We start from the raw sequence: 140,417 nt of genomic DNA on the forward strand, positions 1-140,417 counted from the left end.
TAGGAGATCTTGCTGAGTTCCTCCTCCCATATTACTTTCCATGTTTCCATGTATCTTATTTGTACCTAGTTATTTCCAAGTTGTTTCTCCCATTAGAGTATATGCTCTGAGATTAGGGACTATTTTTGCCTTTCTCTGTATCCTCAGTGTTTAGCATGGTGCCTGACACATTGTAAGTGCTTCATAAATGCTTGTTTGACTGACCCATTAGTCAGGACAAGGGGACAGACAGAACAGAGGTCCAGGGGAAGAGGACATCAACAGTGACCAAGACCATGACCGTGACCAGAATCACAACGCCTCTGCCAACCAGCAAGAGTGCTCAGACCACTAGGCCAACTGCCTCTTTCCGGAGTCCCACTTCCACAAGCAAGAAGAGGCTAAAAGTGGAAGACTTCCAGGCAGAACCCCGCTGGGACTTTGAGGATGAATATAGACTGGAAGAAGGAAGCCCACAAACAGTGAGTCTTCCCAACAGCTCCTGAAATGGTCACATCTGTGTTTGTGTTTTTACTTTCCTCTCTCCAGACCAGGGTTTCTTTCTTAACTTTTTTAGGATTCTCGCCCTTGGTCTACCAATGAGTATATCTGAGTCTTCCTTCTGCCTTTATCTTTAATCTTCTATGATGATATAGATAACTGTGTATAATTCGCAGCCCTCCCTTGAGAACATCCTTCTTTTAAAAATGTTTTTATTTAATTAGCATTTAATTAACATTTTATTTGTTCCCCAAAGACATGTAAAAAACAATCTTTAACATTTGGGTTTTTTAAAAATTTTGAGCTCCAAATTCTCTCCCTCTCCTCCCCCCTCACTGAGAAGACAAGCAGTCACAGAAAACACATTTCCATAGAGAACAACTTTCTATCAGGGTCCTAGGCATAACACTGATATGTACGTGGTGGTGGTGGACATACTTTCCTACTATTTACTACTATAGTTCCTGAGTCCCTAGTAGCGTGCTTCTCATTTACACAAAATCAGTCACCATGACACCATGAACTCTTAAACATAAATTTATTGAAGGTAAATACAATAAAATTTATTTATTTATTTATTTATTTATTTATTTATTTGAAATTTATAGGCAAAAGCAGGACCAATCATAACATTTACTCAATATAAGGCAATAGTAATTAGCATAACATTTGCTCAATAGAAAATAGGAGCAGAATAAGCAAAAAAAAATTTACCCATAAATCTGGGTCACATTCTCCCGCCAGTATACATGGGGTGCATGTGTGTGTGTGTGTGTGTGTGTGTGTGTGTGTGTGTGTGAGAGAGAGAGAGAGAGAGAGAGAGAGAGAGAGAGAGAGAGAGTGGACATACACGTACATAAACCTAGCAGGGATATGAGTGGGGTGGGGCAACCAATGTACTTGGGGCAACTCATGACTCTGGACGGCAAGCCTTGATGTCCTTAGTCTTTTTAGAAAACAATCTATGTTATGCATCACCTGCTGGACAAAATTTCTTTTCTGCTCCCTGCTCTTTTATGATTCCCATAGCTTTCCTACTAGGAAAACTGCTTCTTTACTAATCTCTTTTAGAACACAATCACTTTTGGCAGGGTGCTGAAAAAGTATTTCAGACACAAGCAGTTCCCTTAAACTAAAGAACCGTTAAGCCCCTCAGACCTGCCTATAGCAAAGACAAATCTCTTATAGCAAAAGATACCTCTCCATCTCAAACCAGAGAGGTCTGTAGAAAGCAGCACAAGAAAGGTTATCCCTCTCTCAGACTGGAGAGCAAAAAGCCCAGATAGCTCTTCACAAAGTAGCAAAATTCATCTCTCTTACACTGTTGTGCTTGCGGTTGCGGTTGTTGTGGTTGTGGGTATTGTTATTGTTTGTCCTGCATTCTCAAAGAGGACTAATGACGTCACTCATCTAATGGCCATGGCCTCAGGCACACTGAGGTCTCTTCCAATAAGTCTTCAGCAGTGCAGAGCCTAGCAGACAGCAAATAGCTCTCTCAGCTAACTCAGCCCCTATTTCTTTTTTTTAAATTTATTTTTATTTTTAGTTTACAACATTCAGTTCCACAAGGTTTTGGGTTCCGAATTTTCTCTCCCTCACTCTCCTCCCCCTCCCCCCCAAGATGCATGGAATCCAATGGAGGTTCTACATATAACTTCACATTGAACTTATTTACATAATAGTCCAGTTGTAAAGAAGAATTATAAACAATGGAATGAATCATGAGAAAGGAGAAATGAAACCAAAAAAGAAGGAAAAAAAGAGAGTAAATAGTTTGCCTCTATCTGCATTGACTCTATAATTCTTTCTCTGGATGTGCATACCTTTTTCCATCATGAGTCTTGGGGCAGCCCCTATTTCTTGCTGTATTGTCTTCAAAGTATCTTCTCTCATCACCTCCTATGCCTCAGTCTCCTCCTCCTCCTCCTCCTCCTCCTCCTCCTTCTTCTTCTCTCTCTCTCTCTCTCTCTCTCTCTCTCTCTCTCTCTCTCTCTCTCTCTCTCTCTCTCTCTCTCTTCTTTCTGGCTTCTTCCCACATCCTCCGATGTCTTAAATCAGTGCCTCCTCACAAACTTATAATGGGATACTCAACAATTCTACCTACGTGACTTGAGCAGCCCTTACATAATTCTTCCATAGTCTCTAGTGATTTGATTTACAATTCCTCAGTTTAAAATTTTACAAGTTAATTTAAATTTTTATTCTGAACTGAATGAAAACCAAACAGAATGATTATTTATATATATACATATATATGCATGTATATGTGTATATATATAATATATATTATATATATATATATATATATAAATAGAATGAGGGGAAGATTAGCTATTACCAGCATGTATATACCACCCTAAAGTTTGCAATGTACTTTCCATATGTTATCTCATTCGAGCCTCACAACAACCCTGGGATGTGAGTGTTATGATCATCTCCATTTTATAAATGAAGAAAGTCAGTCTGAGGGAGGTTGAGTGACTTACTCAGGGTCACATAGCTAGTGTCTGAGGCAGAATGTGAATTCAGGTCTTCCTGACTCCAAATCTATGCATTGTATGCATAGTACTATGCATAATCATATGGACTATTTGTGCCTGATCTGTGGTAGAGCCTTCCAAGCTCCTATTGGTCTGATCAGCCACAGTGGGACACATTGTACTTTGATTCCAACATAATGATATCATTTTAGTCCTTTTTGAACGAAGGACAACAACCAACCAATCACCTAGCTGCTGGGGGCCATCTCCAGTAGTCCTGATCTATATCTGGCCACTGGACCCAGATGGCTCTGGTCACTGGACCCAGATGGCTCCATCGGAGAAAGTGAGGCTAGTGACTTTGCACAGCCCTTCCTCACTTTAATCTTTATTTTTTTTGGAGGGGGGGAAGGCAAGGCAATTGGGGTTAAGTGACTTGCCCAAGGTCACATAGCTAGTAAGTATGTCAAGTGTCTATGGTCAGATCTGAATTGAGGTCCTTCTGATTCCAGGGCTGATGTTCTACTCACTGTGCCACCTAGCTGCCCCAGCCCTCCCTCACTTACATCCAATTCACTTACAAGTCATGACATGGTCCTCTTCAAGAATGAAGGACAAACAACAACCTAGCTGCTAGATTGTATTTGAAACTACAGCTCTATACACAGCTTACTTTCTATTTAAAGCTTATAGAATCAACCTGTAGCTTTTAGAACTATCCCTAATTTAACCTTTAAACAGTTGCATGCAAATGAGCTATAAGCCATAATGTCCTACAGTCATCCTCCACTGGGTCATTCCTCTGCCTTCAAACAAGTCCTTGAAAGTATATCTACCTGAGAGGTACTTTTCTTTCAAGTCCTCAAACACTCTGGTTCTTTTCTCAACATTTTAGCTGAAAGGCTGTTTCTTCACAAGTTGATTTTTATCAGTGTTTCCTGCATCAATATTCTTTCCCCCACCCTCTTTCAGCAACCAAATGTCCACATAGAAAAGGTGCAGTGCCTTACCTATAGATAAGGGGATCCTAACTTTTTTTTGTGTCCTGGACCTTTTTGATAGTCTGTTGAAGTCTCTGAACCTCTTCTTAGAAAAATGTTTTTAAATGTATAAAATAAAATGCCGATTATAGTGAAATATAGTTATCTGTGTATCCATATATCTATATATGTATCTCTATCTCTTTATTATTTCTTTCTAGTCTTTCTCTTTCTCTGTGTGTGTGTGTGTATATATATATATATAATATAGATATATGTATGTATGTATGTATGTATATGTTCCATACTCCAGGTTAATTCCCTGAATGAGATAGTCAAGATTTGAACCTTGGCCCATCCCAGGGAAGGCCTGGAGCTTTAGCAAATTGGGCTGCATTTGTGACACCTGGCTTGGGCTTTTGGCTTTAAGAAATATCCTTTTTGTGGTCAGTGGGAAATGCTTCAAGCTTCTACCTGACTCTGATCCTAATGAATGTCCAATCTCCACCTCCCAGAACCATAACTCTAAAACACAAGTCACACACACACTCCACATGTTGAGTCTTCATATTCTAACGCTATATTGGTATCTATGACCACACTTATGCACACAAAACACAATGATCCATGTTCATCTATTCCTGTGTATACTCATCCCCAGGAATACACATACCCACTTCTTTCTCAAGGCTGCCCATTCTCTAAAGATTAGTCAGATTGGTGGATTCAATCACACAGAATTTATTATGTGCCTATAGTGTGGCAGGTATTGTGTTAGGTATTGGGACCACAGAGACAAAGACAAAACAGTTCTGTCCTCAAGGCTCTTGCATTTCATTGTTAGGGAACAGCACATATACAGATAAGTAAATGCAACATACACACATACATATACACACATACATGTACGTACATACATACATGCATACATATACACATAGAAAGGGAGAGGAAGGGGGGAGAGAAAGAGAGAGAGAGAGAGAGAAACTACTTGGAGAAGAAAAGGAATCATAGAAGGCTTCCTATAGAAGGTGGCACTTGAGCTGATTCTTGGGGAAAAAAACCTAGGGATTCCAAAAGGAAGAGAGGAAAAAGATGGGAAATGGAATAGCTCTTATGTGGAACAAACGTAAATAGGTCAATTTGGTTGGAACGCTGAGATTATGAAAGGGAGGAGTACGAAGTAGGCTGCTGGGTTAAAGTGTAATTGAACCTGGATTCCTTCCTGGACCTATACAAATTACAAAAGTAAGAGAAGCCTTTGACCCTGATAATAGGATGGAAGTAGAGCCCCTGGCAGGAGCTGGAGCCAGTGCCCTTCTCGGGTTCATGAGTCCCTTTCCCACCCTCCACTGACATCCTGGCTCTAACTGCCCCCTTATGCCTTTTCATGCCCAACTCAATCCTGGTGCTACAGAATTGCCCTGATTCTGTGAAGGTCAAAGCTGCCCAGTCCTATTGGCTCCGGGAACGCTTTCTACCCAACCTCACCCTCTTCCTGGATTTGAAACATTTCAACCTCAGTGAGTGGGATCGGCTGGAACATTTTAAACCTCCATTTGGCTTCATGGGCCTCAATTACTCCAGTGAGTTCTTGCATGGTGAGGGGTGGAGGGGAGGGCAGCAAGACTGGGGAAAACAGAAGGTATGATGGAGAAGGGGAAGTAATTGTATGGGTAAGGGACTGGCAAGGACATCAGGTATGTGTCCTTACCCTGGTGCCTCTGCTAGAGATCTGTGAAACAGACTCCTGGGTCCCATCAAGGGCCCTGAGTAGATGCCCTCACTCTTCTAGTGGTTCAGGGAGTCCTGGAGAAGTTCCCACCTGTTTCTCAGCAGCAGCTTCTCTTGGCTTCCCACCCCCAAACTGGGGGCCTCCAATGTATCAGCTGTGCCGTAGTGGGGAATGGAGGCATCCTGAAAAGGTCTCAGATGGGCCAGGAGATAGACAGCCATGATTATGTGTTCAGGTAAGAAGACATCCCATCCCCTTCAGAAACTACTCATCGCAACCCCAAATTGCCAAGCACCATCCCCTCCATCCAACCTACAAACTCTTTGGGGAGAAAAGTTTAAGCAATGACATTCTCCCAAGGTACAAAACAGTGCCCTATTTCTGAAGTAGTGAATTTCTGAAAGCTGGAGACCCTGAGACTCCCTCAAAACTCCAAGTATGGGTGACAATGATGAAGACATCTAGGGGCATAGCATCCTAGGTTTAGAAAGGGTCTTAGAGGTCCCCTTATCCAACCTGCTCATTTTACAGAGACCACCTGATCTTCCTTCCCTGCTCCCCTCTTTACCTCCCAAATGTGTGTTCAGTCTGAAGTGGTCTTTCTATTCTAGAGTGAATGGGGCTCTGATCACTGGCTATGAGAAGGATGTGGGTACCCGGACTTCTTTCTATGGTTTCACCTCCTACAGTCTGCTTATGTCACTCAAGTACTTGAGGAAGCAGGGTTTTCACCAAATGCCAAAGGGAAAGGTAAGCCAGGCAGAAAAGAAGACAAGGCCCCTAAGAGGTAGGGGGAAAAGAGGTCAGACTTGGTCCTGGTATCTCTGACTTCACACAAGTCTGCCACTGACCCAGAGCCCCAGACATCTGCGGGAAAAGATGCCAAGATCATAGATTTAGATGACCCAAAGTGACCACAGAGGTGATCTAGAGCCACCCCCTCATTTGACAAATGAGGAAATTGAAGCCCAGAAAGTTTAAAGGGACTTACTCAAGGTCACACAGTTAATAAGTAGTAGAACCAATATTTGAACCCAGGTCTTATGATCCAAATCTAATATTCTTTCTACCGTGACACATGAGATAAGGCAGAAAAGCAGGCAGACCGGACTGTGGAAGGTTGGGATAGGAACATTGGGTACCTCCCCATTAAAATGTAAGCTTTGTAAAGGTAGGGACTATTTTAACTTTCCTTTGTATCTCCCAAACTTTGCACAGTGTCTGGTACATAGTAAACACAATAAAACCTTATTGACTGACCAACCAAACTTGATTGGCCTTGGGACCTAGTCCCCAAGGGTGAGACTCCCAGTTCACAGTATGTATCCCTAGGACATCCACTACTTGCACTTCCTTGAAGGGCATCGGGATTTTGAGTGGCTGGAGAACACTCTACGTGATGAGATCATGGTGAAAGCTGTCACAGAAAAAAGGTAAGAACCTTTCCTCCTCCCCTTGCTCCAGGGGGTTAGAGCAGTGGCATGCTGAGAAATGTCTAACAACTGGCTCTCTGGATAAAAAACAATTTAAAAAAATTTTAACTTTAAGTACTAATTAAATAAATATTAATTATTAAATATAATTTAATTAAAATTAAAACTTGTAAATTTAATCTGAGAGGGAGGGAGAATTTGGAACTCAATTTTTAAAAAATGAATATTAAAAATTATCTTTACATGTAATTGAGGAAAAAATACTATTTCAAACAAACAAACCATGCCTAGTGGGGTAACAGCATTATAGAATATTAATGAAGTTTAGAACTAAGGGTTATCTTGAACTCCTCACCTTTCCTTGTCAAATATAGCCAACCAGTTTCCAACTTTTACCAATTTGACCTTCATGCATTTTGCATTTGTCCCTTTTCGCTATTTGCACACCCAGCATTTTTACTCAGGATCTCACCTTCTTCAGCGAGACAGATTGCTGAGGTCTCCTAATTGGGCTCACTGTCCCAAATCTCTCCAAACTATCATTCACATAATTGCCAAAGTGGTTCTCCTGGCCATGTGACCAATAAACTTCTGTGGCTCCCTGCAGCCTCTAAAATAAACTAAAAACTCCTCCATTGGACTTTTAAAATCTTTCATGTGCTGGGGCCAACCTATCTCTCCAGGTTCATTATGTATTATTCCCTTCAGTAGATAGAGCCCTAGTCCTGGAATCAGGAGTTCAAATTCAGCCTCAGACATTTATTAGCTATGTGACCCCAGGCAAATCATTTAAGCCAACTGCCACAGTTTCCTCATCTGTAAAATGTGCAAATGATAGCACCCAACTCCCATGGGTGCTGTGAGGAAAAAATGAGATATTCTTTGTCAAGTACTTCTTAACTTTAAAATATTAGCTGGTCCAGCAGTCAATAAATATTTATTAAGCACCTACAATGAGCCAGGCGCTGGGTAAAGAAAGGTAAAAGACGAGTTCCTGATCTCAAGTACCTCACTGGAGACAATGTGCAAACAACTGTGTACAAACAAACTATATAGAGAATAAACTGGAGATAATCAAGAAAGGCACAGCACTAGAATTAAGAGAGATCAGAAAAGATTTCCTGAGAGGTGTGATTTTAACTGGTGCTTGAAAGGAGCAAGTGATGGCAAGAAACAGTGAATAGAAGGGATAGATTTCTATGCATGGGGAATAGCATGGGTTAGTGCCAATCGTCTTATTCAAGGAATAGCAAAGTGGCCAGGGTCACTGCATCAATGAGCATGTGATGGGGTATAAGGTATAAGAAGACTAGAACAGGATCAGGAGGCCAGATCATGGACATCTAGCTTAATATTTTTCCTTTATCCACTTATCCACTACTGGTATTGCCAACAATATAATGGAAGTTCTTTGAGGAAACAGATTGTTTAATTTTTTTTCTTTGTATTACAAACATCTGGTACAATAACTGGCATATAGTAGATGCTTAATATTTGTTAAATGATTAATGGAATGAGTGAAAAATCTATGTCTTTTAAACTGGACTACTAGCCATTCTCTTATAAGACATTTCAACTTCTGTCTTCATACTTTCAAACTGGCAGTCCCTTACGACTAAAATTACTTTTATTTTATTTATTATTTACTCACATTGTTTTTATTTTCAATCCCAAATTCTCTCTTTCTCTTCACCATTATGTGAGACCCATTATGCATGTGAAGTCATGAAAAACATATTTCCATATTAGTCACGTTTTTTAAAAAAGTAAGGAAAATAAACAGAAAAACATTTTTAAAATGAATGTTAAAAACTATCTTTACAAAATAAAATACTATTTAAAACAAACAACAAAGTAACAAAAAATGAAAATAAAATAATATCTCAATAGAAAAAAAGGAAAAATTAAATTTAATCTACATCATTAACATTTGCTCCATTACTTCCTTAAATCTAGACAATAAAAAGACCTTAGCTTTAAAAGGCCAAGGTCTTCTACTGCATCTGGGGCCATCTCCAGCCATCCTGATAGTAAAAGGTCACTGTACCCAGATGGGTCCAGAGGAGAAAGTGAGACTGGTGACTTTACACAGCCCTTTCTCACTTAAATCCAGTTCACTTGCATGTCGTGGCATCACCTCCCTGATGTCATGGTCCTCTTCAAGAATGAAGAACCAACAACAAAAAACAAGCTGACATACAAAATGATAAATCAAGCCCTGATTTGTACCCCTTTGCTGATTTCCAAGATGTAAATGCTCACGCCGACAATTTAACAATCAGTTCTCATTAACCAGTAAGAAGTGGCTTGAGGATACCTCTGGGTTGGAGTACGAGGAGACTGGTTCACTTTGATGGTGCAGAAGTTTGGGAGGAAGCTTTGGCAGGAGCTTCCAGGTCACATTGCCTCAGACACTTTATCAGCTATGTGAATTAATCTCTGTCTGCCTCAGTTTCTTCATCTGTAAAATGGGGATTTTAGCTCACTGCCCAGGGTTGTTGTGAGGATTATACACACACACACACACACACACACACACACATGCATATGTGTATATATATATATGTGTATATACACATATAGATAGGTACACACACATGTAATACAATCTAAGACTTTTGGGACATCCTACATTTGTAAGACCTTAAAACATTACAATCTGGAAATGGCATATAGCACAAGCTCTCCCACACTATTCCCTCCTAGGGAACCTCATTGGACTATAAGAAAGGGAGAACCCAGGCACATCATTGTCACTCTCTAGACTTGAGTTTCTTCATGTGTAAAATTAGGGAATTGGGTTAGATGACATCTAACATCCCTTCTTGCTCTGTGATTCTGTGTACCGCAGCTTCTCAGGGGTCAGTCCCTGTCTCCAGCCTGAGTAGCCTGATCCTGACTACAGATTCAAACCCTGGGAAGCTTTTTCTTTATAAAGCCTTTCCCTTTGGACAGGTATTTGCTGATACACCCAGACTTGCTTCGCTATGTGAAGAACAGGTGAGTACAAAAGGCAATTGGAGGATGGGGCCATTCTCCCTTCCCATCAGAACTCAGACTGCCTCTGACAGTGATGGGACTGACTTTGCTCACAGGTTTTTGCGGTCAGAGATCCTAGATTCCATCTACTGGCCTCTCTACCGCCCTTCTAATGGTGCCTTTCTGCTGCTCACTGCAATCCAACTGTGTGATCGGGTAAAGCAAAGATTTGGGATGGTGGTAGGTGGATCCCCTCAGGCCTTCCCAACTGAGAATACCTCTTTGCTCACACCTAGGGGGAGGTGAGAATGCACAGAGGTAGTGTGCCCAGGATAGGGGAAGTTGAAGGGAGGGACCAGGGCAAAGTCTATTCATGACATAAACGCAGAATCCAGGGAGTCATAATCCGAACTCCCTTTCTTCCCCACACACCCTCTCCACAGGTTAGTGCCTATGGTTTCATCACCAATGACTTTCGTCGATTTGCTGATCACTACTATGATCCAAGGTGGGAAAAACTGAAGTTGTACACCAACCATGACTTTATACTAGAGAAAAGACTGTGGAAACAATTACATAATGAAGGCATCATCCGGCTATACCAAGGTCCCAAAGCCATTACACCACAGAACTAGAAGGTCTCAGAAGTGACTGGTCTGCTTTCTCATGGTGTAAGTAGAAGAAAGGGAACATTGTGAAAGAAGAAGGATTACATGCACCTTTGGGAAAGCTCTAAGCTTTGATAGCTACTTGAACTGCCCTCCCCCTAACCAAGTAGAAAGGGCTCACTTCAGGCCAAGGCCATGGGGACTGAAATTTAGAAATCTTTTGAAAAGGAAATAGGAGGATCTGGTGGGTTCCTGGGTGTGAACTAAATGGGGTTATGAATAGAGTTAATACTAAGATATACTGCCAGAAAGTACACCTACTCTTTTCTTCTCGGTGTATACACACACACACACACACACACACACACACACACACACCCTTTCCTTTCCAGAGCCTATGACTAGGTTTGAAACCACAATGACAGAGGGAAATCACATTCCCATGGTCAACCTGAAGTGTTGCATCCTTGGAACAAGACCCTAATTAGAGGCAGAACCACGGAAAACTCCAGGGCTGGGGCAAAACGTGGGGCTGTCGATAACGTTCTACCTTTCTGCGTCCAACAAAGGAACGCAAAGTTTAATGCCCACAGGTCCCAGGACCAAGGCCAGCGGGGAATGGGGGGTGGAGGTGGTGGCTGGGGGGCTGGAGATTGATGGGGGTGCAATACCAGTATGAGGCACAAGGGGACAGCATCACTTCATAGCCCTGAAAGCCCGTCCGAATACATCTGACACTGCCCAAAAGCCCCCTCTCAGCAATTTCCAACTTTCCACAAATAGAGCAGAATAAACTGTGTCCAGGGGAACCCCTGGAACCTCGGCATCACCCTTGTTCTGAAATGTTCTGAAATCTTGGGGAGAGGGGCAAAGACTGCATGCGGGAGGGCAGAGCGGAGAGTTAGACAGGGATTTACTGGGAACTCTCCGGGAGAAGGGCATGCATACGGAACACTTCAGCAGCAAAGGAGAGGCGGGGGCGTGGGTAGAGTGAGTCGGCTCCGGTGGCTACAGTTCGCTCTGACTTGGGCCCCTTGTTTCCCAAGCCTGAAGCGCCTACTCCGCGTGCCCCCAGCAGTGGCTCCAGTCACCCGCTCCTTCTCCTCCTCTCTCCGCCCTCGACTCGCAAACCTAAACGATGGAATGGAGACCCAGAGGTCTGGGATGCATGGGGAAGGGGGGCGAGCGCCTTCAGACTTAACTGCTCCCCGCATCCCTTTCCCGAAAAAGATTGCTGAGCCTCCAGTCTAACTCCCTGGAGAGGAGGGAGGGAAAAGGAAAATGGGAACAGGAGCGGAGGACGAGGGAGCAGTCAAACAGAGGGCGGGGAGTAGAGGTCAGCACGGGAACTCCTTTCGCTCCCTGCCCATCTCTTGCTGCCTCCTCCTTGGTCCTGAGGCCAACTCTTGGAGAACTCCCGCAACGAAAGAAGGCAGCCTGATGGAGCACCTCCGGCTCTGCGGGATGCGGACTCCAAGCGGGATGGTACTCTGGCTGTGGCTCCTGATCGCGGCCGTATCTTGTGGGCTGCTGTTAGCCTTTTACTATTCAGCCAACTTTTTGACCAAGAGCCCCCTGCAAGAAACCAGGTAAGGAGCCACAAAGGGAGTCGCCAAACCCAGGAGTGCAAAACTGCGATCTGGCGCTTCTTTCCAGCATCCTTCCACCAGGCAGTAGCCTGCCTTCCCCTAGGGACCCCCTAGACGTCAGTCTCTTCTGTTCTCCCAGCTCCAGGGTAGGTGGTGTCCGCTCATCGAACTCTTCCCCAAATGCTGTCTCTCCAACGTGGCCCCCAGAACCTTTTGCAAGGTGAAAACCAGGCCTGAGTAGGGTTGACTCTAGAGGTTGGGGTTGAGGGCAGCCTGTGCCAGGGCTAGTAGCATGGGGATGTCAGAAGGTGAGAAGTCAGAGCTGCCCTGACATGCTCAAGAAGAGCCTGAAAAAACATTCCAGTGTTCTAGAGTGCTTCCTGATCTCTGCCTTTTTCTGAGTTCCCTTCCCTCCATGTCAACCTCCAAAACTCACAGGACCTTCCAGGATATCGTGCCCCGAAGCTCTGGATAGATGCCGTCTGAAAGAATACAGCCTCCCTCATGCTTCCTCTCACTTTCTAGAGAGCAAAAATATCTATACCCTGGAAGTAGAGAAAGAGGAAAGAAATTTAGAAATTGCCTACAGCCTTCAAGATATCAAGCTCCTTGAGGGTCAGGGTCCATTTCTTTGTAACCCATTCTGTGCCAGCTCAGTGCACTGGGCTCTCTGCGTGTTTAACCAATGTTTATTGAATCTTTATCCAAATTCCTAGACTCTCTTAAGCAGGGAGGCAGGAACTGCAAGCTGAGCCTCTCACAAGGTTTGGTTTGGGATAATTCCTCTTGATACTTACTGATTGGAGGTATTGCTTTGAAGATAGCAGAAAAAACTTTAGAGCTGAGTCACAGAATCAGTTACCAAAGAGCTGGAAGGGACCTCAACAGCATTGATTTATACATGGATATAACATATTTCATAAGGCTTTTTGAAGACTCTCCAGGACAGAGGAATTAATTCACCATCCTCTGAAGCAGCCAGTTCCACTTCTTTTTTTTTTTTTTTTTTTTTTTTTTTGCTATTTCCTCTCATTTTTCCTGGTTCTGTCTGCTGAGGCTAAAGAAAATAAATCTAAACCCTCTTATACCTGACAACCCTGCAAATACTTGCAGACAACTATTATTCACCTCTTCCCCCTTACCAGTCTTCTCTAGGCTGAACATGCCCAATTCCTTCCATGTGAAAGAAAACCTTAGTAGTCTTTGATTTGGGCATGTCTATCAGAAATGAATTTATTAACCAAATTACAAACATAAGTCTTTGTGCAACTGGAGTTCTTAATTTTTTTTTTTGTATCATGGACTCTTTCAGCAGTCTGGTGAAATCTATGAGCCCCTTCTTAGAATAATGTTTTTAAGTGAATAAAACAAAATACATAGAATTACAAAGGAAATCATTTAAATGAAATACAGTTATGACAACAAACAAGCAATTTCCTAGACCTCAGGTTAAGAATCTTTGCTTTTGAGAGACGGAGGTGAAAGGATAGGGGAAGAGATTCCCTCTCCACCCTACCACGTCACCCCTGGCCTTAGAAAAGTCTCTGCCACAACCCTTACAGTTTCATAGTAATTTTAAGACAAAGGCAAATTTCACAGTGTGGTAAAACTAGCCTCATAAAGTTCAGTTTTAGTGTTTTGAAATGTTAATGTTGGGAGGTATACCCTTAAGGATGTTATCTTCCCAGAATACCAAGTTCTAGTCCAGGGTGTAACCCAAGACCAAGGTCCATCTCCCTTGTTTAACAAAAATCCTTTCCTTCTAATCTTGGTTTCCTGGGATCCCAGTCCCTCCCTGAATTTGGTTGTCTTATAAAAAGTAAGACTGGTTAGATCTTCCATTCTACTGAGACTAAGGATTTTACACTAAAACACTGAAATAATTTTAAATATGTATTTATAAAAGGCCTAGCATGTTCCACACTCATAATTGAATTATTCCCTTCCATCACAGCCAGCATGCACACTCTACATCTGAAGACAACAAAGGAAGGGACTAGATGATACTGGGGTGCCCCTGGTTTCTAAAGCCTGAATTCTTTCTGTCTTCAGCATCCCTATCATTTCCCTCCAGGGATCTCCATTTAACCATCCTTGCCTCCGGCTTTTTGTCTCTAGTTCTTTGACTTCATTCGTATACCATTGCTGATGGATGGATTCTTTCAACTTCCCTCCCTAAGTACTTCCAGTGGCAGGAGGGTTTGGGTCCCAGCATCTAGACTCAAGAGTCACCATTTTAGCCTCTCCCTTCCCTTCACCACTACACTGATTGTTCACAGACAGGTTGTTAGAGAGCAGAAGTTCTTAACCCTTCGTGGCTCATGAATCCTTTGGCAGTCTGATGAAACCTAATACTACTGTGGTTTGTTGTCTACATTTCTAATCGAAGAAAATGCTAAATTTCAGTTAGAGGTTAGTGAAAATAAAGATGTGGGGATTTTTCCCCATTCAAATTCATAGGACCTCCCTGAAATTTGTACAAGGGAGAATCCCTTTTATGGAAGAATAGTCTCTGCTCTTAGGGAACCTATCGGTCTAAAGAAAGAAGTGTGATACATGAAAATTAATAAGAAGAGATGATAACAAAAGTGATTTAACTCATATTCAGAACCTCATTCAATGCCCCAATTGCAAGCAACAGATGAGACAACTAGGCCCCAGTACTAAATAATAAGAATAACTGATATTTATATAGGCTTTAATTTTGCAAAGCACTTTACATATATTATCATTTACATATATTATCTGGCCACAACAATCCAATGAGATAGATAAGGCAGAGAGATTAATGATGACTTGTCTAGGGTCACACTAAGTAACCCAGAAGACTCCAAGTCCACTGCTCTGTCCAGGACTCCATTCCTTGAAGGTTGGTAGGGGAATTGAATTCAGTTCAACCCAATGTTTACTTTTCTGCTTTGTATCTTGGGATCATAAGCATGTATAAGGCACGGGCCAAGTGTGCCCAGATACATACTCTATTACAGTCTGCTTGGGGGAAGGGGGAATGCAAAACACACATGCATGTTGACACACTCCCTTCTCCTCCCCCCTCAGTATCCTAGTCTGAAGCCTGAAAAAAATGATTTATTATTTCTAAAAGAGGAATGGTAGGGGGAAGGATACAGAGTAGAATGTCATGCAGGTAAAGGGGAGATCCAGACAAAGTGCTCAAGGTAAATTTGAGAAGGAAAGAAATTTTCATCGAGAGAATCAGGGTAGGCTTCATGGCAAAGGTGGTACTTAAGCAGAGCCTTGAAGGAAAGGAAGGCTTTTAACCTGCAGAGGTGAGGAAGGCCTATAGGCTATATAGACTTCGGGGAGTAGGCTGCATGGGTGCGTGGAGATAGAAGGTAGCCAGCTAAGATGGGATGATAGGTAATAGTCCAGTTTGTCTGGAATCCAAAGAAAAGGAAGGGGACTGATGTGAAATAAACCTAACCCGCTAGGTTGGAGCAATGCTTAGAACACAGGGAAGGTTTCCGAGGGCAAGTGCATTCTGAGCCAAAGGGGGAGAGACTGGTTGTATAGAACAGAGGGAAGAAACTGTTCCACGCAAAGGATATTGCATGTTAACACAAGTGGAAGAAAGTCTTAGGGATTTTGAATGTGGGGTGTGATGAGCAGGCTTATCTCTTTGTAGTGGGGATTACAGAGAGGAATAAGAAATGTGAGAAATAAGATGACAGAAGTGACAATTTATAGTGGAACCTGAAAGCCAAGCTGGCAGCTCCTAGTGCCAGGCACAGGTTGAAGTCCAAGTCAAGGGATGTGGACAGACTTCTCCCTGGCAGCGGCAGCTTCCCCTAGGGGTTAAGGTTTCCAAAGGTGTTTGTCCTGGGGTTTGCATTTTCTTAGAAGCAGAGTTGGCAGAGAATCCCAAAGCGAGTGCAGAGGGAGTCCTCGGGAGCAACTTCTGCCTTACCTGAGTTTAAGTGAAATGCAAGCTGGCAAAGCCTAATGAGTTAGAAACGCTGTCCCCCTCCCCCAACTCGAACTGATCATTTTTCTCCTTTCAGTCCTATCTCTGGGTCTGTTAAAAACATTCTTCCCTATTCCTTCCCAGGGGGGACTTCCTTTGTTCTTAAAGAGAGGGATCTGGTTTCCAATGGACAGATTCACAAGCTTATTGCTCCACCGGTCTCAACCTGCTCCAGCTCCAGGAGACAAACTCCAACAAAGCAGTCTTTGTTTCCCTGACAATAACCCTTTCATCCAGGCAGCTCTGTCAGTAAAACATTTTTGAGCATGCACCTATGATATATGTAGGCTTACTTATTAATATATTATATTCATGTGCTACTGTACTCATATATTCAGTGCATTATAAAATATACCTACAAAACAACTTGAAAGGATGAGATTAAAATGTAATAAACAATATTTTTTAAAAATAATTTTATTTTATTAATGAAATAAAATGCATTTTTGCTCTCATGAAAAAAATTTTCAGTGAGAATAATATGATATGCTTCATCATTTTAAAAAATTGTCTTAACACTTTGTCACATGGAAGTCGTGTCTGGTTCTAAGTTGACTATTTCAACAGTTTTAATGACTGTAATGGCTGAAAAAGACACGTAGATCCAAATGGAAGGAATGCATTGTTTGCTACTAAATCATGATTCTCATTTTTTCAACTCCACCCACCAATTAATCAAAGGTTTATGTTGAAATTCTTCTAGTTAGCTTTCATTGATTTCAATGTTGTCCTTTGTAAAGGAGTTGAAAGGGGTTACATTTTTATATTGTTAACAAAAAAGTTTCAACACCCTTGAAACTCCCTTTAGAAAGTTTTTAGATAAGTAAAATTCTGTGTCCAAGTTTTTAAAGTATACAAATGTAAGAGTTTTTATAGATGACAAGTTTACTTCGCCTTCAGCAACAAAATTCTGGTTTTTAAGTGTTTGCAATGGCTTTATAATATTGTTAGATACTATCATTAGATAACATCTCAAGATACAATATACACTCCAGCAAGATTTATGGTTAATGATAGTAGATACAAAATCATACTTCAAATAATCTTTTAAAAATCAATTAACAAGCATTTCTCTCCTCTCCCCAACTAAAGAATAAAAAAGAAAAAATTAAGTCCTTGAAATCAATATGCAGAGTCAGGCAAAGAAAATTCCAATTTGGCTACATCCAACAGTGTATATCTCAGTCTGTTTCTTGAGTCCTTCACCTCTCATATCAGGAGATAGAAAGCATGTTTGGTTATTGGTTCTCTGTATCTGTGGTTGGTCTTTCAAAGTCTTTTTTCTTTTTTTATTTAATTAAATTAATTTATTGTGACATTTTAAGTTCTGAACTGTCTCCCTCCTTCTCTCCCCACCCTGCACCAGAGAAGACCACCATTTGACAAATATATGTAAAACCATACTAAGCATACTTCTCTTTATCAGTTCTTTCTCTGGAGGCGGATAGCATCTTCCTTTGTAGTTGATTTGTAGATTTATAATACTCAAAATAACTTAGTTGTTCACAGTTGTTCTTTGAACGATATCACAGTTACTGTATACAACATTCTCTTGGTTCTGCTCATTTCACTCTTCATTACTATTTCATGCAAATCTTTCCATGTCTTTTCTAAAATCAGCTAGCTCACCATTTTGTATAGCACAGTAGTATCCCTGGTGGTTTTCCTTATAATGTTATTATTGCACATATTATTCTCCTGGTTGTATTCATTCCATCCTGGCTCCCTTCCCACTGAGACCATCCATTTTGTCATCTCTTATGATGCAATAACATTCCATTACATTCATAAACCATGGTCTGTTTGCCTTGTCTACAAAAGGTGGCTATCCCCTGAGGGTCCAGTTTTTTGGTACTATGAAGAGCTGCTATAAATAGTTTGTTGCACATAGGCCTTTTCCTTTTTCTCTGATCTCTTTGGTGGCCTACATGCTTTGTAGTAGTACAGCTGGGTCAAAACCTATGCACAGTCTACATGCTTCAAATAATCTTGATCATTTTTGAATTTTTTTAACGTACTTCTTGGCAGATTGGATTAGATGGGAATTGTTTTTTTGTTGTTTTTTTAACCTCATGGTGTGGTTGATGAAGAGCTCATATTAGGAATAGAAGCATCAGCACTTCCATTTTCTTATTGTAGTCACATGATTAGCATTATCTTCAAGCCATGGTCTCTTTGCAGGAATCTTTTAAAATCACTTTTCTATTTTGCATGGGTTAGTTTAATTGAAACTAGGTAATATAATCTTTAAATTTACTTACCTGGGCACATGTAAAGTCAAATATGCTGTAATATGCTGAAAGCCAATGAATGATTAGGTCTTACAGTCAACTCCTCCATGTTGCAAAACTCCTTCTGTTCCCTCAGGATACCTTGTATACCATACATGACACAGGACCATCTTACATATAGACCAAAAGAGGGTACCAATTTTGATTCATATATTAAATATGTATTATTAAAGCCAAACTTCCAGGTCATTTGACCGATGAGATTTCACACTAGATACTTTCCCCAGCCCCCATTAACTCAAAAAAACCCAAGAGAAGAATTATGCAAACAACGTAGAATAATCACAGTTGTTGTTCGTCCTTTGTTTTCGAAGAGGACCAATAACATTACAGGGTGATGTCTTGACTTTCCAGTGAATTGGGTTTAAGTGAGGCAGAGTTGCACAAAGTCATCAGCCTCACCGTCTCTTCCTGAGTCATAGCAGTTCAGTGGCAAGGCAAAAGTCAAGATGACTGGTGCTGGCTCAGGATGCAGCAGATGATCTTGGCCTCTTTGACCAAGCTCTAAGAGCTCCACAGTGCTTACTTCAGCTGCCTTCATGGTTATTGAAACAAATTGTTCTCATCCACTCATTCCACCAGGGGAAGACTTCACATGCTTGGGGTAGACACCCCCTAACTCACTGACAGGCTTGAGACCCCTTGGTTACACTCAGCCTGGTTTAGTCCATCTCCTGAGACAGTTTTACAGGGGTTTGGCCACTGTGCATGCTACAGCTCTTTGGATAATGACAAGACAACATATCAAAATTTCTGGGATGTGGCTAAAACAATCCTCACAGGAAAAATTACATCCCTAAAAACATAATTAACAAAATAATAAAAGAGAGGATCATGGACTGAATATGGAGTTTTAAAAATTGGAAAGCCAATAAACAAACCTAAACTATTACAAAAGAGGAAATTTTGAAAATTAAAGGAGAAATAGATTAATTGGCTACTGAAAATAATATTTATAAGTGATAGATATAGACTGAACCTGTGATTTCACTAGTATAGGAAATTCCTGGATGAGGAAACAACTTGTCATCATCTTCTTTGCAATCTACAGTCATAGAAAGTTATCTAAAGAACTGAGAGGTTAAGTGATTTGCCCAGGCACACAGCCAGTATGTGTCAAGAACAGGACTTGAACTCAGGTCTTCCTGGTTCTGAGGCCTGCTGTTTATCCACTAGGCCACACGGACTCTCAGAACTGATAAACTGGTAGAACTGATAGAATTAAAAGCTGATTCTCTGGAGAAAAAAAAAACTAGAAAATTTAATTAATCTATATATTGATTGAAAGGAGGGAAGGAAATTGAATTAACAAAATAAAAGAATGAACAAAGTGATGTCACAACAAACAGAAGTAAAAAAGAATTAACAAAATTTATTATACAGTTTTATGCCAATAAAATTGAGATTCGAAAATAGAGGATCATCTATAAAAATATAAATTATACAAATTGATAGTAGACCAAATAGAAATTTAGCTGTAAGGAGTTACTAAAGGGAAAAAATTCCACTGGTTTAAATGGTTTTACAGGTTAATTCCACCAAATTTTTAAAGGACAATTAATACCTATAAAACAAAAAAAATTCTCAAAAGTTGACCGAGAAAGTACAGTACCAAATTGATTTTATGGGACAAATATAGACCTACTACTTAAATTGTGGGATAATAGAGCAAAGAAACAGAATTAGAGATCAATATCTTTAATGAATACCAACTTTTAAAATTCAATAAATTCATGGATAGAAGTAAAGTGTAAGAAGGGAAATGGTAGACTGAAAAAAATCTTTGTATCAGATATCTCTGCTAAAGATCTACTATCCGAGATATACAGACAACTAACAGAAATATGAGACCAAAAGCCATTTCCCAATAAATACCCAAAGGATATTAAAAAAATTCATATCACTAATAATTATAGAATTGCAAATCAAAACAACTTTAGGTTTCACATCTCAATCAATAAACATTTATTAAGCATTTACCGTTTGCCAGGCACTGTATAAATCTCATTTAGCAAACTGGCAAAGATGACAGAAGTGGGAATAATCGGTACTGGGGAAGTTGTGGAAATACAGGACAAATTCAAAGACAAGATATAGAATGTTAGCGTTTCCAAACATCTGTCCGATCACCTACATTTTTCACTGTATCCCCCTCTCCACTCCCACACCAATACCTTGTTGTTAGATCTGTGAATTGGTTCAACCATTCTGAAGAACAATATGGATATGAGAAGAAAGTGACTAAAACATCTATACTCCCTGACCCTGAGAATTCACTGCTAGGCAGTGCTGCTGAATTAGATCAATGTCAACAGGAAAAATCTCAATACACAAAAATATTTATAGTAGTGCTTTGGTGTAGCAAAGCATTGTAAACAAAGTAGAGATCCATCAATTAGAAAATGGCTATGTAAAGTATGGTACTCATGAATATAATGAAATATCACTACACTGGAAGAAATGATAAACAGGATAGGCACGGAATAGCATGGGAAGACTTATATGAACTGATGCAAAAGAAGCAAAACCAGGAAAACAATACACAGGACCAAAACTACAGTGTAAATGGAAAGAACAAAATAAGTGTAACAATGTGAAACTATAATGACCACAAATTAAAAAGGAAACAAGCATTTATTAAGTACCAACTATGTGCCAGGCACTGTGCTAAGCACTTTACAAATATTACCTCATTTGGTCCTCACAACAACCGTGAGAGGTAGGTGCTATAATCCTCATACCCATTTTACAGATGGGGAAATCGAAGCAAACAGTGTCTAAGTGATTTGTCCAAGGTCACACAACTAGAAAGTGTCTGAGGAAGGCCAAGACAGAGCTCTATCGACTGTCCTATCTAACTGCCCATGCGCAATATGAGAAGGTACTTTCCCCTGCTTCTTTGCAGAGGTAGGGGACCATAGGTTTTTGTTTTTTGTTTCTGGTTTTGCTGAATTTTTTCTTCCTCTTTTTTATTCTTTATTGTATAGGTTGGTTTTCTGGCAGGGAGTGGAGAGGAGGTTACAGTGAAAAATCAGATGATTGGACAGATGTTAGGAAACTAACATTTCCTCTTACCTTCTAATTTGTCCTATTAACCAAGACTGTTCTTGTAGAGAAAGGTCTTTTGTATCAAAGTTGTGGTGATTACTCTTTTCCATGTAACATATCTGTACATAAGAGTCAAACACTTTTTCTAAATTTTTTTAACTATTCGTATCTCATAGGTCAATAGCTCCTAATAAAGTTAAAGATAAAAAAAGAAAATGTACATGATACAAAAGATATCAGTAATCATTTAACACACTTCTCTCCCCTTAGACCTTTTCTTCTCTTGCTTTTTCTTTCTTTTGAGGAGACTTGGCTAACTCCTCAGAAGACTATACCCTTGGGCAACCAATTGGCTGCACTTTGTCTCATACTTCTGGACTCACAGGTTATGGTGGGAGAGTTGGAATACTCCTTGTTCCCCATTGCAACTTCCAGACTTTCCCTCTAACACTTCCCTCTAGCAACTTCTCTCCTTTGAGGCTTAAACTATCCAAATTTATCACCTGATCCAAATCTGGGTGTCTGCTATCTACTGCTCACAGGACATTTTCCATTTTTTCCCTAATGAGTTTAATGTTTGACTTGCAGTCTCCCTTTTCACACCCAGCTTATGTTGTTATGCTATGGGATTTCAACATATTCATACTAATTTCCTCCAACACCTTAACTTTCCAGTTTCTCAATTAACTCATCTCTTATGACCTGCTCCTGCACTCCCACCTGTCACACTTCCGTGTTCACGAACTCTGAAATTTCTTTATCCGATCATAATGTTGCATTTTTCTGACTTTCTGCCTTACAACTTCTAATCCTGTTTATTGTCCTAACCATCCTCTCTAATCCCTCTAACCCTCAGTTCTTTCCCAGACCATCATCCCTGCACTAGCCATACTCTTTTTCTATCTTAACCTCTTAATAAACCACTTCAGCTCTACATTGTACTCTATTCAAATCCCTTGCCCTTTTTCCTATAGATGATCAGGCCATGCCCCATATAATGGCAAGCAAAGTGGGACTTTTTGTTGTCTTTTGTTTTGGAGTGCTTCTCAGCACTAAGGCAATCAAGTGCCTTTGATTGAGTCTTGCCTTTGTTTGTAGGAAGGCCTACAATCTTTTGCTAGTTAGGTCAAGAGAGGCATGAAACCTTCAAGAGGTGTGAAGTGCTCTGACCCTGAAGAAGTGTATATATTCTCTGAGGTTAGCATTTTGTTTGGGAGCTCACTCATTGGAAGAGTGTTGGTGTGGAGACTCTGGGTGGCTGTTAAGGAGGTCCCCAGCTTTGAAAAATCCACATGTTGGTGCTTTTCTCTCTGGTAACTATATATGTATAGCTTTGGTCAGAAAGGTAGAAGCCTGTCTGTTAATTTGCATTTATTTGCTCTGTTTATATAATTTCTGCTTGTAATTTCTGTTTGTATTTGCTCTGAAGTTCAGGGTGCTGACATTTTCCCCTGAACTAAGTGAATGATATATGCATGTTTAATTAAAGTGAGATTTGTAAACCCTTTAAAGTTGCTTTCCTTAGAAAAGCAGATCAAAGAACCTGTGCTAGTAGCCCTCCTGTGTGCTGGTGTTATTGGTCTTATACAGCCACAGTAGCAGTAAGTAGCACTGTTATTATATGCCCTAACCTTGGATTATTCCCACCATTATGGCTTCACTCCTATTCATATGAATGGACTTGAGGAAAATTTCTAAACTGGGCTGACTGGATCCACAATAAATTTATACATAATCTCAACTGGGCCTTCATTGGAATAACATAGTCCTTTTACACCTCTCTACTCGATTCACCATTCCAATCACCACAATCATTTTTCCATATCTTTAATATCTCTTCAAACCTCCCATGTCTGGCCCTCCTCTGACCTTGTTAGTTGAGTATTGCTTTATACATCACTGAAAAAAATGAAGCCATTTATAGGACTCCCTCTTCTCCCTACTTCTTTATCCTACATCACTTAGATGTCTTTTCCCACTATTTCCTCCTTCATCCATCTTACATGAAGAGGTGGCCTTTCTCCTTGCCAAGGCTGACCCCTCTACATGCACAAGTGATCCCATTTCATCCTATCTTTCCCAGTGGATCACCCCTTTTATTATCGTTACTCTCACTAATCTTCAATCTCTCCCTGTTTATTAACTGCTCCCATACTGCCTACAAGCATATTTTCCCCTATCCTAAAAAAGAAAAAATAACTTACTTTATCCACCCATTCCCACTAGCGATAGTGCCATCCCTCTCCTACCTTTTGTGGCTGAATTCCTTGAGAAGGCTATCAACCATAGATGCCTCCACTTCCTCGCCTCTCAATCTTTTCTAAATTCTCTACAATTTGGCTTTTGACTGTAGTTTGATTGAAACTATTCTCTCCAGGAATGTTCCCAATGATCTGTGAATTGCCAAATCTAATTCTTAGTCCTCATCCTTCTTGACCTTTCTGCAACCTTTGACACTGAATCATTCTCTTCTTCTTGATACTCTCTTCTCTCTGGTTTATGGTAACACTGCTCTCTCCTGGTTCTCCTCCTACCTGTCTGACTATCCCTTCTCAGTCAACGGAGGTGACCCACAAAGCTCTGTCTTGCACCTTCTTTAATTCTTGCTCTGTCCTGCTTGGTGATCTCATCAGCTCCCATGGATTTAATTATGATCTTTATGCAGATGATTCACAGATCTATTTATCCAGCTCTAACCTCTCTCCTGACCTCCAGGATTTTATCTCTAATTGCTTATTGCACAACTCAAACTGGATGTCTATGGGACATCTTAAACCCAGTATGTCCAAAACTGAACTCATCTTTCTCCCCAAATCCTCCCCTCTTCTAAACTTCCCTGTTACTACTGAGGACACCACCATTCTCCCAATCACTCAAGCTCACAATTTAGATATCATCCTCAACTCCTCACTCACTCACCACACCCCATATCTAATCTGTTGCCAAGTCGTGTCAATTCTACCTTTTTAATATCTCTCATTTACACCCCATTCTCTCCTTTGACATCACCATCACCTTGATTCATGCTCTCATCACCTCACAACTGGACTATTACAATAGCGTTCTGGTTGTTCAGCCAGACTCAAGTCTCTCCCTGCTCCAATCCATCCTCCACAAAGTTGCCAAAGGTTTTTTTTTTCCTAAAGAATAAATCTGATTATGTCATTTCCCTATTTAATGATCTCCAATAGCTCCCTATTACTTCTGAGATCAAATGTAACACCTTTGGTTAGCATTTGAAGTTCTTCACAACCTGGCCCCTTCTCACTCTTCTTCCACAATACTCCTCTCTAAACCCTTTACAATCTAGCCAGCTTGGTGTTTCTCACACATAATGTTCCACCCCTCATCACCATGCTTTTGCTCTGACTTTCCTCCAAGCCTGGAATGCTCCCCCTCCTCACTTCTCTTAAAATCACTGGCTTCCTTCAAGATCCAGCCTTCATGCCACCTTTTGTAGAAATGCCCCCAAGTGCTAGAAACTTTCCTTCTGAGACTGCCTTGTATATAGCATATATATAGATATAGATATAGATATATCTTGCATATATGTGTGTGTATATATATATTTTTTTTCTCCCTCAGTAGAATGCAAGTTTCCCAAGGCAGGGAATGTTTTTTTTTTCTTTGTATGACTATTGCTTGGCACAAGGAAAGGCACATAAGGCTTATTGATTGATTTTTTAGATAAGTGATAAATAGAAGTTCTAGTTTTTTTTTTCTCTTAGCCCAATGGATCATCTCGTATATCCCATTTTAGGCATCATTGCTTTAAAGATCAAGTGTACTGGACTTTACTCTGGGGGTGGGGGGAGGCTGCATATATGTTTGAATTGGGAAGTGAAGCAGATGATTTGCTTCTAATTATCTACCTAATTGTAGTCAATGTCTTTGAGTTCTGGCTCTTTACTCTGCACCACTTCTCACACATCTTCTCATATTTCCTTGTATTTTTAACATTTGTCATCTCCTGGTACAATAATATTCCGTGACATTATAAACCACAGTTTACTCAGTCATTAACCAATGTTGGATGTGGATTGTGTCCAGTTTTTCACTATTACAAATAATGGTGCTAGGAATATTTTTATAGATATAATGGGGAACTGATGAGGGAATCTCTGATGAGTTGAGTTTCCTGCCCCCCCTCCAATCCACTTGATGCAATTACGGGGTGTGGACTTTTGTCATGTAGAATAAAAAACTATTAATACTACTATAATCTCCATTTTTGGCACAAGTCTGCCAGAAACAATTTTATTTAATTTAACACTAACCTAAATCCAAGCCACTTCTAATTTAGAGAGAAAAACATCTAAATTGGCATAATCTACTCATGCCCTCAAACATCTCTCTCCCCAAGAGGATCTGAGGTAATATTTTTAAAGGTCTTGAACAAGGAAAAGGTTATAACATGTCAAAATATAGTTTGGGGCTAATATTCCAGAAAAATAGTCACTTAACTAGAAATATTCAAACTAATGAGTTCCTTCCTAAACTACTGCCCTCAAAGATTGAAAGGGTTTCCTGTCATAGATAGGGCAGCTATGAGGCCTGGAGTCCAGAAAACCTAAGGTCAAATCCAACCTCAGACCCATGCTAGCTGTGTGACCCTGAACAAGTCACTTAACCCTATTTGACTCAGTTTCCTCATCCACAAAATGAGCTGGAGAAGGAAATGGCAAACCACTCTAGTATCTTTGCCAAATGGGGTCACGAAGAGTGAGGCATGACTGAACAACAACAACCTGTGAAAAATATCTTAATCTTTGAATGGAAAAGAAGAAATTACACTTCAGGTGGGTTTTAGTACCAATACTAGACCAGAAATAAATTTGGTTATCACCATTAAACCACACAAAAGGAAGACCTTGCTTTTTATGCATTTTTCTAAAAGGAAGGTCTGGAAAAGGCTTTTAGACTAGGAGAAATAGTATTTATTACTATTTCCAGTTGAACTAAAAAAGAAGTTTTTTAATACGCTTCCATAGCCAGAAATGGGCATTTCCCATGGAGCTAGACAGCTCTGGCTCAGCACTGGGACATGCACTTTGTGATGACTACCAATTGGTATTGATGTGTCCCCATATCTAGGGGCTGTGGAGAAAATGATTGTCAATTGAATCAGATGGAGCAACTACTACGAGAGATGCCTTAGGAGGGGACTACAAGAGGATCTGATTAGAAATAGCTGGGCTCTTTTTGGAATACATTCAATGCTGTCTTCCCCTTGAACCCCCAGAAAGGGAGGAGGAGAGAAAGGGGATTTCTCTCCCCTCAGCATCCAGGGCTAATGGCTGCTGCAAACATGTAACAGTTATCCTTGAACCAGGTTCCATGGGAAATGCACCTTTCTAACAAATGTCCATGCCCTCTCATTTCATTTCAAGTGAATTGGGGAACTTAAGTTGAACAAGGGTTACCTAATCAACCCCTTGCTTATGCACAGGTAGGTCTTTTTTTTTTTCCTTTTGTCAATAACATCCTTAGGATATAGTCCTAGGAATGAGATCATTGGGTCATGGGGTAGAAACAGTCCTCTAGCTTTTATCATATCATTTCATATTATTTTTCAAAAGGATTCTACCATTTCAAAGCCCCTCCATCTGAAACCATTGATATATAATATTGCATATTGTCTCTTTTATCATCATTTATGTAACAAGAAGAGGCAAGAGGTGGGGTAGTGACATCCATTTGAGACTGGGTGACCCAATAAGGGTAATATCTCCTATACCGTATTTATTGTACAGAGCATAAATATAACACCCTTCTGGGGCTACTCTGCCAATTTAGTACTTCTAGGTTGGACTCCTAGATGGTGGCTGATTACTCTCAAAGTTTCAGGAATAACCTCGTGGGTGCCTACTCCTTTTACTCTAGCTCCTGAGCTTCTACCAGTGTGTTTTCCTTTAACAATCAGCTGGTAAATTCAATTAGTTAGTAGCAAAGAGATTTACTAAGACGGTATAGTAAGAACAGTTAGTGTGTCACATTCCTCCTCTTCCACAAATATGCCCAGTATCCATGAGAAGAGTAGCCCTATCTTAGAGGATAATGGTTGTGAGGCGCACATCTAAGAACCTGGAAAACAAAAGGATAACTCACAGCTTCTGCCATAGATGGGAGTCCCTTTATACCTTCTGAGTCCTCACATAGCTCACTTTGGGGCAGTGTCTCCAGCAGTGCACTCTTGTAGGAGGAAGTCCCACTCCCTGAAACTGCTGCCCTCCATTTATCTGAGCTTGCAATTCCACTCCCAATGCAAACACTTCTCCTACCATTAGTCACTGTCACTGTGGAGACCCGGAAGCTTCCACCTTGTAGGACTCGCCATATCTTTCTGAACTCACAAGATCACTTGGACACTCCTAATTCAGGAAACTTGTTTGTTTACCTAAGATCAAAGAAGAAGAAAGAAAAGGGAGAGAGAGAGAGAGAGAGAGAGAGAGAGACAGAGAGAGAGAGAGACAGAGGAACGGAAGGAGGGACAGAGGAACAGAGGGAAGAGAAAGAAAGAAAGAGAGAGAGAGAGAGAGAGAGAGAGAGAGAGAAAGGGAAGGAGGGACAGAGGGAAGAGAAAGAAAGAGAAAAAGAAAGAAAGAAAGAATTAGAGAAAGAAGGAAAGAAAGGAAGGAAGGAAGGAAGAAAGAAAGAAAGAAAGAAAGAAAGAAAGAAAGAAAGAAAGAAAGAAAGAAAGAAAGAAAGGAAGGAAGAAAGAAAGAAAACAAAGGAAGGAAGGAAGAAAGAAAACAAAGGAAGGAAGGAAGGGAAACAGATGGGCTCACAGCCTCCATGTCCAGTGTGGAGTCAGTTGCTCTTCCCCTCCCCAGATCTTCAGAGGCAGCTCAGACAGAGGGCTGGTTTGCCCCTTTTACATATCTACCGAGCCCCAGCTCAGCACACAATTAGGGCATTCTTCATTATTATTTAGTGCAAGTCTCTCAGTTATGTATGATCAGAAACACACTTCCTTCAAGTTTTCATTGTGTGGATTGGAACTATGCAGGGAATATCTGTGCATGTTCCCAGGAAGAGCCCCTATAGACCATTTCACCTAGATTGCACAGGCATGAAAAATAAAAGAATATCCATTATCTGGACATACTCTAGTGTGCTGCCATCCTAATCAGAGACTTGGAGGTCACAGAAAGAGTTTGAAAAAAAAAAAAAAACAGGTTCCTCAAAAATACTCTACAAAAAGTAAAAAAATAGAAAGACCAAAGAGAAACACCATCACTAGAAATTCACAGGAGAAAACTAAAATCTACAAAAAAAGATTTATATAAAAAGCAAACCAAAGAAGAGCTCCAGCACAATTGAAGAATAATGTTTCATGAAGTAAATAAATCAGAGGGGAAAAACAACAGAAGAAATGCAGACTGAAAAGGAATGACTTCAGAAATTCTAGATATTCATCACACAGCAGGTATAAGAAATGAAAAAGAAATGGCAAGATAGATATTGGCAATGAATTTCAAATATCTTCACAGGTGGCAAGACTGTATATCTAGAAAGTCTCAGGGGGCATACAGGGGCAGCTAGGTGGTACAGTGGATGGAGTATTGGACCTGGAGTCAGGAGGACCTGAGTTCAAATCCAGCCTCAGACATGTACTAGCTATTTGACCCTGAGTGACTCACTTAACCCTCACCTTCATTGCCTCAAAAAAAAAAAAGTCTCAGAAACTAAACAAAAAATAATTAAGATAGCAGGATATAAACTAAGCCCACAAAAATCACCTGCATTTCTTTCTTTTACCAACAAAAATCAGGAAAAACTAATAGAGAATTGTAACATACAGGAATGAATTTGGCATTAATGTACCTAAACATACAAAAGACATGTATAAACATAATTTCAACAATTCCACATAGCTTTTAATTTTTTCAATTAAACTATATTTTACTTCTATTCCCATTGAAAAAACAAAACCAAAACTCTTGTAACGAATATATAGAGTCAAGCAAAACAAATTCCCACATTAGCTGTGTCCAAAAAAATCTATGTCTCAACCTGCACCCTGAGTTCATCACCTTTCTTTCTGTCGGGTGCTGGATAATGTGTTTCATAATGGGTCCTCTGGGATGTGATTATTCCTTACATCTTCAACATAAATTAGAGAAGAACTGAAAAAAATCAAGCAATATCCCTTGCTCATGGTTAGGCTGAGCTAATATATTGCCATTGAAATGGACCAGGCTTGGTCCCTCTCTGAAAACTACCTGCCATCAGCCACTTCCAAATCAACTTACAGATACAATACAAAAGCAATCAAAATATCAATGCATAATTTTCTAAAATAAGGTGAAACAAAAAATTATATGAAAAAACAGATTTGAGAGTATCAAGAGGAACACTTCCTGGTCTTCTCTCCACTATGCTGTGTGCAAACTGATCTGGCTGTCATCTTCATTTTCCCTCCACTGAACCCTCATATCCTGTCCCTGAGTTACCTGTCTAACTGAGATTTCTCCTTTTTTCCAGCACTTAGCACAGTGCCTAAAGGACAGTAGATGCTTGATAAATGCTTATTGACTGACTTTTGCCAGGAACTAGGCCTTCATGCCACTTCCCACCCATCCCCACATCAGATTGTTGAGAAAATCAAATTGATTCTGAGTGGATTTTGTAATTGATTCTTTCCTGTATCACTACCTCAAGGCACATTCCTTTGTCTTTTAAGTTCAGAGGTTCAGAAGTTTCAAAGTTCAACAGGGACATATAAAAAGTTTGAGAGATAATTTCTGGGTAATTAATTATTTTATTAATTTTGCTAGTGGATAATTAATAAAAGGGGTCAGTGGCACTCTTGAATGCCAAACACCTCTCGTGGAACCCACTCAATGCTTATATTCCCTTGGAAGAGTGGGTGTTCCTGAGCTGTCTCTAGTCCCCCTGGTGAACATCAGGCCACTGGACCCAGATGGCCCTGGAAGAGAAAGTGAGGCTGATGACCTTGCACAGCCCTCCCTCACTCAAATCAAAATCAACTGCAAGTCATGTCATCATTTCCCTGATGTCACGGTCCTCTTTGAGAATGAAGGACAAACACAGCAACAAGAAGAAATACAACAATAATCAACTCTGGTTAACAATTAATGAGAAAAATGAATATTATGAGAGGTGATCCCATTTTAATGAGGGGCTAGGGGATATGACTTTGATCAGTCTCCCAGAACACCCCCAGACTCAGGCAATCTAGACAAAGGATCTTCCTCTCCCCACCCCCCACCCCCAAGCCTGAGTAGAACACAATGGACTTTCTACATGGGTCTGAACAAGATTGGGGAGAAAGTTAATCCAATCTCATTATCAGCAATGTCCTTCAGATGCTGACTTGATCCAGTAGAGAATGAGGAGTTAGGAAGGGAAAAAACCCTGGATCTCCCCAATAATTTGTTATTTAATAATCATTTCTCTTTGGAAGAAAAAAAGGTCAGGAACTTCAAAGAAACCAAGGAAAAAGGATGTAAAGGAAATAGATTTAGCACTTGTATAACTAAAACCTATGTAGCCAAGAATAGAAGAAATGTAGAAAACTTGGGGGGAAAACTTTCATAATCTCTCAGATAGAGTGTGATTTGGTTGGAATACTGCTGTGGTATAAGAAATGATGAGCTGGTTGCTTTATAAAAACATGGAAAGACTGGGACTTGTGAAGGAAAATGTTATCCACTTTCAGAGAAACAGATGATAGGAGGAAATAAGCCTAGTATGGTCTTACATATATGTGTATGTGTATGTGTATGATAATTGTAGCTTTCTGGGGAGGAGAGGGAGAGGAAAAAAATAAAGTAAAAAGTGCACAGCAGAGAACAAAAGAAAACCAACAAGGAAGCAAAGAAAAGCTGGGCAGCTTTGAAAACAATGTGTAATATTTATTATATATAGGTTTTCTTGAAGTGGAAATTTGTTTTTTATTGAATCCTCTTTTGATGGTCTGCTGTGTACATGGCAATGCTTTTTTTTTCTTTTCTCATCTTGTATTTAAGTTTAAAATTAAAAAAAAACTTACAAAAAATCATTTCTCTCACAATTTTCCTATAATGACCAGTTTTCTTCTCTGAGTTAAGTTTAAAAGTTCAGCTGTCCTATAAGTCTCTTTTGAGAGAAACCCATTATCTCTATATCAACAGGTATCCTTGACCAATGAGAGGAAATCCGTTCTTTCTCTACCACTAGTTGTCCTTGCACAATTAAAGGAAATAGATTTTGCATATACCATTAGTTATTCTTGTAGTATGCAGGTGGGCTCAATCAATCAGCAATTTCCTAGCCATAGGATGGAAGGAGAGGTTGTTGCTAGCCTCACATTTCTGATGTTCCCCACACCTATGATGCTTCTGAATTTGTAACCAATCATATTTTTCCCCATCTATGATGCTGCCTTCTAACTTTTGGATGTTACTCCTTTTGTCCATAAAAATTATCTATCAGCCCTCATTCAGGGTCTTAGCTAGCTGAGGAGGCCGAGACCCTGTTTACTGGTAAATTCATGCTTTGCTAATACATTGATCATGCTTGGAGCTCTGCACTTCAGTTTACCTTAATTTCAATCATGACATCGTTATATGTTTCTTGCATAGAAAAAAAAATTGGGGGGGGGCAGGGCACTTGGGGTTAAGTGACTTGCCCAAGGTCACACAGCTAGTACATGTGTCAAGTGTCTGAGGTCAAATTTGAACTCAGGTCCTCCTGACTCCAAGGCCGATGCTCTACTCACTGCGCCACCTAGCTGCCCCATTGCATAGAAAATTTTAACTATAAAAAAGAATCACAACATACATTATAGAATGATTAGAACAGAATTCAGTAACAGCTTATAACTACTGTCTCATTTTGCTGGAAGGCACATAGGTAAGCTTCATCATGACATAAAACAGTGTTATGGTACTGTTAATTATCCATTTTACAATTCACCTCTGATGGACACTATCTGATGACTCTGCTGTTGAAATGGGCCAGGCTTGATCCTCCTCTATTACAGAAACCTCACCTGTCACCAGCCATTTTCGTTCTGGTAGACATCACTACTTGTTGCTGTTGTTGCACTGGGGGACGTTATAATCCTTCAGAGTTTTCAAACTCACAATGTTGCCTAAAAACACTTGTGTCTCTAGATACTTATTCATTTGAGATCAAGAAAGTACAACCACAGAAAGGGGGAAGTGGCCATGTACTCATGGTCAACTGGAGGAATAGAGCCAGCTGCCCTTTCCCCCACCACTTCTTTTTATTTTTTTGAGCTTTTTTTTTAAGTTCTTTAAATTTATTTTTAGAAAAATAAAAAAAAATGGGGGGAGGAGCAATTGGGGTTAAGTGACTTGCCCAAGGTCACACAGCTAGTGTGTCAAGTGTCTGAGGTGACATTTGAACTCAGGTCCTCCTGACTCCAGGGCCCATGCTTTCCCCACCCACTTCTTGAGAGACAGCATGAAGTAGTACTCTGACTTTGAAGTAAAAAAGATGTGGAGGGTGCGACAGAGAGTTGCCAATGAGGACCCAGCCCTTAGAGCATGCACAATATGTCCTGCCTGGTTCTGTTCCACATGGAGGCTTGTTGAGCTTGCTGCTTGGCATAAACAATGGAGGTCCAACAAAATCAAAAGCAGAGTCTGCTAGCAGCCATAGCAGCTGAATTTAGTGAGTTATTAGCCTTGAGAAACAACCTGCTTGATTCAGGCCAGCAATGAATGGACCCTATGTCATACAAACAAGGGAAGGACTTGGCTGTCAGCTACACCATATCCCCATTTTGTGGGGACTCTGCAGAGAGAGAAAGGGATTTCTAGAGCCAGGGAATACCATCTCTCCACACTAGCTGGGGAGGAAATATTTTATATCAACCACTTTCAGTTAGAGCCTGCTTTCTCCAGGGACAGAGTGGGCAGAAGAGAAAAAGTGCCCTGGTTTGAGGGATGTTTTAGTGACTTGTTTTATTAAAGGAAGTATTTATTTGAACCTTTAGACTCCGGGTGATCCATTATACCAAAAGTAGCAACAGATTGGGACATAAATCAATTTGTATCAAATACATAAAGTATTGTATGGGAATAATTATAATTAGGTACATCAACTTATAAGTTATTATATTAGAATAATAACAAAATTTTGCATTTTAAACCCTAAATTGATCTGAGAAAAACCTAGGCCAAAGTATAGGGCAAGTACTTCTGCCTTTTAGAAAACTTCCTCAACTATTTGCAGCTACAGCATCAAAGTTTCTTACATATAGAAGGCACTCAATTCATTCCAAATGCATACTCCTCTGCCTGGCATTTAAAACCCTTAACAAACTAGAATTTAGCTTGTCATTCCAGACTAATCATGTGACTTTGCCTCACACTTCTACATTCCAGCCAAACTGGCCCACTCACATGAAATTTCATTTTTTGCCTTTGTGTCTTTGAACAAGCTGTCCCTCAAACCTAGAATGCTTTCCCTGCCTTGTAGAAGCCCTTTGTGGTTGTTCAGTCATACGTGTCGGACTCTTTTTGACCCCATTTGGGGTTTTCTTTGTGGTTTGCCTTTTTCTTCTCCAGCTCATTTTATAGATGAAGAAATCAAGGCAAACAGGGTTAAGTGACTTGTCCAGGGTCAAACAGCTAGTATCTGAGGCTGGATTTGAACTCAGGTCTTCCTGACTCCATGCCCCTGCTCCATCCACTGTGCCACCTAGCTGCCTTATAGAATCCCTAGCTTCTTTCAAAGGACTGCTCAGGTGCCACCTCTTACAGGAGGTCTTTCCCGATTCCCTCCCCCCACAATTATTTATGCTATCTCCAGCCCAACCCCCAAGATGAGTTTTTATTTACTCTATATAAACTTTGAATATGTAGCAGGTACCCTCCCCTACTTGAATTCCACTATCCAGCATGTGGAAGCTGGGAGTATGCCTACTTCAGCCATGTGTGACTCAGGGGTTTGTGATGGAGGATGATAAATTCCCTAATGGGTTCCTGAGCCAGAAGGCAGTATATATGTGCAGTCCAGCCTCTGAGCTTACCGTCCTCAACTTCTATTCATGTTGGCAGACTAGGATTCCACACTATTTCCTTTGTAGTACTTGGAATAACCTTGAAGGATTGGGGTTTCTGATAATATAATCACAATCTTTTGTGCTCCCCAATATCAATTAGCCAGTTAACATCTCTCCAATATTAATTAATAAGTTGCTAAATTAGCTTTTTTTAAAACAAAAAGATATTTACTAAGAAGATAATACTAACTCCCAAGGTAAAATCAACACATAAGGTGATAAAAAAAGCAGTCCACAGGAAGGTGTAAAGGCAGGTGAATACCACCTGAAAGGAGACTTAAAAGCAGGAAACCTATCTTTATTCACTCCTCATCTACAGGGCCCATAGCTGGGTCCCACATCAATCCACTTGGGCATAAGGTTAATTCAAATGGCCTCAGGTTTACTCTGTAGAGTCTGGCCTGTCTTTCTGGCTAAGACCTAACTAAGGCTCCTATTGCTTCTGGTCCCTCCAGCTTGCTGGGGCTCACCCATAGCTAACTCCACCCCTCACCCCTCCGCCTCCAGGGCTTACAGCCCACAAGCCTGCCCACAGCTGGCTGGGTCCTATGCCATTGTCTGCCTAGTCGTCTGCAAAACAGGGTATCCCTGCTATTTCTCCTGTCTCATTGGCCATTTTATCATGAGCTGCTGAATAGGCAAAGTGGGCCCCATTTAGCTGAATGGTCCAAAGCAGAGCAGATCCTAGTCAGTTGGATGGGCCAGCAGCAGGAGTAGCCCTTTGTTGATGCTTTAAAGGAGGAGGCTGGTCATTCAGCTTTGCTGTAGAATGAGAGGGAGGGAATTTCATGGTGAAGGTGACATTTTTGATCTGGCTTCTCAGGTTATTGGTGGGGTTGGGAATGGGAATGGACTATTGTGGGTGAGAACATTAGTGGAACTGGGGAAGCTTAAGTTAACCCCTGTGTTTCCATACCATCCATCAGGCTATTGTGAGCTAAGACTCTGTGGAGTAGGCCTGGGCCAGTTTGAGTTTAACCCTGCCTTCAAGTGGATTGATCTGGGACCCAGTTGTGAACCCTTTGGGCAAGAAATAAATAAAGACCAGTTTAGGACTTTGGCACCAAGCTTCTCAGACTTTAGGGAACTTGTTGTCAAATGTCTTATATTATTTTTAAAAATCTCTGCCAGTGTCTTTTATCTGCTTTTACCTTCCTGTGAACTATTTTTATTGCTCTGTGGATCGTTTTTCCTTGGGATTAGAAAATATGTTTTTATTAAAGGAATATTCATCTGAACCGTCAGGCTCTGAGTAATGTATTGTACTAGATATAGAATCACAACCAAGCCATTTTGCATTTTATAATTTTTACATTTTACAATGAGATTATTATTTTCTTTCCCAGCTTGTATGACCCAAAAGGAAAATGCATTATAAATTTAAGTACATTTACTTCATGGAATTAGAATCATTAAATACAGTATTATGATTCTAGGTAGCTACACCCTGGTCAGTTAAAAGGTCAGCCATTTCTACTGTTGAGTTCAGAACTTCAATTTCACCAAATGAACCAATTTACTCAGGGGACTCTAGAGTCCACGTCCACATATGGAGACCTTAGCACCTGTAATCACCTGAACCTAAATGTTTTTGAAAAGGAAGCTCTTCTTGTGTCCTTCAAAATAACATCTCAAGGAGAAAGGAAAGGAATGGTCTCACCAATATCTACTCTAGCCCCCTTCCCCCCAGCCCAGGGTCTTATGAACTCATGGTATAAGCCCACTGTCCATGCTAAATATGGGATTTTAGTTGGGACTTGAAGGAAGCTAGGGAAGTGAGAAGATGGAGAAGAGTATGTGTGTATATAAGATATATAAGATATATATGCACACTCTGAAAATGTTCAGAATCTGGAGCTTCCCATTCAGGCATTTGGGACACTACCCTTACCAGCAGTTTCTAAGCTGCCAGTTCTAACCAATGGAAGAGCGGAAGAAGAGAGGAAGAGAATGAATTTCCCTTACCTAATAAAAAGGACTGTGACCCTCACCCAGCACACATTCAGTCTCTCTCTAATGTGGCTGCTATGAAGTAGTCTTTTTTAAAAATTCTTGCTCATCATGACAATGACAGTGTCTAGAGCAATTCAACTCCCTACTCTTATTGTAATGGTAATGTAAATTTGAAGATCTTCTCCATCCATTAATAGGCCCATGTGACTTGCTTATATCACAAGAAGCCTAAGTCACATGTGGTGGGAGGAGCCTGCTGAATGAGTGGGACAGGAAAGGGTGGAGCAGAAAGGAAGCTGGTAGAACTGAGAGGAAGTGAGATCAAAACAGTTAGAGCTGAGGGAGAGAGGAAGTGAGCTGGATGTGCTGTGAGTGTATTTGCGGGAAGGCCCCAGCAGGGTGTGAGGAGGGGGAAGGCCATGGAATGGAACTGCTCTGTAGTGATACTGTTTCAACTTTTTTTTTTGCTTGGATGGATTGGACTTACTGGTTTAGGGATTTGGTTTTCTGCTGTCAATATATGTTTTGCTTCTGTCTTCTATATGGAGTCTGTTACATTTTGTGATTCAGAACCATGCCGGCATACTCATAACAATAGCAACCATTGTGAATATTGCCTTGGGGTGTCACAAACAGGATAGCAAGGTATACAATCTCCATTTGGAGAATGAAAGGCTTTAGAGGAAAAAAATGGATATCCTAGGATGGGAGGATTTACCTTATTCCTCCCTAGCAAGGAAATTGGGCTAAAGGCACTGGACCCTGTGAAAACTGGGAACAGAGGCTACAGAAGGGAGAACCTAGAGATTTGGAAAGATGTTTGCAAGGAATTCAAATTAAACCAGGGAAAGAACTACAAGGATGTCTAGAAGAGGTTGAGTTTTTTTAACAGATTACCATATTATATATAAAAACGGAGACAAACTGTTACAGGAGAAAACTCAGGTGGAAAGAAAATTGGCTAGCTTGCACGTGAATCTTTCTATGCCACAGCATTCGGACTCTTCTTCAGAAGAGCAAGCTGTAGGATTCTCAGGTGGCAGAAGAACAGGCTACTGTTTGGGAATCTGCTGATTTGAATGAGGATTTTGCTGTTAATTGAGTTAAGAAAAGGTGAAGAGCAAAAAGGATGAAAGTACATACAAGTTCAGCATAGGGTGAGTCTAGTTGCCCTGGCGATGGCTGCCAGGAGAGAGTGTAGACAGAAAATGAAACAATGTTAGATGAGGCTCCTCAGGCAGAAAATGAAACAATGTTAGACCAGACTCCTCAGGCAGACACATGCCCCCCATACTACAAAGGAAACAACAGAATCAGGGAGGTAATTCAGTGTTCTGAGAGATTCTTGAAGATTTCACTCAGCAAGAGGTCATAGATCTTTTGAACCAGTTTACCCAAAGAATTGGAGAATTGTTAGTATGATGGTGAGAATCAGTAATGAAGGGGCCAGAGGAGCATGGGTAGATAGCATGGATTGTTTGACATTCATAAGTATTAGTCGGAATCTTTTGCTTGGATGGATTGGACTTACTGGTTTTGGGATTTGGTTTTCTGGTGTCTGAATAAATGTTTTGCTTCTGTCTTCTGTAAGGAGAGTCTGTTACATTTTGCGATTCAAAACCACACCAGCATACTCATAATAGTAACTGTTGCGAATGTTGCCTTGGCCATACATCTATGCATTTCCTGTTCCTGAAGTATACTAGTTCAGGTAGGAACTAGGGGAATGTGAAAAAAAGACCTGTCTACACATGTAGACTAACTTTTTTTTTACATTAATTTTATAATTTCTCTGTGCCCTAGCACGTAGTCTATTTTGGTAAAAGTATCATTAATTCAGAGAAATACGTAGATTCTTAAATGTTTCCATTTTTTTCTCTCTCCTCCAACATCTTATTTTTGTAACTTTTTGTTTTTTTTTACTGCACCCTTCAACAAGAAGTTTTCCTTCCCTTTGTCTTCTTTTTTTAAAAATTCAATTTTACTTTATTTTCAGGTCCATATTCACTCCCTTTCACTTTCTCCTCTGTGGGCCTCCCCCAACCCTTGTTGGGAAATCAAGAAAAGCAAAACCTCTGTTATTAATAGGTATAGTCAGCAAAAAAAAAAAATTCCCACATGTCAAAAAAAAATTTTTTTTAATACCTCAATCTATACTCTGAGCCCATTGCTTCTCTACCTGGAGATGAACAGCATATTTCATCGTGGGTTCTATGAGATTGTGACTGAGCATTATTCTGATCTGATTCTTTATAATATAACAGTATTTGTAAGGCATTGTTCTCCTGGTTCTCACTTTACTTTGCATCAGTTCATATAAGTCTTCCCAAGTTTCTCTGAAAACATCTCCCTTTATAATTTTTTCAAGCACAATAGTATCCCATCAGTCAACAAACATTTCTTAAGTGCCTATATGTGCCAGGCATTGTGTTAAAATTCTGGAGATATAAAGAAGGGCAAAAGATAGACCCTGGGGGCGGAGCCAAGATGGCGGCTGGTAAGCACGGACTAGAGTGAGCTCCCTACCCGAGTCCCTCCAAAAACCTATAAAAATGGCTCTGAACCAATTCTAGAACGGCAGAACCCACAGAACAGCAGAGGGAAGCAGGGCTCCAGCCCAGGACAGCCTGGATGGTCTCTGGGTGAGGTCTATTCCACACGGAGCTGGGAGCTGGGAACGGAGTGGAACAGAGCCCAGCCTGAGCGGCGTGGACGATCCAGACCAGAAACCGGGCGGAGGGGGCCCTAGCGCCCTGAATATGTGAGCTGCGGCACTTACCAGACCCCTCGACCCACAAACACCAAAGACTGCGGAGAAGGTTAGTGGGAAAAGCTGCGGGAGTGGAAGGAGTTCGTGGTTCGGCTTCCAGCCCCGGGGGCAGCGGAGGTGGGGCAGCTACAGCTGTTGTTACTTCTGGCTCCAGGCCCACCTGGTGGGAGGAATTAAGTGGCGGATCAGAGCAGGAATGCAACAGCCTGCTGAAGATCTAAGCCCAGTCTGGACTGGGGGTCCTTGGGGAAGGAGGAGTGCGGCTCTGACAGAGCTGGCACCTCCCCCCCAAACGTAGAACATAGAACTCGTTATTCTACAAGCAGTCATACCCCACTGAAAAACTCAAGGGTCAAGTTAGTTGGTTGGGAATATGGCCAGGCAGCGAAAACGCGCCCAGATTCAGTCTCAGACTTTGGATTCTTTCTTTGGTGACAAAGAAGACCAAAACATACAGCCTAAAGAAGACAACAAAGTCATAGAGCCTACAACAAAAGCCTCCAAGAAAAACATGAACTGGTCCCAGGCCATAGAAGAACTCAAAAAGGAGTTGGAAAAGCAAGTTAGAGAAGTAGAGGAAAAATTGAGAAGAGAAATGAGAAGGATGCGAGAAAACCATGAAAAACAAGTCAATGACTTGCTAAAGGAGACCCAAAAAAATACTGAAAAATACACTGAAGAAAACAACACCTTAAAAAACAGACTAACTCAAATGGCAAAAGAGCTCCAAAAAGCCAATGAGGAGAAGAATGCCTTGAAAGGCAGAATTAGCCAAATGGAAAAGGAGGTCCAAAAGACCACTGAAGAAAATACTACTTTAAAAATTAAATTGGAGCAAGTAGAAGCTAGTGACTTTATGAGAAATCAGGATATTATAAAACAGAACCAAAGGAATGAAAAAATGGAAGACAATGTGAAATATCTCATTGGAAAAACCACTGACCTGGAAAATAGATCCAGGAGAGAGAATTTAAAAATTATTGGACTACCTGAAAGCCATGATCAAAAAAAGAGCCTAGATACCATCTTTCAAGAAATTATCAAGGAGAACTGCCCTGATATTCTAGAGCCACAGGGCAAAATAGCAATTGAAAGAGTCCATCGATCACCTCCTCAAATAGATCCCAAAAAGAAATCTCCTAGGAATATTGTTGCCAAATTCCAGAGCTCCCAGATCAAGGAGAAAATACTGCAAGCAGCCAGAAAGAAACAATTTGAGTATTGTGGAAACCCAATCAGAATAACCCAAGATCTGGCAGCTTCTACATTAAGAGATCGAAGGGCTTGGAATGCGATATTCCAGAGGTCAATGGAGCTAGGATTAAAACCTAGAATCACCTACCCAGCAAAACTGAGTATCATGTTCCAAGGCAAAATATGGATTTTCAATAAAATAGAGGACTTTCAAGCTTTCTCAGTGAAAAGACCAGAACTGAATAGAAAATTTGACTTTCAAACACAAGAATCAAGAGAAGCATGAAAAGGTAATCAAGAAACGGAAATTGCAAGGGACTTACTAAAGTTGAACTGTTTTGTTTACATTCCTACATGGAAAGATGATGAGTATGATTCATGAGACCTCAGTATTAGGGTAGTTGAAGGGAATATGCATATATATGTATATATGTATGTATATATATATATATATATATGTTTATGTATATATATAAGTCAATGTGTATGTAGGTATATATCTATGTGTATGTGTATGTATGTATATGTATATATATATATATATATGTAAAAGAGAGAGAGCAGACACAGGGTGAGTTGAAGATGAAGGGAAGATATCTAAAAGAAATAAAAAGAAATTAAGGGATGAGAGAGTAACATACTGAGAGAGGGAGACAGGGAGAGATAGAATGGGGTGGATTATCTCGCATAAAGGTGGCAAGAGGAAGCAGTTCTATGGGAGGAGGGGAGAGGGCAGGTGAGGGGGGAATGAGTGAACCTTGCTCTCATCAGATTTGGCCTGAGGGGGAATACCATACATACTCAGTTGGGTATCTTACCCCACAGGAAAGAAGAGGGAGGAAGATAAAAAAAAAAAATAAAAGGTGGGGGGATGATGGAGGGGAGGGCAGATGGGGGTGGAGGTAATCAAAACAAACACTTTGGAAAGGGGACAGGGTCAAGGGAGAAAATTCAATAAAGCGGCATGGGTTGGGAAGGAGCAAAATGTAGTTAGCCTTTCACAACATGAGTATTGTGGAACGGTTATACATAATAATACATGTGTGGCCTAGGTTGAATTGCTCAACTTCTTAGGGAGGGTGGGTGGGAAGGGAAGAGGGAAGAGAATTTGGAACTCAAAGTTTTAAAATCAGATGTTCAAAAACAAAAAAAGTTTTTGTATGCAACTAAAAAATAAGATACACAGGCAATGGGGCGTAGAAATTTATCTTGCCCTACAAGAAAGGAAGGGAAAAGGGGATGAGAGGGGAGGGGGGTGATAGAGGGGAGGGCTGACTGGGGAACAGGGCAACCAGAATATAAGCCATCTTGGAGTGGGGGGGAGGGTAGAAATGGGGAGAAAATTTGTAATTCAAAATGTTGTGATAATCAATGCTGAAAACCAAATATGTTAAATAAATAAATTGCATTAAAAAAAAAAAAAAGATAGACCCTACTCTCAAGTCGGTCACAGTCTACTGGGGGTGGGGGGGAATATTAAACTACTACATAAAAATAAAGCTATGTGTATGTATATGTGTGTATATAAGATATATATGCACATATATCATATATATAAACATTTATGATAAATTGGAGATGATCAAAAGAGGGAAGGCATTAGCATTAAGGGTGTATCAGGAAAAGCTTCTTAGAGAAGGTGGGATTTTAGTTGGGACTTGAAGGAAGCTAGGGAAGTGAGAAGATGGAGAAGAGTAGAGTATTCCAAGAGTGAGGAACAACCAGTGAAAATGTTCAGAATCTGGAGACGTAGTTTTTTGTTCAAAGTACAGCAGAAAGTCCAGTGTCACTGGATCACAGAGTATTTGGTTGGGGGAGGAGTGGGGAGTAAAGTATAAGAAGACTAGAAAAGTAGTAAGGGGACTGGTTATGAAGAATGTTGAATGCCATATTGAGTATCTTACATTTGATACAGGTGGAGGGAGCTACTGAACTCTAATTGAATATAGGGGTTACATGGCCAGATCTATGTTTTAGGAAGATTAATTTGACAGCTAAGTGGAGAACAAATTACAGTGGGGAATAAGCGGAGGATGAACTGAGAGAGACTTGAAGTAGGGGAGGCCAACCAACAATCTATTGCAGTAGCCCAGACATGAGGTGATGAGGGTCTACACCAGGGTGATAATGTCAGAGGAGATAAGGAGACATATATGAGAAATGTTATGAAGTTAGCTTGACAGGTCTTGGCAAGAGATTGGATGTGGGAGGTGAGAGATGAATCAAGGATGACATCTAGCGTGTGAGCCTGGATGATGATGAGGATGAGGATGACGATACCCTTGATGGTAAAAAGGAAGTTCAAAAAAGGAGAAGGTTTGGGAGGAAAGATGAGTTTAATTTTGAACATGTTGAGTTTAAGATGTCTATGGGACATCCAGTTTGAGATATCTAATAGGCAGTTGGAGATGTGAGCATGGAGGTTAGGATTGAGGTTAGGACTGGATAAATAGATCTGAGAGTCATCTTACCATAACTTCTTCAGCAATTTCCTGATTGATAAGCAGCCCTGTATTTTCCAATTCTTTGCTACTTCAAAAAGAACCACCATAAATATTTTTGTACATATGGGCCCTTTTCCTCTATCTCTGATCTGTTTGGGGGTACTGACCTAGTAGCAATAAAAGGTCAAAGAGTATGAACAGTTCAATAGCTTTTGGAAATAGCTCCAAATTATTTTGCAGAAGGGTTAGACCAGTTCATGGCTCCATCAACTACAAACCAATCCACTGACATGATATTTTCTCATAGCGCCTCTAGCATATCATTTTCCCTTTTTGTCAGTTTTACCAATCTAGTGTGTATGAAATGGTACCTCAGAGCTGTTTTAATTTGCATTGCTCTAACTATGAGTAACAGAGAATTTTTTTCATGTAGTGGTAGATAGCATAGATTTCTTCCTCTGAAAACTGCCTATTCATATCCTTTGACCATTTATTGATTGGAGAAAAGCTAAAACATCTACAAGCAAAGACTCAAAGAAAAAGGATACCTTGGGCACAAGTCTAGCCAGAATTCATGCAAGAGATTAAAGCTAAAGTTTTCAAATAAGGCTAAAAATTATTTTAAAAATGAAATGATGAAAAAATGTGGAAAGAAATAAGAGTTTTAGAAGAAAGATATGGAAAGAGAATTAGCAATTTGGAACAAGAGATACAAAACTCCTCTAGTTTCCTGTTCCCCTCCTAATATTAACTGCATTTGGTTTTGTTTATGCAAACTTCTTAATTTTATATAATCAAAATTGTCCATTTTATTTTCTCTGATTTTCTCTATCCCTTATTTGATCATGGCTTCTTCCTTTATCCATTGATCTGAAAGGCATTTTCTTCCTTGCTCCTCTAATTTATAAAGTTACCCTCAATGCCGTAGTCATATAACCTCTTTTTTTAAAATTATATTTGCAAGATACCTAGCAAAATATATTCCTACCAGCCTTGGTTAGGTATACTTTAGTTCTGTCTGGGAATCTGTCATCTCTATATTTAACAGATGTCTGGCTAGATAAAAAGTAAATCTAATTGGTGGTGGAATTGCCTACATGGACAGGCCCACAGATCCATCAAAGTATTATTTTTAACTGAATTTTAAATATTCTGGCTTCCGTGGTTTTATGTATACAAAAGAATATTGTTCAATACCCATATGCAATTTGTTTCTTTAACTGGATTTGTTTAGAGCATTATTAGGTTTACAATCATTTCATGTTCTGTCCTTTTTCGGTCATGTCCAACTCTTCATGACCCCATTTGGGACTTTCTTGGCAAAGATACTGGAGTGGTTTGTTTGCTGTTTCCTTCTCCAACTCACTTTATAGATGAAGAAACTGAGGCAACCAGGGTTAAGTGACTTGCCCAGGGTGACACAACTAGTGTCTGAGGCCAGATTTGAATTCAGAAAGACGAGTCTTCCTGACTCTAGACCTGATGATCCATCCACTGCACTACCTGCCCTTTACAATAAATATTTTAAACAAAAAGAACCAGAGGCTTGCTTTTCTCCCATAACCTAAATGACTTACACTAGAGAGACAAAGGAGACCATGTGGTATCCAAGAGCTCAAAGAAATCAAGAGGACTGACAATAATAATAATAATAACAGATTTCATTTAGATAGCCCTTTAAGTTTGGCAAAGCATTTTACACGTTGTCTCATTTTATCTTCAAAACAACCCTGAGAGGTAGGTGCTATGATCATCCCCATTTATTGATGAAAAAGCTGAGGCAGACAGAGGTTAAATGACTTGGTTAGAGTCACACAGGTAGTGTCTGAAGCAGGATTATAAACTTATAAAATTATAAATAGCCTGGTCCAGCTCTCTATGCATTATAGCAGCTCACAGAGAGACAGGAGTACGGATGCCCTGTTTATCTGTTTCTGCTTTCTCCCAACAGGCATGAAATATCATCTGTATCTCATTCTACCAATCCTTGGACTAGAAAGGTATGATGATCAGCCCCTCTGCAGTGATGGAATAATCCTAGGTTGGGGGAAAGAAAAGAAGGGAAAAGACAGAATTAGAAGATCACTCTAATGAGATGATCCCAATTGAGGAGACACCTTTTGTAGCCATGCCCTTCTGGCACCTAGCACAGTGCCAAGAAAATAGTGGGCACACCAATAAACACACTGATGTTGGGATTGCTCTAGAGATTATACTGTCTTCAATCATCTGCTCTCTATCCCCACCCTCTAACAAGTTAGACAATCCTGTAGCAGGAGAGCCCTTTGTATTTTAAATATCCCTCTAGATGCTGGGGCGGGGGTGGAGTTTAAAACAGAGGAAATGATACAGAGCTCTCCAAATCTATTGGGGTAGACCAGGCACACACCTATGGAGCAAGACCTGTAGTGTAATATATAAACAAGCAGGTCTAAGGTAACAATATTACCTGAAAATGTAGTGATGTCTGAGATGATACAGTAAGGCTGGAAGGCAAGTTTTATATGCAGAAAGGGTCCCTTTTTCACCACTAAATAAGGAAATAAATTTATAGTTATTATTATAATTTATCATATCAATAAACATTTACTAAGTGCCTATTGTGTGTAAAGCACGACACATGGTTGGAAGGGGGTGGTGGGAAGGAGAGGAAGTGTGGTATAAAGTTTAAGAAACACAGTTATTGCTTTCATGGAGCGTACGGTTTAGTTGGAAACATAGTATACACACAGATAACTATAATAAGAAATAACATAAAATAGCTATACAAAAGAAGTACAAAGTGTTATACAAGCTGGAGGCTAGGGGGAGGGCCTTGCCAACTTGGGAGAGATCAGGGAAAGCTTTGTGGAGAAAATGGTTTTTTGAATTGAATCTTGAAGAATGGGTAGGATTTCAAGAGGCAAGGAAGGGAACACCTAAGAAATGATGGGAGTAAAGACCAGGACAATGGATCTCCTTGAGAGTAGGAATGGTTTCTCATTTGTTCTTTGCATTCTCAACCTAGAGCAGTATTTTGCACTTGGTAGGTAAATGCTTGCTGTGTGGATTGGGAAAAGTGAAAGCTGGGCCATTTCTCAGCTGGGTTCATGGTATGTGAGAGTTAAAAAGATTGTAGAGATAGTCTTCATTTTATAGATAAGATCCAGAAAGATGATTTGCCCAACAGGACACAGTGAGTTAATTGCAAGTTCAGGCATCCAAGCTCCCAGTCTTTCTAAGAAGCCAAATTGAAGTCCCTAGGAGAGCTGGATGTTGCCAGAGAGAGAGAAAGAATGGTTGCTTTCCTATTGCCTTCTTCTCCCCCTTCCCCCACCCTGTGACAGGCCTCCAGGTTCCCCAGCAGACTGTCCCATCTTGGTACTGGCCCGCACTCTGAGCTGCATCACCTCTCCCCCACAGCACCAGCCCTGCAACCGCCCACTGGTCCCTGCCACTCAACACCACTACCTTTTCAAGCATAAGTTTAACTTCAGTGTCCCAGTGCTGTTAAGCGGCAGGCTCTTCACCCAGGAGCTCTGGGACCAACTGAATCAACAGAATGCCCCCTATGGCTGGCGGGGGCTTTCCTATGAAGGTAATCTTTTGCTGCTATTCCTAGCCCTGTGCTTCTTCCATTCGCTGCCTCTTACCTCATAGTTCTCTTAGGTAAGATGGGATTCCCCTCATCCTTCCCACTCAGAAGCTGTGACGTAACCCGAGGGAGCCACAGTACCAGTTACTGTCCCAAAATTCAAACACCTGCTGAGCACACCCTTCACTGACATTCCCACTCACCCCTATGTTCTAGAAAGGAATCTTGCTAGAGCCAAGGATCACCCAGCCTTTGGGTGCTATGGGCCCAGTCTGGGAGGCCTGAAGAGCCTGCAAGCTTATGCATATTGAGAGGTTTGGGCTGCTATAGTGCAGTATCTTTTGCTACTCAAAATGTTCTGATGTCCAGATACAGATGGCAAATATTCCAGTGATCTCAGCCTCGCCTATTATTGTTCCTGCCCTAATTGTTGTAATTCCTAGCCTAGGGTCCTACCTGATAGCACTCCTCCCAATGCACTTCCATTTTGTCTTCCTCCCCCACCCCGCCCCCGCTGTGTGTATCTAGTGTGGGAGGGAAGAGTGACCAGAGATATTGGGGTGTGGTTGGGGCAACTTTGTAAGGTGAGATAGAGCACAACCGGCCCATATCCTGGGCTGGATCATAGCTATTCTCCTCCTCTTGGGAAGTCCATGAAATGCAGGTTTCCCAAAAGACCCCTTTGCCCTTCAGGCTGATCTGCTGATCTGAGAGGACAAACGCAGAAATTGACAATGAAGCAGAAGGGTCCTCATTTCTGATCTTCGTTGTTGTGTTCTCTTAGGATTATTTTTATTTTTTTTTGCAAGCCTAACTTATTCTTCAGTATATGTTCATTACTTATGCCTAGCTAAGGATTCCTAAACCCTGGCCCTTCTGAATTCATAAAAGGTTCAAGGGTGATGAGGAACCAAGGTAAAAGTTACACTAATAGCTTCCCTTCCCCCCAGCTCTGAACCTTCTCACTAAGCCAACCTCCTTCTTGGCTAACGGTCCATCGTTCCTACCCCATGTCTTTCCTGGTTTTTCTTTGGGGAAAAGGGCTAAAGGAGAGTCAAGAGCTTGTGACAGGCCTCCCTACCACTCACTCCTTAGCTCCCCCATCCTGGCTTCCATCCCACAGGTATAGCTTCCACGTTGAGCCTCCTGAATACCTCAGCCAATGCTCAGCTGTTTGATTTCTCCACAAAACAACGCGTGGGTTGCATTCGATGTGCTGTTGTGGGCAATGGTGGCATTCTCAATGGGTCCCATCAAGGTCCACAGATTGATTCCCATGACTTCGTCTTCAGGTATGAGAGCCAGGAAGCCCAATCAGGACAGAAGGCTAATGAGAAGGGGGGCGGCGGGGGGCAGGGAGATGGAGTGGAGGAGAGTGGCTAAAAAAGAGAAGAAAGAAGAGCATCTGATCATAGAGGGAGAAAGGTTAAAAGCAGAGTAAGTACTATTAATTGAGAACCTCCCTGATATCTGCAGAGAAAAAGAAGAGAAAAAAAATGTGCCTGACTTTGAGGATCTCCCAATCCAATGACAGAGATAGGATATGCCCATGGAAAGACTTAAGAACAAATATATGAATCAATACATGAAAATTAACAAGGTAGAAAAAAGGGATATAAGTGCCAAATGAACATGGATGAAAGCAGCAATCCGAGATAGGAAGCATTTCCTTAATTCTGAAGGAGAGGGGGGATATGGGCTGGCAGAGAGGAGGCTATAGGGCAACTTAGATAAGTTAAAATGAGTAAAGAATCTGTGTTGGGGACTAACAAGAAATGAAGTTGGCATAATGGGGAATTCCTTTTTCTCTCAGGATCAACGGGGCTGTGATCAAAGGCTTTGAAGAGGATGTGGGCACCAAGATTTCATTCTATGGCTTCACTGTGAACACAATGAAGAACTCCCTGAAAGCTTACAGGAATCTGGGCTTCACTTCAGTGCCCCAGCACCAGGTGAGCACTCCCCATGGGAGGTCCTGGAGACTATGATTTGTAGAACATATACCCTTGGAGCTTGGTCAACAGGTTATACCTGTTGCTAGAACTCCTTGGAAAAATGAGGGACATTGGCCTCATGGCCTCTGGACTTCACAGTATATTCCTGACCTGGGGACTGATTTCAGGAGGTCCAGGTACTTGGATGGAAAAAAATTGTATCTTTATTTTCACTAAACTTTGGCTTCCTTTATAATCTTATATATTTTGTTTTATGCATTTTAAACATTATTCTGAGAAGGGTTGGAACTAGTTGGTACTTCAGGGGGTCCATGAACTTGGAAGGGAAAAAATTAGATTTGACCGGACTACCAAAAGGGTACATGACACACAAAGAATTTAAGAAGCCAGGGCAGCTAGATGGCACAGTGAGTAGAGCCCCACCCCTGGAGTCAGGAGGACCCAAGTTCAAATCCGGCCTCAGACACTTGACAAACTTACTAGCTGTGTGACCCAAGTCACTCCCAATTGCCTTGCCTCCTCCCTCTCCAAAAAAAAAGAATTTAAGAAGCCTTGCCCTAGAGACTAGAAGTTTGAAGAGGGAGATTCCCTATTGCCTCAGGCCAGACACTATCCCTCAGAAGAGAAGTGTAAGGTGGAGGTCAATGGGGTGTGGAGGGAGGGTGCAAGTACACAGTGGGGGACCTAGTACAACTAGGATCTCCCAGTAATTTGGGCGGGGGGAGGGGGGGGAGGTTGGCATTGAGGGACTACAACTGAGAGCCATCATTTGTACAGCACGTTAACTAGAGAAGTCTTGCTACTGAGTCTCAAGACAAGCTCCTCAATCCAGAGTCTCTTTCTGGGCCCTGGGGATTATCAAGGATATCAAAAGTAACTGACATCCCATTTCCATGGAGTGGGGGTTGGGAAGTTTGAAGGTCATTCTCTAGTAGGCCAGCCCAGATTAGGAGAGGGAGTATCTGGGCTACATATACAACCCACCTTCCTGGCTCAGTCATCTCTGATCACTTTGGCAGGACCTGCAGTATATCTTCATCCCTTCAAATATGCGGGACTACCTGATGCTAAAGTCAGCCATTCTGGGTGTGCCTGTTCCTGAGGGTCATGACAAAGGAGATAAGTAAGTAGACTAGGCCAGGCTGGGACAGTGTCATGTTATAGGGTGGGAAGTACAGGTAAAAGAAGAGGCAGGAAGCTGGAGTTATTATATAACATAACCTACCTAACATCCTAACACCCAGGGGGTCCATTGGTGGGATGGGATGAGTGGAGACCAGGGAAGGCCACCATCAAGGATTCTCTAAGCAGGGTTGACAAATTCCCAAGGTAGAGGCAGAGTTTAATACCTAAGTTCTTCACTCCCATGACATCCCATCCTTTGGAAAAGTACTGCCAGGTAAATATCCCACTGCTCATACTGGTCCCCAATAACTTTTTTTGAGGCAACTGGGGCTAAGTTACTTGTCCTGGGTCACACAACTAGTAAGTGTTAAGTGTTTGAGGTCAAATTTGAACTCAGGTTCTCCTGACTCCAGGGCCAGTGCTCTGTCCACTGTATCACCTAGCTGCCACTCTAATAAGTCTTTCTAATGGCAAGCCTATAAAAATAGTCACTGAGGTGATGGGCAGAAATTTATTTATTCTTTGTCTGAAGGATCGCTCAGAAAACTAATCCAGCTGCCCAAAGCTGGGGTCTAGAAGAAGCCTTTCAGTGGTGGGGGTTCCTACCTTGGTTAGGAAAGTTGTTTTCAATGACTGAGAGGACCATGCCTTACCCAACTAATAAAAAGGGGAGCAGATTGTTTACTGCTAAGTTTCCTGCAAAATGTAGGCAGGACCAAGGAAATTTGTTTTCCTGTGGCTTCATTCAAACCTCACTTCTTTCTTAGACCAAGCAGCTTCTTTGCTCCAAACTGAGACTTCTCCCATGAAATTCCATATGTCTGAAATGATTTCCTTTAGGGTTCCCCCCTAACATCTATCTGACTTTACTTAGCCCCACAGCAATGCAAAAAAAAAAATCTAAACCCTAACCATTTTATACTCACCCCCAACAAAAGTAAGGAGATGTTGAGGTTGGCCATCCTCTTAACTCCTCACAAGCACCCTGGGCCTTGTAAGTACTCAATAATTACTAACTGATGATGAGGATAGTGATAACAATGCCTTTTGTGACCCGGGGAGGGGTTTGGGCTCCTAAGAGAGGGTCACTCAGAGGCTAGGTTTTATTAGATAGGTAGTAGCCTCCCTAACACCAATGAACTCCCCCTCCCAATCCCCCAATCCTTCCCCTTCCCAATCCCCCTCCCAATTTCGTTCAGGCCACCTTTCTCAAAACCTTCTTAATGCAACAGCTAGAGGGGGAGCTAACCAACACCCCCGAACACCATCCCAAACTCCTCCTGCATCTCCCTCTTCTCCTTCTTCTCGAGCTCCATCCCAAACTTCAGGTGGTGGACCTCCTTCCCCCTCTCAACCTACTTCACCAGCTCCTTCCCAAACTATCACTTCAACTCTAAACCCACCTCCCTTCCAAAACCGACCTCCATCCCGGGGTCTTTCTCAGACTCCCACTCTACCTCCCTCCAAATCCCCTTCCCAATCTTCCCAAATTTCTGCCAATCTTACTACTGCTGTAGTATAGCTGTCCACTGTATCACCTAGCTGCCACTCTAATAAGTCTTTCTAATGGCAAGCCTATAAAAAGTCACTGAGGTGATGGGCAGAGATTTATTTATTCTGTCTGAAGGATCACTCAGAAAACTAATTCAGCTGCCCAAATCTGGGGTCTAGAAGAAGCCTTTCAGTGGTGGGGGTTCCTACCTTGGTTAGGAAAGTTGTTTTCAATGACTGAGAGGACCATGCCTTACCCAACTAATAAAAAGGGGAGCAGATTGTTTACTGCTAAGTTTCCTGCAAAATGTAGGCAGGACCAAGGAAATTTGTTTTCCTGTGACTTCATTCAAACCTCTTTACCTTCCTCACTTCTTTCTTAGACCAAGCAGCTTCTTTGCTCCAAACTGAGACTTCTCCCATGAAATTCCATATGCCTGAAATGATTTCCTTTAGGGTTCCCCCCTAACATCTATCTGACTTTACTTAGCCCCACAGCAATGCAAAAAAAAAAATCTAAACCCTAACCATTTTATACTCACCCCCAACAAAAGTAAGGAGATGTTGAGGTTGGCCATCCTCTTAACTCCTCACAAGCACCCTGGGCCTTGTAAGTACTCAATAATTACTAACTGATGATGAGGATAGTGATAACAATGCCTTTTGTGACCCGGGGAGGGGTTTGGGCTCCTAAGAGAGGGTCACTCAGAGGCTAGGTTTTATTAGATAGATAGTAGCCTCCCTAACACCAATGAACTCCCCCTCCCAATCCCCCAATCCTTCCCCTTCCCAATCCCCCTCCCAATCCCGTTCGGGCCACCTTTCTCAAAACCCACCTCATGCAACACCTAGAGGGGGAGCTAACCAACACCCCCGAACACCATCCCAAACTCCTCCTGCATCTCCCTCTTCTCCTTCTTCTCGAGCTCCATCCCAGACTCCTGGTGGTGGACCTCCTTCCCCCTCTCAACCTACTTCACGAGCTCCTTCCCAAACTATCACTTCAACTCTAAACCCATCTCCCTTCCAAAACCGACCTCCATCCCGGGGTCTTTCTCAGACTCCCACTCCACCTCCCTCCAAATCCCCTTCCCAATCTTCCCAAATTTCTGCCAATCTTACTACTACTGTAGTATGGCCCACTCGGACTCGCTCTCCTCTTGTCCCTCCCGGTATTGAGCCATACATTTCCCCACTACTTGCCCCAAACCTTTATTTTCAGCCACCTACTATCCCCATCCCCTTCACCCCTTGCTTTCCCTGTAACTACCCCTGCCCTCCTGATAAATCCAAACCTCCAGAATCTATCTATTACCCACTCTTTCCTGCCCCTCCTCGTCTCCCTCCTCTTAAGCTCAATTACCCACCTACTAATGGACTGTTCACACCTCCTTGTTCTCTAACCCACCAGCCTCGGTTAGACTGTTTCACTTTAACAAAGCCCTATCAAGCTCCTACCATAATACCTGCAACTTTCTATACCCCTTTCTCCCGACACCATCCTCATCCCCGAGCTCATCGTCGCCGTAGGCATCACTCCCTTGCCCCAATGTCATCATCGTCTCCAACTCCACTTAGTGATATCAGTTATAATCGTTCTGTACATTTCTTCCGTGATAACGCCTAGACCACAGACCTATTTTGGACCGGATGCCTCCGTGAGTAAATTCAAGCTGTTACATCCAGAGTTCATCAGCTACCTGAAAGAGAGGTATGGATGGTGGCCAGGGCCTTGGCCCTTTTCAATGCTCAAATCAACTCCCTGACCTTTGCCTCCATCTCCCTCAACACTTTCCTTCACCACTGGGATCCCAGCACCAGCATCTTCCTGCCCCATTCCTCTCTACACTTCCTGGGTCTGATTCCTCTCCTGTACTAGCCAGCATGGTCTCACTAACCACAGGCCTCACCATCCTTAATATTTGGGGCTTAAGGGAATATAGTCTCCTATTCCTTTCATAGATACTTAGAGCTAGAGCAGGAAGAGATGCCATTTAATCCAATCCTCTCATTTTATAGATGAGAAAAGTGAGGCACAGGTCAAAGGATCAGAAGAGGGATCTGAACCTAAAGCTTCTCTCCAGAGCTAATCTCTTTCCACTGTACCATGAGCTTGCCTGCTCCCTCCTGGTCTGGGGGAAAGGGATAATTTTAGGGTTAGGCTCGAACCTGTCAATAAAGAGTTCACTATGGGGCGGGGAGAGGAAGAGATTAGGTTGGGCTCCTTTATTCAGCAGCAGCTCTTAATTACTACTATCGGTACTGATGGGGTATACAGGTAGAAGGGATGGGCTACCAGTGTGGGGTTATGACTAATGGGTACAAATGCCAAAAGCCATTGAAGAAAAAGTTTCTAATCCATTTGTGCTAGTTGTTACAAAAATGGAATGCCATGCATGGCCAGGAGTTGACTGAACTTTTTAATGTGAAAAATCATGACCCTTCTTTTTGTCTCTAGGTTTTTGAAATCAGGCCTTATCAATAAAAAGTACGGGCACCTGTACATGCCCAGTACTGGGGCCCTCATGTTGCTGACAGCTTTGCATACCTGTGACCAGGTAAGAAATCTCTCCTATTCCTGGTAGAGTCCTGTTGTGCGTTGTGCTTAGACCAGGACCATCAGTGAACCTGATTATTTCCTGTTGGGGATCTTTACTAGAGCCTTAGGTCTATAATCAAATTTCCTGAGAAGCACTGAGAAGTCATGGCAACCTTTCCCATTAAAGAGCTGGGACCGAAGTGCAATCTTTGCCTCCTCCAGTCACCCCATCTCTTTAGACAAAACCCTATCATCCTTTACTGAATTGCTAGGGACTCATGAATATTTTAGCCTTTCCAGCTTGTTTTCCTTATCTCATGACACATGTGGCTGTGTATGGGCAGTAACTATCTTCCAATCATTTTTTAAGAGAATGAAACGGTCCCTGCCAATACTAAAGCTATGGGGTCCAAAGCCTCAATTGCTACTACTAGTTGAGTATTTCTTAGTAGACAGACCTAAGCATAGGCCCACCCCAATTTGCATCCTATTCTCACATCCTTGTCACCTGTTTATTTGCATATTAACCTATCAATTTATTACATTAATAATATCATTTATTACATAGTCCTCAAGGGGGCAAGTGATATAGTGAATCTGGGTTCAAATTCCCCTCCTACACTAGCTGTGACAATAAGGAAGTCACAATCTCTCTGGTGGGTTTCATTAATATTGGCAAATTCTCACATCCTTGTCACCTGTTTATTTGCTTTTTAACCTATCAATTTATTACATTAATAATATCATTTATTACACAGTCCTCAAGGGGGGTATAAGACAGATAACACTAGCATACAAGATGGCTGCTAGCACAACTCTTGATCTGGACAGGAAAGACAGCTTCAAAGGGGTTAATAATCTTTAGTATTCTAGTGTAGTCCTCTCACAAACGTTGCTGATAATGAAGCACAAACTCCTGCAGCATTTCCTAATCACCCTTCTAGCAGGGGTGGGGGGGACGGGGTTAATCAACAGACACAACTTGTACATTCCCCCAAATCCCCTCAAGCCTTGATAGGGGCCAATCAAGGCACACAGCATTCCAGCTTGTGCATTTAACTTTAAAGTTCCACATTCACTGATCAGTGCCCACCTGCTTTATGGGGCATCAGACAAAGAAGGCATATTGCAAGCAACAGCCTCACAAGTTTACCTTATCTCACTGTGCAGCTGCAGTGGATATCTACAATTTCAGCACGTTTCTATTATTTATCATTATATAATGTTGTGCAAACGTGGTGACGTTTTGAACCATGAGCCTGGGAAACTCTAATAACAAAAATCTGTCTTACATACACTAAAATCCACCTTACAGGTGAGTGATATGGTGAACCTGGGTTCAAATTCTCCTCCTACACTAGCTGTTATAAGGAAGTCATAATCTCTCTGATGGGTTTTATTAACATTGGCAGATTCTCACTTCCTTGTCACATGTTTGCTTTTTTAACCTATCAATTTATTACATTAATGTCATTCATTACATAGTCCTCTAGGGGGCGAGTGGTATGGTAAACCTGGGTTCAAATTCCCCTCTTACACTAGCTGTTACAACAGGGCTATCCAACCTTAGGTTTTTATTGAAACAGACAATATATTTTGATTTGCCATTTTAGTGAGAGCTGTGCTGTAGGTTTACTAAAGCATTTATGTACATTTCTATGCTTGTAGGCGGCAGCATAAATCACACTGCAGGCCACGTGTGGCCCACAGGCCGCATCTTGGACAGCCCTGTGTTACAATAAGGAAGTCACAATCTTCCCTGGTGGGCTTATATTAATATTAGCAGATGGTCCCCACCATAATTCCCACTCTTCTTGACATTCCATCTCTCCTTATGTGCTTGACCCTTTCCTGATGCCTACAAACATGACCAAGTTTCTCTCCTCAAAAACAACTTCCTCATTCCCTGTAAGTCTGGCTTCTGACCTCATAACTGAAACTGCTTTCCAAAATCATAGTTCATGACTGCCAAACCTAATTAACGGCTTCTTCACCATTACTTTCTTTGACTTCTCTGCTAACTCTAAGATACTTTCCTTTTATTTCTTGGCTCATTGTTTTCTTCTGGTTATGACTGACCACTCTTCAGTACCTTTTGGTGATGCACCATCCTTGCTAAGTTAACTCTAAGCATACCCCAAAGCTGTCCTGCTTTAGTTGATTTGCCTTCTACTATTTCTACATAGTCCTAACCCTTCTCCCTAAATTGCCTATTGGACATTTCAAACCACCATGTCCCACAAACACCTCACTCCAAACTTCCCTATTACTGTTTTGAGCATCAGTATACTTCCATGTTTCCAACCTGTCATCCTTGACTCTCTTAATTCACCCCACGTATCCAATCAGTTGCAATCTTGTCTCAGCACAGAGCCACCACCCTGGGGCACCTTTGTTCTAAAATAAGTCTTCTATTTGGGCCTCCCCAGCACATCTATACCCCTTTCCAAATAACCCTCTGCACAACTTTCATTGCTTTTCTATGATACAGGTAGAATTATCACTCCAGCAGAGCTGACATCTTTCCTCCCCCCAAACTCCAATAGTTCCCTAAACCTTCTCACTGTTATACACACAAGATCCTGCATCTCTCTGATCCATGTCTTTGTGCTGGCTGCACTCCATCCCTGAAATTAACTTCCTTACCTCTGCCTTTCAGATACCTTGGTTTCCTTTAGCTCACCTCAAGCACCTTCTTAATGAAGCCTTTTCTGATTATTGCCTACATGCCTTCCCACCACAGATACTACAGTATCCCTATCCCAGAACTACCTTACTAGATGTATATTTTCCATCCACTCCTATGTTGTCTTTTTCAGAACAAATGATCCTTGAGACTGCTGTACTACACAACTTAGTTTTTTAATAAATGAGTTTTCTTTTGAGCTAGGGACTATATCTTCTTTTTTCATAGGATTATGTGTTTAGTGGGAATAAATGCTATGAACTAATTTAACTCTTCTTGTGCAGGTCAGTGCCTACGGGTTTATTACAAGCAATTACCACGAATTTTCTGACCATTATTATGATCGCAAGAAGAGGCCCCTGGTGTTTTACGTCAATCATGATATGCGCATGGAAAGCGATCTGTGGAAGAATCTGCATGAGGCAGGCATTATGAATCTATATCAGCGCCAAATCCAAAGCCAAGCCAAGCCACAAAGTACTTAAACAGCAAAGCTCAGCATTTTCAGTTTGATACAGAAGCCCTGTCTTTGGTTAAGAATTTACAGACGGTTTGCCAGAGGCATTATCTTGAAACTGAAAAATGTCCTAACCTACAATGGAGATGAAAAAATACATAACATGCCAGTAGGGGCCACCATGCCTTGTTGCTGATTTTCCTGCATTTTAAAGCCGACTCTGTAACTCATTTGGAAATGACAAAGCGACACATCACACCCTCTTCGCCCCACAACAGCACAAAAACCAGAAAAATTTCTTAAAACACAAAACTTTAAACTCGGCCCAGGGACAACTGAAAAGCAATGTTAAAGAACCACCCAGTAAGGTAACAGCAGGTCTCTGAGAATAACAAGATCAATTTCTGCCCAACAGGGAGGGGAGGGGAGGCACTCCCACTTGATGAATGGGTGGATAATTGTTAACTTCAAACGTTTCCCCACTTTGTATAATTACATAAATATTAAAGGACCTTTTCCTTGTCTTTTTTGCGATGGCTGGGAGGTTGGTGGAAAGGGGGAGGAGGGTAGAAATTCAGAAAGTTTATGATAAATCTAATAGCTTCTCACACTAACCTAAAAGGTTACAAATCTTCCTGAGCCTTCTTACCAATGCTAATGTTGCCCATTTTGCCCTTGGTAACATGGTTTCAGTGAAAAAGGTTTAGGAACTTACAGCACTTATATGAACATGTTTTCAAGTAATTTTATTTTTTAAGCATGTAAAGTATATACCATATAGTAAGACTGTTGGCCACACGCAGCTTCAATAGCAGAAAATACCTGTCAAAGGAAAAAAATGACACGTCAAATAGCAGCCAATAAATGGTCACCATATTGAAGGTTCCTAACCCCAGCTCAGTGTTGCAGGTCTGTTCCACAGAGAATTTACAAGGGTATATAAATGGGGGAGCAGAGGCTTGTCTTTTGTATGGGCATGACCCTTCAAGTAGATTACATGCTATTGGAGTACTGGACTGTCAAGACCAAGGTTTGAGCTCTGCCACCACCACTTAATAGTTAATCATGAACAGTGTTTTATAAACTGTTTTATAATATAAAACTGATTAAAAATGCGAAACAAGTTCCACAACTACTTACAATCTGCCCTTTTTTTAAAACAGGGAATCAAGAACTGTTAAGTCACTCTCTTAAGATCATGCTACACTGTATTTCCTTAAATATTTTCACTAAGGGTAATTATCCTCTTAATCATCGTGGTTTTACAGGATAGGTTTTGATTACTACGCCAATCAGTTCTCAACCATCATTGAACCTTTCACCCAAGCAAATAAAGCTATTCTTTTCTGGTCATCAACCTGCCATTTCACTCTTTTATGTCAGGCTCTAAGCTAATGAGGTGAACTCCCATAGCCACTAATCTGTAATCCAAACAAACCTTCTCCAGTGGTTGAGCCAAAAATGTGACATTAACTATGAAATGCTCACACATAAGCACTTTTTTCTTTCAGTGGAAAAGAAAGGCAGTCCTTCTCTACCCAAGTTCAAGATAGGCATTTAAATGTAGAATACCCAAGGAGCTATCAAGCACCACCCCCACAACCTCCAAGCTCTGCCCAAAAGTTCTAAGAAGGCTGCCTGAAAGACTGCCACATGCCAGACGTGCCATTCAGAAAGGACCCTGAGCCAAAGAGCTAAGCAACTGCCACTGGGGGCTGTACCACCACCCTGTTGTTCAATGTCAAAGTGCTGACTTCAAGAGAAGAAAACAAGACCATTAGTGGCTGGAGGTGAAAGATATTTCAGGGCACTATGTTCTTTAAACTGGCTTAAAACCTGACTTGCCTTCCCTAATAAAAGGGCATTCCTACAATAAAATTATTTGACCAATGTCTTTTCACTCTTGACTTTGGTGCTACTGCTAAGCAGAAAGTGCCAGAGAGCAATATTTAGGTTTTACCTTACTCAAAAGAAAATGATGTGTAGGCAAGTCTCGGCAAACAATGATAAAATTTAATCCGAACGGTAGAATAACATAGGGTTTCAGAGAGCGGGCTCCTAAGGTTAGTTAAGACTGAGTAAGGACTCAAGAAGGCGAACTCCAAACTCCTAGTTTAAGATCTCAGATGAACTTGCTTCTTTAAAACAATCCAAAAGTTATATAACCCATTTCTCCTAAAGGTACAAAGCAACAAAAACCTAGTGAACCTCAAAAAATGCAGTCTACTGAGGGGGAAGATAACTGATTAGAGCTTAGAGGTTGAATCTAAATCCATCTGGGGGGGCTCGAGGTGTTTCCAGACTGGAAATATAAGGCACCCAATGAGATCAAACTGATACACAGGTCTTAGAGCTAAGGTGTAAAAACTTAAATAAAACCAGGATTTTTTCCTGTTTTTCTCCATGTTCCAGGGAGTAGGACATTAACTTAATGCCTATTAATGGGTAAGGGTGCTACTGCTTTTCCATTTCACATTGGTTTACCTCCACCCCACCCAAATTGGATTACTTACCAACTTGCCAGTCACCTGACCTCTCCAGCATCCCTTCCAGGGCTGAATCTCCTAAGATTATAAAATGTACATTTGAATTGGGTTTCCTGATTTAGGGCAGGGTTTGGTTCCAGGACATTAAACCACAATGGGCATGCAGATTGTACACAATGAACAAGAATCAAAGCAGTATATTTTATTCTAACTCTTGAATCCTTACAAAAAGGTGAACTTCATAGTTTACATATAAACAGACTACTGAAGCACCAAGCTACTAAGCCTCAGAAGTGATTTGCTTTCCCCACACTTAAGTTTTCAGACAGGGATAACAAAACATCATTGGCTTTTGGAGCTTCCTGGAAACAAAACATTGAACTCTCATGTTTTAACTTGCCTTAAGACAAAACAGACTGCAACCTGGTACAGTGTACTACACAAACCCACTAATGCACAAAGGCCTTCCTGATAATCCATAGGGCACCAAGCTTCAATATTTTTCAACAGTGTTTACCTGCTTTAGGGAAGAGAACAAGTTTTCTACTTCTCTCCTAGCATAGATATGCTTCTACTATCAGTGATATTCTAAAGTCTTCCAGTTGAGGCAGAGACTGTAACCTACAAAAAAAATAACATAATAAAACACGTACCTAAGTTAACTCTTAAATCAATAAATTCCAATCCTTTTAAATACAGTAGTTTAAAAGCAAGCCAAGCTTCAGGAAGTTCTTATTCCACATTTTTCTTTTTCAGACAGGGATAACTTTGTAACATCACCAGCTCAGCTCTTATCAAGTCATCAACCTCTAGTACAGGGGTTCTTAACCTTCAGTTTGTGAACTTGCTTTTTAAGGTTTGATCACTTTCAATATAATTGGCTTCCTTTGCAATCTTACGTATTTTATGCATTTTAAAACATTTTTCTAAGACCACAGGCCTCCGACTGTGAAAAGGAATCCATGACACAAAAAAGGCTAAAAGCCCCTCCTCTAGAACAAAAACATGAAACTACTTTGTAATGTATACATCACTATAGTTTTCTGGGTCTTTTATGATGTTAAGTAGCATAACAACTAGTTGCCAATTAAGTATACAATGCAATCCTCTTAAGCCCCAAAGAGGCATGCCTGAACTACCCCCCCCAAAAAAATTAGCACAGGAAAGGTAAATACGATTGTTGAGAAAATATGAAGTAATGAAATTATTTCCTATTTATAGGTCAGTCTATATGAAAAGGAAAAAAGGGATGGTGATTCCTGTTGTCTATCTGCAAAAGGGAGGGAGGGGGGAAACGATGACTGTGAGAAAAGGGAACTGGGATGAGAGGACTGGTTGGGGGAGGGGTGGTCACACTCCAAAGCGAAGGGACTGGGTGTCACTGAAAAGCATTCTCATAGAGGAGTGGGTGTGTTTGCAGTGGGAGATAGGAACCTCCTAACGGACTTAAGCCCAGAAAAAGTCTGAGGACTAGTGGTTGTCTTCTCTATAACTATGTCCCCATAAGCAATTTTCCACCCCAGGAGATTCGTGAGTTACTGGGAGTCATAGTTTTTTCACTTTTTTTTTCTGTACAGCATTGAGTCTCCTATAGGAAATAAACCCAATGTTCTGTTAAGGTCATAAAATCAGAGGTGGAATGGACTCTTTACAAATAAAGTAAAAGGCAAGGGGCAGTGCCTTATCTAACATAACAAAACTAGTAAATGAGAGAACAAGACTAGAAAACCTAGGGCTACTGCTACTAATTCTTCATCCAATATTTCACATGGACTTCTTGACCATTAACTATTATTGGCTAAATTAATACTTAACGGAACCCATACCATACTTCAAGAGAATTTTAAATACTTACTCTTCGAAGGTGGAAGTTGGAAGATCCACAATCTTAATATTTCCAATTAACACTTTTTCATCTTTTTCGGGGTCCAAAAGCAGACAGTATCTGGCATCCCAAAACACACGTACATAAGAATATTCAAACAACTTCAAGTCGTATTTACTCTCAAATTAAGTTTGCAGAGCTGTGCCTCAGCAAGACTGAATCCACATGAAAGATGTTGTTCAGACAGGGATAACTTTCTAATCATCACTAGCTCAGCTCTCACAAAACTTTCTAAAACCCACCCCAAACCAGGCCAGGTTTTTCCAAGTACTCCCCTTTACCATCAGCTAGCTTTATGGTAAAAGGCATACAACACTAGCATGGGCCCTAAGAAATCCCTAGTCCTCTTCAGTGGCAAGGATCATTATGATAAAAAAAAAATTTAGACTAAGAAGCAAACTCAGGTCATGTAATCCAACTTCATCATTTTAGAGGTAAGGAAACCGAGGGGCAGAGAGGTTGTAATTTGTGCAAGGATCAGAAGTAGAAAGTGGAGAGAGAGGTTATTAACCCAGGTGCTTTGACTAAATATATTCCTCTCTTCACTACACTTGCTGGCATACAGACCTTCCAATACTTTTGTAGATATAGTTTTTCCTTTTGTTTGAGGAAAAGAAAAAGGATGAAGTCAGATTTCTGATTAAATTACCAGCAAACAGATAATTGTCGAGGATTTATTGCCGGGCAAAAATCTATGAGCAAAGTGCCCTATTCAAACTCTGTCTCCCCACCTCCTAAACAGTGCTCTGGATACATTGTATCTTGTTATTTCAATGAATGAAGTGAATGAATGAACCCTTGGCTCGGAGGGGTAAACTTCAATCTTTACAAGCCTTGTGACCCATGGGCAAGTCACTTAAACTCGGGACTTCAGTTTCCTCATCTCTAAAACCGGAGGACCCTTGTGCTCATTTATCTCTAAAACCCCTTCCAGTTCTAAGCATAGAATCCTGTGATCCTCATCCATTCTTACATCCACTCATTTACATCACCATCATTTAGAGAAAACACTACCGTTTTTTCTGCTCTTCCATTTCTCAGTTTCAAGGACCAATCCCTTTTGGCATCAACGTGGCCTCCATTTTCCCCAAAGCAAATGAAAAGCCTGTGGATAACAAACAGGTTACCGGCAGGAAGGGGGGGGGGAATCTAGGCTAGATTGCAGGTCGGGGGTAGGGTGGGGGGAGTAACAGTTAAGAACATCTCAGCTTCCCAATGCAAACCGGAGCAAGGTGCGGGTGAAGTTGGAGGGCACGAGGCATGGAAGGGGCCGAGGCACAGACAATGGGTTTCCCGGGGGAGGGGGGGGGGTCCTAAGAAGAAGGGGTTGGTAATTCGATCAATGACTTATTAAGCGCTCCCCACAAGCCCGGCAGAGCGCTAATCGCAGTGATATAAAGAAAAGCAAAAACAGAAAAACAGTCCCTAAAGGACCTAAAGGAGCTTACAAGCTAACCAAGTAGGCAATTTGCAAACAGCCCCCGGACATGCAAACGGAGGCCACCACGTCGGGAGATGGGACACTGCCTGGGAGGATAAAGGGATCCCACAGGGCCCGGGCGGCCACGTTCTCAAACGAGAAGCCTCTCCGAGCCTTGCCTAGGCCTTCTTCCAGGCGTCCAAACCCATCCTTCCCTCATCGCGCCCATCATACCCACCATGGCCCGCCGCATATGCCGCCTCATTGGGCTAGGCCCAGACAAACCAACCATTTCCAAACCGTCCTAACCAGTAAAGGGCCGGAAACCGAAAGGACACGCGTTTCCCGCGATCTCGCAAGTCTTCTCCACCGGTCTCGAGGGAAGTGTCGCGAGGCTGGCAAAGGTGTATGGGAAATGTAGTCAGGAATGTATCCCTCTTAAGAGGAAGTGCTATAGAAGTACTTGTGTTGATAGCCCGTCTGGAAAGTTACGCTCTCTTTCTGTTTGAGGCTGCTCCAGAGGACATACCTTCCAAGCCTACTCGTTCTGTACGGTCCTTACCCATGTTTTCGAATACACCATGGATAGAGTGCTGGTTCAGCAAGATATGAGTTCAAATGTAGTCTCAGACACACTGGCTGTGTGACCCTGGCCAAGTCTTAGCGCTCCTGGCTACTTCAGTTTCCTCGTCAGTAAAATGGAAATAATAGAACTTAACTCCCAGGACGGTTGGAAAAATAAAATTAGATAATGTATGCAAAGGTTGCTTTAGAGAGCGCCAACAATATTTATTGTTTTATAATAATGGCTATTGTTATCTAGTATTTATGTAGTGTTTTAAGATTTGCAGAGTGAGTTATGAATATCTCATTTTATCCTCACAACAGCTCTGGGAGATAGGTGATATTGTTGTCCCCATTTAAAATTTTTTTAAATTATTATTTTTGGAGGGGGGTGTAATTATTTTTTTTTATTTTTAACTTAAATACAAAATGAGAAAAGAGAGCTTTGCCACGAACACAGCAGATCATAAGAGAGAATTCAATAGAAAACAATAAATTTCCACTTCAAGAAAACCTATATAATAAATATTACACATTGTTTTTAAAGCTGCCCAGCTTTTCTTTGCTTCCTTGTTGGTTTTCTTTTGTTCTCTGCTGTGCACTTTTTACTTTATTTTTTCCCCCTCCCTCCCCGCCTCCACCCTAAAGAAAGCTATAATGAAGTGTGCAGATAGATAGATAAATATAAATATCTATAAACATACACTATATGTTTATATACACCAAGAAAGTTCAAATTGTAGAGACAGATCCCTAAAACCCTCAGTAAACTTAGTGGGATCTTCTGAGTATCTCCCCAGTTTTTCTTTAATTTGGATGAGATCTGAAATGGAGAATGGAACATGCACTCTCCTTGTCCCAGTAGGGAAGGCAGGCATTTCCCTCAGGGGTAAAAGCCTTGAAGGCGCTGTGGGACCTGGAGCTTGGGAAGGGATATAGGAAGTCCCACTTCTGGTGAGGGTGGGGCTGGGAACTGCTGGCTGACCTAGATTAAACTGCAAGGCCAGGGCATCTGGCTGGCAAGGGAGAAGATCAGCTGATACCTGAGGTTATAATAAAATTGATGATACGGAACCATAGGTTTCTAGGGGTGCTCGAGACCCCAAAATACCAACACGCCGGGTCCTGCCAAAAGAATTCGACTCAAGCCTTCTCAGCCAAGGGAAAAGACAAAGTTTATTAGGGATTCACCATAATGGGTCACCATAAGAAATCCCACCCTTTGTGACGCCTATTTTCACAAGCAGGCCAGATTGAATCTAAACTGAGCTAGATTGAATCTGAGCACCTTCATGGAGGCAAGATGGAGATTATATACACAAAGATTGTAGGAGGGATTGAGGGGTGGTCTGGGGTGACTAGAGGAGGGGTTTAGGGAGGGTCTTGAGGATGAGTCTAAGGAGGACCAGGTGAGGTCAGAGTCCAGACACCAAGAGAATGGAATTAAGGGTTGGAAGTAGCTGAAGGCATGCATATCTATAGTAACAATAGAGGGCAAAGTTTAGGTAGAGATTTGGACCTAATGATAATGTGAGGCTTGTGGCCTTAGGGAAAGGCCAGATCTAGTTGGAAGATTCAAGGACAGTTCAAGGGGGCTCCCAGAGACTGTATTCCAGATTCAAGGGGGTTCCCAGAGACTGTGCCCTCATCATATACACATATACACTCATACACATATATGTAAGACTGTATTTCCTCCTATCATCTGTTTTTCTGAAGGCGGATAGCATCTTCCTTCATAGGTCCAAGTCTCCATGTTTTTCAAAATCACTAGCTCATCATTTCCTACATCACAGCAATATTCCAACACAATCATATCCTATCTGAGAGATTGTCTACAAAAGTTTTTCCCCAATTTACTGCATTCCTTCTATTCTTGCCTACATAAGTTTTATTTATACAAGAAAATGTTAATTTAAAATAATCAAAATTATCCTTTTTACACTTCAACAATGCTTTTATTTATAATATAGTTTAAGGTCTGATACTGCTGAATCTCCTTCCTTTACATCTTTTCCCCCAGTTTCTTTGAAGTTCCTGACCTCTTACTCTTCCAAATTAACTTTGTCATTTTTTTCTAACTCAGTAAAATTTTTTTTAGTAATATAATTTGGATGACATTGAATAAATAGATTAGTTAGGTAAAACTGTCATAAAAATCATATTGGCTTTACCTACCCATGAACAATAAATATTACTTCAATTATTTAGATCTGAGTTTATTTGTATAAAAAGTGTTCTGTGTTTATGTTCATATAGTTCCTGTGTCTGTTTTGGCAGATATGTGCTCAGCTATTTTATACTGTCCAGATATTATATATGGTCTAAAACAATATTGAATAATATTGCTGACGTAGTTTAGTTTCTCTATTTTTCACTTTTGATTAAATTAATTTTAACTTTAACTTTATCTGACATGATTACTTTCTCTGCTCTTTTACATAATAAATTCTACTCCTGCTCTTTATTTTATCTTTATGTATGTCTTTCATTTTTGTAATGTTTCCTGAAAGCAATATATTGTTGAATTCAAATTTTTAATCTATCCGTTTCCATTTTATGGGTAAATTAATCTCATTCACGTTCTAAGCTACAATTACCTATTGTGCATTTTCCTCTTTCCTATTTTTGCTCACTATCTGTAAGCTCAAGTGAAGTGGGGCTTTTTGTTGTCTTTTGTTTTGGAGTGCTTCTCAGTACTAAGGCAATCAAATGCCTTTGATTGAGTCTTGCCTTTGTTTGTAGAAAGGCCTACACTCTTTTGCTAATTAGGTATGAAGTGTTCTGACCCTGAAAAAGTGTATATATAGTTTGAGATTAGCATTTTGTTTGGGGCTCATTCATTGGAAGAGTGTTGGTGTGGAGACTCTGGGTAGCTGTTAAGGAGCCCCTCAGCTTTGAAAACCCAGATGTTGATGCTTCTCTCTCTGGTAACTGTATGTACTGCTATAGTTAGATGATTAGAAACCTGTCTACTGGTTTCTGTTTATTTGCTCTGTTTATGTATATATGCTTATAATTTCTGTTTGTATACTCTCTGAAGTTCAGGGTGCTGCCTTTTTCCCCTGAACTAAATGAATGATACACGTATGTTTAATTAAAGTGAAATTGTAAATCCCTTAAAGTTACTTTCCTTAGAAAAGCAGATCAAAGAACCTATGCTAGCAGCCCTCTTGTGTGCTGGTGTTATTGACCTTAAACAGCCCCAGCAGCTGCAAGTAACGTTGTTACACTATTCTTCTCACTCTATTTACCCTGTCTCTTGTCACTCCTCTTCTTTACTTCTGCCTGCTACCTTGACCTCCTATTCCTTAACCTACCCCCTCCTCTAAGAGTCTCTCCCTTATCCTCTCCCCCAACCCTGTCCCCTTGCCCTCTTATTTCTTTCTGAATTTAGAAGACTTTTATACCCTTCTAGATACACACACACACACACACACACACACACACACACACTTCCTTCTTTAATCCATTCCTGATGAGAGTAAGGTTCCAGCACTGCCTGCCCTCCCCCCACTAGCTTCTTCTGTATCAATTTTTCCTTTTGTGCCTCATTTGTATGAGATAATTACTCTCTCCTACACAGTTTTATTTTTTAGAGTCACCCCATGATACTCATCTCAGCCCAACCATTTCTTTCAAACTACCCAAATAATGGTGACAGTCATAAGAGCACTGCTAATATTTTCACATATACAAAGTAAACAATTATTGAGTCCCTTATAATTGGTCTTTAATTTTTACCATATATTTTTCCTGGATGTTATATGTTGAATTTTCCCTTAAGTTCTGAGGGGTTTCTTACAAAAACCTGAAAGTCTTTGAGTTCATTAATGTCCAATTTTTTTTTCCATTCAGGATTATATACTTAACTTTGCTGGGTAAGTTACCCTTGGTCAGAACCCCAGCTCGTTTGCTCTATGTAGTGCGTCTTAAACTGTGGGGTTGAGACCCACAGTTTAAGAAGTGCTGAAAGGGTCAGGAGTGGAAAAAGTTTAAGAAGCCTTGCTTTACGGAATATAGTATTCCAAGGCCTACAGTCCTTCAATGTAGTAGCTGCTAGGTCTTGTGTAATCCTTATTGTAGCTCCATGATATTTAATTTTTTTTTCTTGTTACTTCCAAAATATTCTCCTTAACCTGGGAGCTTTGAAACTTGGCTATGATATTCCTATAAGTTTTCTTCCTGGGATCTCTTTCAGGTGGTGATCAATGGGAGTTTTTCTATTTCTGCTTTACCTTCTTGTTCTAGAATTTTAGAGCAATTTTCCTTGATAATTTCTTGTAATATTGTATCAAGATTCTTTTTTAATCACAATTTTCAGGTAGTTCGACTATTCTTATATTGTTTCTCCTCAATGTATTCTCCAGATCATTTGTTTTTCTGATGAGATGTTTCACTTCCTCTTCAATTTTTTCATTCTTTTGATTATGTTTTATGATTTCTTGGTGCTTTAGAATGTCATTAGCTTATAATTATAATAATATTAGGAATTATTTTCTTCCTTAAATTTTCAATTCTCTATTTCAAGTTAGTTGACTTTCTTTTCATAATTTTCTTGGTTTTCCTGGATTGTTCTTATTTTTTTTCCTAATTTTTCCTCAGTCTCTCTTATTTGATTTTTAAAGTCCTTTTTAAGTTCTTCCAAGAACTCTTCAAATGCTTGGGACCATTTGACATTTCTCATTGAAAAAGGAGTGGCTTTTTTAGCTCCATTATCTTCTTCTGAGTATGAACCCAGGTCTTCTCTATTCCCATAGTAATTATCTATGACTGGGTTCTTTCTCCTTTGCTTACTCATTTTTATTCATTCATTCATTCATTCATTTAGTTAGTTTTTAGTAGCTATTAGTGTAATCAAGATGTAGTCCTGAGATATGGGGAATGATGCCCTAAGTCTCAGGTCCTACTTACTGTTATTTTCTGAGGTCTATCTTGGGGCCCAATTTTGGGCTCTCCTCTCCACTCCTAAGCCACAGGGAGGTCCCCTAGCCACACTGTCCCACAAATGATCTTGCTTCCTCCAGTGGCTGCAAACTACAGCTGTCCTCTCTGCCCTGGAACTGAAACCAGAGATTCTGTTCTCCTGCAAGTGTCCACAGCCAACAGGGTCCCCACCTCTCACTACTGCACTCACCAGGTGTGTGCTAGCTCCTTCTTCCTGCGGCCACAGCCCGGAACTTCTCTGGTCGGCACAGCTGTGCTTGGTGTCCCTCAACAGTGGAAGGTCCTTCAGTATTCTCCTACTTACCCTTAGACCCCCACACTGTCAGCAAAATGAAAGTTTCTAAGGCTGAGGCTGCCCCTTAATCCACTTGCCTTCAAGGCTTGTTTGTTGATTCTGCAGAGTTGGCCTGGAAGTGTTTGCACTTCACTCAGGCCAAACCTCCATCCCTGAAGGTCAGGTCTTTTCTAGGGTGTTCTCAAATTGTCTTAGGAAGACAACTGCTTTACCCCATGTTTATTTCTCCTGCTCTGGGGTGATGTTCTGTGTTTTTTGGTGGAGGAAATTTGGAGAGCCCAAAGTTTTCTGACCTATTCTGCCATCTTCCCAGAATCCTCTATCATTTAGATATAACATTCCTTTTTTAAAATTTTGAGTTTCAGATTGTCTCCCTCTCTCACCCACTGAGAAGACAAACAGTACAATATCAATTATACATGTGAAATTATGCAAAATATTTCCATATCAGCCATATCACAAATGACAACAACAATAATAATGAAAGTGAGAAAATTATATTTCAATTTGCACTCAGAGTCCCCTTCTCTCACCCCAGTGATACAAACTTTTCCTGCCAATCTTCTAAGTTGTCTTGGTCTGGAAAATTCTTCTACCTCATCCTTTTGTTGGTTCTGCTGCTCCAGAATTCATTTTGTGGTATTTTTTAAAAAGTTATTTGGAGGAGAATTTGGGAGAACTCAGTTGAGTCCTTGTCTTTATTCCACCATCTTGGCTGTACCCCGTAAGTGATTCTTTTCATTTTGTGAAGGGAATAGCCCAGAAAGGAATGCAATAACTGTCATTGAAGGTTAAGTGATTGTTGTAAAGTGTTCTGAAATATTAACCCTAAACTGTATTTAATTCTAAACTATATGACCTTTTTTCAAGATTCCTATAAAAGTTATCTCACACTATCTTGAAATAGAGAGAGATGGAAGGGCACGGTATTACTATTCCATTTTGGACCTTTCTGTTTCTAGAAGCGCTTGGGTTTAATATAATGTTAAATTCATTTAATAATCACTTTTAATAGCCTACTATGTGCCAGGCACTTTGCTAAGTGCTAGGGATACAAAAAGAGACAAAAGGCAGTCCCCGCCCTCAAGGATCTTACAATCTAGTCTAATTAAATAAAAATTGTTTCTGGCAGACTTGTGCCTAAAATGCAAGGTAGAATATTAACATTTTTCCTTGATGGCAGTCCATTCAAAAGGATGTTGGGGACATCCTTCTAGGTATCTTAACAGTAAGTTGGTGCCAGTGCTGCATACAGGATATCTATCCAGTATGTCCTACTCTTGTGGTATCTTAACTGGTTCATCTTTTCTGGTCTTTTACATTGCTTCTTCTGCACAATTCATCACTCATAACATGATGCAATCTATTTATGCCTGCCATGTTTCTCCACTGCCTTTTTATAACACATACACTTGATTCATTGGAAATTATAGTATTTCCAAGATATGTGTCCATAGAGCATCACTGGAACAATTATTGCTTTTTTTAAAAGATGGGTTTTTGTTGTAGGGAAAAGCTTGGAGTTAATGAAATCACTGCTCAATTTCCTAAATATTGCTGTCTTCCTCCTATTCAATTTTGGGCCTGCCATCTGCAGTCTCTGTCCTGATGGATCTGTTCAGTGGGCTTTCTATCTGATTGCATATTATAGTCTAGACCAGTGGTTCTCAAAGAGTGATCCAGGGATACATCCCTAAGACCCCTTCAAGGAGTTTGCAAGGTCAAAATTATTGTCATAATAATACAAAGACATTCAGATGTCTAATGCAAGTATCAATAAATATAACCTACATAAACAAAAGCTCTTTTGTCAGGGTACTCAATAATTTTTAAGAGTGTAAAAGAATCTTGAGATCCAAAAGGTAGGGAATCTCTGCACTAGAAAATTGATATTCATTGTCCATTTGGTTTTCCTGTGTAGATTGTTAGAAATTCTTCTGAGTGACTATAAATCTCATTTACAAAATTCTGAAACACTATGTAATCCATAAAGAGGAGCATCTGGAGAACCTTACCATCCATTACCATTCCAAATATGGAATCTTTGTTTATTTTAGACACCATGCAGGACATCCTTCATTATTAGTGGCAAACACCATGGTGAGTATATATGTCTCCCTATTTCATGCCTTATTTTACATTAATAATCAGAGGTTTACTAAAAAGTTCTATTTCAGCCCCTCTTTTTCACTCTATACGAATCCTTATATTTCATGTGCTGCTTATAAACAATAAATCATTAGTTTATGCTTCCAGTCCATTGTCAGCCTCTTTCATTTTATCGGTTGATTGCATTCACATTCATAGTTATGATTGTTCAGCATTTTCCCCTCTATCATATCACTAGTAACTTTATCACTGGAGTGGTCTGATCCTACTCTGCCTTTTCTGTTTTCACTCAACCCAGACCCAGATCACTGGGTCTTATCTTTCTTTTTTCTCTCCTTTTAGTTTCTCCTTTATAATCAGCCTTTCATAATTGACATTTGTTTTGTTTGTAATTATTTCCTCCCCAACTCTATCTTAAATCTCTTAAATCTATTTCTCTTAAATCTCCCTCTTCCCCCCTCCCTGTACCCGAATATTCCCCCTCTTGGTTATGAAGCATGCCAACATCAAGCTATGTATGTGTATATATGTTCTACTTTATTTTACCATGTTCAGATAAAACTGTCTTCCTTTTATTTCGGCTTCCATATTTTTATATTCTTCTGACATGCACCAAATATGAGAAATAGCAAATTCCTAACTCATTTCTTCCCTAAAATATTTTTTTTCCTTCCTTTACTTTCTTAAAGCAAACAAAACAGCACTCAACCATACCCATTCTGTGAGTTTATTTTCAGTTATTCTTTCTTTGCTCCTTAAAGACAATGCGATTCTAAAATGATAATGATCTCTTCTAGGAGGGTGCTATTAAATGTTTAAGAACTGGCTTTCTGGTATGTATGTATGTATGTACACATATGCATAACATATCTATAAACATTCATATGTATGTGTGTATATATGTATGTGTGTTCAGTACATACTTTTAAGTTTAATCTAAATTATTAACATTTTCTCCATTGCTTTCTTAAGTCTAGAAACCAACAAAACAAGAAATGGAGCCCTGATTGGTAATGTTTCCTCATTTTCAAGGTGTAAATGCTGACACTAGAAGTATATATGAGCTGGTTCCAGCCCACCCCTGGTTCTCACCCTATTAGTATATCAGTACTTGACCAACAGTTGGCTTTTTCAAATTACTCAAATGAATTTGCCTTTATAAGCTTTTCTTGTCCCTTGTTTTGCTTTTCATAAACTTTACCCAATTCTGGTTTTCTCAGCAAGACTATTTGAAAGTCCTCTATTATATTTAAAGGTCCATTCTCCCCAATCTCCTATAGAATTATTACTCAGTTTTATGGGAAACATTATTCTTGATGGTAAATCTTTTTCTTCTTGTTATATATCATAATCCACAATTTTCTTCCAATGAAGCTAATTGCTACATAGTCTTGTATGATCCTGACTGTGGTAATTTGGTACTTGATCTCTTTTTTCTTTGCTACTTGAAGCATTTTTTATTTGACCTGAAAGCTCTGGATCTTGGTTATGACATATCTAGATGTGCTTAATTTGAAATTTCTTGGGGAGGGGAGTAACTTGTGAATTCTTTCTATTTTTATTTTGCCCTCTAATTCTATTAGTCTGAGGCAACTTTCTTTTATGACTTCTTGAAATAAGATATCTACAGTTTTTGTTTGGTTATGGTTTTCAGGAAGTACAAATGATTCTTAAATTATTTCACATTATCCTTTTCTCCTAGGTTAATTTTTTCTTATTTTTTTTAAACTCTCCTTTTTAGAGTCTCAGGTCATGAGCCTTTATGTTTTCTCTGAATTCTTTGAAATCTATTCTCCTTGTGGCATTTTAAAAGGTTTGAGAGACATAATTTCTGGGTAACTTAATCATTTTATTAATAATGCCATCATTTTAATAAAATGATAGTAATTTGGCCATCTCTCTCTTAGACCAAAGACAATCATGGTAGTGGGCTCACAGCTTATATGTTCTTTTGGAAGAGGAGTGTTCAAAAGGATGGCAATCAACTCTGATTGGTTAACAATTAATGAAAGAATGAATATTACAATTAGGGGCTGGAACAAACTTTGATTATGTCATTCACTTCTAAGTTCCCCCTACCCCAAGTCTTGGGCAATCTGTTCAAAGAATTTATGCCCCACCCAAGCTGAAGCAGAACACAATGGCTGCCCCAATTGGGTGGGGTCTAGAGAGGAGAAGATTAGCTTAACCTTTGGAGACTGAGGTCCTGAAAAAAGGATTAAGAAAAGGAAGAAACAAAGCCAATGCAACAAAGTTTAGGAAGGAAGCAGAAAATTGGGAAAGAATCTTTATAACCAGTGTCTCTGATAAAGGCCTCATATCTAAAATATACACGGAACCAAGTCAAATTTACAGGAATACAAGTCATTCCCTAATTGATAAATGGTCAAAGGATATGAACAGGCAGTTCTCAGAAGAAGAAATTAAAGATATCTATAGTCACATGAAAAAATGCTCTAAATCACTATTGATTAGAGAAATGCAAATCAAAACAGCTCTTAGGTACCACATCTCTCCTTTCAGATTGGCTAACATGACAAAATAGGAAAATGATAAATGCTGGAGAGGATGTGGGAAAATTGGAACATTGTTACATTGTTAGTGGAGTTGTGAACTGATCCAGACGTTCTGGAGAGCAATTTGGAACTGTCCAATGGGCTATAAAAATGTGCATACCCTTTGACCCAGCAATACCACTTCTAGGGCTGTATCCCAAAGAGATCACACAAGTGGGAAATGGATCAGTATGTACAAAAATATTTATAGCGGCTCTTTTTGTGGTGGAAAAGAACTGGAAATCAAGGGGATGCCCATCAATTGGGGAATGGCTAAACAAGTTGTGGTATATGAATGTAACAGAATACTATTGTGCTATAAGAAATGAGGAACAGATATGCTTCATTATAATCTGAAAAGACCTATATAAACTGATGCTGAGTGAGGGGAGCAGAAACAAGAGATCATTATACACAATTACAGACACACAGTATCTCTAACTTTGATAGACTTGGCTCCTGTTCAAAGACAGCTCCAAAAGACTCATGATGGAAAAAGCTATGCACATCCAGAGAAAGAATTATGGAGTCTGAATGCAGATTGAGGCAAACTATTTGCTCTCTTTTTTTCCCCCTTCTTTTCTGGTTTTGTTTCTTCTTTTTCATGATTCATTCCATTGGTTATAATTCTTCTCTACAACTAGACTGTTATGTAAATAAGTTCAATGTGAAGGTATATGTAGAACCTATATCAGATTACATGCCATCTTGGCAGGGAGTGGGAGGAGAGGCAAGGGGAGAAAATTTGGAACTCAAAAACTTGTGGAACTGAGTGTTGTAAACTAAAAACAAAAAATAAATTTAAAATAAATTTGAAAGTTTAAAAAAAGAAAGAAAAGGGAGAAATCCAAAATCTCCCCAAGTCATTGGTTATTAATAATCATTTCTCTCATCCTAAAGTCTAGAGCATAAACCAAGCCATTTCTAGTGTACTTAGGATTAATGATCCAGAGCTGAAAAGAATCTAAGAGGTCATATAATGCAATCCCATCATTTCACAGATGAGGAGGCCCAATTAAAAGATTTGCCCAAGATTATATGCATGGGAAGAGGCAGTCTGGGTTTGAATCTAAATCACCTGACTCCAATTTCAGTGCTCTATCCTCTCTACCACGCTGTCTCCCAATTAAGAGTATTTTCTCCCTATCACCACAGTGTTAGAATGCCTTGTCCCTTGCTCCCTAGGTTCCTGTCATTTCCACTTCACCACCCAGTTCTTCCTATTGCTGAGAATCAGATCCAAAATACATGTGCCTTTTGTTTCCCAGAAAGGACCCCACCCTCAGGTCTGCTTTTAATCCCATCTTCTCATTTTCCAAATGGTAGCCTCTGAGCAACTGCAACATCTCTGTGAAATGCAAAATTCTTTCTAATACTCATGCACAAATGAGCAAGAGAGAAATAATATTTTCTAGACACATCAGAGGCCCTGCCATATTGCATGCTCTGATTTGCTCTTCCTGTGTCCAATAGACCAACTGCATGCTTTGGAACCTACTTGTATTTATGTGATGGTTCAGTGATGGGAGGAGGTAGCATTTTGGTATGACTTGGCAAACTAGGTGGTCCATTGGTCCTCTCCTTTTTTCTATAACAGTGATAGGAAATGTGGTACTACAGCAGTTCAAAGAAGAGACAGCTTCCAGCTCATCCACCTAGCCTTTGACTCTCAGATGGTATGATGCAAATTTGGCCCTTTAAAGGGGGTAGGAAAAGGTTGGCCTTTCTTGATCCCAGAATCATAGCAACTGTGCTCACTTGGCAGCTAATGCAAGGGGACTCAACTAGGAGAGCTTGTACTTTGATCCCTGATTTCCTTTTCCTATTTGGTGTTTTGTTTCATGAGCAGGTGACCAAGCAGCAACCTGAAGATGGACATGACTAGGCTTGGAGGTGATTTGATGAGTTCAGAGGTGTGTGACAGTAGCATCGACCATAAGACAGCAGTGGCTGACAGCAAAGGAAGCATCTATGTCAGATAGGATGGCCGCTGATCGGAAAATTGACTGAAGCCTGACTGTTTTACCAGCAGGCTTGTAGATAGAGTTGGTTAGACAGTGATAAGCCAAGGTTAAATGTAAAATGCCCAATTAACAATCCTACAAACTGCTTTCAGTTCTGATGAGCTTTAAGCATCAGTCTCCAAGCAGATTGTAATATTGTAACAGATTATAAGTCATAAACTGAGTTATATTATCTTTTTTTAAGGTGTGTGGGTTTTTTTCCGGCGGGGGGGGCATCAAATATACCACTTACGAGTGTCTTATGTTTGGAATTTCTTGTGGTATGTAGGAATAAATTACCTATTTCATAACTGATTCATGTTCTACATCGAATATCTCTTTTGTGGGGAGATGCTGGGATGAGATGCTTAATGAGCCAAAGACTTTGAGAAATGGCAACCTAACCCATCTCATTAAAAGCAGGCTTCCCCCAGGGCTGAACCCAATCCAACTACATGCCTGGATGCAGAACAAGGAGTGGGCTCAGCCTCAACCCCTATGATGATCCAGCAACACTCCCTCAAAGTTAAATAGAGGACAGCAAGAGAGGCATTGTAATTGGAAAGACAGACTGTTGTTTAGACAAGAATTATTGCTTGGACAGGAGGAGAAAAAAAAACCATGGACTGCAATTTAGAAAGAATAAAACTTGTAGCCAGTGACACCAAGTTGTTCAGGATACCCCTGATCAATTGTTGGTTTCCTTCTTCCCACCCCACCCCCACTCAATGGAAACATAGAAAATAAAAGGAAGAGAACATACGAGAGTTCAGGTTTTAATTAAGTATAAGGAAGAATTTATTTACCCTCATTGTTACTCCTCTATGGGGCATGAAGAAATCTCTAATCGAATCTGATGGAATTAGAAAGACAGTTTACCATTACCAACTAGTAGAACAGTTAATGAGGAAGAAAGGGAGGAGAGATGAAGCCTTTAAAAAGCTAACCAGCACTATGCCCAAAGGACTATAAAACTGTGCATATCCTTTGATCCAGCAACACCACTTCTAGGTCTATATCCCAAAGACAGAAAAAAAAAAAGGGAAAAGGACCTATTTGTACAAGAAATATTTATAGCAGCTCTTTTTGTGGTGGCTAAGAATTGGAAATCAAAGAGATGCCCATCAATTGGGGAATGGCTAAAATAAGCTGTGGTATATGATTGCCATGGAATATTACTGTGCTATAAGAAATGACAAGCAGGATGATTTCAGAAAAACCTGGAAAGACTTACATAAACTGATGCATAGTGAAGTGAACAGAACCAGGAGAACATTGTACAGACCAACAGCAATATTACTCAATGAAGAACTGTGAATGACTCAACTATTCTCATCAATACAATGACCCAAGATAATCCCAAAAGATTAATGATGAGGCATACTATCCACTTCCAGAGAAAGAACTGATATTGACTGAACACAGACTGAAGCAGGCTATTTTTCACTTTCTTTCATTTTTTTCTTTTAAGTCTTCTCCAAAATGACTAATATGGAAATGTTCTTACATAGTTGCACATGTATAACCTGTATCTGATTGCTTACCATCTAAGGGAGGGAGGAGGAGAGTGACAGATAGAATTTGGAACTCAAAACTTTAAATAAAAAAGTTTAAGAAAATTAAAAAAAACTAACCAGCTGGCTCTAGAGATAGGCAGAAAGCTCTGGGAGAAAATTACTCTTCTCCATAACTAGCTTTGCTTTAGATCAGGAGTTCTTAACCTTTTGTGTGTGTGTATGTGTGTGCTATGGTCCCCTCTGGCTGGCTGATAAAGCCTGTGGACCCCTTATCAGAATCACATCTTTGAATGCATAAAATAAAATACATAGGATTACAAAGAAGACTAGTTATATTGAAATAAAGCTTTATCAAAGTCTTTTTTTTTTAAGTTCACAGGATCCCAAGTAAAGAACTCCTGCTCTAGACTACAAGAGGGTCACACCCTATAAAACTCTCCCTCCTAGAATTTGTGTCCGGAAATTGGTATGTGATTTTTTTTAAAGACCACATAGCAAGTTCTCCTGATTCCATTAAGCTTCATTGAAGACCTCTTCACAGGTCTATAAAGGAGATAGATAACAAAGAATGTAAACGTTTCTTTGTAATTCATTTAAAACCTTAACATTTCCTTTTTTCCCCTGTTGTTTGCCCCCTCACTTTCTGTGGTTGCATTATCTGGTGACATTTGGAGGTGCCAGGTGGAAAGAGATGGAAGTCAATTGATAGGGAGTGCCTTGATCAACTCCCAATCATTATACTTTCAAACCTTTGAATCTGAACCCCAGGCAACATTTACTAAAAGGAATTTTATTATAAGACATGCAGCATTGGATGTTCCACTAATAAGAATAGCAGTATTAAACTCGTACTCAAAAGGAGGCCATGCATTCACTGAGATGTGGAAAATTATATGCTAGATCATCAGAACCTCTTTTCTATTTGTAATCTTCCCCAATAAGCATGTTTTTCTGTCTCAGTGATTTCAGAGGGCATTTTTGCCAAAATAACAGTGTCCTTGGAGCCAGAGAATTGTACTGTTGATCTATTATCCTTCCTATATAGAAAAGTAAAGCAGATTGGAACAAACGTTGAAATTTACATTTGTATAGCAAACAACAAAGCTCTTTCAAGAATTTTTTTTAAAACTCCTCCTCCCTTCCCACCCCCCAGGCTTGTGCCAACTTTCCTCCATCTTTGTTTCTGTTATTTACCAACTCCTAGGTCATTTTCTGAAATTTTCAATTACTTTAGTCCCTGACATATGGTCTTCTTTTTCACTCTATCTCCTGCTGGCATCACATTCAAGTGGCTTTTGAACAATACAGTACTTACATGGAGCCATGATATCATTGATTCAGAAATTTTCTAGGCAAATCTTGTCTATATCCTTCCATAAGTTTGCCACAGGGAACCTTCCCAACATTTTGGAGGCCTGGATTTCTTCTGACATCACAAGGGCATCAGTTGAGTGGTCTGGCTGTCTATTATCCCTTACCCTTGCTACTTGATCCAGACCATCTTTTTATCCTACCAGCTAGGTGACACAGTGGATAGAGAGCTGGATTTGCAGTTCAACTGTGGCCTCACTCACTAGTTGTGTGATCCTGGGTAAGTCACTTAAACTCTCTCAACCTGAGCTCTCTTGTCTATAAAATGGGGATGATAATAGTACCTACTTTCCAGGGTAGCTGTAAGGATAAAATGAGTTAAGATCTGTACAGCACTTTGCAAACCTTAAAGCTAGCTGTTGTTATTATTCAAGACCTCTTTTACTTCTTTTTTTCTTCAGAGTTTTCATTGATTATATGTCCCAGCCTGCTCAGGCCTACCATGTACCCATTGCCCTCCACCCTCTATCCAATATTCATTTTTCATTTTTTAGAGGTGGTTGTATTCCATATCCTACTGCCATATTAGGAAAACCAGTATAATGTTAGTATTAACAAGGTGGGCCTTTCTTTGATGGGAAGTTTAGGATTATTATAATTTCTTGAAAGCAATCTAACCTACTCTTTTCCTCCCTTCCAATTCTGAGTCTAAATCATTGTCTGTCTGAATCATTCGTCCTAGATTCGTATACACCAGAGGTTCCCAAACTTATTTTGCTTACTGCTCCCTTTTAAAAAAAAATTACTCAGTGCCCCCCTGGAAATCTATTTCCTTTAACTCCTTAATGTTTGTTTTTTTTTTTAATTTGTATCATTTCCAAAAAAATCAGATTTAAAAAAATTGATGCATCTTAAATTTAATAATTTATTGTAAATTTGTGAATTTTTTCCTGCATTGAAAGTTTGATGGATAAAGGCCTCATCTCTAAAATATATGGGCACTGAGTCAAATTTATGGAAATATAAGTCATTCCCTAATTGATAAATGGTCAAAGGATATGAACAGGCAGTTTTCAGAGGAAGAAATTAAAGATATCTATAGTCATACGAAAAAATGTTCTAAATCACTATTGATTGGAGAAATGCAAATCAAAACAACTCTTAGGTACTACCACCTGTCAGATTAGCTAACATGACAAAACAGGAAAATCATAAATGCTGGAGAGGATGTAGGAAAATTGGAACACTAATGCATTGTTGGTGGACTTGTGAACTGATCCAACATTTCTGGAAAGCAATTTGCAACTATGCCCAAAGGGCTATAAAAATGTGCATACCTTTTGACTCAGCAATATCACTTCTAGGGCTGTATCTCAAAGAGATCACACAAGTGGGAAATGGACCAGTATGTACAAAAATATTTATAGCAGCACTTTTGTGGTGGCAAAGAAATGGAAATCAAGGGGATGCCCATCAACTGGGGAATGGCTAAACAAGTTGTGGTATATGAATTTAATGGAATATCATTGTGCTATAAGAAATGAGGAGCAGATGGACTTCATAATAATCTGGAAAAACCTATATGAACTGATGCTGAGTGAGGGGAACAGAACCAGGAGAATGTTATACACAATTATAGACACATTGTATCTGTGATGACTAACTTTGATAGACTTGGCTCTTCTCAGCAATACAAGGTTCAAAGACAGCTCCAAAAGACTCATGATGGAAAAAGCTATCCACATCCAGAGAAATAATTATGGAGTCTGAAAGCAGATTGTGGCAAACTATTTGCTCTCTCTTTTTTTCTTTTTTTTTTCCTTCTTTTTTGGTTTTGTTTCTTCTTTCTCATGATTTATTCCATTGGTTATAATTCTTCTTTACAACTTGACTATTGTGTAAATAAGTTTGATATAGAATCTATATCAGATTACATGCCATCTTGGGGGGTGAGGTAGGAGAAGAAGGAGAGGGAGAAAATTTGGAACTCAAAAACTTGTGGAACTAACTAAAAATAAAAAATAAATTGAAAATAAGAAAGTTTGATGATGCAATATTGCACCATGTAACTATAGTATTATATTGTAAACAAATCATTACACGTACATATTCCTGACGATGCATGCTGGACTTCCTGACAATGCACATCACACTCACCTGCCAACACTTGCTTGCTAGGACCTGTCAGTGGGCTTGACCACTGATAGGTTATGCTTATTTAGAAAATAATGTAATCACTATGACTTTAACTCTGTTATACAACAGATAAAATATGTATGCACAGTTTTTCAAAGTTTTATCTTCTCTTCTTTCCTTGTGCTTCCACCACACCCTTGTTTTTATTCAACAGCCCCTGCCCCAATTGCACCTGAGGCTACCATCACCCCCGTGGAACATTCTAGAGGAATGAGAGCAGGCATTATCACCCCCTTTGGGAATCTATGGATATCATTGGATGAACTCTATAGGGTGTCCATCCGAATGCATGTTGAGATCTAGGCAATAGAAATTTTTCATCCGCTTGGTCTTTTTTGTTTGAATGACCATGCCAAACTCCTTTGAGTGATTACATTTCTCTTTCAGAAGGATCTGAAGCGGGCAGAGCCAAGATGGTGGCTTGCAAACAGGGACTCACTTAAGCTCTCCCCCAAATCCCTCCAAACACCTGCAAAAATGACTCTAAACAAATCCTAGAGCTACAGAACCTACAAAATAACAGAGGGAAACAAGTCTCCAGCCAAAGATGGCCTGTATGGTCACTTGGAAGGGTCTATTTCACCATGCTGGGAGTGGAGTGCAGCCCAATGTGTGCCATGCCAGGACAGACCAGGCCAGAGTAGACCTGGAGGAGCAGGCCTCAGGGCCCTGAGCTGTGGCAGTTACCAGACTTCTCAACCCACAAATGCCAAAGACAACAGAGAAGGTCAGTGGGAAAACTGCTGGAGCTGGGTGAGGGAAATGTGAGGTCCAGCCGCAGGCCTGGGACAGCAGAGGTGGCTGTAGCAGTGGCAACAGCAGCAGCAGCAGTGGCTGCTTCCAGAGTCCCAGGCCCACACGGTGGGGAGAATCAAATGGCTAATGAGAGCGGGAGTACAGAAATCACTTTCCTGGCACTGAGGCAAGGTTCTCTTGCTTTGCCCTGCTTGGATCTGGGTCATGGTCTTGTTTGGTGGTTCTTTGGGGAGGAAGAGTGCTGGCGTGGCAGAGGTTTGTGGTGGCTGTGGAGATGGAGTCCTCCTGGTGGGTACATGGCAGAAAGGAGTGCCTGAACTCACACACCAGAGTGCAGGCCAGGAGAGGAGCATCATACCACCTTAGAATAGAAGTAGCCCTGAAAACAGCAGCATAAAACTCCTGAAGCTGGGGACAAAGCACTCTCCACTCTGAAAGCAGTCATGCTCTGAAAAAAAGCTCAAAAGTCAAGTGATTGTCTGGGAAAATGAGCAAGCAGTGTAAAAGGACTCAGACTATAGAATCGTTCTTTGGTGACAAAGAAGATCAAAACAAACAGGCAGAAGAAGTCAACAAAGTCAAAGATTCTGCATCAAAAGCCTCCAAGAAAAATACAAATTGGTCTCAGGCCATGGAAGAGGTCAAAAAGGATTTGGAAAATCAAGTAAGAGAAGTTGTAACAGTAAGGCAATAAACACAACATCAACGATAATCGTGACTATGCCTATGTAGTTCTGTGTCGCAAAGTATGAGAGACTCTCCATAAAGAAGGTAAGAGAGGTATAACATTTATTCAGACACCAGAAAACCATATCCCATAACCAAATATTCAGCTCCCACAGTCAGTCAGCCCACTTTATCATAACATTAAGAAACTTAAAACACCATATCACAGCCTGTAACCTCGCCATCCCAAAACCTCTCTGACTCCCTGCTGGGGTCTTCCAAAAGACAAACTCACAGTATAGCTAAGTCAGCCTGTTCAATTCTAACAATCACCAGGATCGCCATTAGCAGCCATAACTGCTCTCTCTCACTCTCTCACTCTCTCTCTCTCTCTCTCTCTCTCACAGCATTTCCTGTGACATAACTTCCTTTTCATGTCAGGAAGCTCCTCCCACCACGTGTAACTTAAGCTTCCTGTGATGTAAGCAGGTCACATGGCCTATTAATGGGTGGGAAAGATCTTCAAATCTAAATTGCTACCACATTAGGCCCCAAGATCTTTCATATCCATTACATAGGGCAATGGGAATTCTGGGATAACTCGTGTCAACAGAACTTTACACAACAATATAACAGGGATAACATAAGTATGTAAAACAATGTCATCATTTCCCCCTTGAATGAATGGGGCTCAGAATCTTGGGCTAAGGGGCAAAGATCTCATCCTCAAAAGCTTCTTCCTGCTGAAATTGGACGTAGTGCTGTCCCTGCCTCAAGAGATTAAGAGTCCTATTCAAGAGGTCAGTTCTTTGGCAAGCTGGCATCTGGAACTGAGTTGATGCCAGGGATGACATATCACACTTGTGGACAGCTCCAGAGATGACACATCACAGTCATGGACAGGTCCAGAGGTGACATCCAAACACTTCAAAGGATGACATGTGGCTTAAGCGATCAGGTATCTGCAGGTGGATGGTACTAAGCCTACAGGAAACAAATCTCACAAACAAATTTTTTTTTTTGCTCTTTTTTTTTAATAGATTTTTTTAAAAATTTATTTAACATATTTAGTTTTCAGCATTGATTTTCACAAGAGTTTGGATTACAAATTTTCTCCCCATTTCTACCCTCCCCCCCACTCCAAGATGGCGTATATTCTGGTTGCCCTGTTCCCCAGTCAGCGCTTCCCTCTGTCACCCCACTCCCCTCCCATCCCCTTTCCCCTTCCTTTCTTGTAGAGCAAGATAAATTTTTACGCCCCATTGCCTGTGTATCTTATTTTCTTGTTGCATGCAAAAACATTTTTGTTTGTTTTTGAACATCTGTTTTTAAAACTTTGAGTTCCAAATTCTCTCTCCTCTTCCCTTCCCACTCACCCTCCCTAAGAAGTCAAGCAATTCAACATAGGCCACATGTGTATCATTATGTATAACCCTTCCACAATACTCATGTTGTGAAAGACTAACTATATTTTGCTCCTTCCCAACCCATCCCCCTTTATTGAATTTTCTCCCTTGACCCTGTCCCCTTTCGAAAGTGTTTGTTTTTGACTACCTCCACCCCCCATCTGCCCTCTCCTCCATCATCCCCCCCATTTTTTTTTTATCTTCCTCCCTCTTCTTTCCTGTGGGGTAAGATTCCCAATTGGGTATGTATGGTATTCCCTCCTTAGGCCAAATCTGATGAGAGCAATGTTCACTCATTCCCCCCTCATCCGCCCTCTCCCCTCCTCCCACAGAACTGCTTCTTCTTGCCACCTTTATGGGAGATAATCCATCCCATTCTATCTCTCCTTATCTCCCTCTCTCAGTATGTTCCTCTCTCATCCCTTAATTTGATTTTATTTCTTTTAGATATCTTCCCTTCATCTTCAACTCACCCTGTGTCCGCTCTCTCCCTCTCTCCCTCCCTCTCTCTCTCTCTCTTTCTCTCTCTTTCTGTCTTTCTCTCTCTCTCTCTCTCTCTCTCTCTCTCTCTCTCTCTCTCTATATATATATATATATATATATATATATATATATATATATACATACACACATAGATATATACATACATAAACATTCACCCATATATATACATAAACATATATGTGTGCATATTCCCTTCAGCTACCCTAATACTGAGGTCTCATGAATCATACACATCATCTTTCCATGTAGGAATGTCAACAAAACAGTTCACCTTTAGTAAGTACCTTGCAATTTCTTTTTCTTGTTCTTTTTCTTTTTTTTTTTTTGTTTTTTTTTTATTTTTTTTTTAATGCAATTTATTTATTTAACATATTTGGTTTTCAGCATTGATTTTCACAACAGTTTGAATTACAAATTTTCTCCCCATTTCTGCCCTCCCCCCCCACTCCAAGATGGCGTATATTCTGGTTGCCCTGTTCCCCAGTCAGCCCTCCCCTCTATCACCCCCCTCCCCTCTCATCCCCTTTTCCCTTCCTTTCTTGTAGGGCAAGATAAATTTCTACGCCCCATTGCCTGTGTATCTTATTTTTTAGTTGCATACAAAAAGTTTTTTTTGTTTTTGAACATCTGATTTTAAAACTTTGAGTTCCAAATTCCCTTCCCTCTTCCCTTCCCACCCACCCTCCCTGAGAAGTTGAGCAATTCAACCTAGGCCACACATGTATTATTATGTATAACCCTTCCACAATATTCATGTTGTGAAAGGCTAACTACATTTTGCTCCTTCCCAACCCATCCCGCTTTATTGAATTTTCTTCCTTGACCCTGTCCCCTTTCCAAAGTGTTTGTTTTGATTACCTCCACCCCCATCTGCCCTCCACTCCATCATCCCCCTGCCTTTTATTTTTTTTTTTTTATCTTCCTCCCTCTTCTTTCCTGTGGGGTAAGATACCCAACTGAGTATGTATGGTATTCCCCCTCAGGCCAAATCTGATGAGAGCAAGGTTCACTCATTCCCCCCTCACCTGCCCACTCCCCTCCTCTCCTAGAACTGCTTCCTCTTGCCACCTTTATGGGAGATAATCCACCCCATTCTATCTCTCCCTATCTCCCTCTCTCAGTAAGTTACTCTCTCATCCCTTAATTTCATTTTATTTCTTTTAGCTATCTTCCCTTCATCCTCAACTCACCCTGTGTCTGCTCTCTTTCTTTTACATATATATATATATACACATACATACACATACATACATATACACATAGATACATGCATACATACACATTCACTTATATATATACATAAACATATATATATGCATATATATATATGCATATTCCCTTCAACTACCCTAATACTGAGGTCTCATGAATCATACTCATCATCTTTCCATGTAGGAATGTAAACAAAACAGTTCAACTTTAGTAAGTCCCTTGCAATTTCCGTTTCTTGATTACCTTTTCATGCTTCTCTTGATTCTTGTGTTTGAAAGTCAAATTTTCTATTCAGTTCTGGTCTTTTCACTGAGAAAGCTTGAAAGTCCTCTATTTTATTGAAAATCCATATTTTGCCTTGGAGCATGATACTCAGTTTTGCTGGGTAGGTGATTCTAGGTTTTAATCCTAGCTCCATTGACCTCCAGAATATCGTATTCCAAGCCCTTCGATCTCTTAATGTAGAGGCTGCCAGATCTTGGGTTATTCTGATTGGGTTTCCACAATACTCAAATTGTTTCTTTCTGGCTGCTTGCAGTATTTTCTCCTTGATCTGGGAGCTCTGGAATTTGGCGACAATATTCCTAGGAGATTTCTTTTTGGGATCTATTTGAGGAGGCGATCGATGGATTCTTTCAATTTCTATTTTGCCCTGTGGCTCTAGAATATCAGGGCAGTTCTCCTTGATAATTTCTTGAAAGATGCTATCTAGGCTCTTTTTTTGATCATGGCTTTCAGGTAGTCCATTAATTTTTAAATTATCTGTCCTGGATCTATTTTCCAGGTCAGTGGTTTTTCCAATGAGATATTTCACATTATCTTCCATTTTTTCATTCCTTTGGTTCTGTTTTATAATATCTTGATTTCTCATAAAGTCACTAGCTTCTACTTGCTCCAATCTAATTTTTAAAGTCGTATTTTCTTCAGTGGTCTTTTGGACCTCCTTTTCCTTTTGGTTAATTCTGCCTTTCAAGGCATTCTTCTCCTCATTGGCTTTTTGGAGCTCTTTTGCCATTTGAGTTAGTCTGCTTTTTAAGGTGTTGTTTTCTTCAGTGTATTTTTCGGTATTTTTTTGGGTCTCCTTTAGCAAGTCATTGACTTGTTTTTCATGGTTTTCTCGCATCACTCTCATTTCTCTTCCCAATTTTTCCTCTACTTCTCTAACTTGCTTTTCCAAATCCTTTTTTGAGCTCTTCCATGGCCTGGGACCAGTTCATGTTTTTCTTGGAGGCTGTTGGTGTAGGCTCTTGCACTTTGTTGACTTCTTTAGGCTGTATGTTTTGGTCTTCTTTGTCAGCAAAGAAAGAATCCAAAGTCTGAGACTGAATCTCGGTGCGTTTTCGCTGCCTGGCCATGTTCCCAGCCAACTAACTTGACCTTTGAGTTTTTCAGTGGGGTATGACTGCTTGTAGACTAGAGAGTTCTATGTTCCACGTTTGGGGGGGAGGTGCCAGCTCTGCCACACCAGCACCGCTCCTTCCCCAACCCCCAACCCGGACTGGGCTTAGATCTTCAGCAGGCTGTGCACTCCTGCTCTGATCCGCCACTTAATTCCTCCCACCAGGTGGGCCTGGAGCCGGAAGTAACAACAGCTGTAGCTGCCCCACCTCCGCTGCCCCCGGGGCTGGAAGCCGAACTGCAAACTCCTTCTACTCCTGCAGCTTTTCCCACTAACCTACTCGGTTGTCTTTGGTGTTTGTGGGTTAAGGAGTCTGGTAACTGCTGCAGCTCACTGATTCAGGGTGCTAGGGCCCCCTCCGCCCGGCTTCTGGTCTGGATGGTCCACGCCGTTCAGGCTGGGTTCTGCTCCACTCCGTTCCCAGCTCCCAGCTCCCAGCTCCGTGTGGGATAGACCTCACCCAGAGACCATCCAGGCTGTCCTGGGCTGGAGCCCTGCTTCCCTCTGCTGTTTTGTGGGTTCTGTCTTTCTAGAATTGGTTCAGAGCCATTTTTTATAGGTTTTTGGAGGGACTCGGTATGGAGCTCACCCTAGTTCCTCCTCACAAACAAATTTAATAGACAAAAATCCAAAAAGAAACAGAGACTATCATAGCCTCATTCATGACAGAATACATGAGTCAAGGGTACAATTTAATGATCATTTTCTCCTGGGTAAACAACTGTTACAGTATTGTCCTTCCCATGTACTATAATTTCTGCAGCCTTTGGAACATTGTCCAGCTTCTGTTTTACCCATAATTTAGCTCCCAATTTCATTCTATCAGTAGAACCAAATCCTTCCTTTCCTCTAATAGTTATTTTGGAAGGAGGGTCAGTTTTCACAAGAGCTATTGTTTCACAAGGAATAATAATCAATTGAACTATTCTGTCATTTTTATACAACTGTATAGCTTCTTCACCTAAATTCTGGAGTGTCACAATAATTTCTTCTTGATAACTAGAATCTATCACTCAAGCTAATACATGTATTCCTTGAGCTGCTAATCTTGGTTTAGGTAATATCCATCTGAAATGGTTCTTAAGAATTCTCATACATATCCCAGTAGAGATTTTTCTTATCTCTTTTCTATCCAACCAAAAGTTCTCTAAACAATGTAAATCATATCCTGCCAAGGTAGGTATTCCTGGATATGGTAGTGAGATGTCTTCCCTCACAGTCCAATAATCAATATTTTGGATCTTACATGTTTGCTGTTTTCTAATTTGCAGTTTGGGGTCATCATTCTGGCTAGAGGTGTACTTCTTCCTTAATGGTCTGTTATTCAAATTACATAAAGCAGTCAACAAATTATCCTTCCAATGTTGATACAAATTATTAGAGCTTAACTTTCTTCTGTTCTTTCAACAATCCATTCATTCTTTCTATCAATCCAGATGCTTGTGGATAATATGGCTCTATATTTTCAATACACAATATCTCTTTATCTCATTGCCTTTGAAATGTGACCCACTGTCACTTTGAATCTGCAATGGGGTTCTATAATATAGACTTATAATACCTAGAGTTTTACAGGTGCTTTTCTGGGTTACATTCTTATAAGTACAAGCCACTAGTATACCTGAATAGGTACTAACACAAGTACATATAAATTTGCATCCTTTGTCTTGGGGTAGTGGTCCAATATAATCTATCTGCCAAATGTGGGCTGGAGCTTTTCCCCTTGCTATCTCTCCAGTTACTGCCTGAGGAACAGTTCATTCCTTTTCCAATTGACATATATGGTGTTCCTCTGCTACTTGCTTTAACAATGAATGAGAGATACTAATACCTTGATCTTGTGCCCACCGGTGTGTGGCCTGGACTCCTAAATGGCCAGCCATTTGGTGGACCCATTTTGTTAGTACCAGATCATCAGCTGTCAGTTGGGACAATGTGTTCAGTAGCAATCATTGCTAGTTGATCAGCATGCACATTCTGGTGTAGTGAGGGGCATGTGAGCATCTACATGAAAAACTGAAAAATTAGTAACCAAAGACATGTCCCATATATCTTCCCATAGTTCTTTGCCCCAAACTTGTTTACTATGAATTTCCCAATTTTAGTTTTTCCACATTGGCATCTATGTAGCTAGGCCATTAGCTGCTGCGCATGAATCAGTGAATATATGACACTGTCCTCCTTTCTCTATTTTAATAGCTTGATATACTGCCATAAGTTCAGCATATTGACTATTTCTACCTGTCCTAGTACTTTCCAAAGTTCTCTTAGTACATGGGTTATAGGCTACTGCTTTCCAATGTCTTTTTTGGCCCAAATATTTTGCTGTCCCATCTGTAAACCATGCATGTTTCTTCTGTTCTTCAGTCAGTCCATCATATCCATCATTCCATTTTACCAAGGATTGTATCAACTATTGCCTTGGTTCAGAGGGTTTGTTATTCCCATCAATGTCAATGCTTGTGATGGATTCATGTAGAGCAGGAACTCCACTTTTGTCTGTTTTCCATCTATTCTGAATATACCATTTCATTTAATTATGCTAGCCTCTTGCACATGTCCAATTCTGTGAGATGCTGGGGTACTCATTACCCAAGTCATACTTGGGATTCCAGGCCTTAATATCATTTCATGTCCCAGAGGCAGTTGTTCAGTCTCTACCAAAGCCCAATATGCAACTAACAACTGTTTTTCAAAAGGTGTCTATTATAATCCAGATGAAGGTAGTTTCCTTGACCAAAATCCTAAGGGTACATTTTTGCTTTGTTGTTTCTGCCATAAACTCCAATTCATGTAGTCATCTAGTACAGTCACTTGTAATTTCACCAGTCCACTTTGCATAGGCCGTAAATCCAGAGCCAATTATATAGCAGCTTTAGCTTCTTCAAAAGCTTTACTCTGTTCAAGTCCCCAGTCAAATTCATATTTTTTCCTGGTACCTTTATATAAGGGTTTCAAAATTTGTCTGAGATGTGGAATGTGGTGTCTCCAATATTCAAACAATCCTGTGAACTTTTGGGCCTCTATTTTGTTGGTGGGGATAGGAAAATCTTAATTCTTTTGTTGAGCCTGAAGGAGAATTTCTCATAGTCCTTTATTCTACTGTATACCCCAAGACATTACAGTCTGAGTGGGTCCTTGAATCTTTGCAGGGTTAATTTCCCATCCTTTGCTTTTCATATGCTCAATTAAAACTATCAAACTCTTCTCCACTTCTTTTACATTTTCTCCCTGTATCAAAATATCATCTATGTAGGTGGGTAAGCTGTACACCAGGTAACTTCAATTCACCCAAATGTTCAGCCACAATCCTATGACAAATAGTTGGGCTGTGCAAATATCCTTGTGGCAATCATGTAAAAGTATATTGTCAGCCCTGCCACGTGAAAGCAAACAGGTCCCATTGTTTGGAGTCTATTGGGATCATAAAGAAAGCATTGGCCAAATCAATAACTGTGTACTAAGTTGCATTATATTTCTGGATCCTTTCTATTAAGTTAACAGTATCTGGAACAGCAACATAAAGGGCAGAGTCACTTTATTCAATTGTCTATAATCCACTGTCATTCTCCACATTCCATCTGACTTTCCTACTGGCCATACAGGATTATTCCACTGAGTGGTTGTAAGGACTAACACTCCTGCTTTAACATATTCCTTTGTAGTATTGGAAATTTCATCTTGCCCACCTGGCAGACAATATTGCTTCAAAGTAATTACTTTAGAAGGCTCAGGTAAAGTGATTGAGTCCATTTTTACTTTTCCCACTAAAACTGTATTAATTCCTATCTTCCTTACTACAAATTGATATCTTCCCTCAGGCAAATTCAGAGTCATGCCTTTCAATATATCTATTCCAGTGATGTATTCAGGAATGGGTACAATGACCGCAGTATATTCTTTCTTAGGCAATTGTCCAATTTTCATCATCATTTTCACTTGTTTGGCTGATATTTCACCCTGTCCTAGTCCGGTGATGGTAATAGGAGTTCCATGCTTAAATTTTTCAGGGTTTCTGTAAATCAAGTTGGCCTCTGCCCTAGTGTCTATCAACGCCCTAATTGTAGCATTTGATCCATTCTTCCAATATATAGTCAGATTCATACAGGGTCTGTAGTCCTGTCTGTGTATTTCTTTAATCTGAGCTGGGGCTCGGCCTATTCCCTAGTCTCCTTTAAGGTGTGACTCACTTGGATACAAGGGTGCATGATCTGCCGGATTTGTAGGGACAGTTCTTACGTCTCTATTCCCATTACTATTAATCCCCTTGTCTTGGTACATTTTGTATAGCTCATTAGTTGAAATACTATCTATTCTTATGAAATCTACCCCTGCTTTCAATAGAGTAGTATACACTTCTCTCCTTGCCACTCCACTTGTTGGACATTGAATCCATTGGCTATATAACCTTCTTTCCTGAGGAAATTTATTAATTCTCTAGTCTCCTAAGTCACTTAACTGTGAAATCTTATCCAGCACCTCTGAAAGAAGGTTCCCTGCTTCTGCAATTGGCAAAGTCAGAATCATATGTTTATAAGTGGGGTTGCCATCTTAACTATCAAATTCCTATGAGAGACTCGCAAGGGAGTTTCATAATAAACTTTGGTGTTCCCCAATATAATAGCAATCTTCGTTACCTCCTCCTTTAACTTTCTTGTACAGTCCCTAATTGAATACCAGGGTCTATCTGCAGTAGGCCACATAATATCAGCAAGATATTCCTCTTTATAGCCATTGTAGCCAAAACCAATAAATTGATTGTTTGGTTAGTTCTTTGCAAATGATAATCCCTAAAAGCTTGCTGTACAAAAGAATTCTGACTAATACTTATGAATCTCTTACAATCCACAGAATCTACAGACACTCCTGCGGCCCCTTCATCACTGATTCTCACCATCCAAGATATTAATGATTCTCCCATTCTCTGGGTGAACCTACTCAAGATATCTGTGATTTCCTGCTGTGTAAAATCCTTCAAAATCTCCCTAAACTGAGTATCATGATCCTTGGCTGCCTGGGGCACATTTCTGTTTGAGAATGTAACAATGTCTCACTCTCTCTGTGAGAAGCACCTTGCAACAAAGTATCGCCTCATGCAGGAGGTTCTGACATTGTATCCTCCTGTCTATAGTCTCTGCCCCCTATTACCATGGTAACCAGATGGCCTACTAGACTCAACCTGGGCTGAATTGAGGTGCACTTTTGACCTCCTTGGCTCCCTTTGCCTTCTAGCTGAATTTACAAGGCCGTTAGCTTCCTGCTGTTCTACCACCTGAATTTCTCCATCTTGCTCTGGTATAGGAGAAATATTCTCAGACGTCTCAGTAACTGCCTGAGCCTGAGCTCTGTCTCCCAATAGTCTGTCTCTGTGTTAACATACAGTATGATAGGCTGTGAGTAAAATCCAGCCTTGTCTAAAGATGGCTCTTGGGATCGCCATTCCTGGCTCAACAGTAACTTCTCTGAGACATCACTCCAAATCTCTGGGTCCTCCACCTTGTAGCCTCTGCCTCCAGTCCTCACAGAGACCAGTGCCTTTAGACCATTCCCTTGCTAGGGAGCAATAAGTTACATCTTCCCATCCTGGGACAACCACTCCTTCCTCTAAAGCCCTTCTGCCCCTAAATAGAGATCTTTTACTTTGCGATCCCATTTTCCTAGTCACCAAATGTAACAGTAAGGCAATAAATATAACATCAATGATAATCATGAATATGCCTATGTAGTTCTGTGTCGCAAAGTATGAGAGACTCTCCATAAAGAAGGTAAGAGAGGTATAACATTTATTCAGACACCAGAAAACCATATCCCATAACCAAATGTTCAGCTCTCACAGCCAGTCAGCCCATTTTATCATAACATTAAGAAACTTAAAACACCATATCACAGCCTGTAACCTTGCCATCCCAAAACCTCTCTGACCCTCTGCTGGGGTCTTCCCAAAGACAAACTCACAGTACAGCTAAATCAGCCTGTTCAGTTCTAACAATCACCAGGGTGGCCATTAGCAGCCATTAGCAGCCATAACTGCTCTCTCTCTCTCTCTCTCTCTCTCTCTCTCTCTCTCTCTCTCTCTTTCTCTCAGCATTTCCTGTGACATAACTTCCTTTTCCTGTCAGGAAGCTCTTCCCACCACATGTAACTTAGGCTTCCTGTGGTGTAAGCAGGTCACATGGCCCATTAATGGATGGGAAAGATCTTCAAATCTAAATTGCTATTACAGAAGTAGAAGAAAATTTGGGAAGAGAAATGAGAATGATGCAAGAGAATCATGAAAAGCCAGTCAACAACTTGCTAAGGGGGACCCCAAAAAATACTGAAGAAAATAACACCTTAAAAAATAGACTAACCCAAACGGCAAAAGAGCTCCAAAAAGCCAATGAGGAGAAGAATGCCTTTAAAGGCAGAATTAGTCAAATGGAAAAGGAGGTCCAAAAGACTACTGAAGAAAATACTGCCTTAAAAATTAGACTGGAGCAAGTGGAAGCTAGTGACTTTATGAGAAATCAAGAAATTATAAGACAGAACCAAAAGAATGAAAAAATAGAAGACAATGTGAAATATCGCATTGGAAAAACCATTGACCTGGAGAATAGATCCAGGAGAGATAATTTTAAAATTATTGGACTACCTGAAAGCCATGATCAAAAAAAGAGCCTAGACATCATCTTTCAAGAAATTATCAAGGAAAAATGCCCTGATATTCTAGAGCCAGAGGGTAAAATAGAAATTTAAAGAATCCACCAATTGCCTCTTGAAAAAGATCCCAAAAAGGGTCTGAAGTACTCCAGGGCTTGATTTAACCAGCACAATGTCATCCACAAATGGGACTAATTGGAAGACCTCACCATCTACAGGAAATCCCTCTATAAGTCAAATTCTGTGCTGGATTTCTCCCGTGAACATCTTTAGTGAGTGAAGATATACACCTTCCTGTTTTATGCCTTATCTGATGGGTACTATCAGAAGTGTTGTTGCATCTTCCAAGGAATCTTGAATGATGTTGATGGTTGGATGGGAGACACTTTATTGTAAAAGAGCCTGTAAGATAAGTTCTTTGTTCTACCAAATCAAATTCTTTTTCATAGTCAACAACTAATTAGCATAATGGGATCTTTTATCTTCTATATGTTTCAGTTAACTGTGAAATGGTAAAGATGTGGATCATTGTTGAATATCTCTTGTAGCTACTATTAATACTGTTATTTTGATAATTGTTTTATATAATTAATTATATGCATAATTATATAATTATTTTATATGATTGATAGTTATTTTAATAATTACTACTAATGCCATTTATTAATACCATCAATTTGTGCATAGAAAACTAATATAGAATTTGCATAAATGGGAAAGCAGACACATATAGGTTGGTAGCTGATGTTGTCTTCATAAACTTTTTTGGTATTAAGAAGAACCAAAATTGTTTCCATACTCTTCTTCTCCTTCAAATTCCATGTTCTCCTTCATGATATTTCTAACTCTTCCTTAAGCACAGCCAGGACTGTAATGTTAAGATATTTTGCCATACTTTCGTTAAATTATTTCTTTCTCTTTACTACTTTCCTCTTAGTTCAAGTTCAATGTTGGGATGAAATGAGACACTTGTGAGTCACTGAACATTTAACAAAAAAGGAAGTGTATTTACCCCTTACACAGCAAGGTTATTAATAAGGATATATACCCAGGATACCACATCTCTGGATGGCTCCCCTTTCCTCCATCTGGAAATATCTGGTTAGTCAGTTATCAAGATATAGAGACTCTCTTAGTTTCCAGCACCCACCAAGTCTAAGAGGCATCTTGCGCATATGGATTGGCTTTTTTATTGGCCCTAGGCTAGGAAGCTGTGTGAGAGAAGCTGGGGTCAATCCTATTTCCTGGGGGGGCGGGGAAGCCCCCTTTCCTTCACCAGGAAAGCCACTAGGGAAGCTAGAACTGAAGGAAGGTGTGTCAGAGTTATTTGTGGGAAGAAAGCTGTGTCAAAGGAAGGGAAGCTGCTGTTCTAGCACACTTGTCTATCCAGCCTTGACCCCGTGGTTTGTCACTTTAATCTTGCACTAAGCTGTAAGAAATGATGAAAGGATTATTTCAGAGGAATCTCAGAAGACTTGTATAAATTGGTAATGAGAGAAATTATTATTTCTCTATTATATTTAATAACTAATCATTGAATTAGGACCAAGGCATTTTCCCCCTTTTTTACTTCCTCATCCAGAAACCAACCAGTGTGGGAAATCTTGGGCAAAGACTATGGATTCCTGCTCATTGTGTTTACTCAGACAGGTCTGGGAAAATGTGGATTCTCCCTTTTGTCAGATATGTGTTATGGAAATTGATAAGTCTCTTTGACAAAGATTTGGGTGATCCAAGACCGTCATTGTAATAGAGCTCATTATAATATTCATTCTCTCATTAATTGTTAACCAATCAGAGTTGATTGCCATCCTTAGGAATACCTAGTCTTCCAAGGGCATATAAACTGTGAGCCTACCTGCTAACATGATTGGTCTTTGGCATTCGAGAGTACCATTGACCTCTCTTTATTAATAAACATGCTAACATTATTAATAAAATGACTAATTACCCAGAAATGAAGTCTCCACAACTTTTTAAATGTCACAATGCAGAATAAAATGAGCAGCTAGGGGGATAGAGCACTGGGCCTGGAGTCAGAAGACCTGAGTTCAAATCTAGCCTCAGGCACTTACTAGCTGTATGATCCTGGGCAAGTCACTTAACCCTGTTTGTCTCAGTTTCCTCATCTGTAAAATGAGCTGCAGAAGGAAATGGCAAACCAGTCTAGTATCTTTGCCAAGAAAACCCCAAATAAGGTCATGAAGAATTGGGCACGACTATAACAACTGAACCACAACAAAGTGTGCAGAAGCAGTAAGACAAATTATACAGTAACAACATTGTAAAAATGAGTGACTTTGAAAGACTTAAGAACTCTGATTAAGTCAATGATTCCAGTGATTCCAACCCATGATTCCAGAGGACCAGTAATGAATGCTACCCAACTCCTGATGGAGAGGTGGAAGATTCGAGATGCAGAATGAGACACATTTTGGATTTCATGACTGCACATTCGTTACAAGGATTTTGTTTTTCTTTTTTTTTCCCTTCTCAATGGGGAGGGTGACTGTGAAAGGGAGAAAATAAATATTGGTTAATTTTTTAAAAATGTAATTGAAAATCAAAAAAAAGTTGTACTAGCTTCCACCCTAGACCTTTTGCCATTTCTGACCTATAAATCTTCATTTACCCTTATCATTCAGTTTCTTTGTTTCTACTCCAGGGAGACTGCCCATCACTATAGAAATTCTCAAGATCCATTGATTCAGACTACAAATTTTATTTCCTACAATCTTAGCTGAGCACTCATTGCTACTTAATATTACTTTAATTATTGATTCCTTTTCTCAGTCCCTACAGCGACTATTCCACAAATCTTTAATAATAATAGCTAGCATTTATATGTTTTATGGTTTGCAAAGTGCTTTACAAATATTATCTCATATGATCTTCACAACTGCCACAGAGGGTAGCTATTATCATTATGTCCATTTTATAATTGAGGAAACTAAGACAGACAGATGATAAGTGACTTGCCCAGGGTCACACACTGAGGCTGGATGTGAATTCAAATCTTCCTAACTCCAGGTCTAGCGCTGTATCTACTTCATCACCTACCTAGCTGTCTTTCCTTCTCTCCTTTTACTCGAAACCCTACCACTTATGCCCTACCCCCATCATATCCCTTCATATTTACAACAGAAGACCTGACCTTGTACTTCCCTGAGAATTAAAGTAATCCAGTAGGAATTCCCTCCATTGCTTTCTTCTGTTCCTCAGATCTCATCAACACCATCTGTCTTCTTCCCTTTGGTTAGAAAAGTAGAAATTACCCTTAGCATTTCATCTCCTTCCTCTGTCCCATATTGTCTGGTCTCTTCCAAGAACTTGCTCCTCCCTCTCAAGGGTCTTCAATCTCTCCCTTGCCATTGGCTCTTTGTCATTAATTAACGACCATTCTCAGGTCTCCCCAAGTCTTAAAAAAGACTTCCCTTGACCCTTTTCCTTATCACCAGGTTTGCTCTAGAGAGGTGAATTTCTTGACCCCAACAATTCTGAAATGCATAGCAGGCTTGAAATCTGCTTTGGTGGGAAGAGTCCCTACACTATTGAAATGATAGTCATCATAGCTAGTGTTTATATGTTACTTTAAATTTTACAAAGCACTTTACATATATTATCTCATTTAATCCTCACAACAACCCCGTGAGGCAGATGCTATTATTACCCCCATTTTATAGATGTGGAAACTGAGGCTGAAAGAAGTTGTGACTTTCACAGGGTGTAAGTGTAAGCAAAGTAGATTTTTGTTAGTATTTTTTGGAGTTTGGTTTTCCAGGATCCATGGCCATAATGATCTCTTGTTCCCAGGTGTCAGATATGAGTTCTGTGGTTCAAAACATCTCCACCACGACCTGTGTAGATTGTAAGGGCCAGGTATCACCTGTTTAGATTGTAAAGGTCAGGACCCGGGAGGGGTGGAATGTAAGTATAAAGCAGGTGGGCACTTAACAGTGAGTGGGGAATCTTTAGGGTTGAAATGCACAGGCTAGGATGTTGTGTGTACCTTGATTGGCCCCATCAAGGCTTGGGGGGAATCTATGTTTGCCTCAACTGGCTCCCGTTGAAGCTTGAGGGGATTTAGGGGAATGCACAAGTTGTGCCTGTCTTGATTGGCCCTATCGAGAGGTAGGAGCAGTTGTCCCACCCCCTTCTCGCTGGCCCCTTGGAGAAGGATGATTAGGGAATGCTGTAGGAGCTGGTGTTCAGCAACCCTTGTGAAAAGGTTAGATAGAATAAAGTCTGCATTGTTTAATTAAAGTAGGATTGCTAACCCCTTTGAAGTTGTCTTTCCTTTATAAAAGCAGATCAAAGAACTTGTGCGAGCAGGCCATCCTGGGTGTGCTAGGGTGCCTGCTAATACACAGGGTCACTGAGCTAGAAAATGTCTAAGGCAGGCTTTGAATTCAGTTCTTCTTGACTCCAAGTTCTATATAACATGCACTACATCACCTATCAGACACCAGTCATTTAATTATTTAAAGTAAAGTTTAAATTCTGTTGTCTGTCATTCAAAGCCCTCCACCATTTGGTGCCAACAACTTTTCTTACCTCACATTCCTTCCCTCAGTGCATTCTATGCTACAGACAAATTGAGCCATTCTCCGCACCCTGAATATAGTGTATGTGTGCCTTGGTCCTGGGTATTGCATATGCCTGGAGTGCCTTCACTTTCCCTTTTTTCCCTATCAAATTCCTAATGTCACATTTTGAAAATTAAGGCAAACTGAGAGACAAAGGTGCAAGCATAATCAATTTATTAGTTAAGCTGGCAGTGGCTAATAAATTGGGTCAATGATTTCTCTCAATGACCAAAAACCCCAAAGTAGGGCTTACTACCCTTCATATAGTTTTGGGAAGTACAAGAGAACAAAGTACATACTTGGGTAGTGGGGGAAGACAATGCCAGCATCACGGGGGTGGGGGGGGGGACGGGACAGCATGATTGGTTACATCAAGTAAAAGGGGCTAGCACCTATGTGGGGCTAGTAACCACCCCTCTCTGTCATTGAGAAATGTTAATTGTTTTATGGGACCCATCTGCACCTTGTAACCTTTGCTAAGGGATCAAAACCAATACATTTGCTATCTTCTTCTTTTTTTAACTGTCTTATTTTATTTTTAATTTTTTAGGACAAAGTCTTCCTTTGATCTGAATTACACAAGTAATTGTTTCAATTCTGTACTTCCCACTATAGATTCCTCCTCCTCCTTTTCTTTCGCCTCCTCCTCTTCTTCTTCTTTCTTCTCCTCTTCTTTTAATTTAGTATTTTATTTTTCCCCAGTTACATGTAAAAACACTTTTTAACATTTATTTTTAAAACTCTGAGTTCTAAATTCTTTCCCTTCCTCTCTCCCCACCCCACCCCTAACTGAGAAGACAAGCTATTTGATATAGGTTATACATTCGTAGTCATGCAAAACATATCCATAATACAGACTTGCTATCCTCTTGAAAGAGATTTTTAAAAACTCCCCTAATTGCACAAGAGCAAGCAAGGACAGATGACATATCTTTTGAGGATGGTACCAAGTTAACTTATGGGGCATAAAGATAACAAACAGATATCCTGGAAGTATCCCAGGGGCTGCTAGTATGAGAGGTAACAGCTTTTCTTTTAATTTTAACTAAGTGTATTATATATGTGTGTTTATTTATATATACATATATATACACATACACACTATACACATATATACATATACATATATGTGCATATATACACACACACATATATGTAACTTTAAACTCCCCAGAGGGAAAGACAAATTCCTGAGCGCAACTCAAGAATATAGAAAGGTGGGTTTAGGCAGATGCTGACTCCACTATGAAAATCAATACAGCATAAAATCAATTACATTGTGGAATCAACACAGTAGAAACTCAAGGTAATATTTTGATCTTTTTACTAACCATTATTTAAAACTCAGCTGGAATGTCACTTTCTCCAGGAAGCTTTCCATGAAATTTGAAAATAACTTTTGAACTCAGACCTAACACAATACTTTGTTTTGTAACTCTCTAATGCATTTATCATGTAGTATTTTGAATTGTGGCTGTCTTAATTATTTTTAACCCTTACTTGACTATAAACTCCTTGAAGAAGTTAGTGTCTTATTTTCTATCTCTGTGCAGCAATAAATAAATCCTATTGTTGCCTTCAGGGTTTTTTGTATTGTATGGCTAATGGGGTTTGAGGTCCTAGGAGTATAACAGTGATGGACCAATAGGGGCCCAGTCCTTTGAACATAGACAATCTGTTCTGCCTGGTATTAATCTAGTAGATGCTTGGGGAGCCTGTTTCTGGATGCTCATAATGAAGGGTCTGACCCTGCACTTCAGTGCATGTGCTAGGTACGTGACTATTTCCTTTGTGCTTGCTATATTGTGGTTTTTTTTAAAGGCTTTTAATTAGCTCTTAAGCTAGAATTGAGTGTGCTTACAAAAGGCACTAACTAGCCAAATTGCTCTTCCCTACAGATGAATGTCAAAGCTTTTTTTCCACTGGCAATGTCTGGCTATGAGAATTGGACTATAAGGAAAGCTGAGCTCTGCAGAATTGACACTTGAATTGTGGTGCTGGAGATGACTTTCAAAAGTCTGGACAGCAAGGAGGCCAGTCAATACTTAAAGAAATTAACTTCAGACTATTCACTGGAAGGTCAAATACTGAAGTTGAAGCTGAAATACTTTGGCCGCATAATGAGAAGACGGGACTCATTGGAAAAGACTGTGATGTTGGGAAAGATTGAAGGCAAAAGGAGACGGGAACAGCAGAGAATGAGATGTCATGGAAACAATGAACATGGACTTGGACAGAGACGGTAGAGACAACAACAACATCTGAATGGGGTAAGAACTCAGCTTGGATGAAGAGAAAAGTAGCTCCAGGGGCCTTTTCTTGCCACCCAGGCCAATATGCGGCCTTCAACAGGTGCACCTTGGTTACTTTGCCTTTTTGTGTTTATTCTTTCTATTCTTTGGTGAGCAGATGCAGGAGATGGAACAGACTAAGCTTTGGTCTTGGGAGACTAAAAGGTAAGAAATGCCACCAGAGGTTCAGAAACCAGAATTTATGCCAGAGTCTGCTAGCAGCAGAGCCTGGTAAGCCAGCACAGCCTTGAGGAGCAGACTGCTTGACCAACCCCAGCTGTAAACTAACCTGGCAGCCAAGAAGCCATGTCTTGCACACAATAGAGTAACTCTGTACATTTGATTGTAAGCTCCTTGAGGGCAGGGATTGTCTTTTGACTCTTTTTGTAAACCCAAAGCTTAGCATAGTGCTTGGCACAAAGTAGGAACTTAATAAATGTTGATTGATTGATAGCACATTTGGAAGTGAACATGGTGGGATGAATATTTGTAGGATTTGCTTTATTAAGAGTAGCCACAGGGAGTAAGGTGGTAAGGAGAGAATGTGCCTTAGGGTTTTTTCGGAGGGGGAGAGTATGTTTACTTCTGTTCTTGCAATATTTTCTCAGCAAATATCCCTTTATAAAAGCTGTTAGTTAAATAAATTTAATAACAAAATAAATAAATGTATAAATTTAATTTATAAACTTTTAAAATAAATTTAATAAAAATTAATAACAAAAGATTAATTGCTTATCAATGATATTAAGGAGATATAATCATGTTAGATGATACTGAGGCAGTAATCACTAATAAATGCTGTTGGAGTTGGGGAAAACACAACAGAATGAGGACTCAAGCTGACAGTATCAGAGAACCCTAATGTCCCTCAGGGGTACCCCTAAGACCTTGAGGAAGAGATGTAGCCAGCCATGCCCTAGGAACCTTAGCTGTTAGTGTGCGTGGGAGTTAGTAGAATAAGAACCTTCCTACAGAAGCATAGACTTAGAAATGGTAGAAATCTTCAAGGTCACCTAACTTCATCTCCTTCATTTCATAGTTGGAGAACCTGAAGCCCAGAGAAGGATTTGCCCAACACCCTTGTAGCAGAGCCAGGATTTGAAACAATGACCTGTAACTATAAATCCATCTAGCATTCTTTCCATTGTACCATGTTGCTTTTTCTAAGGGTATTTGCTTGTGGAATTTCAGGAATGAGTTCATCTGGTATGAGAGATATTCAGTTAATGAAACCTTCTTGCAGCCCCTAAGACATCAATAAAGCTGTGTCTTATTGGGTACAGAACGATTGTGAGCTATATGTGTGTGTGTGTGTGTGTGTGTATACATATATACACATATATATATATATATAATTTAGTGTAATTTAATTGAAGTCTTCCCAGCATAAACCCACCAATTTCCCCATTACTCCAAACAACCGTAGAATATTAGCATCAAAGGGGACTGCTTTAAAAATCATCACATCCAAACTTCTCATTTTACACATAAGGAAATTATGGCTGTCATTTCAGAAATGCCAACATTTAGTACATAGTTTAGTGCAAAGTTCTGTGCAACTGTAACTGTGTGTTCTTACATCTAATATTCTCTCATATCTTTGTCCTGTCTCCCCTAATCAGCTGTAAGCATCTCAATAGCAAGGATAAACAGGCACATCCTGCCTAATATCATTAATTGGTTCCTGGAAAACATGACTGTAGGTGAAACAAAATTAGAGGGAGCAATCAGTTTCATAGGTTATGAATGAGCAGTTAGACAAGATATTGCAAGAGAGGGTTTGTGAACTCACGGTGGGGTTTGACTATAAGGTATCCATCATGCTAATTGGAAACAACACTGGGGAGATGTATACAAGCAACTTCTCTCTAATTTATGGTCTTGAAAAACTGCCTGAAGCAGTTTTAAGTGACTTGCAGTCACAGTTTATATCAGAGACAGGGCTTCCTGAATCCAGGGCCAGCCTTTTAGTCACTAAGCCATGCTGGCTTCATGGCAAAGAGAGCCAGATTTCCTCCAATTGTTCTAATTTCAGATATTCTGTCCCATTGTCCTTATAAACCATTGAACTGTCCCAGAAACGCCAGTTTCTTCAGTAAACGGTAACTGAAGAAATCAAGTCATTAAGTATTACAATAGAAATAGACATGCCAGGTCAAAAAAAAAAATCAGAATTGCTCACTAAAACATGACATACAGTAGGGATGCATATGGTGTTTGGCATGGTGTGGACAACAGAGGAAATCTTCCAGCACCATATTTCTTACCTTAAAATACCCCTTTGCTCTCCCTTCCCCAATTTTGGCAACAGGACAAAGTTGATCTGGCTCCCATGGGTGTGCTAAAACAATGAATGCTTTCAGGCACTAGTATAGGGAGTTATTTGCCTATGGTTCAAAGTTGTATTTTTTTCTTGTCATTTTATTATTTTAAAATTTAAAAAAGTGTTTCCTTACATGATTTAATATTGTTCTTTGCTAAGATTTGCTGCATAAATAAATCCATGAATTAAAAAACAAATAAACTTTTGTCAAACCTCACATCCCAGTTTGGGGCTAGGAAAAATGAGCCCCATATGAGAACATGTTGTGGTCTGTTTATGGGTGTATCTGAATCTATCAGATTCTAGGATTCTATAACTATGCCCTCAAACCTGTTTTTCCTTCTTTTCTTCCTTCCTTCTTCCATCCCTCACTCTCTCCTTTCCTCTCCTTCCTTTCTTTTTTATTTCTTTCTCTCCTTCTCTTCTTCCTTCCTTCCTTCCTTTCTCTCTTTCTTTCTTTCTTCCTTCCTTCCTTCCTTCCTTCCTTCCTTCCTTCCTTCCTTCCTTCTTCTTTCTTTCTTTCTTTCTTTCTTTCTTCTTTCTTTTCTTTCTTTCTTTCTTTCTTTCTTTCTTTCTTTCTTTCTTTCTTTCTTTCTTTCTTTCTTTCTTTCCTTTTCTTTCTCTGTCCTTACACTCCCACTAGAGGGCAGATATTTCCCACAGATAGAACTTACAATACTCAACAAGGAATTCCATTTTCTGTCCATATCCTTCCTCCCTTCTCTCTCCCAGGTTTATCCTACTATGAGCCCACCCTCTCCCTGTTAGCTATCATCTACTAAGACCCTCCTCTCTCTTCTTCCCCATCCCTTCATCTCAGGTTACCTGAACGCTTCCATGTCTTCTAAGAGCCCCACATCTAACTTTTGGGAATGGGGGTTACAAACTGTCAATGGTTTTTTTGTTTTTGTTTGTTTTTTTAATGAGATGTCTACTGCCAGTTCTTGCTGCTTTCCAACAGAGGGAGAATGGCCAGGGTTCAGAATAGACATCTTCTAGGCAGACAGGACTCATGCTCCTTCATCTGGCAGGAAGAAAGTGGCACTTTGTATTTGGAGTCAGCTCCATTCCTGAATAATGAATTCCTGAAAAGCAGGGAGGATAACCTTGGCTGAGCACCCCTGGCAACTGGCAGGAGACTGAATTTTTGAAGGGGAAGATCTTGCTTATAGTATAGTTCTTGTGTTATTGTCATCTCGAAGGGGATTAGTCCAGATCTGAAGTTGCTCACATCCCTAAACCCACAGATTAGAGACCCAGTTCTACTCCCTGAATCACAGGCCATTAGGGATAGGCAGCTGCTTCCTCCAGACCTTTACCAAGGAAGCAATTTTCCTGGCCTTCCCACTGCATCCCCTTCTCATTTCAAGTCTCATCAAGAAATATCTTTTCCTCCTCCCCTGGATCTTTCCTTAGGGATTATTTCAACGTGACCCAATGGTACTCCTTGCAGCACCAACAGAGCATCACTAAAGATCTTTTCATACACAGACCGCACAGTCTATGGGCTCGGGTACCACCGTATCCCACATATGTCATAGGCATTGCAATGCCTTTCTCTTGTATATGGAATAAATCCTGTTGTTAATTCAGACCTGTATGCAGGACCAATTGAATAGCCCAATGAATAGATAACATTCCCAGCAAGGTTTCTAGGATAACTATAGGAAATACACACATGCATACATTGATTTCTACTGAGGACCTATCTGTAAGCATGCACATACGTGTGTGTAGACATTCCACACATATATGGGGGCATGCGCTTGAGAACAGGAGGTGGTCTCTCCATCCAGCCATAGTACCCAGAGTGAGGCTGTTGCTGCTATGGTACAGCTGTTCCCCTCATCCCACCTCAAACACACACACACACACACACACACACACACACACACATGCCATTAGCTCTCAGCTCATGTCTGAGCACTAGGAGAAATAGCAAAGCACTGAGTCTCAGCAGCAGGAGCAACTGAGAACAGCACCTTTCCTGCTCCCAGCTGATGCCCCCTGCCTCCCTGCAGCTCAGAGCAGCCTTTTGGCTGTCACTCAGGCTCCTACCAGTGGAGAGATTAGTATTCAGATGGAGGATAAAAAAACATATCAGGTCAGCTACCTCCTGTCTGCTTTCTGAGCCAGGAAGCAGAAAAAAAATATTCAGTGATATGAGGACAGGGCACATGGAGGGAGAGAATTTGACTTCTTGGCTTGGGGAGGAGGAGTGATGCCCTCCTTGCTCAAAGTCTCTGGGAGGATGTGGATCAGTTTACTGGCCAGAAGGACAGTGACAAAGAATAGAGTTTTATCAGCAGGAAAGTTGTGGGGAGGAGGAGAAGGTATTCATCCCAGGAAACAGCAGCTCCCAACTCCTGTTTCTTTTCCCATTCTTACCATTCATTTTGCTGCCTTTCTCTCTATATCCCTGACTTTACCCTCAGCCTCAGCTACTCCTTGTCATTCTGATTTGAAATTTTAAGGCATTAATAATTTGATCATATTTTACATGAAAGGATACAGGGGTAAAGAATCTGCAGACTTGAGGCCACATGTGGCCTTCTAGGTCCTTGGGTGCAGCCTTTTAGCTCAGTCCAAGTTTTACAGAATGAATCCTTTTATTAAGGGGATTTGTTCTGTGAAGTTTGGATTCAGTCAAAGGGCCAAATCTGAGGACCTAGAGGGCCCCATGTGGCCTTGAGGCTCCAGGTTCCCCACCCCTAGGTTAGGAAATAGAAAAAACCATACCATACAGTAGGCAGAGGCAGGATCACCCAATAGCACCTAGGGGAGGAGTTTGGGACCCAGATGATCCTCTCAGTTCTGTCTATCTTGCTGTCCTTAGCTACTATTGAGGGAGGATCTTTTCAAAACCCTCTTCTCATTACTTTAAGCTTCTTCTGCTGGGGAGGAAAATGTCTGGGAACACTCACAGTAAGTCAAGACTTGGGTTTCCCCCCTCCTATTCCCAAACATCTTCTTACAGGTCATGTGTATAGAAGACAGATGGGGTGGCAGATAGTGGGAAGGTCACATACATACATATATACATATATATGTATGCGTGTATCTATTTGTGTGTATATATATATATAAAATATTTATGTATATATGTGTGTGTATGTGTGTGTGTGTGTGTGTGTGTGTGTATGGGGAAAGAGAGAGCAAGAGAGAGAGAAAGAGAGAGAGAGAGAGAGATTTCCCAAGTGGTCGAGGATGCGAGTTGGGATGGAGGAAACCTAGAGAGCCCCAGGCATGGATTTTCTGGAGAAGCCCTCCTGGCTGAAGAAGACACAGCTTTCTGCAGCAGGAGAGGCAAATGTGCAGATTGTGCTGAGAACCTGAGGTGGGAGAGGCCCCAGGAATAACACGCAAGCGTGGGACTGGTGTAGGGGGAAGGTGTAAACACAATCTGCTCCCCCCACAGCCAGCCTGCTTGCTGGGGGAAAGCTCTCATCCTGCCCAGCACACATGTCCTCCCAGCTGCCAGGGCCTAGGCAGTCTCCTAAACCCAGGCAACCAATCCCACCACCCTCCTCTTCCGTAGGAGTCCTCTCAGTGGTGGAGCAGGGAAGACCACTCCCCTAGAACTTGGCCTCATGATGCTGTCCCACAGGGAAACCATCCTTGTAGATCCATTACCTTTGGGTCCTGACCCAGCTCCATCCCAGGAGGTAATGACCAGAGGAGACTATAATGAAATGACAGGAACATGGTGAGGAAATCAAGCAAGAGAGATGAGATCACAGGACCCTGAGACCCAGCCAAGGAATGCTGCCCTTGTGCCAGAATGCTGTCATTAATGAGGGAGCTGCCACCCAAGAGGATGACAGGCTGACAGACAGAGGCAGGCAGCCATAAACAAGTCCTGAACTGAAGCAAAAAAAATGTTTTTCTTTTCAGCACCTTCAGAACTGATTTTCCAAATGCTACTGCTTCAATTATCTGCTAGTGTGAGGAGCCTTTCCCTAGGGATCTGCTTCTTTCTCCATCCCTCTGAAGCGGACTTCCTCTCCCTTTCTGCTCTGCCCTCCATCTGCTCTCCTTGTCCCTCCTGAGCTGGAGGGTTCTGCCTGGAGAAACTCTTCTGTCACTACCTCCATTTTTATGAACCACAAGGACAGCTGCAATGGGAAGAAAGGGTCCACAGGAGCCAAGTGCAAAGATGCATACACTCCTAACCCAGGCAGTGGCAGGGGTGGGGGAGGAAGGGAGGGAGAACGAGGGACAGGAATATATGCTGGCTTTCTTTTGAAGATTAATGGCCATGAGACAACCAGGAGCAGCCGCCAGGATGGCTCATGTCTGAATCTCTAAGCAGAAACAGAAATGTGCTTTTACCTTTGCACAGGGTCATGAAGGATTGGACAGAGAGAAAAACAGCAAAGCAGCTGGGGGCAGGGTGGGGGTGGAGTGGGGGTGCAGGGGGTAGCTGAAGTTATCGAGCAGTCAGAAAATTGTCCCTCAAAATATCCTTTCTCCCTTCCCATACTTGATATTTGGCCAATCGGAAGACATATGCATCAAAAACAAACAAGCAAAAAAAAAAAAAACCGCGACTACTTTTTGCCTTATCTCCCCAAATACATACATGTATATATGTACATACATACATACACGCCTTCCAGCATAAGTACAGACATATGTACTTCACAGCATATATTATGCTCCCAATATACATACACCTTTCATTATCCACTTCCTCTAATACACACACACTCACACACACCTTTCAGCATTCATACTCTTGGACAGAGTACATTCAAAAGAGGTATTTGTTAGCTGTCCTCTTTCAGTTTCGAGCAGACATGTCACAGATGCTATTGGCATTTCTTTCTCACAGATCATCTCAGAAAAACAGCCAGAGTCAGAGTGAGCTATGAGGACTGGAGAGAGGAAGATGCTGTCTGAAATGAGCAACAACCATGTTAAATTGTAATTAGCACTACTCTTGACAGAAAAATGAGATTTAATATTGCTCTCAAACAGACAAATAAATACTCTCAGCCAAACAAATTCCAGCTTTCCTTCACTCAGTAAACAGTTCTCATGTTGTTAAAGATCCCAAGGATGCTTGGATGCTCTGGGATCTCATCCCCCGCCCCCCCCCCTTCTGAGTCTGACAATAGCCCAAAGGGCTCTGGGTAACTCTGTCCGAACAGCCCTTCCCCACCAGGCTTTGTCAAATTGTCGACAGTTTCTGAGAAAAGGGGATAGGTTCTAGAGACTTGAGATTTTCAGCAGTTTGCCCAATTCCAACACCTGCCCTCATGAAAAACAGTCCATCTAAGGAGAAAAAATTAACAACACAAAGTATGCATCCATTGGTGCTCATTTTTATGGCCGACTACTTCTCCACCATGCAGCAGGCTTCTCAAGAAGAAGGAGGATCAGGACTTGAGCTGAAACGGAAAAGCAAAATAGAAATGTGTCCAAACTTATGACAGTGTTGTATTTCTGGATATATTCCTCAACTCTGACCCCCTCCCCATTCTAACAAATACCACTCCATACCCCTCAAAGCTGAGGTCCCTTGTCTCAAAATCTAGAGTCATGGTTGGATGCATTATTTATGTCTCTAGCTGTCTTGTGGAAGAGGCATTATACTGCCCTGGAGGGCAGAACTTGAATTAATGGGTCAGGAGTTGCAGAAAATAATATTTAGGCTCTATATATGTACAAACTTCCCAGTCATTAGAGTTATCTAAAAGGGACTCCAAAAAGTATAGGGAAGTAGTATAGTCTCCCTAACTAGATATCTTCAAGCAAAGTCTGAATGATAATTACTCAGGAATATTCTGGAACAAATTCTTGTTCAGCTCTGCATTGAACATACATGGTTTCTGAGATCCCTGGTAATTCTGAGATTCTGGAGTTTAAAAATATTTTCAAATAAACAACTGTCATCTGAAACCAAATCCTTGCCCTTATTTCCATATGCCTGCCCCCTCCATGATAACAACTATTTTGTCTTTTTTGACATCAGAACAATTTTCCGATAGATACCCTCCACCAATGAATCCCCTTTAGTAACAAAGAAAAGGTTCTGACACCTCCTCTGACAGTATATGTGATATTCCATACCTGTAATTCCCCACCTCTCACTGAGAGGAGAGAGGAATATTTCCTCCTCTTTTCTCTGGGACTAAGATCAGCCATTGCAATCGACCCAAATCTGAGTTTGACGGCATGCTAGTGTTGTTTTCATTTACTCCTTCATTTTTCATTTTTGTGTCCTTCACCCAGCCTGCCTAGTACAGCCTTGTGCACATAGTTTGTTGAATGGATGAATGGTTTTGTCCTCCTTTGAACTCTTATAACTTTGAACCATTTGACACTTTGAATCACTTTGGTGCTTTCTAACTAAAAGACCGAACCATTGGAGGGAAAATGATGAGCTGAGAAGTAGGGAAACAGTAGGCAAAAAAGAACAGATTTTCATGGCTTGCTGTGTTCACATAGTATAGATTAAGGACTGGAAGTCACCTCAAAGGTCATTTGACAGATGGGGAAACTGATTTGCCAGTAGTCACACAGATAATAAGCGGCAGAGCCAGTACTGAAACCTAGATTCTCTGACTACAAAGCAAGAACTCTCTTCTGGCATTTTCCCTCTTCTATGCCTGATGGATGGATATATTGCAGGCACATGCTTATACCAAGCTATTCATCAGTCTGACTCTGGAAAGAGGAGAGTTCTGGTTGTTCAGTCATGTTTGACTCTTCATGACCCCATTTGGGGTTTTCTTGGCAGAGATATTGGAGGGCTTTGCCATTTTCCTCTCCAGCCCATTTTACAGATGAGGAGTTAAAGCAAACAGGGTTAAGTGACTTGCCCAAGGTGACACAGTTGCTAAGAGTCAGAGGCCAGATCTGGACTCAGAAAGATGAATCTTCCTGACTCCAGGCCCAGCACTCTATCCACTGCACCACCAAGTGGCCCGATAAAAGCAGTAGCTACTACCTAAGTGCCTATTGATCACTCAAAGGAGAATTCTCAGAGAACAAATAAGGATTGTAGGATAATCCATTCTTTGTACATTGTACATAGTATGTGCTTGATAACTGCTGGTTAACTATCATTAGGGAAGGGAATGGTAGTGGGCCAAGGCTTTCCAAACTCTCTCAACTGATCTGGTATTATAATCATTATGTTCTAGGACCTGGGTTTGAGTCTTAGCTCTGCCAATTACTACCTATGCAACCTTGGCAAGTGACTTAACCTCTCTGGGTCTCAGTTTCCTAATCTGTAACATGACAAGAGAGAACTAGATGACCTATAAAGGTTCTTTCTAGTTTTAAACCTATGGTCCTGTGATTGTATGGCCTACTTTGGGAATATCTTCCCAATATCCACATACAGGGGGCATAGACAGAGAATGGCCTTGCACATAGTGAGTGATGAGTGAATTAATGAAAAGGCACTTATTAAGTCCTTATTATGTACAAAAGCACCTTGCTTTATGATCGAGCAATATGTATAGATTGATTAATTAATATCCATCCATGTGCATAGGAACCTTAAGACTAAAGGAACTATTTCACCATGCTTTGGAGGACAAGAGTCAGATCAGGGATAGAGAGGACACCAAGTTTTCAGAAATATTCAGTCCTCCATAGTACAAGTGGCCCCAGCCTAAGGAAGAGTTAACATCTGATGGCCACACGAGGTGGTGTCCTACCCACAGGGGCTGCCCAGCCAATGGGACTAAGTACTGATGATGTCATACTCCTCCAGCTCCTTCTATTGGGGACATGACATCGAATCCTACTGGAGAGTTCAGGCAAGAGAGAGCTACAAGCTGCTAGGATGGGGGGGGGGGCAGGAACGGGGAAGGAAAGGAGGCAAAGCTTTGGTCTCAGCTATTCTATACTATCACACTGGGCTTGGGCACAAGGGTTACTCCAGAAAAGACAAGGCAGGCATGATGGAAGATCTTTGGGGAGCCTTTTTCCAAAACAAGAAGGGAGTACAGGGAGGAAGGGAGGTGGAGCAAAGGGGAAGGAGGAGAAAAATGAAAAGCTTCTAGAATACAAATTTGAGCAAACAAACAGCCAGGACAGGCATCTGAGTGTATGTGAAACCAGAAGAAATATATAGTCTGCCTCCTTTTCCACAGATAGTTAAAGAAAATTTCTTTCACAGCCTACTTCTTGTTGAACACCTTACAAAGCCTTCCCACATCCCCACTTGAATCTCACCTGCTAGAGATCCTTTGTCCCTTGTCTAAGCTGCTGGCAGCTGTCTCCTCTGATCCATCCACCTTTCTGGGGTCAGCAGAGGGAGTGGGGGAATGGTAAGGTCACAAGAGGTAATGGGGACAAATCGGAGATCCCCTTCCCACCTCCTCCCTTCCACAAATCCATCCCCAGTGTATGGAATGGGGTCCTTAAATTCTCCCAGAAGCGATTCTCATCACCCTGTCTGATATGCTTATAGGGATTTGAGGGAGGAGCACAGTTACTTCGGAATGGAGAGAGGGAGAAGAGTGTTCCCCAAATACCCTCAATCTCCCTCCCAGGTTTCTAGCTAGTTCCCACCTGGCTTCAACTTCCACCCCCACCCCAGTCATTAGAAGGTACCCATTGCTTACGGATGGACCTGATTGCTGAAGTACCTCCGCCAGAGCATGACCAAAGTGCTGAGCAAAAGGAACGTGGTGCACATGCCTCTGCTGCCCCCATTCCCAGTCCAGAGTAAGGGTGGGAAGGGGCCCCACAGTGATGGAGCGTGTTGTCTCTTGCTAGTCTAGTAATGCTCTGTCTTGAGGCTCCCTTGGTTGTTCCCAGGGCCGGATTAGGAGGATAAGGCTGATTAGTTGTGTCAGCAAAATTGACCTTGGTGGGGCTGATTAATCTGGTTGAGGTATTTTGGGGAGGAGAGTGAAGGAAAGAATGGTAGTCCTTGGGGGGGGGGGACGACAATAAATGTCAAGTTCTTTAGCTGGCCTTACTCAATTGACCTAAACCTAAGACTCAGAGAGAGAGAGAGAGAGAGAGAGAGAGACAGAGGAAGAAATGGAAAGAGGAGGGGTCGAGGAATCAGCATGACCAATATCCTTTTCCTTCCTGAGTCCCCTCAACAGAAGGTACTTCCCAATACGAAAGCAGAAGCAGGAGGCAAGGGAGAGAGATCCAAATCCCAGGACTCTGAGGGAATAATAACTAGAGCTCTTAGAAAAGAACTCCAGCCTTAGAAAATGATGGAACTGGAAGGGACCTTGGAGCCCATCTGGTCCACCTTTTTCCTTTTTACAGATGAAGCTAAGGCTCAGAGAGATTATGTGAATTAGCAGCACATCCAGGATCTATACCCAGATCTCCTTGGGTCCAAGTCTGCAGTTTATTTCCACTATATCAAGCTACTTCTGTAGAGGCCCAAGCTTCAATTATTCTCTGACTCAGTTTATCTCTGTTTTCAGGAAGAGAGGAGCTAACTGGGACAGGAGACCTTTCTGAGACGGCAATTTGCTAATACTTAAGTATTCAGAAATTTCATCTAGCACCATGGAGAGAGGGGAAGGTCAGTGAAGTAAAGGAGAGAAAAAACAGAGGTCATGTCTTACTGACTTTTTTGTGCCTAGTACAGCATTATTTACCCAAGGTGCTTAATATGCTGGAGAGAGCCAGAGATGCAGAGACAGACAGACAGCTTTTGTAACTGTCTGAGCCAAATGGCTAGGATGGAAAGAGATTTTGAAGAGGACTGGAGGTAGCCAGGAAGAAGTGAGAACTGCGTATGTAGCCCCTTCCCAGACATTCAATATTGCTGCTACTTCTGGGGAAACATCACTTAGGAACTTAAAGGTGATTTGAAGGAAGGTCCTGAATTTGTGGTTTGAGCTGAGCCTCTGCCAAGTGGATGTTCAGACATCAGAAGACTCTGGAGATTCAGGGGGAACCATTTAGATCCTGTTAGGGAGTATAGGCCTGAAATCTGTCTCCTACAATATCTCTTCTGGAGCCTCTCTTCTGTTTGATCTTTAGGGTGATTTAGAACTGCAGCCCCAACTCCGGCCCAAGATCTTCCATGAACCCTTCCCAGACAGGAAAGTTAGCAGCAGAAGCAGAGAAGCAGAGAGAAACTTTGCAATTAGGCAGGGAGTTTAGGAGGCCCAGGTAGTTGGAAGAGATTGATATCAGAGAGCTAGACCTCCTCCCTCAAGGATCCTTTAGAAATAGTGGGGAGACCTGAGTCGTCTCCTAATTCTTCCCCCGGTTCCATTCAGGTTTCTCTGATCTTCCTAAACTATACACAATCTTTCCTTCCTAAAAGTCTCATTTCTCTGACCTCTCTACTTCTCTTGCGTATTTACGGTGTTCAAGTTTAAAATTATTTGTATTCTATCCCCTCAGTAGACTGCAAACTCCTTGAGATAAGGATTGTCTTTTGCCTCTTTTTTTATCCCTAATACCTGGCCTGTAGTGGGTGCTTCATAAGTTTACTAAATTAAATTGGGGGTAGAAACTCTGTATCTTCCCCCACACACACCATAAATGGCAATTAATGAATGTTTGTTGAATTGATTTGAATTGGATTGGATTGGAGGAAGATCGATCTCCTGGAGGTGCCATGGGGTCCTGATCTTGACGCTTTGATCCACTTGCGAATTTCTGGCCATTTCCTACCACGAAGACCCCCTCCTGCTGTTGCTGCCTCTCTCAACTTCCACAGGACTTTCCTCTGCCCCCGGCCCTAGTCCTACAGCTGGGCCTAAAGACAAGGCCTCATTCTTGGTGCCTTTCCACATTTCTGCTTTTTCCTTGTCTCCCCTAACCCAGCCTCCTAAAGAAACCCAGCAAGAAATTATCAGCATCACCCTGTGTATGCATTGGCTGAGGATTGCGGGGAGGTGGGAGGTTAAGGCAGGAGCAGGGGAGTTGTCCTCTGCTGCTGGGAGCCGAACCTTCTGTTCGCTCGAGTTTGGCCCCAGCTCCGACAGTCACAACCGAGCTACCCCCCGCACCCAAAGAGCAGCGAAGAAACTGAGAAAAGCCCTGAGTCATAAAAGCTGCTCAGCTTACTGAAGAAAGGGGGTCGGGGTGGGGGGAGAGTTCTAGCGGCCCGAGGTATCTTCCTGCTGGGAAGAAATTGGGGAGGAAGAAGAGGGAGCCCATCCAGCAGCGCAGACCGGTTGCAGGAGCGGACCCCGGGGCTGGTGCTGGCGCAGGAGGGGCTTTCAATCCTCCAAACCCTGGGCGGAGGCGAGAGCCGGAAAATGCCGGTGGTGAATGTTGGACTTTAAGTCAGTTCACCCGTGGTGCGAGGAACGCGCGCACGAACGCGCGAGGGCGTGCGCGCACACGGGTACACACACACACACACACATACACACACAGGCACGCGCGCGCGCACACACACACACATCCACACACACACACACACACACACACACACACATCCACACACACACCCCAATTCCTCCACGCAGCGAGACCCACGCGCACAGACACACATATGGACACACCGAGGCACGCGCGCTCTTGCACACACACATTGCCACTGACAAGCCACGCGGAGTGACACCCATCCTGAGTCGCCCAGACACACCAACGCACACCTACACAACACACGCACGCTCTGGGCCGAGAGGAGTGCTTAGAGGGCGGGAGTCAGATCTCCCACTCCTCAGCTCCAATCCCAGCCCGTTCACTTCTCCGGTTGGTGGTGCTGGAAATTTTTTCCCCCTCCAGCAGACCACATCCCCGCCCCCGAGGTCCCCCCACCCACCCTAGTCTCCCGCCCCCTGCTCCATATACATATACACGCACGCAGAGAGAGGGAGGGAGGGGAGAGAGAGAGGGAGAGAGAGAGAGAGAGAGAAGAGAGAGAGGGAGACTGACACTGTCCCTGCCACAGCCAGAGCGCACGCACCGCGGTTCCCCGGTGCCCCGGGGTCTCGGCGTCCATCTGGCTCTCTGCAGCGGTGCTGCCGCTTTCCTCAGCCCCACTGCTCATGGAGAAAGTGCCGGGCGAGATGGAGATTGAGCGGAGGGAGCGGAGCGAGGAGCTGTCCGAGACCGAGAGGAAGGCGGTTCAGGATACGTGGGCCCGGCTATATGCCAACTGCGAGGACGTAGGGGTGGCCATCCTGGTGAGGTGAGTGTCTTTCTGGGCCCTTGACCCAGCCCCGATAACGTCCCTGCCACTACCCTGACTCCTACCTGGAGCCCCAGGGAAAGGCATTTGGTGAGGAAGTAACAGTGGCTAGCTTCTAGCTCCAAGCATCCCAACGCAGTTTGAGGGAGGGGGTCGTGGCCTCCGGTGGGCTTGTAGGTGTAGAGGACTAAGCACCGGAGGTGAGCCACAGACTGTAGCGCATGGGATTTCCCTGAAATTGAGGGACAGCAAGGAAAGACACAAGAACGCTGTGGGGAAGGGGCCAGCTAGGCACACCATCCCTGCTGTTTCAGTACTCTCGTCACCCAGACCTTAGCAAGTGAACCCTCCATCGCAGAACAGTGTCCCCCCACCCCCACCTTACCCTCTTCCTTCCCCCAGTACCATAGTCAATATTCCAGCAAAGATTTAACAAGCCCTAATTTTGCCCCACCTCAAATGGGGACAAAGGCTGTGCTCTCCCCATTCTGGAAATGGGAAAACTGAGAATCACAGAGGGAAAGGAACCAAGGAGTTTACATCTCCAACCTGGTCAAAAACCACTTGATTGAAGTGAACAAAGATTAGGAGAATAGGTCAGAGGGCATATCCAGTTCTGATTACAGCCTAGCATCCCTGCCTAGTGACCCTGATTTCCTCCCTATATCCTTACATACACCCTATTCCAAAGTCTTCTCTGTCTCTTCCCCTTCTCGGGCCTCTTAATCTGAGTTCTAACATCCCTATACCAAATGGACAGAACCAAGAGCTGAAAAAGCTCTCCCTTCTGATGGATCTGCTTTCATCCCCAAGACAAGAACCCCTGAACACATGAAGTCACCTTCCCTCCAAGGATACAGTTACAGTCAGGTTTTCCAGAGTAGGGAAGGAGCTTCAGGAGGAAATTCCCTATCTTTCTTCTCCTTTCTGCCCTCAAAAGAAAGGAAGGAAGGAAGGGAGGGAGGAAAAAAGGGAGGGAGGGAGGGAGGGAAAAAGAAGAGAGAGAGAGAGAGAGAGAGAGAGGAAGGAAGGAAGGAAGAAAAGAAGGAAGGAAGCTACTGTCCAGAAGGGCCCCACCCTGCACCCTTCGGGCTGGGGTCTCTTATCTAGTTATACACCCACACACCTACCCAAGTGGTGTTGTTACTCTCAGACATAGATATAGTATTGCTCTTAACTACCTAGGGTCTCCAAGACCCACACATGAGGCAATCCAACACATATAGGCAGTTGCCTGGTACAGACTCAGCTATTAAGCAAGATGCCCTGAATCTAACTTAGATTTCTGGGTAAAAGGGAAAAAAAACTCTCCTGATAAAATTAGAGGAGGTCTCCTGAGGAAGGAAAAAGTGTGGAGGGAACTCTAAGCCCAGACCACAGAACAAATTCAGGCATAGTGAACCCATAGACTTTCACAGAAACAGATATGCATGTGCCTGGACCCACATAAATAGGCTATCAATCTATACAATGTATTCATAATGCCCTAGATTGTACATCCATAACCTTGTTCTTACCCACATGTGCACATACTTGCACCTGAGCCCACAATTTGGCAACAGGCGATTGAAGCTAATGGGAGGGCAAGAGTTTGGGGTATCAGCCATCCCATAAAAGAGGAGACTGAATCAACCAAAATGGGAGAAGAGAGAGCAGTGAAGAGGGAGAAAGGATGAAGCCAAATCCTGAGGACAATAACATGTCAAGGCATCTGGAGACTCAAAAGATAAAAACAAACAAACAACCCCCCCCACCAATTCTTTCCTACCTTATCTTTAGTTCCCATTCCTATGGTACTTAATCCCCACTCAACAGTGACAGTTGCATAGATAATGAAGGCAGTAATTGGGCAGCTGGGTAGCATAATGGCTAGAGCCTGGGCCTAGAGTCAGGACGACCTGAGTTCAAATTTGGCCTCAGACACCTGCTAGCTGTGTGATCCTGGGCAAGTCACTTAACCTTTGTTGGCCTCAGGTTCTTCAACTGTAGGATAGGAATAATGGCAGGACCCATCTCCCAGGGTTGTTTTAAGAATCAAATAAGGTACTATTATTTATAAAATCCTTAGCACAGTGCCTGACACATAGTAGGTGCTTAATAAATGCATATTTCCATCTTTCCTTTCCTTCTCCCAACAAAAGTATTTCTTAGATAACTAGATGTTGTGAGAGATCTAGTTGTTCTAGGGGATTCAGTTCAATTGGATAGGTCTCCGGTACTGGTCTGGGTACGTGGGATAATAGCCTGGATTGATGCTCATAGCTCTACAGTGAGAGTCCTTGATTCATTTTGGTGTCAGCCATATCCTTGATATGGGGCTCCACAGAAGAGAGAGGCCCTTTTGCTCTAAGGAATGGGGGAGAACAGATCATAAAAGGTAACACACAGCTAATAGTTAACACCTACATAGTGGCATGTTATCTCATTTGAAACTCATAACTATCCTGTTCAGTAAATGCTATTATCATCCCAAAACTTGGGCCAACAGAGAAATGATTTACCTAGGGTTACACAACTACTAAACATCCAAGGCAGGATTTGAATTCAGGGCTTCCTGACTCTAAGTCCAGAATTCTAGCCACCATACCATCTAGTTGGCTACAAAGTTAGTTATTCCACAGGGCAAAACCTAGAGAAGTCCAGACTTCTGGAGAGCTGTGCCAAGGGGAAACCAAGCAGTCCCAGAACCAGGGAGGAATTGGATGAATTACAAATTTCTTTGACCCAGTCTTCTGTTTTATTGCCTCATCTCCCCTATTTCCCAACCAGCTATTCTATTCCTTGGCTTCGCAATCTCTGATCCATTTGTTTAAGTTGGATATGTCAGAAGTTGAGTCATCTGGGACCTGACCACTGACTAGGGGCAAGATCTATCTCACATCTCTTAAAACTCTCTAAGTCACCCAGCACCTCTATTTTTCTACCTATCTCAGGCATAACCCTAAAAGGTTGGGGTCATGAATGTAACTCCTTGGAGCTCTTGGGAGCTACTGCTCCTCAGTTGGAGAAAGTGCAAAGACAGAAGTCCCTTCTGCTTTCTGTACACACCACCCTCTGATGCTTTCCCAGCCAGTGACTCCTGAGTCAAAGAGGGGCATTAACTCTTCTCTGAACCCTCAGCTTTTCACTATAGTCTGTCATGGGTTAGGATGGACAGGGAGAGAACAAGAGTTCTTCATCCTCACAACCGAGAGGGTTATGGGTGAAGAATCATACGTTGGGGCTGTTTTCCCCCACTGATTCTGGGTTCTACACACTCTACAGGCAAAGCATCGAGGGAACACCCAGTGCTATTCAGAGGCTCCCCTCTGGGTTGTAACTCTGACACCTTCCCCCTCACACTCAGAGAAACCTATTTTGGGCTCTCTTGGGAGGCCCAGCTGTCTCAGGGAGATGACAGCTACAGTGGACCTATTTGTGCTAGCTTTTTCTCCTCACAAGGGTGAGGGGACGAGAGTAGTTGGGGAGGGGGGACACTTGGGAGAACTCTGGAAGCTGGGACAGAAGTGTGTTTGGCCAGGCTAGTCTCCCTTAAGGACAAAGAAGCAGGCAGGTCCTTGGGACACTGTTAGCCAGGGCCTAGTTATGATATAGGAATTTTTTAAAGGCAATATATGATTTAAAAAAATAAAACTGAGACCCTATCATTAGCCCAAATGAAGATTCTGTTGATGTATTCAAGGCATTTTCATATCTCCTTCTTACTTGTCCTCACTACGTACCTTTGACATGGGGAATATTCTTCACTTTTAAAGGTACAAAAAGCAATTGGAAAAGAAATTTTTGAATCAATTTGTCCAGAGTCAGCAGCAAAGATGGGCTCTTCTGCATCCTAAGTCACTGACCAAATCATGCTTCTTCCCCACCCCCTTACCCATCCAAAAAACAACAAGTCTGATTTGACCTGTGGGCCCAAAGCTGTTCTGGTATATTGTCTGCTTTCTTTGGTCCCAAGTCATATTCGTACTCATTCTTTGCTATCTTTGATCATTGTTTGTTATTATGAACGCATCCTCTCTCTCCAGTTAGACTGAGTTGTTTGAGAGCAGGTTCAGTGTTTGTTGATGACATTAATTCAAGGTGTTTACTAGAAATTTGACATATTTTGTATTTCATTTTCTGTTTCCATGTTGTTTCCCATTCCTATGCCCCTCCTCCCCCAACAGACAGGGAGGTCCCAGATGTAGAATTATTTCCACAAAGCAGGTCCACAAGGCAGCAGGAAAAGGCTTTATATGCATTCCCAGTTTTATTCCCTACTAATAATGAGAAAGGTTAAACTATATTATCACTTAATTAACTAAAGCCTAAGTTAACAAAATTAGTCTTTGTATACTAGCTAAAATTTCTAGAGGCTTAATTTAATAAATGCTTCTATCTCTTGCCCTGGTAAGGAGTGCAACTCATTTATGCCTTCTCCCTCTATTTATCACATAATTTGCAACAGATATTCATTGAAGGCTCATACTAGGAATTCATTACGTATTTATTAAACACCGTCTATGTGCCAGACACTGGACTATGCCCTGGACGTAAAAAGAATGAAACAAAATGGTCCAGGCCCTCAATAAACTTACTTTCTTTTGAAGAGGGGAAGTGGGAAGGAAGTAACATGTAAATAAAAAATTAAATACAAAAGATGTAAAGAGTTGACACAAAGTAATTTCTAGCAAATAGCTGGAATTTGTATCATTGTAACAAACATTTACAATCATCCTGTGGAGAGGGCTCTCTGTGCTAGATCCTGGAGGTACCAAGAAACCTGCTCTCAAAGAACTTAGAATCTAATTAGGGAGAAAGGACACATTAATGGTAAGAAACAATACAATGTAGCAAATGGTAACTACCATATAAGTGGGACAGATAGATAACTACCACAGGCTTCCAGGGAAAGAAGATTCTTGTGTGCATTTGGAGAAGGCTTCATGTCAGAGGGCATTGAAGGGCAAAACAAGGGGAGAGGAGGGACAAAGGCATTTCAGGCAAAGGGAAATTCAAAGAGGCAGGCATGTGATGTATTCAGTTTGAGATTAATAAGCAGACCAATTTGATTTGAGTGGGAAGGCTTGAGGAAGGGGAGGGAAGGTTGTAGGGTAAGTAGAGGCAAGACTGTAGAAGGCCTTGAGTGTCAAGCTAATACATTTGTACAATGTCCTATAGGCAGCAATGGAAGGCATTCAAATTTTTTTGAACTGGGTATAGTGCATAGAAAGTGGGTGTTCTAGGAAAATTAAAAGATATAGGATGTATTCGAAAGGGCTGAGACTGGGAGCAAGAATATGCCTGCCCATTAGGGAATTTCCAATTTTGTGATAATATATAATAATATATTGACAATAATCAAGGTAAATCAACCAATCAACTAATTACTATTATGGACTTGATATCAGTTGTGAAGAATGGATCAGATAGAAGAAGAGGAAAGGCATGGGGGGATAGGGAGTTAGAAAATCAACTTGAGGAACAGTGGGAAGGCAGGAATGGACATGGAACGGAACTGGCTAAAGTTAAACATACATGTTTTCGGAATAATTCAATGGAACACTCTGCTAGGCATTAGGTTAAACAAAAAAGTTCAGATAAGAATTAAGGTCCTTGCCATCATGGAGTTTATAATTTAGTTGGAAGAGGATAACATTCCCTATATAAAATAGGAAGATTATGGGGGACCTTGAAGAGGGGTTCTTCTCTTGAAGAATTCAAATGATTTCCCCCTTGTGACAGTGAGAAGAAGGCAATCAGATAATAAGTATTTACCTACTCTGTACCAGGTACTGTTCCGGGTGCTGGGAATGGGAGTCCTAAGAATGAAAGGATCCCTTCTTGCAATCAGCAGACAGGAACTATTCTCTCCTCAAAAGGAATATTCTTTACCCTCTCCCATCCCCCCTTAAGGGTCAGTTAAAGGAGCTACTGAATGTGGTGCCTTGGGGCAAGTGCCATGATACCTGAACTGAACCCACTCTCTTACTCCCACTGACTCCTGCTACCTCTCTCCCCTCTCTAGGTTCTTTGTGAACTTTCCCTCTGCCAAACAGTATTTCAGTCAGTTCCAGCACCTGGAAGAGCCACTGGAGATGGAGCGAAGCCCCCAGTTGCGCAAGCATGCCTGTCGGGTCATGGGTGCCCTCAACACTGTGGTGGAAAATCTTCATGACCCTGACAAGGTGTCTTCTGTGTTGGCACTGGTGGGCAAAGCCCATGCTCTAAAGCACAAGGTGGAGCCTGTCTACTTCAAGGTATGTTTCAACCTTCAGATAAGCACAAGGAAGCTATTGCTACCCAAAGGCTCCTAGAGTCACCTGGAGCCAGCTAGTTGTGCCCAGGCTCCTGCAAACCAGAGCTACCTAGCAGCTTCTCTACACCTATGGAAGAGTCTGGGGTGGGGGCGGGGCATTGAGGGGAGAAGTTACCACCATCCTGGCCTTTCCACCCCTCCCCGTTCATAGCTATGCAATTCACTGAGCTGCTGGGAATCTGTAACTACTAATCCTTGGGTGGAGACAGTTCATCAGACATTAGGAGAGATGGCGCAAGCCAGCTCTGGACCAGGAAGGGTCACTGGGAAAAACAAAGTGTACTGGGATTGAAGGCCAGAACTTCTTCATCCCATTCCCGCAGGGTGGAAGACTCACTGTCTTCCCAGAATCATGTAATCATAGACTACTAGAGCTGGGAAAGACCTTGGAGACCCATCTAACTCAAGTCCTTCATTTTTTAGATGGGAGAAATGAGACTCAAAGAAGTTGTTACTTTCCTAGAGTCATACAGATAATAAAAGTTGGGACTCAAGTACAGGTCTTCTGGCTCAAAGACCATATTTTCCTGTATATCACTCTGCTTCCCATACTACTTTGAGTTTCCCTGAGCATGATGTTTGATTGTGTCTTTACCCTGGAGTTGTAAAAGAATTCTGTTAGCTAAGGTGCTTAGAGCTGTGTTCATTGTGGGATAGAAGAGGCTGCTATGTACTGAAGGGATGAAGGGAGGCATGGAGTAGCAAGACAACTGTTCACTTCTACTCTTCTTCCTTAATCCCCAGATCCTCTCTGGAGTCATTCTGGAGGTGATCGCTGAGGAGTTTGCTAATGACTTCCCATCAGAGACACAGAGAGCCTGGTCCAAGTTGCGTAGCCTCATCTACAGCCACGTGACCGCTGCCTACAAGGAAGTGGGCTGGGTGCAACAGCTCCCCACCACCAACATGTGAGCAGGCAGGCAAGAGTGTGGGCAGAGTAACCTCCACCATCACATACATACACACATATGTGACTCACACATGCACACACGTGTTCTTTATCTTCTACTGACTCTAGGTCTCTCCAGGTTCCAGGTTTCCCCCAGCTTTGGAAGAAAGGCATGGGGAGAGTTAAGGAACTGTTTTCAGGACAGCAGGGCTGGGAATTTGGTCAGGTTAGTAGGAGAAAAGGGAGACCTGGGATCTTGTTTTTCCCTATTTTGTAAACCTAATTCAACTAGCCCCTGTTTCCCAGGCTTTTCCCCTTACACTGGGCCTCCAGTGAGGCCCCAGTACAGTGCCCCTCAGAGAGATCTTGGGGCTAGTGACTCCTTTCCCAAAGGAGTAGAACTTTCCTGAGGCTATGGACAGCCAAAGGACAGAGACGCCTCTTTGAATCCCAGCAGGAAGGGAGCTCATCAGAACTGGAGCCAGTTCAGACCAAGCCAGCAAAGGCTGCTTCCTCCCCAAACACAAATCACATGGGGATGTTTTTTGATTCAGTACTCCCAACTTCGGCTTTGACGTGGGCTGAAGCCAGTAGAATCATGTGGAGACCACACAGGCACATACACAAGCACACGTATATGTATATGTGCATGTTTTCCCAGCTTATACATACACACACATACAATTTGCCACCATATACTAACAGGCAGGTTATGGGAAAGCCACTCATTCCTGAGGTTAAAGTCCTTATGGTCAGAGTAGGTAGTTGGCCTACTGTGAGAATGTCTCTGTGGCTAGCTTGAGAAGGATAGCCAGGCTCCTTTCTAGAGCTAGCCCATAGTGACTCTAAGGAGGAGGGGGGAGAAAAGGAAGGGAAGGCAAGGCAAGGGAAGGGAAGGCAAGGGAAGGCAAGGGAAGGGAAGGGAAGGCAAGGGAAGGGAAGGGAAGGGAAGGGAAGGAAAGGGAAGGGAAGGGAAGGGAAGGCAAGAGAAGGGAAGGGAAGGCAAGGGAAGGGAAGGGAAGGGAAGGGAAGGGAAGGGAAGGCAAGAGAAGGGAAGGCAAGGGAAGGGAAGGGAAGGCAAGGGAAGGCAAGGGAAGGGAAGGCGAGGGAAGGCAAGGGAAGGGAAGGCAAGGGAAGGGAAGGGAAGGGAAGGGAAGGGAAGGCAAGGGAAGGGAAGGGAAGGGAAGGGAAGGGAAGGGAAGGGAAGGGAAGGGAAGGGAAGGGAAGGGAAGGCAAGGCAAGGGAAGGGAAGGGAAGGGAAGGCAAGGCAAGGGAAGGGAAGGGAAGGGAAGGCAAGAGAAGGGAAGGCAAGGGAAGGGAAGGCAAGGCAAGGGAAGGGAAGGGAAGGGAAGGGAAGGCAAGGGAAGGGAAGGGAAGGGAAGGGAAGGCAAGGGAAGGGAAGGCAAGGGAAGGCAAGGGAAGGCAAGGGAAGGCAAGGGAAGGCAAGGGAAGGGAAGGGAAGGCAAGGAAAGGGAAGGCAAGAGAAGGGAAGGGAAGGCAAGGGAAGGGAAGAGCAAGGAGGTGGCCTGCATAGAGAGCTTAGAGACATAGAGGGTGAGAGCAACCTGACCTGCACAGGCCCCAGTGAGAAGGCTGATCCTGGGAGCTGAGGGGAGTGGAGAAAGAATGAACAGGAGAAAGTAGAGGCAGGGAAAGATCTAGCCTGGGGTCAGCCAACAACTCAAGATATACATTTTGGGGAAACATTCCCAGGAGTTTCCCATGGAAAACCCAGCTTCTCCTCCCCCTGCTTTCCACCATTGTGGGGAGCCTGCTAGACTCCTACTCCATAAGTTTCCTCCCCGACATTGCTCCCAGGGAGGTCCCTGGAGTCCAAATACAGAGTCCAAGCCTTCTAACCCCCATCTCCCAGGCTTCCTGTCTCTGACTGAATGAGAGGCTCCAGTGAATTTTTCTTTCTACTCCCTCCCCCCCACCCCTTCTTCCTGACACCATTCCTGGAGTGGAATCTGCTGGAACCTGGACTCAGTCATAGCAAAGCAGACTGCAAATTGCAGATGTGCACATCTGGCCCTTGTCCCTGTCTGTCAGCCTCTGGGGATAAATGGGAAAACAAGAAGGATATTTTTACCTGCTTGGGGAAGAAAAGGGACTGCCCTGAGGCAAGGATAGTTGCAGTGGCCTGAGGAAGAGGAAAAGATTGAAGACCCTCCAAAAAGGTTATTTGCAGCAGATAGGGACTTGCCCTCCAGTTGACTCTAACCTCATGCTGGATCTCCAGGCAGCAGAGAGTTTGTTTACAGCTAGGATATGAGACTTCCTGCTTCCAGAAAAAAAGGCTTTTACAGGAGCCTGGAGAGAGCTTTTGGACACTACAGCCAGATCTGGCTAAACAGTCTGTTGTGCAGTACCAGTGAATCAGAAACATATGGAGGACATTTTCCTAACACCCTGTGTCCTCCCCTCCCTTCACCCCAGCCACCCCAAGGGACTCCTGTTTTGCCAAACCCCAAACAATCTAAGAAATATTTTGGAAAGCTAAAATCCTCCTTCCCTCCACCCCCACCACCCCCATTTCTACTTCTAAACAAGGGAGAAAGGAAGTAGGTGTGAATTGTCTAGAGGGACTCTTTCCCACAACTGCTCCCCATCCTAGCCACCCCAAGGTTCCCTCTCTCATCTCAAACCTGAACACATCAGCTATGTGGATAAGAGGATTTCAGGAAGCCAGACAGTTCCTTCATTTCTCTGCATGCTTTTTCTCACTCCTAGTCTCCTTAACTAAACTATCTGGGCTGGGAGAGTCAAGGGTTAACTCCTAGGTCATGACCTCCTGGATCTAACCTGTCATACATCCCCTAACTCTTGGAAGATGGTGTGTATGTTGACAGGCTAGGTCCCCAGACTCCTACAGAATCTTAAGTCTGATCTGAAGTTTTTAAAATGTTGGGATGGGGCTTGGGAGCCAGGGAACTAAAGGACAGACATCAGAGGGTATCAGAGTACTTTTCCCATCTTCTGTCAGAAAAGAAGCTAGGTTAGACACCAGTTTTTCTTGACTGGTCTGTAGTCCTGGTAATCAGTCAATCACTAAGCATTTTTAAGTGCCTACTATATGCCACACACCGTGCTAAGCTCTAGGGATGCAAAAAGAGGCCAGACTGTCTCAGCAGCTGCCCTCAAGGAACTTACAATCGTCATACAACATGCAAGCAAATCTATACAAAGCAAGCTATATACAGGATAAATCAGAAATAATTAACAGAGGGAAGGCAATAGAATTAAGAGGGTTTGGGGAAGACTTCCTGTAGAAGGTGGGACTGTAGTTGAGACTTAAAAGGAAGCCAGGGAGGTCAGTGGTAACAGCCGAGGAGAGAGAACATTCTAGGCATGAGGGGCAGCCTGAGGCAATGTCTGGAGTCAAACAATGATGTCTCCTGTTCGTAGGACAGCCAATCCATATATTAGGTGGTTAAATATGTGATTGAAGGGCATTGAGGTGGCCCAGTGGATAGAGCACTGCCCTGGAGTCAGGAGGACCTGAGTCTGGCCTCAGGCAATTACTAGTTGTATGACCCTGGGCAAGTCACTTAACCCCAATTGCAAGAAGTAGAAGAAGAAGAAGAAGAGAAGAAGAAGAAGAAAGAGGAGGAGAAGGAGGAGGAAGGGAGAAGAAAATTAATTGAGGGATGAGTAAATAAATAAATGACTAAATAAATAAATAAGTGGGTGAGACATATATATGTACACACACACACACACACACACACACACACACACATATATATCCACTGGTATTATGTGGGTATTGGGCCTGTAGATGTATTGAAGTGTAGATGCCCCTATAAACATATATACATAGAGAATGGACAAATGAAAAAGTAGAAGTAGGTCTTTATAAGGGGAGTGTGTGTGTCTGTGTTTTCATGTACATACAGGTCTCCTCTCATAAGCTTCAAGGCCCAGATTCCTGGACCTCTCTAACCTTGGCATCTCTCTGTCTCTTATCTTATCTACAGTCCACCGGCCACGCTGCCCTCGTCTAGGTCCTAGTGCCCCACTCCCTCCTTTCCCACTCCCTGGCAGCACCTTGAGCAGAAGGCCAAGCTCCAAAGACCAACTTGTCCCTTCGTACCCGGGTGCTGAGGAAGCTGGAAGAATGGCAATCATCTCCAGAGAGTAAGGCTACCACTCTGGCTACCCTCTCGAGCTGCTGGGAGGTGGCCCTGGCCATCTGGATGCTGAGTGCAGCTCTGGGGCCCACCTGGTGGGGGCTGTTGGGGAGAGTGGTAGGGGACCTCCCTACAGAGCTGGGCCCACTATTTGTAGCTTTTCTATCCTCTGTTAGAGAGAGACCAGGCTGAGGGGCTGGCGGACAGGCAGGGCAGGGTTTGTAACTCTCTCCAAGAATAAACGAGCCACTGTTTCTATCTGCCTGACCAGCATGTAGGTCTCAACGTGACATATCTATAGTATCATACACGCACATCTACCGCATATAAAAATATATTATACATACAGTATATATATACATTATATATATATTTATATATAACCTGTACCTGCAGCTGCAGGCCCTTGGGCCTAGGGGCACATACTAAAGCCTCTGTTTCTTTTTTTTTTTCTGTTCATATATGTGTTCTGAGGGGAGAGGTTTGTGGCTAGGCTCAGGGGAGGAAGATAGCTATGGAGAAAGGTTCCATGGAAGTAGGGAACCTAAGTTAGCTTGGAAGAGCACATGAGGCTCATTATCCTTGGGAAGGTAAGATGAGCTCAAACCCATTTCAAAGATGGAGAAAGTGAAGTAAGAAGCAGTCCCTTCTTCAGGATGAGGGCAAGGAGAGATGACAGCTTGTCCTGAACTTGGTCCCTGCCTCCTCCCTTTGCACCTTCATACATAAACACAATTCTTCTACAAGGGCTTGGCAACTCATGAACTTTCCTTTCTAGTCAAGTTGAGTTAATGGTTTTGCTTATGGTGAGTGTTGAGAGGCTCAGGACAGGTGCGGACCAGAAATATGGGACTACCTGGTTATGCTAGACTGCCCTAGGGGTACAGTGAGCCCTGGGAATTTAATTACCCAAGTATGGCATTTGGGCAAAACCCCAAATATCTATCCCAGCCTACCTCCCATCTCCAACAAAATGAAACCACGGTTAAGGTACATTTGAAGGTTATCTCAAGGGGGCTAGTCATCACTATGACAACAGACCCAGCAGCCTCAATACCCAGCTCCCATGAAAGAAGAACATGGGAACGTCTGAGATGGATGGATTTCCTTCCATTTATGTTCTTAGAACTTTCCTTTAGATCTGAAGTTCAGCCAAGGAGGAGAGAAGAAGCTTGAGTGACCCCCTCTCCCCACACACCCCTTGTGATGAGGTGATCCAACATCCATTCCTGGTCTAAGGTTCTATGACTCTGTCTGTCTTCCTAGGCTAGCCTTGTCTTGGGATCCCTGTGTTTCCCCCCGGTAATTTGTATCTCCCATATCATCCCCGAAGGAAACCTTGCGACTGTGGCTGCTATACCTGTGTCCCAGCCTCCTGTGATCACTCCTGTAACTGCCTGTCCTTTTGTAGGTTTCTGATGTTTGTAACCAGACCCAACTGTATCATTAAACAGAGATGTTCTTGCTGACCCTTTGCGTGTCTTATGGTCATTTTTCTCCAGCTTCTACTGGTCTCTGGCCTTCCCCCCATCAGCTCCACACCCCACTTCCAACCACAGAATATTGTATCACTTTCCCCAGCTCCAGACAATCTTGGACCTCTTTCCGCAATCCACAGGCAAAAGTCGTAAATTTCACATCACACCCATACACATGCGCACTGCTGCATACCACACCCCCAAGCATGCACGCATTCTAAGAGCAAGGGTTCTTAACTTTTTTATATGTGTACATTAGACCTCTTTGGCAGTTTGGCAAAGCCTACGGACCCCCTCTCAGATTATTATTTTTTAAGATAATTGAATAATAAGTTTCAATTAGAAGTTAGTGAAAAATCAATGTGTATTTTTTTCCATCCCAAAATATAAATTCCATGAAATCTGACCAAGGAGGGCCAAGGAGTCCATATGCCCTAGGTTAAGAACCTGGCCCAAAATTAGAGCTACTTGGACTGAAAAAGGATGTAGTATCTTGGAGTCTGTCATGTATCCCTGCAGAATTCAATACGTATTAGTTAAGTGCTTACTATGTGTAAGGACAAAAAAATACAGTCCCTGAATTCAAGGAGCTTCCATTCTACTGGAGAGGATGCTTGGAAAGTCTGTAATGTCCTCAGATAAGTTGATACAGAGTAATTCAAGGAAAGACAGAGAACTAACTACTGGGGTATGGGTAGGGTCAAGAAAGACTTCATAGGAGGTGGTGTCAGAATTGAGCCTTTAAGGAAGATAAGAACATGAAGTATGGCTTGTACAAATGCAGAAGGCTAGAAATGGAAAGCGGATTCAGAGAACAGCTAGTAGTCCAGTTGGGCTGGAATGTCTGGAGTCTGAAAGATAACGCTAATCCATGGAGTCATGGAGAGGTAATTTTTGATCCTAGGAGTTTGCATCAGTCACCTGATATGGTGGGAATGATTCAGCCTCATCACAAAGGTGGAAGAAAGAGGTGGAATACCATGCAACAACAAATGCTTATTATACATTTACTTCCCCTGCTAGGAGAAATGCCCAGTTCTTTCCCTAAAGAAGCTTACAGGTCTATAAGAGAAAAGAGGAAAGAGATTCCTGTTTGTATCTGGTTCCCTGATTGCAGTGGAGAATTGGTGTTTGGCACCCTAAACCATAGTACAAGGTGTGTCAGCAAGAGGAAAGTAGAGACAAATGAAATAAATTCTCCTCTGTCTCAAATCCCTCTACATTTGTCTTGAACCGCTTGACCCCATACCCCTGCCTTCACTTCTCCAAATCCCCTAATAAAAACCCCTCACGAATCACAATCACAACTCCAAAATGAAAAAGGTAACCAAAGGGTCAGTTTCCAAAGTTTTGTGGGAATCTTTTCACCTAATGCAGGCATATCAGGGTATTTACATGAGCTTTAGACTGATTTCCCCATGAACAAAGAAATTCTGAACCTTTCTTGGGCATAATAGGAATTGTTCTAGAGCAGGAGTTCTCAATCTGAAGTCTACAGGCCCCAAAGGGGCCCATGGGTAAATTTCACAGGATCTGCGAACTTGGATGGGAAAAAAACTATACTTTTTAATTTTCACTAACCTGTAATTGAAACTTAGCATTTCCTTCAATTATTTACAAATATTATTCTAAGAAGGGGTCCATAGTTTTCATAAGACTGCCAAAGGGGATCCAGCACACACACACATACACACACACACATACACAAACACACACACACACACACACACACACAGCATTCTTCTTTCAGAGAGATAGTATTCACTCTCAGCTCTGGAAAAACTGGACTACCTTGAAGTCTGAGCAATGGAGTTGTGCCAGACTGGGAGCTTTTGAACCTTGAATCACTCTGAAATAGAGCAAAAGGGGGAAAACAATCTGCCTGTGGGAGAGAGATGGAGTACAGAGAAGAAAACAGAAGCGGCAGCACCATGGTGATCAGGTCCCTGCAGGTGTCTTGAAGCGCATGCTTTAGAATCAGGGACAAAGTGAAAAAGGCTGGCTTTAGAACACAGCCCCCAATCAATGGAGCAAAGAACTTTGACTGAAGCTGCCTTTTGCTGCCATCACTTTAATAATTAAAGTTCCAAAAGGTTTTATTCTATAAATGACCTCCCTGCTCCCTGATGCCTTTTTGTAAATGATTACTTCTACGTGATTTTTCACTGCTATTTCTTTAAGGTCTTTATTTTGATTTTGGGGTTTGTTTGGGGTTTTTTTGGTATTTTTTTTTAAAAATCCAGTCAATCATGAATCCAAACTGCAGGTCTGTATGTTCCGTGCCAGGCAAAGGGAAAATGGAGGAGCTCAGGGATGAGCTGGGATCCACAAAACTAAAATAACTCAAGAGACCAGAACCCTGTCCTGATGGTCAAAAATCAGTTCTGACCTGGGGGCTCCAGAGCTAAATGGATGAGAAAACCTTATGGTTATGATTTGATTAATAACCTTTGATAAACTTCTCAAAGAGCAGAATTTAAAGTGGAAATTAAATTTCCATTTAATTGGAAAGGGCTTTCTTTTTGTCCCCTGGCTAAAGAGCGAGCTGTAGTTATAACCAGAGATGACTGACTACTTAGAGAGTGGGAGCATTAGACAAATCTTCCAGCCTCTGCCAAATTCCTACAGAAGAGTTAAAAAAAAAAAAGTGTGTCCAGCTAAAGTTTGCTCCACAGTGACATCTGCTGGTTACACTAGTCTTGAATGAACTACCTACCTCTTTCTTTATTCTCCTTGTCTCTGACTCAGGCTTTCTTTCAATCTAGTCCCCAGAGTCAGCTGTGGGATTGCTTGGGCTGAAGAATGTACCACTTCTCAGTCTCTAGTTAATAGATTTGGTTTTGAAAAGTCTCAGATATCTCAGATCTTCTGAAACTCATTTTCCTAGCCCTTAGATCTGGATTCAGAAGGCCCTAAGTTTTACAGATAACTTCTTGTCTATGGTCCCCCAATGAAGCTTCTCTCTTTTCATTGGCCATGACTTCTGGAGAAACCACATCTATGTCTCTGCTCCTCCCCCAATGGCTCCATGAATTTGAAAACCATTTCCGTTTCTGGCCTACTCCCACGTTCTCCCACTGGACTTGACACTGATTGCCATGCCAAGGTCATTTCTTTTTTTCTGGAAATTGTTAGAACTATTAGCCTCTTTGAGCCCAATATTTCTATGTAACTATGTAACTATGTAAAGTTCCCTCATACTACAGATGGACAGCTAGGTTTCGAAGTGGGTAGAGCCAGGCCAGGAGTCAGAAAGACTCATCTTCCTGACTTCAAATCTGGCCTCAGACACTTACTAGCTGTGTGACCCTAGGCAAGTCACTTAACCCTCTTTGCCTCAGTTTCCTCATCTGTACAATGAGCTGGAGAAGGAAATGGCAAGTCATTTCTGTATCTTTGCCAAGAAAATCCTAAACAGAGTCACGAAGAGTCAGACACAATTGAAAATGACTGAATGACATACTACAAATACCTACCCCTTCACTCTTAGTAGGAAATGTTTCAGAGGAAAATTCCTTTAGGTTAATTTCTGCCTATCCAAAAAGAGGAAGAGGCATTTTGAGGTTAGCACCAGAGCTCTAAGTGTGAATTCTTACATCTAGGACAAAATTGGATAGGGTGTAGGGGGAGTGTTGTGGTACAGAAAATGGTTCACAGTCTCCCTGAGACAGAGTTGTCTACCCTTCAGAGAATCTATTTCACTCCCTCACAGAGCACAGGGCATAGGCCCTCCCCTCCAACTCTCCAGGAGGAGGTAGAGGACACTGGAAATAGGGATCAGATAAGAGTGGTAAAGTAGTTCTCTATGGGGCAGGCTGGTAGAGGGGAACACAAAGCGTGCAGATGATTAGCCAGAAGACTGCTGCAGGAAAGAATATTTTACCCTACTCCTCCCAGTTGTCAGCACCTAGAGACAAAGTCTCATTGCCCCGCCCTACACCACCCCAACCCCACCCCCACCCCACCCCCCACCCCCACTGGGACAAAGAGGAAGACATAATCTCTCCAGTTTAGAGAGTTAAGCTGATAAAATGCATATAAAAAAGAAAGAAAGAAAGGTGTAAGAACACTTGGAAACTTCCTTCTTTGCACAGGTATGCTTCGATCCATATATTGTTAGACTTGGTCATGTGTGAATTAGTTTTGCTGAACTACTTTTATTTCCTCTTTTTTATTCTTTGTTAAAAAGGATGACTCACAGAGTATAAGGTGAAGGAGAGACACATTTGGAAATGAAGGTGATGTATAACAAAAGTTATTGATAAAAATCGAAAAGAACACTTGAAAATGACATGCAAATAAAACCAAATCAACAAATTAATACATAAATATATTGGGGGAGGGGTGCTTCGATTAGAATAGGATGAGGTTCATCCGGGAAGCCTTACAGGAACAAAGAATACCATCAAATGGTGTTTAACTGATTCATCAATCAACAAGTCAATAAACATTTACTGAGCACCTATTTTGAATCAGGCACTTAGACAAACACTAGGGAGTGAAAGAAAGGTGAAAGTCCTTCCTCTCCCAGAGATCTCAATCTAATGGAGCAGACAACAAGGAAAGATCAGAGGTTAAAAAAAAAGTCCAGGGTAGTCTAAACAAAAAGGCATCTTGGTGGCTCTGCATGACTCTGGGCCAGTCACCTAATCTCTGCCTAAATTCACTGGAGAAGGAAATGGCAAACCGTTCCAGTATTTTTGCCAAGAAAATCCCCCGCACATCGATCACGGGGTTACATAAAATCAAACACAATTGAATGACTGAAAGACAGCAAGCCTGAATGAACTGGAGGAACCTTGAATGTAGAGGTTTGGGGACTTTGCTGGCTAGAACCAGAGCTGGTTGTGGCTGTTTCCCTCTCCTTGGGATGGTTTAGGGAGGAGAGCAGCAAGGGGCAGACTTGATTCCACATTGGAAGGATTTCGAGGACTTTCAAGGGAGGCCTCCACATTCAGGGGGTTTAGGAGGAAGTTCCTGAATGGTGGGAAATAGGACATTTTTATTCCAAAGAATACCGGTTGCTCTAAATCTAGCCCAAAGAGTAATTCTTGAGATTTGTTGGTTGTTATCCTTCCTTCTCGAAGAGGACCAAAATGACATCACTATGTTGGGGTGGAGGTACAATGTTTCTGACTCCTGATGTGAAAGAATCCGTCTTTCCCTTCTCTTTAGTGGTAAGGCTGTAAAATAATACATACAATAGATATAATTATTTTTAATGTAAAATATAAAGAAATAAGCAATTCACTCCAGTCCTGGATTAGGATTTGGAAAAAGTTGGGGGCAGGCCATGTGGGGGTGAGGTGGCAAAGGTGTCAATCAAACAACAACCATTTATTAAGCTCCTTCTGTATATCAAGTACAGTGATCTACACACAATGAATCTCTACCATGTAGAGGTTGACCTTTTTTCACTTAATGTACATAATACATTTATTATAATAAATACATGTAATATAGTATAATAAAAATAATAAATTGCAAATATAATTATAATAAACACACAAAACTTTATTATGTACACAATACATGCATTTCTTTAATGGACATAATAAATTCAGCATGTTAGTTCCAAAAGCATCCCACTTGTCTATTTTCCTTTTTTTTTTGAAGGCAGTCAGAGGTAAGTGACTTGCCCAGGGTCACACAGCTAGTAAATGCCTGAGGCTGGATTTGAACTCAGGTCTTCCTGACTCCAGGGCCAGTTCTGGATTCATTGTACCCTAGCTGCTCCCCATTTGTCTATTTTCTACTGAACCTCCTTCTGTTCTCTTCTATGCACATAAAAAATTCTTTATTCATGCTCATCCTTTTATTCATTTTTTGCATCACTTCATTCCCTCTCTTCCCACCCCCACAGAAAAGAAAAACCTTCCCTTTTAATAAATAGGCATAGTCAAGCAAAACATATCTATGTACTGATCGTGCCTGAAAATGTATCTCATTTTGTATCTTTGTCAGGAGGAAGAAAGCTGTTTCATTATTGATCCTCTGGAGTTGTGGTTATCATTACATTATTATGTTTTCTTTAAAGTTTTTTTTTCCATACAATGCTATAGTTATTATATAAATTGTTCTCCTTTATTCTGTATTAGTTCATATCCATCCTTCTAGGTTTCTCTGAAACCATCCCTTTCATAATTTCTTATGGTGTAGCACTTTTCCATTATTTTCATAGGCTATAATTTGTTCAGCCATTCTCCAACTGATGGACATTCAGAATGGCCTTTAGTTGAATCAGTGATCTAGAAATCTTTTTTTTTTTTAAATAGGGGTGATAGGGGAGGAGGGGTGGGCTGACATTGACACAATCTGTCAGAAAAGTCAAGGAAGAGTTGTTTTTGAGCTGGCCTCCAATGGAAAGTCAAGATACTTGGGAATGCCGTTTCTGAAAGAGGCCAAACAGGAGCTGCTCTGCCTCTGTGCAGAAAAGGGGATGGTTAGGTGGGGTGTCATTGCTACCCTTCATTCTCACAATGGATAGAAGAGAACTGGGAATTTGCCTAGGCATAATTGTGTCCAGGCTATGATGGAGAAGGATCCCCAAGGACATGGGCCAGCATCACCCTTGGCTCTGACTCAGTCTTCTCCCCAAGAACCAAAGTGTCCTTGAAACTGGGGAGAAAGATGAGAGAGGGAGGAAAAGATAGCAGATATTTGCCCAAGAAAATGCAAATTAGCTCCAAAACCTTTTTTAAGCTGATTTTTTTTTCATTTTTCTGACCTTGACAAACACCAGTAAATGTATGTGCTTATAACACAAAGAACAAAAAAATTAATATTCTACAATGCAATGAATGTTTCTCTTTTTAGCAGCTCCAGATAGGAATTATCTTTGCACAGTAGCCTCACAGTGACCCCTGCTGACCGACACAGGAAACCTTTTCAGAGCAAGATGCATCCATTCCCTTCTTGCTCCACACTTTTTGTCACTGTTGCCAGGTGGGGAGAAGATGGTTATAATTCCAGAAGTTAAAAGGTACAGCTCATAGAAGATGAAGAAAAAGTGAAGACTTATAGCCTAGAGGTTGAAGATCTTGTTGAACTATCAACTGCTGCCCCTTCCTCTTCTTTCCCTTTCTTCATCATCATTTATTAAATGTCTACTGAGGCTTCCTATCTGTGTGACCTTGGGCAAGTGATGTGACCTCCCTGGGAATTAGTTTATTTGTAAAATGAAAGAATTGGCCTATATGGTTCCAACTCTAAATCTATAATACTATGATCCCCACTGTAACAGATGGGCAGTGGATAGAGTGCTGGGCCTGGGGTCAGAAAGACCTGAGTTCAAAACAAGCCTCAGTCACTTACTAGCTGTGTGACCTCGTGTAAATCACTTAACCCTGTTTGTCTCAGTTTCCTTATCTGTAAAACGAGAGAGTTGGCCATTATAGCCTCTGAGGTCCTTTCCATCTCTAAATCTATGACTCTATGATCCCCACTGTAACCAATGGGCAGTGGATGGAAAGCTGGGCCTGGAGTCAGAAAGACCTGAGTTCAAATCAAGCCTCAGATACTTACTAGCTGTGTGACCTTGAGCAAATCACTTAATCCAGTTTGCCTCAGTTTCCTCATCTGTAAAATGAGCTGGAAAAGATATGGTAAATCACTTCAGTTGGACACAACTGAAAAACAACTCAACAACAAAAACTGTAAAAATTACACAAAGCACACTAGTAGGTATTAGGAGAAATAAAAGGACAATTGAGGCAGGCTCTCTGTGCTCATGGAGCTTACAATAGAAATTACTACAGATAATAGAGAACAAATGAGCAAAAGCACAGAGTTTGGGATCTTTTTGTTTTGTTTTGTTTTTTTAAGACTGGATATCCCTATCTCAGCCGGACTGGAAGAGCAGCCCTTTAAAAACCAAGGATAGTGGAGGGAAGGAGTAGGCTGACATTGAGACAATTTGTCAGAGAAGTCAGGGAAGAATTGTTTTCAGGCTGGGTTCTCCAACTGGAAGTCAGGATACTTGGGATGCCATTTCTGAAAGGAGCCAGATAAGGAGCTGCCCTCTCATAGGCTTGGTCCCAAGGCTGATTGACACAGAAGCTTTAACCTGAGCTATTTTTCTTACCTAGGCTAGTTCTTCTGTCTTTAGGAAGCCTTTCAGATCTCTGCTCCCAGGGGCTTATCATATTGGTGCCAGACTTACTGTGGACACCTGATGGCCCTCCAGCAGCTCAGAATTTCCAAGCTCAAGCATTCTACCAGCCTGTTTCCTCCAGTAGCAGGAATTACAGTGGGGCACCAATACACCCAGACTTAAAAGCATAGTTTAGAAAGCAATGGGTACCTATGTTTCCCTTAATGGTTGTTCTTCCATTTCCTGTCTCCAAATGGGGGTGTTCTCTGTTTTTGGGGCTACCAATATATTTGTCTCTAGATATACAACTCTCACTTAACACGCTTACATAGATATAGCTCTCTGTTCCTAAATCTCATTTCTCTCCTAGAACTCTAGTCCCGAATTTCTGTTTGCTGAGCATGGTATCTTCATAAGATCATAGATTTAGAGCTCAAGGTGACCTTCGAGACCACAGAATCCAACCTATTCATTTTACAAATGAAGGAAAAAAGGCCAAGCAACATTAACTGACCAGTGAATTTTTGTTGTTGTTCAGTCATTTTCAGTCACAGCTGACTCTTCATGACCCCAGTGGGAATTTCTTGGCAAAGATATTGGAGTGTTTTGCCATTTCCTTCTCCAGATCATTTTACAGACAAGGAAACTGAGGCAAACAGAGTTAAGTGACTTACCCAAGGTCATACAGCTAGTAAATGTCTGATTCTGGATTGAACTCATGAAAATGAGTCTGTCTAAGCCCAGTGTTCTATCTACCATACCACCTAGCTGCCCATTTAGAATTTAGAAATAGTCAAGTCCAAACACATTGTACAGCTAAGGAAAACTGAGGCCTAGAATCTTTCTCTGGTTATTCACCCCAAATTGAACATGGCTAAATACTGAACTTGTTTTCTTCCCACCCAACTGACTCTTAGTCTTCACTCCTGTTATGAAACATCCCTTAGTCTCTTACTAAATTTCTCTAGCTTCCTAGCTATCCTTCACCTTTGTTACTGACAAATGGGCCACCATTACCAAGTTTGGCCAAGTGGCAATGAAGGTAGAAGGGACTTTAAAGTCATCTTGTTCAACCCTTTCATTCTCATCATCATCACCACCATCATCATCATCACCATCATCATCATTGTCATCATCACTACATCCTCTCTAATATTTACATAAGTGCTTTAAAGTATCAAAGCATTTTACATACATTATCTCATTTGATCCTCATTTGATACCCTGTGAGGAAGGAATGAGAACATACTTTATCACTTACAGTCTTTTCTTTAAGCTCGAAGAATTTAAGTGACTTACTTTCTTAGGTGGGCTGCTGGCAATAGTTCTAAACTTCGGTATCACAACAGAGTAAATGACAGGCCTGACATAAATAAGAAGAATAAAAGAAGGCTTACTTAGCTTGTAAGAATACAGCTGTCATGGGGGAGACAACATGCAAACAACTACGTACAAACAAGATACAGACAGGGTAAATTGGAAATAATCAACAGATGGAAGGCTCTTAGGATTAAGGGGGATTGGGAAAGGCTTCCGGTGGGGGGCGGATTTTAGCTGGGACTTTAGCTGAAGGCAGCCTAGAGATAGAGATGAGGAGAGAGATCGTTCCAAGCATAGGTCAATGAAAATGCCTGCAATAGGGAGAGGGAGTGTTTTGCTCAAGGAACAGCAAAGAGGCAAGTATCACTGGATTGAAGAGCACATGGCAGGAAGGGCAGTGTGTGAAGGTGTAAGAAGACTAGGAAGAAGAAACCAAGTTATGAAGGGCTTTGAATGCCAGAGAATTTTATATTTGATCCTGGAGGTGATAGGGAGCCACTGGAGTTTATTGAGTTGAGAGTGGAGGTGACATGGTCAGATTGACAGCAGATTAGAGGACGAAGTAGAATGGCGAGAGACCTGAGGCTGGCAGACCAACTAGATATGGCAACTATTGCAAAAGTCCAGGCATGAAGCCATGAAGTTATGAGGGCCTGTACCAGGGCAATGGCAAAGGAGAGAAGTGGGTGTATGTGAAAGATGTTATACACAGTTAAAATTGACAGGCCTTGGAAATTGAGGCTATGGTGATATAAGAGAGAGTGAGGAGTAGAGAATGACATCTAGATTGCTAGCCTGAGTGACCCGGACAATGGTAGTGTCCTTGACAGTAATAGTAAAGTTGGGCAGAGGAGAAAAGCTAACAAGTTCAGTTTTAAACATGCTGAGTTTAAGACATCTATAGGACATCTGGTTCCAAAAGTTCAAAAGGCAGCTGGAGATAAAAGACTGGAAGTCTTGAGAATCATCAGCATAGAGTATGGGCAATTATTTTAGAAATTTGCAGCTCCAGAGGTGGAGACAAGATGGCAGAGAAAAGGCAGAGACTCACCTGTGCTCTCCCTAAACCCCTCCAAACAACTTTAAATAATGCCTCAAAATAGAACTCACAAAAGGATGGGGTAAAACAATTTTCCAGCCCAAGACAACTTAGAAGGTTGGCAAGAAAGGTCTGTTGCACCAAGGTGAGAGTGGAGCATGTCCAGCAGAGGCCACACCCTAACAAACCAGCAGTAGGCTATGGGTGTGACTGAGTCGGTGGCAGCAATGGTAGTTTCCTGACTTCTCAGCCCACAGATGGTAAGGGGCAATGGGGAGTGAGGGGTGAGGGGAAGACTACTGGTCAGAAGGAGATTAAAGGGATCCCTTTGCTGGCACTAGGGGCAGGACTCTATTGCATTGCTCATACTTGGATCTGGGTCACAGTCCTGTGTGGCAGTTCCAGGGCAAGGAGTAATACTAGCACATCAGAGCTTGTGACCACAGAGGAACTGGGACCCTGGTCACAGTTCCAGGGAGGGAAAGAGTGCTTGCGGTCTCTCACAGACTGGAGTACAGGCCAGGAGAGAAATAAATACAGCTTCCTCTAGATCATACCACCTTGGAAGAACCAAAAAATTACAGATCTCCAGAATTATCTCTGAAAAGAGCTGTACAGAAAAACTAAAGCTGGGACAGTGACCACTCCACTCCAGAAGCAGAGTCTCATATTAGCATGGAGTTAAAAAATCAAGAAATAAGCTGGGAAAATGAGCAAATAGCAGAAAAAAAGATTCTGACTACAGAAAGCTGGTGACAGGGAAGATCAAAACAAACTCAGAAGAAGACAACAAAGTCAAAACTACTACATTCAAAGTCTCAAAGAAAAATGTGAATTGATCTCAGGCCATGAAAGAGCTCAAAAAGCATTTTAAAAATCAAGTAAGAGAGCTAGAGGAAAAATTGGGAAGAGAGATGAGGGTGATGCAAGAAAATCATGGGAAAAGAGTCAGCATTTCAGTAGAGGTAGTATAAAAATATACTGAAGAAATATATACTAAAAGAAATATACATTAAAAAAAACAGAATAGCCCAAATGATAAAAGAAACACAAAAATTCAATTAAGAGAAGAATGCCTTGAAAAGCAGAATTGGTCAAATGGAAAAAGATACACAAAAATTTACCAAGAAGAACTCCTTAAAAAGTAGAATTGACCAAATGGAAAAAGAGGTACAAAAGCTCACTGAAGAAAATAATTCCTTAAAAATTAGAATTGGGCAAGGGGAAGTTAATGGCTATATGAAATATCACAAAACAATAAAATAAAATCAAAAGATTGAAAAAATAGAAGACAATGTGAAATATCTTATTGGAAAAACAACTGACCTGGAAAATAGATCTAGGAGAGATAATTTAAGAATATTGGACTACCTGAAAGCCAGGATCAAAAAAAAGAGCCTAGACATCATCTTTCAAGAAATTATCAAGGAAAAGTGCCCTGGTATTCTAGAACCAGAGGGTAAAATAGAAGTTGAAAGAATCCACCTCCTGAAAGAGATCCCAAAATGAAAACTCCCAGGAATATTATAGCCAAATTCCAGAGCTCTCAGGTTAAGGAGGAAATATTGCAAGCAGCTAAAAAGAACAATTCAAATATCATGGAGCCATAGTCAGGATCACAAAAATTTAGGAGTTTCTACATAAAAGATCAGAGGGCTTGGAAGAGGATATTCTAGTGTGCAAAAGAGCTAGGATTACAATCAAGAATCACCTACCCAGCAAAACTGAGCAAAACTTCAGGGGAAAATGGATATTCAATGATATAGAAGACTTCTAAGCATGCCTGATGAAAAGGCTACAGCTGAATAGATAATTTTACTTTCAAATACAAGACTCAAGAGAAGCATAAAGGTAAACAGGAAAGAGAAATCATAAGGAATTCAATAAGGTAAACATTACATTACATTCCTGAATGGGAAAATGATCCTAAAATCTTTCTCATTATAAGGAGTATATATTGACAGAGGGGATGAGCGTGATTGAATATGATGGGGTGATTATCTAAAAAAATAAAATTAAGGGGTGTCAGGGAGGAATGCACTGGGAGAAGGGAGGAGAGAGAGGTAGAATGAGATAAATTATCTGACATAAAAGAGGTGTGAAAGAGCTTTTATAGTGGAGGGGAAGCCAGGGGAGCTGAGGGAGAATGTGTGAACCTTACTCTCATTGGAATTGGTTCAAAGAATAAATAACACACTCAGTTTGGTATTGAAATTTATCTTACCCTACAGGGAGGTAAAATTCAGAAGCAAAACACTTTTGAGAATGGACAAGGTAAAAGGAGAAAGTAGGATAAACAGAGGGAAAATAGGATGGAGGGAAATACATAGCTAGTAATCATAACCAAAAAAAAGTTTCAGCAAGTTTCTCTGATAAAGATCTCATTTCTCAAATCTATAGAGAATGGAGTCAAATTTATAGAAATAAGAGCCATTCCTCAACTGATAAATGGTCAAAGATATGAACAGGCAGTTTTCAGACAAAGTAATAAAAGCTGTCTATGGTTATATGAAAAAATGCTCTAAATCACTATCGATTAAAGAAATGCAAATTAAAACAACTCTGAGTTACCACCTCACACGTATCAGATTGGCTGATATGACAGAAAAGGAAAATGACAAATGTTGGAGGGGATGTGGGAAAATTAAGACACTAATGCACAGTTGGTGAAGTTGTATACTGATTCAAACATTCTGTAGAGCAATTAGTAACTATGTCCAAAGAACTACAAAACCATGCATACCCTCTGAATAAGAAATCCCACTACTAGGTCTATATCCCAAAGAAATAAAAAACAAAAAGGAAAAGGACCTGTATGTACAAAAATATTTGTAGCAGCTCTTTATGTTGGAAATTGGAAATTGAAAATATGTCCAACAATTGGGGAATGACTGAACAAGTTGTATATGATTGTGATTGAATACTATTGTGCTATAAAAATGATGAGCAAAATGCTTTCAGGAAAACCTGGAAAGACTTATAGGAACTGATGCAAAGTGAAATGAGCAGAATCAGGAGGGCATTGTATACAGTAACAGCAATGTTGTATTATAATCAACTGTGAATGACTTAGCTATTTTCAGCAATACAATGATCCAAGACAATTCTCAAGGACTTATGATGAAAAATGCTATCTCCATGAAAATATATTTTGCATGAGTGCACATGTATA

General features: G+C 41.4%; 3 protein-coding genes, 2 long non-coding RNA genes and 2 other non-coding genes across 10 annotated transcripts; 3 read left to right on the plus strand and 4 right to left on the minus strand.

Moving 5' to 3' along the window:
• The first annotated feature begins 264 nt into the window (after positions 1-264).
• Positions 265-11,303, plus strand: ST6GALNAC1 (ST6 N-acetylgalactosaminide alpha-2,6-sialyltransferase 1). The gene is made up of 8 exons (XM_036757968.1): positions 265-461; positions 5,358-5,526; positions 5,736-5,910; positions 6,287-6,425; positions 7,008-7,108; positions 10,064-10,108; positions 10,204-10,303; positions 10,531-11,303. Exons 1-8 carry the CDS (start codon positions 276-278, stop codon positions 10,720-10,722), a joined length of 1,107 nt encoding a protein of 368 aa, XP_036613863.1. The 5' UTR covers positions 265-275; the 3' UTR covers positions 10,723-11,303.
• A 673-nt stretch (positions 11,304-11,976) lies between these two features.
• Positions 11,977-57,359, plus strand: ST6GALNAC2 (ST6 N-acetylgalactosaminide alpha-2,6-sialyltransferase 2). Its single transcript, XM_036757969.1, has 9 exons — positions 11,977-12,284; positions 44,960-45,008; positions 46,411-46,585; positions 47,706-47,874; positions 48,396-48,534; positions 49,557-49,660; positions 52,781-52,864; positions 53,612-53,711; positions 56,663-57,359. Exons 1-9 carry the CDS (start codon positions 11,977-11,979, stop codon positions 56,861-56,863), a joined length of 1,329 nt encoding a protein of 442 aa, XP_036613864.1. The 3' UTR covers positions 56,864-57,359.
• A 206-nt stretch (positions 57,360-57,565) lies between these two features.
• Positions 57,566-63,004, minus strand: LOC118848923. Of its 4 annotated transcripts, none has more exons than XR_005010272.1 (6): positions 62,936-63,004; positions 62,221-62,311; positions 61,177-61,266; positions 59,839-59,942; positions 59,349-59,399; positions 57,566-57,657 (listed from the first exon to the last, which is right to left on the minus strand). It is a non-coding gene; the product is annotated as an uncharacterized LOC118848923 (long non-coding RNA). The 4 variants fall into 4 exon arrangements; XR_005010269.1 differs by having other exon boundaries at positions 62,865-62,954; XR_005010270.1 differs by having other exon boundaries at positions 61,177-61,361; positions 62,865-62,954.
• Positions 60,036-60,109, minus strand: LOC118849307. The gene has a single exon (XR_005010353.1). It is a non-coding gene; the product is annotated as a small nucleolar RNA R38 (small nucleolar RNA).
• On the minus strand, positions 61,346-61,422 carry LOC118849308. Its single transcript, XR_005010355.1, has one exon. It is a non-coding gene; the product is annotated as a small nucleolar RNA R38 (small nucleolar RNA).
• Positions 63,005-107,069: 44,065 nt separating the features above from the next.
• On the minus strand, positions 107,070-113,860 carry LOC118845613. Its single transcript, XR_005010127.1, has 3 exons — positions 113,772-113,860; positions 110,099-110,164; positions 107,070-107,298 (listed from the first exon to the last, which is right to left on the minus strand). It is a non-coding gene; the product is annotated as an uncharacterized LOC118845613 (long non-coding RNA).
• CYGB (cytoglobin) lies at positions 113,836-126,786 on the plus strand. Its single transcript, XM_036753603.1, has 4 exons — positions 113,836-113,996; positions 120,004-120,235; positions 121,039-121,202; positions 125,164-126,786. The coding sequence occupies exons 1-4, from the start codon at positions 113,854-113,856 to the stop codon at positions 125,195-125,197; spliced, it is 573 nt and encodes a 190-aa protein (XP_036609498.1). The 5' UTR covers positions 113,836-113,853; the 3' UTR covers positions 125,198-126,786.
• The last annotated feature ends 13,631 nt before the right edge of the window (positions 126,787-140,417 follow it).

This window comes from Trichosurus vulpecula, chromosome 4 (genome assembly GCF_011100635.1).
Source record: "Trichosurus vulpecula isolate mTriVul1 chromosome 4, mTriVul1.pri, whole genome shotgun sequence".
Taxonomy (NCBI): Eukaryota; Metazoa; Chordata; class Mammalia; order Diprotodontia; family Phalangeridae; genus Trichosurus; species Trichosurus vulpecula.

What these genes read in the sequence shown, in the direction of transcription:
- ST6GALNAC1 (XM_036757968.1), top strand. Translation starts at nt 276, where the DNA reads ATGACCGTGACCAGAATCACAACGCCTCTGCCAACCAGCAAGAGTGCT. An exon ending in AAGAAGGAAGCCCACAAACA is followed by an intron (nt 462 to 5,357) that starts GTGAGTCTTCCC and finishes CTGGTGCTACAG; the next exon opens with AATTGCCCTGATTCTGTGAA. An exon ending in CTTCGCTATGTGAAGAACAG is followed by an intron (nt 10,109 to 10,203) that starts GTGAGTACAAAA and finishes CTTTGCTCACAG; the next exon opens with GTTTTTGCGGTCAGAGATCC.
- CYGB (XM_036753603.1), top strand. Translation starts at nt 113,854, where the DNA reads ATGGAGAAAGTGCCGGGCGAGATGGAGATTGAGCGGAGGGAGCGGAGC. An exon ending in TGGAGCCTGTCTACTTCAAG is followed by an intron (nt 120,236 to 121,038) that starts GTATGTTTCAAC and finishes CTTAATCCCCAG; the next exon opens with ATCCTCTCTGGAGTCATTCT. An exon ending in CAGCTCCCCACCACCAACAT is followed by an intron (nt 121,203 to 125,163) that starts GTGAGCAGGCAG and finishes TCTTATCTACAG; the next exon opens with TCCACCGGCCACGCTGCCCT.
- ST6GALNAC2 (XM_036757969.1), top strand. Translation starts at nt 11,977, where the DNA reads ATGGGAACAGGAGCGGAGGACGAGGGAGCAGTCAAACAGAGGGCGGGG. An exon ending in GCGGGGGCTTTCCTATGAAG is followed by an intron (nt 46,586 to 47,705) that starts GTAATCTTTTGC and finishes TCCATCCCACAG; the next exon opens with GTATAGCTTCCACGTTGAGC. An exon ending in CTTCAGTGCCCCAGCACCAG is followed by an intron (nt 48,535 to 49,556) that starts GTGAGCACTCCC and finishes TCACTTTGGCAG; the next exon opens with GACCTGCAGTATATCTTCAT.